The following is a 144,179-nucleotide window of genomic DNA, read 5'->3' as shown; positions in this document are numbered from 1 at the left end:
ATTTCAAACAATTAATATCGTTGGACGCGAAAAATTCTATCCATACTTTTCTTAAATTTAGAGACTCAAGAGAATCAAAGTCTGATAGAATAATAAAAACCAAAATCATATTATAATTTAATAACAAAAACATAATTAACCTTTTAGCAATTTTTTCTTTGATTTCTTTTGTCCCTTTCTTTCTTTAAGAGAAATATAGTAATAACATGTAAATATACTCAGTGGCATACCTTTCACTTTTTTCAAAGACACCCTTTCTTGTTGTTGACAAAATTTTAAAATACAAAAAGTGATCATCTCACAACTTACTTAATGCATTTATTTGACTTTTATAGTTTTTAATATATTTTAGTTAATAATGAAATATATATTTTTATTGTTTTGTCTATGTACACGGTTCATACACAGCATCCCAAAATTTACATTCAGTATATTATTTGTTTATGGAATGTGACATAAATTAAATAAAATTCTAGAATGTAAATACTCTAACATTTTATATATCACAAAGTCTAAGGGGAGGAAGGCATTGATTGAACATTGGTATAACAGTATTGTTTAATAAAAGAACAAATTACTGCAGAAAACGTAGCTGGATTCCTCAAGCCGATTACTCACTCACTCCCCATTATTGATCAATCGCTAGAACCTGTCCTTTTCACCTATGGTTGAATAGCTCTAACAATGTTTCAAATAATTTGGACTATTTACACGTTATTGTTCCATGCAGAAAAGAAAACAGCTATTCCCGACACAACTTAGGAACCATTTCCAGCTTTGACGGCACTAATTCCTCCTTGTCGTCCCATGTTTACGGTCAAGAATATCAAGACTGCGCAATCAAGCACAAAACACAACTCATTACAACACGAGGGGTACACACGTGGGAGTGAAACCAAACACACACTCGATACATATAAAGGAACTCCATTTATATATGTTTGTTAAGGGTCTAATCATGATTCCACACCAAGACATGGAACAACTTTTACGTCGCACAAATGTCTCTTTGGAATTTGGATTTGTCAAGGAAGGAGTGAAATTACATGAGATTTTAACCGCATAATGTGTATGTTATATATATTTCTTTTCATAAAGTAAAATTATGGGTGGCTTGACTAATTATGACAAATGTGGCAGCCAGAAACTTTAGTGCAAGAATATCTACGACAAGCCTTTTCTTTTTGAATGAGTATTGTGTCTTTGGAGAAAGTTCAAGATAAGAAAGTTAGGTGCAATGATGATATTATGCAGATTGAGGAACACAGAGACAACAAATCGAGAGAATGTGATCAAAGGGGTGGCTCTTTTGCATTATTGACAAACATGGAGTTGGTTTTGTACTTAGCTGGACCTAAGAAAAGGTAAAACTCCAAAAAAAGCAAACTCAATAATTTAAGGGCCACTTTCATATCGTCAAACATCATTTCACTGCATTAATCATTAGTCCTCTTGTTAAATAAACCACTTTCCCTCCTATTTGCACATTTCCTTCTCAAATTCGCAATATAGATCCAAAAGGCTACGATTGGAAAGCTCTTGTTCCACTAAGATACAGAAATATGACAGATAAATGGCCCCCACATGCCCCTAATTAATCCCCAAAATTCCTGCACTATAATGTCTTTTTGCATAACAACATAATATTCTGAATCTTCAAACCCCAATATCTTTTCATTTTCCATTTTCTTCTCCCCCACCCCCACTCTACCTTTTTTTTTTCTTTTCTTTTCTTTTCTCCCGCTCCATTTCACATGCAAAATTTAACACATTACACATGACATAGGCTATGGCGTGTTTGGTTTCACATCATATATTTTTCTTCCCTTTCACAAGCTATCTTCCACATCTCATACACGAGTTCTTACTTCTCCACCAGCTTCCAAACACGTTTATGAAACCAAACCAAACCATGATCCAGTTCTAGGTATCACTCCAAGCAGCAAAAACTGGCAAGTGTGACATAGAGACTGGCCTCATTTGAGAGGGAAACCACGAGCTAACACTCACACCATTAGCAATAGGGCTGGTGACAACCTTTGACCCCACCGGAGGCTTAGGAAAGAGCATGGTGGGACCCGTTTTGTCAGGGCTACCTTCCCTTGAGCTGCTTAAACTGGTGACCAGCGAGGAGGGGTTTGAAAAATGAGCACCTATCTTAGTAGACTCCTCTAGCATGGCCTGGCTAGATCCTACTGAGTCAATCCCAATGAGATCTTGTAGGGACACAGAGAAAGCAGAACCTCTATAATTTCCACACTTCATGGTTTTCATGTCACAGTTGTTGTTTGACTGTTGCTGTTGCTGATGATACAAACCCATCTTCCAATCCGATGATCCCTTCTCATTGTTCTCATTGTTGTTCACAGTCTCAGCTTCTTGTTGGCTTGACACACCGTTGTACTCTACGGCCTCAGTTCTTGGCTCACTTTCCTTGTTTCTTCTAGCCAACTCTCCAGCAAGAAGGGTGTTGCTGGCCATGATCCTCTCAACATCGTATCTTGAGATGTCGAAGTTGGTAACAGCATTCACCCCACGAAATTTGATTGCAGCTACGTCATATGCCTCAGCTGCTTCTTCTTGAGTACCTAATTTAATTCATTAAAAAAATACACTATCAACATCAAATGCGACTTTTAAAATAGTCTTTTACTATGCATGACCATGAATGTAGTTGAAATATAAAATCCAAAGGGCATTGGTATTTAGAAAAAAAAAATGAACTTTCTGGAAATCATTCTTGAAGAGATATTACTATTTAGATACCACTTTTTTAATCTTTCAAGGGAGAACAGCTTTAAAAAAAGTGACCCGTTGCTGTTCAAAGTGGCCATATCAACAGCCTTATAGAAAACATTGCCAGGCACCAGCATAATAGCATTAATAACAAAGTCCTAAGAATATATACATCATAAACATTAGTGTTACAGTTTCAGGTTTTGAATGCTAAAATAACCACCGATATTGCTGTGAAAGATTTGGCAAGGTGGTACGAGGAAATGTAACAACTTTCTGGAAGGACTTACTGAATGTCCCAAGATAAAGGTCCTTATTTCCTGCAACTCTGCCTATCCTTGCTTGCCACCTACCGTGTTGGTGGTGCCTGCGCAACAATGAAAAAGCGGATTTAGCCTACTTAACCACCATGTTTAATCTCTGTAATACATAAAAAAAGTGGCAGAGAAACAGCATTGAACCTTGTCACTCCTCTGTACATTGATGCACCCCTTGAAAACCCACTACTCTTTCTGCAAAGCAATCACCAACATCATCATTAAACAATAAAAATAATCGATAGCTTTTAGCACAATAATAATGATAATAATGGGTGCACCTTCTCAAGTGGGCCACATACTCCTGCCTGCTCATATTCTTCATTTCTTCAAGTTCAGTTTGGTAATTTTCTAGCTGCCAAATAGAAAAGAAAATGAGACTCCTAGGAGTACAAGATTACGAGATAGAAATGCTAACTTTTGAAACATACCGGGAAGTTTATGTGAGTTGAAGGTCCCCAATACTTGAGAGCCGCAAGATCATATGCTCTTGCAGCTTTCTCTTCCATATCATAACCACCTTCAGTTCATAAAGAAAATTCAACGCTTATCAAATTAGCATTTAGAAAAGAAAAAAAAAACAAGAACATTGAATATGCAGACCCTTGAAAAAGGAGTAGTAGCTTACCCAAATAAACTGTGACATGCAACGTTTTGTTGAGTGGTCAACGGTCATCCACATTGTGAACACACAATAGGTGATAGAAAGTTAGTGGGCACAGCTCAAAAACAAGGAGAAATACTTCAAAGTGATAAAAGGCTTTTAGATTATCAATGACTCTAGTTTTTGGAAACTAACCTTGTCGTCCTTTCCTGGTTTGCCCTTCCTTCTTGCAACTATTATCCCACAAATGTGCTTCATATCTTCCAGTCCATCGATGCCTGATACACAAACATCAATACATCACCACAAAACAATTGGCTTAAAAAGAAGGCAAACAAAACAATAAGTTAATTCAAAAAAGTAGAACCACCATGAACTTGACTAAATAAATAAAGTACAAAATGATTAAAAAGTGGAACTAAAGTGAGAGGATCAGGTAATGACAATTATATGGAAAATCGAAGAACAAGATTCAGCACAGCAGCAATACTTTCGTTAGTTTACATGAAAGTTCAGATTTTTGCCGCAAAAGAAATTATTAGAGAGATAAAGGGACGAGGTGAAGTGAAGTAAACCAACCTTGTCACTCCTCTATACTGAGAAGTTCTCTGGCCGAATGTGTCAATGGATTTCCTATGCACAGGTTGCTTCTGGCCAAGCTTAGCAGAGCCTCTCTTTTTGGCATCCCCAGCTACTGATTCAGTTCTGGAAGATGAGATCTGAGTTGGAACTGTGACACAGCTAGACTGAGAACCAGGACTCATAGACAAACTCAAAGACTGCAACTCCCCACAACCAACACCAGCATTCCCAGAAGTACCGTGACCCTCCCCCATGCCACTGCTATTATTCACTTGCTGCTGCTCCGGATTCTGTTGAGTGGAAGAATATCCCCTTGGTGGCACCCAGTTTTTGAAGCAAGCAACACCTTCTTCCACCACTTGAGGCATTTGGGAGCTGCAAACTGTCACGTGTGGTTGCTTGGCTTCCTCCTCCACATGGTAAATCCCAAGCCCAGAGTAATATGGGTGGGTTTGTTGCCTGAAGGGGTCAGAAAGAAGGCCCAGAGAAGAAGGATGGCCTCTGTTGGCTTCAGGTTCCGCATTCTGGCTGCTATAGTAGACGCTGTCAAGGCTCAGAGCCATTGCTTCTCTTTCATGCCCTCCATACTCTTGAGCTCCCATACTTGCACCACCAAGGAAGTCCTCCAGTTTTGGGGATGTGGTTGGCACCATCACTTCAACAAGACCACAAAACCCTCTTAAAATATACACTTATGTCGTAAATTGCAAAGCAATAAAATCAAAAACAAAACTTAGCTACCCTTTTTAACATACTTGTATTGAATCAAAATCAGTGTTTTACTTTGGTTTAAAAGTTAAGTAAATATACTCGGTAATACTGAAATCGTACCATGAGAACCAAGAGATGAGAAAATTTGAAGAAAGGAAAGTTTTGAATGCATGGAAGAGGGTAAGAAGGACTACCTGGGGTTTGTGATCTGGTGAGAGCTTCCATAATGCAAAGTGAGCCATCTGACTTGAGGGGCATCATGGCCAAGGGAGGGTGAAAGGCACCGTTTTCTCCAACGCCATAGCAGATTCCTGAGGGGTTAAGGTGTGAAGGGGAAATATAAAAGCCTGTAGGAACAGTGTTGCAAGGTGCTGCAGCTGCAGAAACCTGAGGGTGATGATAGAAGTGATGATGGTGATGATGGGGAGGGTCAGCAGAAGAAGTAATTTCCATTTTCATGTGGGGTGAGAGAGAGAACCCCAACCAGTTATGATTGTTCCCATCATCAGCGTTGCCATCATTCATCGACTTCATCTTAGCTTCTTTTCCTGTCTTGTTTTTTCTTCCTTTCTCGACTCAATTACTTGGAAAAGGTTTGAAAGAACCAAATCATATCAAAATAATAACAAGAACAATAGTAGTAGTAATAATCTCCTTCACAATGAAGACTTGGTTTTTGTTGTTTAGCAAAAACAAGTTTTTTCTCACACCAAGAACAACAACAACTACAAGAACCAAACTTTGCAAACTCTCTCTTTCTCTCCTTTCTCGTAACAAAACTGGTCTCTTTAAACTAAGCAGAAGGAATAAGTTACGAAGCAAGTGAAACTGGGAGCACCCACTTCATTCCATAGGGATCTGTGTAGGTATGTGGGCATGTATATACACACACACACAAGCTCTTTTACCTTCTTTCTTTCTCTTTTCTTATATATTTTTTGTTGATAAAAAATAAGAAAAGAAAAATCTGCCACCCCACTTAGCTTTTTCTTAAACCCTATATTAAACCCAGAATGAAATAGCAAAGTGGATAAGAAGAAAGAGCCTAATATGGTAACGGTGTGATGAACTTTTTTTGGACAGCTTCTGAAAACTTCAATGCTAGTAGGTGAATCTATTGCACACATAACCAAGATATAGACGGAAGGAAAATAGAAAAAGATTCAGACCTCAGGTAGACAAAATAATAAAATATATATAATTAAATATTCTTACATTTTATATATGTAACAGGTGTACTAAAAAAAAAGTACATTGTTATTATTTAACCACACCATATCTAATATTTTTTTTAATCAATAATTTATACAAATAGTACATTAAAATAAATTGATATATTATTTATAAAAAATAATTATTTTATTCAATTATTTAAATAATATTTTATTTTACAGTGACAAGGTTGCAAGCAGTGCAGTGGAAGGGGCCATAGATTTGACGGGCCGGACTTATCTGCCCATCCAGTCACTTCATACAGTACGCCCATTCTGTGTCACCTGCATACTGCAAAGTCTAAAAGCATCTTCTATTTTTTTTTTCCTTTTATATTTATTTCATATAGCAAATAAAAATATCTGTTCCACTTAATTTATAATTTATGTTCACATAAATTTAAATTATAAATCAATAATATTTCCAGCCACACAAACAATATTTATATGTTTTAAAATTAATAAATAATATTTTAATTTTAAATAAATGTTTACAGGTAATTAGATATTAAAAAAATGTAATGATTTTTTTAAAAAAAATCAATAGTTTATGAATATAATAATTATGTAATAATAAATAATATATATATATATATATATATATATATATACACACACATACTTAATCTTTTTATGTTAATGAGTAACAGGTTAATTAAACATTTCAAAATAACATTACAAGATAAATCACACATTTGTACTTTTTTCCATGCTTTAGATTGCATGTTAATTTTTTTATTTTTATAATATAGCATTACTCCATTAACTACTAATAATAAATGAAGATACACGTGAGGTTAAATAATCAGATGTGATTAAGTTAAATAAAGTACACTCCTTAAGTACACTTATGGAGGTGAAGTTATTGTGATACAGGGTGAATCTTTACAGGTTTATGTACTTTCTATCTATATTGTATAACTAGTATATTAATATTTATGACAAAGATTAATATTTGTACGATAATAAATAAATATTTTAAACATGTAAAATATTTTTATTTAATCACTTTCATACTTATATGGTTGTTATTACACGAATAATTTATTAAATTAAAAAATAAATGAAAAGAAAAAACTAAAAATACTATATTAAATTCATGATAAAATTATTCATACACAAAGACATATAAAACTTATTATAAATAAACTGAATAAAAAGAAAAATAAATTTATTACCTTTTTGCAAAAATCATTTTATAATTCGGACTTCACATATCTTTAAAACTTATTTTTTTTTAGAATCTTTGTTTAATAAGATTTGATATTAATTTTCTTTAATTTATTGATACTATATTTATTTGTAGTTTAAACCGATTCATTGTAGTCTTAGAATTTTTTTCTTACTAAACCTATTAATTTATTTAGAAATTATTTTTAATTCTTATTATTTTCTTACATGTCCAAGAATTAGAAATTGTTATGTAGTGAACGTAGTTGTTAAAATTCCTACAAACTTTTTCTTTTTTAACTTTCACGTGTTGATTTATTTTTAAATTTTGATAATTTACTTTAGCTAGAATAATTTCAGTTACAAACTTTGGTTTTATCTAAAATGTTCTTAAACAATCTATTTAAACTTTTAGATGTTTGGAAGAGTGCTTAAGAGAACTTAGAACTAATTCAGGAGATTATTTTAGTTTATTTTTTAAACATTTTAAGATATTTTTTTAAAAGTAATTTATACGATAGTACGTTGATAACTTATCTTTGAAATTGGTCGGGACCAAATGTGTAGTATGTTTATAGTTTTCACTTTTTTTTTTAACTCACTGAACATAAATATATATCACAAATTATAATTACTCACCGTGAGTAATTTTAATATATTTGTTACTTTTCATTAAAATTATAATTTAATTAGATAAATTGTGTTTGTTAAGCTTAGACCATGATTCTAGTGTATATATATTCTAATAAATATATTCTGTCAAGAAAAGAAAGAATGGGTGAGAATGTCTAACCCATAACAAAGATATGTTTTCTTTCCTTTGTGGGTCATCTTGCTGACTTTATGAATTTTAGTTTACAGGTTCATTCATCCCTTCAATGGCTCTCCTATAAGAATATTCAATTTTTCACATCAAATATCATAATCAAAATTTCACTTTCATGTATTTTCTATTTAAATATTTTCAACTTATAAGAATCAAAGGATTTTAAAGGCGTTGAAATTAAATTCTAAGTTAATTAGAACATGGTGGCAGATACATTTTGTTATAATGTCACAAGACCAGTAAAAAAATTATAATGGTAGGACAAAAACAATATTTACAAAGGCAGTAAATGGTTGATATATATTTATGTAAAATTTAACCTATAAATTTGACTTAACTGAAAATGGTTGATATAAAAAATTTACATAAACGAAATTTAGCAATTCCTTATATAGAAAAAAAATTTACATAAACGAAATTTAGCAATTCCTTATATAGAAAAAATATTCGTATATTTGATATCTCGTTTAAGCGGGACCTTACACAATAACATAAATTAGTAAAATATCACTCAAAATTAAAATTAAAATATCTCAAATTACATTAGATACGTTACAAAAACATCAAATTAGGTTAACTCGTTCTTCACTAATATAATATAATTATAAAGTGTACGTATTATTATATGATCACACACACATGTATATATATATATATACATATATACATACATATATATGTATGTACATATATATGTATATATATATGTATGTACATATATGTATATATATATATATATATAATTATATATGATGTAATTTTTATTAAATGATACCGTTACACTATATTTATACATTATTATCTTTAGCTATATCAAATTTTTAAAAATTAATTTTGTTAGAAATAACAAATTCAAGCTACAACATGTAACTTGAGTATTTTGAATGTGTAGGTATATAATAAAGATGTCAGAACTTATTAAAACACACCCAAAAACCCCTCTGTGCAAACGCCAGGTGTCAAACAACGAGGATCAGAAATCAGATAGTGGAAGACAGGTGTCGGCAGATGAGCGGACGCTGGTTTTGACGTGGGAAGAAAATGATTTTTCTGAAACTTCCGTCCCACTCTCTTCTGCATGCACCCTTCTTCCCAAAACTCTGAACTTCTCATTTCTCCTTCTTCTCACTAAAAACTCCCCCTTCTCTCTACCAAAACTCACTCTTTCTTTACTCCGATCTCCATTCAGGCACCGTAGGAGCACTTCCGGCGTCCCAAGCTTTAGTTTGATCCGATTGGTTTCAAATTCTGAGCGGGTAAGTTTTTCTTGTCTTTAACCGTTCGTTCTTGTAAACATGCAAACCAAGTTCTGGTTGCATGGGTCCTTAGTTTCATTCTGAACGAGTTTGGTCTGTTGTTTTATTTTGGTTCGAAGAGTCGTTGAGCGTTGAGGGTAGAAAGGATCGTAGTTCGACGAACTGAGTTTTAGTTTGAAGTATGCTCGTTCACACTAGAGGTAAGGGAAGCTTATTTAATTTAATTTTGTGTGTTTTACTGTGCTGCATGGACGTTCTTTGAGTTGCATGAAGTATGATTTTTGGTGATATTTGATTATTTGATATATGATAATTATTATGAGCTGATGTATGAGGAATATGAAATGTGCTATGATATGAATGTATGAAATTATGAAGTTATATGCTGAGAAATGAGTTTGAATGTAAATGAATTCTGAATATGAATTTTCCCTATGATAATGTACGTTCGTCATTGAACGGTCCTTGACCGTTCGGTGTTTCTAGAAATCTTGTTTGAAACTTGATTCTTTCATTTGGAAAGAATCCTAGTTAAGGACGAGCGTCTTCTTGTGACAATACTATGCTTGAGCGTTCGGTCAAGCGTAGTTGCATCTGAAAATTCAGTGATAAACTTCATTATTGTAAATATATGTATTTGTATATTTAGTTATTCTTAAAAACTATCTCCATCGTATCTTATTATATTTATTGTTATTAATGTTTCTATTATAAGTTTAATTAGTGTTCGGCCTCACACCAAGCACTCGAAATGAGTGGTGTTACGTCTTATACCAAGTGCATGTACTAGTTTATAGTTGATCAATCTTGATGAAATAGCGTTCGTCCAACTTCAGTAGAATTTCCTTTTACCATGTTCGGTCATTGACTGACATTGAGTTTCTGTATATGAATTATTCTAAGTATGATTCTTTAACGTCTTGACGTGTCTACATTCATTGTCTTCGGCCTAAAGCCTCCTTACTTGATATATTCTTTGAGTGTTGGTTTAAGCTCACGAGAGTCAGTTCATTTAACTGATTCATGTTGTAAGTAATGTTCGTCATATATTATATAATTGTATTCGGTTTATTCCTAAATCTAACAGTAACCCTCTCGGTCTTATTCTATTCTGGAACGGGAGACTTCTCAGTCTCGTTCCTAGTGTTCATCCTCGTTCTGAGTGAGGACTGGACGTTCAGTATCTGGTGTCTTTATAAATCTTTGAACAAAGAGGAAATTGAAATGATTGACAAGAAAGATGAAACTAAGATGATTGATAATGGAAGATGAGGAGAATATGATATGAATGAAATGTGTTGAATTTTGAACGAGCGTTCCGGGGAGAAACGACTCATGAGTGAATATTGGAATTGGTAAAGTATGAATGTGGTAATGCTTAGCTGGCGGTTCATCTTGATGTTCCGTGAGTACTCGTCCTCAAGTAGAGGGGGGTAGGTCATGTGTGGGAACGACAGGAGGTCCTAGTTCTTAGGGGTACTTTGGACAGATAGGACTAACCTCGGGTGGCAGCTGATGAGAGTATTCCAGTTACTACATCACCCGGGTGCACGAACGTCGTAGCTACACAGATTTCATACAGTCCGGACAGTCAGTCTAGTAGTAGGCTTTGCTTGAAACATATGTTGAAATGTATTTGATGTGTTTGAATATGCGAATTGTATGTGTGTACTTGAATTAAATTACATAAGCTTACCCTGTGTTTTCCTGTGTTGTCTCGTTTTGTACGTCCGTCCTTGTCGTTGCAATGATCATCCGCGTGGATGTGAGCAGAAAGAGACGAGCTGCTGGAAGAGGCGCTAGAAGAAGAAAATTTGGTAGAAGTAGAAGTGAAGACCGAATAATAGGACGTTCGGTCAGTAGTTTAGTATTAATGTAATGTGGTCAACTTTCCTTTTGAGTTATTTGGCCGCTCGGTAATTCCCTTTTGTAAACCGTTCGGTCATGTTTGCTGATTCTGCATAGTTTAAGTGTGTAACTCTTTTGTAAAGGTCGTTCGGCAAAGAACCGTACGCTCTTGTAAATTTTAAGACTGATCTGAATTATGATTAATTGTAATTATTCCATCATATAGTTTATACTGTATTTTTGGGATGTTACATAAGTCAAAGTACGATGAGAATTTATTTTAAGTATGTGGACAATTTGTTTAAATTAGTAATTTAATTAGGATTAAGGGTTTTAATTAACTTATTATTTTTGTTTGTATTACTTTATTATCACTTAAGCCAATGATAACTTTTGTGCTGGTGCTACTTCCAAATTGTATAATATTATTGAAGTGTTTTCATAATAATGTATGGTTAAATTATGAGATAAATTTTAAATGTTGCATATATATATATATATATATATATATATATATATATATATATATATATATATATATATATATATATATATATATATATATATATATTTGAGTTAAGTATCATCTAAGCAAATGGGTGAGTTGTTTAAATTAATATTTCAATAAGAGTGAAAGAGCTTTTATTAACTTTTAAGTAATAGTTGAGTTTGCATAACTCAAAGTAATGTTTCATTTTAACTTAGTATGATGCTAATTTGATTTCTCTATTCAATATATTTATAGTTTCAAAAAATACAACTAGTCAATGTACTGTATGACCGGATGACTGTTACGATAAGAAAGGAAGACGCCCGACAAAAACGGTTAGTCTGCGACAAATAAACAAACCAATCCCGCGAGATTAAGGTAAGTCAAAATTAAAGGTAATGGACTAGGATTGCCCCGGTATTAAGACATCACTAATCTTGGACCCATGGCAAAAACTATAAATATGGGTCAAAGGAGAGAGGTAGGTGATCGCATTTACTGTGCATTTATTACTGTTATATTGAATTATTTGAACGGTTCATCTACTGACTTTGACATTGGAGAACTTTTAATAGGTATACCTCTGGACTGAAGAGCGAGACACTGGACTGAAGAACGAGACAGGAGACCAGGAAACGAAACCAGACAGTGGAAGAGAGCAAATTGTGAAGGTGTTTGTGACTCGACCTCACAACCGAAACCGTTAGCATTGTGTTATAGTTATATTATATCGTCAGTTGTAAGTAATTTTTGTTTAAAATGACATTAAAATCTTGGGTTTTCATCAGTCTTAAAACAATACGATTCATTTAGTGGTTTTGTTTCATTTTTTAAATTTTGTCTTAAAACATGATGTTACTCAGTGAATAATTATAAGAAATTTACTTTGATTGTGAAATGTTCACTTTAAAAACTAAGATCAAAAGTATAATAAAAAAATATTTTTAAGTAGTGAAATAACATTATAAAAAATATTTTAATATTACTGAAAAAATTTAAAGTATGTGATTTTTGTTTTAATAATCTTTTACTTCATAGCAATATTTGTGAACTTTATTATCTCACATGATCATATTGTTCTTCTTTCTATAAATTGCAACACATTTTTTTTTCTAAAAATCAGAATATAGATCTATTTTACATCATAACATATTATGATATCCATCATGATGAATATCAATATAAATTACTTAAAATGTAGAAAACAAATGCAGAATTACACATACTTGTATGGTAAAAAATAGTCCTACGAATTAGTCACGGTCTGCAACTCCTGTGCAAGTAAAACGACATATTTATTTTTAGCATAATACCCAAATAATGATAAATAAAAAAACTATACTTTTCTCACTGTCTCTTTGTGCATAGTCAACAACTGCTTCCAGACAAAAAGAGAAAGTGGGTCTTTTGATAAGTTTCAAATATTCCAGAAAATGATGATCAAAAGGGTCCCCAAAACAGACCTTTATCACAATCATGCATTTTAGGTTTAATGTTATCTTAATTAAAATATTTTTCTTTATATTATTAATATAAAGTGAATTTCAAGCATAACTTACTTCTATAAAATTGATCGATTGTGACCTAAAAGAAGGTGCTCTCATAAATTTCATTAAAATAAACTATTACTTTTATATTAGAAAGAAAATTTAAGTTCAACTCTTACAAAATTAGTTTCTAAAGTCAGAATACGGTCTTCTTTAGTGTTATATTTTGTCCAACTAAATATTTAGGTATAATTTTTTATGGATAGTAAATGTTCTAAAAAATAGTTAAACACAAATGTGTTGTTTTAAAATTTAGGTAATTTTTCACCGTTATTATTTTTTTCTTTTAGTATTTGATTTTGTTGGAAAAAGTAAAACTATTATTTTAAGTTATAATTTATAAATAAAATATTTTATGATATATGACTGTTATGTAAGAAGACTATCATTATACCATAGGTTCTTTAAGTATCGGTAAGACGACACTGCTTATATTTGAATAATATATTATTTAAGTCTAAAATATACTATACAAGATCTATATTTATATGAAATAAAATATTAATAAATAAGTATATGTTTATCGTATATGTTATTTAATATTATTTTTAAGAAAAATCATAGGTAGTTTGTGAAATTTAAGAGAAGACATTACATGAAAATTGTGTTTTACATAAAAAAAATACAGATATCTTCTTCTCTATTATCAAGTTTTTTTGTTAAAATGTTAGTTGATGATATATATTAAAATTATTTAACATATTATAATAGGTTTTTAAGTCATATTATAAATATAGTCTATTTATATTTTATAGTCAATGCTACTCATTGTTTTTTATTTTTTTTTCTTTATCTCTCAATTTTTGTTTCTCTATTTTCCATAAAATTTCTTCTTCATATCTTATTTCTATTAAAATTTGAGTGTAATTTAACGCATCGAATTCTTAATTTCTAATTTTTTTTCTACATATTGTTCTTTTGTTTTTTTTTTCAGATCAATTTTGTTGTCTTAAAGAGACTTGAAAATTTAATGAATCATTGAATTTTAAATATTTTTGTTTCATTCTTGTTTAACCTAAAAGTTTAACATGTGTGCCTTATAGTTATTTAGTTTGTTAAAAAAATGTTTATATGATGACGATTTATATGATTACGTGATAACATATTTATGACGTTAGGTAAATTATTGTTTGATTTGAATATTAAGTATTGTCAAATATATTGTAACATATATCCTTTGTTTCATCAATGGTTTTAGTCACATAAATGAATAAATTAGACCGTGAGAAGTTTATAAGGGAGTTCATTCACACTGTAATGACATCTGTAGACATGAACCTTGAATTGTATCGAGTTTATCTTAATCATTTTTGTGAGACCTTGAAAATAGTTGGATTTGAGATGTTAGATACTACCTCATGAAACACGTGTTGCCACAGTAAAATACAAAGGATATTACCTCGTGAAACACGTGTTGCTACAGTAAAAATGTAGTACAACTACAGTACTGTTATAGTAACCCCAACTTCAACTATAAATAAGAGTGAGGAAATGAAGTTTTTCATTAGTGGAGTGAAAGTGGTGAAAAGAGACCAAGATAAGGAGATTTAAGGATTAGGATTTGAGTTATAGAAAATGTTGTAAGAGCTTATGAAAGGATGTTTAGATTGAGTTGTAGAGAAAGTTGTTTGTAGAAAGATGTTGTCTTTGTGAGTGTAAAAGGTTTTGAAGGGTAGAGAATGGAGGTGTTGCTTAGATTTCGTAGAGAAAGGATCAAAGTAGTTCATCAAGAGATAATGGGAGCTAAACCATGTATCCTTATTTTTGTGAAAAAATTAGGATATGAACTTGTTGCTTGGACATGAATATTGGTTGTTGTTTAGAAAATATACCTCTTGAGCGATTGTTGTTCTGTTAAGTATGAGATTTTATTGATTGTTAGCCAATATAATGATGATATATGGAGTTTTTTTAAAGCGTAAGTTATTGAATTTTGTTAGAAATATGATGTATGCAAATGGATGTGAGATTTATGAAACTTGTTGGGGAACACTTTGACTAAGGAAAGATAAAGTACTTAAGTTGTTCGTTGAGACATACCTCCCTTTCCCGGAAGTCTACTCAACAAGCTTTCAACTTATATCTTTTTAGAAAACAAAAAGTACATGTTTTTTATGCAAATTTTAGAGTATAAATACTTGTTGTATTGTTACTTGTTGTTTTGTTTTTGAAAGATGGTTGTATGGTGTTTTGGTGAATATTTTGACTAGAAATATTTCCTGTATTTGTGTAGTAGTTTCTAGTGGTTTAGTGTATAAAAATAAGTTTGGGAAAGTAGTATGTTATGATAAATAAAAATTATGATTACCTCACTCTTGTTTGTTTGTGCATGTGACTTTAATAATTGTATAATCCGTGACTCTATATGGGAGCAAATGATTTTACAAATGAAGTTAATCATGCATAAAGATGAGAGACTTGTAAGAGGAATCAAAATTGGATTTTTGTAAAAATTATTATCTGAATAATTTGAAGATGTATTATTAAGTTATTTATCTGAATTTAAACTCGTTCATTTATTGTAAATCTAAGTCTTGAGTATTTAATCAAATTCTAATCTCTAATAGAACATATTCAATATATGTTTTTTAAAAGACTTAGTTGATATTTAACTTATTAAGTCTTCTTATCTTCTTGGTGAATAGATCCATACATGTTGGGTTTTAGATTGAAAACTAATTATGAGTTTTTAATTAAAATATATCTTTCTCTGTATATTTTTAAAATATTTCTTTTTTTAGTAATTTATATATGTTGTGATAATGTAACCTGTTATCCTATTGTTATATATATAAATAAATGTAAATATAGGTACAAGAATAACATTTATATGGGAAAAAAATTGTTTATCTTGACTTATCTTTTATAAATATTTATATTATATTTTGTATTAATATAAGTTTTGTATCAACTTTTTTATGAGTTTATAATATTAGTTTATAGAGGGTAAAGGTATATGTAACACCTTAAAACTAATAATTGTAAGAGAACAATTTATTAATTGTTTTATACTATTATAATTTAAATTAGTTCCTTATATTAGAAGTTGTAAATTGCAAAAGTTTAAGAACAAAAAATATTTGATATAATTACCATATATTTGAGATTGTAGAAATTTATAGATAAATATAATCAATGTAATGGTATTGTAGTTGCAAAAGGTCTGTTATTAATTAAGAACAAACTATTACTTTTTTATTTTCTTATCTTAGATGTGTTTATGGAATAGTTGACATGTAATGAAGCTTGAACTATATTACTTTTCTTTGAACTCGTGGATAGTTTAAAATTGAAAAGTTGAACTATATTACATGATTTATTAGGTTTTATCTGAAAACATAATTATAATACTTTTTTTTAGATAAAGAAATTTGTGTAAAATTCAGAAACATAAAGTGAAGTTTTGAAGTAATCAGAGCAAGCCTCGTATAGTACAACTTACTCTTCATATTTCAATAATTTCTACAAATTTGTTAATTTACCTGAAAAGGCTTCAAGATTTCCCTTCACAAATCATATTAAGACAACATGCATCCATACTTATTTTTTTTTATCATTCTTTTAATATCACTTTAATTATCATATATTTTTCAATATGCATGCTTAATTTCTCCTGAGATTTCCTATTCGTACCTTATATATATTCATATTCCTTACGAGTGAAATTTCACTTTTGACTTACTACAAAAGTGATAGAATAAAATATTATGATTTTTTTTATTGATTCCTAAAGGTACGTATCATATCTTGATGTTAAGACGTGGTGGTAAAACCTACTTAATTAACAAATTATTGGAGATTAAAAGGTCACATTAGTGTACCAATATCTGTATAAAAAAATATTTTATTTGATAAGTAAATTAGATATTTGGTTTATTTAAACAAATATTTTAGGGAAATATTATTACATTTTTGGTGTCATAAAATAAAATAAAATGACAATAATTATTCTCAAATATGCTTACAAACAGATAATATGGAAAATTATGAAATTATGATAAAAGGTTTTCCTGAAAAGCCTTTCTTTCTAATAATTATAATGTAAATGAACATAATGCCATCATTATCATAATATATTCATATAGTTTATATGAACTGTAAATTCTAAATTAGATATGAGATGAATTGGTTAAGTCGATTTCTTTAATTATGTATTATTTTGTGGGATTAAAATAGTACATTATCTATCATAAAATAGGTTTTTTTCATTATAGATATTTATAAACTTTTTATGTTAAGTAACCGTTGGAAGTAGATGTAAGAGATACAAATTTCCGTTGAACAAAATATTTTACAAAAATGTTGGACATAGTGGGATTCAATATAAATTTACGTCAAACATATTAAGATCTGCTATTGCGTTTTTTTCTTTTTAAATTGAATTAGTTTTGGCTTAAACTTAAACACATAATACCAAAATATTATCAATTTTAATTTACGCGATAAGAATTGTAACATCCCAAAAATATAGTGTAAAACCATATAAAGAATAATCACATGTTAACAATACTACAGATCAGTTCAACGCTCGGCTATATACCATTACGGTCGAACGACCTTACATAACAGCAGGGAATTTAAAAACTAACGCTAGCTACCACTAGACCGAACGTTTTTACAAAATACACTAATACCGCACGGTCTTTACAAAAGAGAAATCCAACACCAGACCGAACGCTCTAAAGGTTCGGCCTTCACTTCCGTTACGTCTTCCAATACTTCTTCCAGCAACTCTTCTCCTTCTGCTCACATCCACACGGATTATCATTATAACAGGACAACGACAGGACATACAACACAGACAGAAATGATAAACAGGGCAAGCTTATGTAATTTAATTTCTTTCATAACAACAGACAACATTTATAAATAAACCAACGACACTCAAATCAATCATTCATACATTTAAGGCATGCAAAAACGACCACTTGACTCTGATTGTCCAGACTGTATGAATCCTGTGTAGCTACGACGTTCGTGCACCCGGGTGATGTAGAAACTGGGATACCCTCAACAGCTGCCACCCGAGGTTGATTCGTTCCGTCCAAGTTAACCTTATGGACTAGGACCTCCTGCCATTTCCATACGTGACTTACTCCTCTTTACATGAGAACGAGTAATAATGGAATATCAGGATGAACGCCCGCTAAGCTTTGCCCACATTCATACTTTACAAATCAATAACCACTTTCTGAGATATCCCTCCTTGGAATACGCGTTCATAATCAAACTATTTCATACACATCACATTTCAATTCTCTCAGACTTTATCATCCACATATTCAAATGAAATAAGATCATATGTTCTTATCATAGCCCAAGTACGACTGGTATAACAAGATCAAGCGCTACTCATCTACTTTAATAAATAGACTCCTAAGAGTTCAAACCGGACGCCACGAAGCCTAGGCCGAGTACTAAGACTCTAGGTCGAACACCTTTTAAATACCAACACTGACTTATAGTAAGTAATAATACTGATGAGAAACTATGAATTAACGAATGCTATCTAGTTTGAATAAAGACTCTGATTCTAAGCACAATAATACTATATTACAGAAAACAAGACCCAGCGCTTGGTTTAAGACCGAGCCCTGTAGAAACCAAACACTATTGAACGAGCGCTGGTCCAAGACCAAGTGCTTATCAGGAACGAGTGCTACTGAGACTGAAAGATTGGTCCAAGACCGATCGCTAATAAACTCACAGAAAACGAATGAATATATATATACAATTGAGCCACCACTTATTCTGAATGAAAAGAACGATAACGTCTACGACCTTGAGTAGTATATGACACGTTAACTAAATTATTCAGGAAGTCTAAAGGAGAACTACACTTAGGCTGATCACTCATATTTACATTCTAATATTATAACACGCTCGTTATTCCCGTAATTCCTTGTATAGGAGAACCTAATATAGACGGACGCTCGACCAGATTACCACATTTACTCATAATACTACAGTTGACAATCAATCCCTATCTCAACAGAATTTACCACATGCATAATTCATCCATCCACACGTCCAAACAAGCAGTACACTCGTATCTCATACTCATCAAAAATCAAACAACGTATCATGTAAACATATCAACGTTCGAACAAGAATTTAATCAAATTATATAAGCTTCCCTTACCTCTAAGCATGACCGAACGTTCACAATTTGAACAGAATAGCTCACCACCACTCTCTTAGAAGACTACGATCACGATTTACAAAACTAACCAAGTGAAATGCCAGAAAGACGTTCAAAAATGGGTTAAGGAACTCATGTAACTGAAAACTGAGTTTGCATGTACAGAAAAACCACTTGGCTGAGAGAGATGAACTTACCAATCCAGAATTCAAAATTGATCGGTTCAAACGAACGCCCTCGACGCGGGTAGTGTTCAGACGGTGCCTGAGAGGTGATCGGAAGGAGAAATGGTGAGGTTTTCTTAGTGAGAAGGAGGAGATTTTAGAGAGAAGAAGGAGAAAATGGTTTCAGCAGGGTGGGGAAGAAGAAATGCATGCAAAGAAGTGACACGACATTTGAAATTTGGCCTTAAATACTATCGTCGCCCAAAACGAACGACTACTCTCCTGCAGCCACCTGTTCTTCACTAACTGAGACGCTGACTCACTTCTTGGCACATGGATCCCACTACTTGGGGTTTTGGGTGCGTTTTTAATGGGGTCTGACAAGAATCAACATTTAAATAATGACAAGAATAGTAAATATGAGAATCAACATTTAAATAATCACAGTATAAACATCAAAATACAGTAAAATGGATACAACAAAATTTTAGGACAGGAAAAACAGAACAAACAACAAAAAATTAAAAATCTATAATCAATGAAGTCATTCATTCATTCACCACAAAAAAATTTAATAAAAAAAAAGTGACCATCACCATGAAATGTCATAACCATCTCTATTTAGACTATAAAAATAGTCTATAAAAGTTCACAATCATCCATACACTTTTGTTGGTTTGAAAAAATAAATAATTAAGAGAAAGGAGAGAAAAATCACAAGAAAGAATAGTAAATCTCAACATTTATATTAGACTGCATGTTAATCTAATGTAAAACTCGATATTTACGTCGAAGACCCAATGGTTTGACATAAAAAGATTCAAATTATTTTCAAAAATCTCATTATGCTTTTAGAAATAATTAATTAATATTTAAGCTTATTATGTTATTAATGAATAATTTAAGAATTTGAATTTTGAATTTTATTAAAGAATAAATACTTCTAAAAAAATAAATTATGTCTCAATTCAATTTACAATATAGCTTATTTTTTTAACAATGTGCTTAAGTGTAAACAAAATGACATTAATTGCTATGATAAAACAGTATCACTAAAGCATCTATTTCGTCATTTAAATTTAAATAATATGTTCATGGAAAGTTGTGGTTGTTAGTGTGAGCAATGAATATATCGAATTAATTATCTATCCATTGAGAATTTGAATGTTTAAATACTTGTTTGAATTCTTTCTTCTCTAAGAATTTAGCCACTTAAATGTTTATTTGAACACACAAACAAACTAAATACTAAATCAAATCTCTCTAGCTAACCATCAAAACCTTCCATTTGTTTAAAACCAAATCGCAAAATTATTGTTCAAATTGAAAGGAATGCAAAGCATGAATTTTGTTTAGTCATAAATAATAGTTTTACAATTACATAGATATCCACAATCTCAATACTAGTAAAGGAGAATAAAACCAAGCCAAAAAAACTAAAGAAAGAGGCATTGCATTGAGAATGGTAAAATTCTAATATACAAAAACATCTATGTAAGGGAATGATACGACTATCATTCGTTTTTGCTAGGGAGGTGTCTCTATCTTTATTATTATATTTTATTTTATAATTTTTTTATTCCAATAAAATATTTTCAATTTTATCTTACATTTGACATAGCATTGTTTTCAACACTATAACATTTTTTCAACAATATGATTTTATATTATGCGTAACTAGAAATTTAATCTTGGAGATTTACGTGGGTAATGTTTGAACTACTCATTATAAAAATACTTTAAACTTTTAATACAAATCAGAATATGCATATGATCAAATATAAATGACCTCTATATTATAAAATTATCTTATAAGATATATGTCTTTGTTTCATGTTTCTTGTCTTTTTCTGTCAGTAAAAAAGATAGAGTTCTTCAGAAATAATTTTTCATTGTAGTTTACACCACATTTTTCCTAAACTTCGATGGAATGTGAATATTCAAAATAATAGAATGACATTTATGGGTTAAGATCATTACTTTTAATGTTACAAGGCCGATCCATTAAAATTACATCAGGTTAACCCATTATATACTCTACTAATTGATTAACTCATAAAGATGAAATTGAGATGTAATGTTAAAATACAACACACATATACTTTTATAATTGTCAATAAAGATTACATATTGAATGCATGACACAAAAAAATATCGGTATACTTTTAATACTTGTACCTACAGTGAAATACAAGACAAATCTATGGTCGAAAAATGATGCAAATACTCATTTCTATATTTAAGAAAATTTTAATAAACATTCGTTTCTTAAATTTGAATAACCGTATTTAACTATAATGAAAATTTTCCATATATGTATAAACCAACAAATGAAATGGTCAAATTGATATAAATGTGTTAAATTTTGATTATGTTATATTGTTAAGTTGAACTTGAATTAAATCGAACACGATTGCTCAACCTAATTTTAACTTAACAAAAGAGTTATAAAAAATATGATTTAATTATCAATTTAATAAACATATTTATTAATATATATATATATATATATATATATATATATATATATATATATATATATATATATATATATATATATATATATATATATATATATATATATATATATAACTTTCTCTTAAGATTTATGAAATTTCTATTCAAGTAAAATAAATTTGGTGGTTGTGCAATTTTAATCTTGGTTTGAAGAAAAAAAAATCAGTGTACAGATCATGAGTAAGAATAAGTGAAGTGCCTAAACAAATATCATGCAATGAAGAAACTGATTGAATAATATTTTGTTTAGGTTTAAAGTCTCACAAAAATGGGAATAAGAGAAACCTATCCAACCACAAAATCCATGGGAAAGAATTAATAGTTATAAATATATGTAAAGTGTTAGTAGTTTATCATAAATCTAAAACATGTTTTATATTATAAATACACAGATGTACGTGTGTGTGTATATATATATATAGATTTAAAATATTCATTTATTATAAGTGTTAGTTAGATGAAATAAATATTTTTTTTCTGTACAAATTCTTGTTAGTTTATAAAATTTCATCATACATATTCTGATATTTATAGATTTTTTTAAACAAAAAAAATTCAATCTAAATTAAATTAAAATAAATTGGATTGAATAGGATTTTATAATCAAACTAATAAATAATCAAGAAACGAAACCAAAATAGTTAACTCGAATTTTTTTTTTCCAAAATTGATTAATCCAATATCCATACAATCATAAAACAACCAACCATAACCCTTTTGTACAAGAAAATTCATCAAATCTTGTGCATACAACTTAAGTAAATGTCTGAAGAAATGATTCTTATGGTTCATAATACACCCGAGAACAAAAGTTTTTTCAAATGAAAAAGAATGAGGGGAACTTTGGTGAAATTCAGCCTTTTATATAGATTGCTTGGATATAGTTGTTTATATGTAAATAATATAATAAGAGGTGAAATTTTACACTATATGGTTCAACAAACACTGAAGCCATATACACACGTACAGTACCCTTCTGCTGTTAGGGACCATCCTTTATTTAAACAAAACTCAAAACCTAATAATATATAAATAATTAGAATATAAACGAAGACAAAATTCTAATTCTCTCCTAAAGATTAAAGCCGAAACATACTTCTACTCAACTCAAACAAAATTTTCCCCATAGAAAAACAAGATTAGGAAAATAAATTACTTTTTTAGTCTTTCATTACTTCCATGAACATAATTAACATTAGAAAGTGCAATTCCAGTGTTTTCTTGCTTCCATAAGAAAACTTCACTACTTTTATTTTTTCAACCCTAACCCTACCTTATTCTACCAGGTTGTATAGTATGGGTATACTACACACAGACACACCAAAGTCATTTATTGGTACCCAAATCCATCTTTTCCAGCGTGTTATAAGGATGGACACAACCATGTTTATTCACTTCTGTTTTTTACCCTTTTCACTTTAGTTTACTTTTTTTTTTCTCCCACTTCTTTAACATGTATACATAATCAGAGCATAAACAGAGAAATTTCAGACAAACTGTATCAACAAAGTTAAGATTAAATCCAAAAAAATCAGTTGTATAGAAATGTTTCACTGATTTTTATGAGTTAAGAGCTCTTTTCTTTCACCAAACCATAATGGGAACATTCTTGTCAATAGTCCAAACTATTGAGCTGTGTTATAGATATATTCGCGTCAATGATTGCTATGAAGACTCATGTTAGATTGAAGTTCATAAACTATTTGCAAAAAATAAAGAAATGGTTGATCATGTGATATAATCTTATGACAATTTCAACAACCAATCTTTTGTGTCTCCTCTGTCACAGCTTCTGGTAAACACTGAATTAGTAAGTCACTGACATTATAGAAGAAAAAGACGTGGAACTAACTAGGAAGACAAAACAGACAAGCACTGTTCAGATGCACTGAACAGTTGAACCAACCCCTCATACGGAAATTCAGGACTCATTAACATTGAACTTCAAGGACGGATTCATGTTCCCATTCATCTACAATTTCAATAGTAATTAGAAATGATGAATTTAGACTATCTATTATCAATTCTAACAATATAGAGTATGGTCATACTCTAGGTATTAATATTACTAGCTTTAATCTATATCTTAGTGATGCTAGGTTTGAATATAGGTTTAAATATTTCTATATTATTTAAACCTTCCCCATTAGGGTTAGGGCATTCAAAGCTCTTACAATCCTTATTACATGTCATGTTTGTTGAAATTTGTTAACTAACAGTTACATTATAACATATAATTTAAGGAAAACTTTATTTAATATAATATCAAAATCATGAATTAAAATTTATTTTATCAAAAAAAATTATTTATTAAATTTGTTTGATTCATTTATTATAATGTAACCGTAATACTATTCATTAATATCATGTAGATATATGTCTATGGGTTAAAAAAATTATGTTAAAAAGTTTACATTGACTAAAAGTAAAATTAATTTATAATATATAAATATAAATAAAATTCAACTTAAAATCTCATAATATAATAAAGTTGAATTAAGCTTCTTTCTTATTAATTTCATCCGGCATATTAATCTTTTCAAAGTATGTCAAAAGATAAAAAGTAAAATGGTAGCTTCTGAATGAGCATTGGAGCGAAGAAACACCAAATCAAACACTTTAAATTTTACATTGGCATGAGTAAAACTTTTAAGTTAGAACAATAAATAGTGTAAGAAGAAGTGCATTTATACATTTTGACCATGTAAGATGCATGTAATCACATGATGTAACTGGTTAGAGAGCATCTGCATGAAGATGGACAGAGAAAATTAACATGTAACCAATGAAGGAAGAAGAGGATCACGTGTGAGATCAAGAAGAAATCCAGCATGATTCAATACCGAGTACAGAAGCTAAGCTAGGTAGGTAAGGAGGAGATCCAAGCATAAAACAAAGTTAGATTTTGAGATCACTGTCCCCTGCTGTGATGGCTACTGGACTGGACTGAGAAAGATCACTAGCTGTAACACTGTAAGGTTTTGTGTTGTGGTGGCCCTGTATCACTGTCACCACTCACCACAGCATGTTTGCCTATCTATATCTTTCCATCTATCTACCTTGCATTGCACCATTGAAATCAAATCAAAATGCCTTTCATGTGTCATCATGCCTCAAACAAAAACAACCCTTGTGTCTGTCTTTCTAAACCACAGTCTCTCTCCTCATTATGCTCCCTTCCTTAGATGCAAACACTGCCTCTTCAACAACTCAAATTCAATCCCCTTCTCTCTCTTCACACCCCAAACCCCCCTTTGAAATGTCAATATCCAAGCTTGCATGTCATGTCACCATCACCTTAGATTCTCACTCTCTCGACTTATCAAGGGTGTGCCTTCTTTTATCTCTTTTTTCCAGTTCTTGACTTCTTGTTCCTCTCTTTTTCTTATTTTAATGCGGACAGCGATTGAAAGAGCTCAGAGACAACTTGGTATCTGCTTTAATTTTTATCCTTTTTTAAAAACAAAACAAACAAAACTCTACCCTAGCTACAACCTTAGGGTTTTGTTATCACCAATGTCGCAACACACTAAATAAAATACACTGTTGCATGCAAGCAAATAAGATAGAATCCCCTAAAAAGGTATCATCGAAACTCAAACAAAATCAACGAAATAATCCATATCCTAAGCCACCTTCGTCTGGTGTACAATTTTCCAAAAGTGTGAAAAGTATGCCGATAAATATATCAAATTCGTTCTTGGAAGTTGGAAGGTGTGGAGTGTAATGTTTTAAAGGCTTGTTACAGGTAGGTAAGATCTTCATGACTGTAGGGTTTGGCTCTTTGTTCAAAAAATAACAATGGTGCTTGTTTTCCCTTGTCACCACTCTCTCTATAGTACTTGAAAGTGTCATATGATGATGCAATTAATTGCTTCAATGGCTACCCTGTGTTTGGTATATCTATTCACTCAAGTTGCTATCAGATTATTAATGGAACAAGACTATGAATGGTGTTTCTTATTTTAGGGTATTGCTGGTTTTTAAGAACAAGCATTAACTGACTTGACAGGAATGTGGTGAAAAAGAAAGATAGCCCTCATAAAGCACAATCTAATAAAAAAAGTTACATTCTTATAATATATGAATTCCTTAAAATTGTATCATAGAATGGTAGGGTAAGGTAAGGGATTTGTCCTGGGTAGTCAATAGAAAATAAAGACATGCAAGACAAAAAAAACATGTTTGTTGATAAACTCTTTTTCTTGACCTTTTTTTTATTGGTTTACATGGAGTCAATCATATGAGAATTTAAATAAATCTAACTAAATTAGTTTAAATTTTTTATCTAACTTAATTAAAATTAATCAAAAGTAGTAGTGGTTGTTTAAATATATTTATGATTTATTATTATCTGCAAAATTTAAACTTCACATGTTATTTTACAAAAATTATTATTATTTAATTTATGTAAGTGAATTGCTTAAAATTATTCTTTTAAACCATTAAAATTTTGATTGATCAGATTCATTTTCATCTGAAACTTATCTAAAGCAGCCAATAAAAGTATCTCTAATAAACCCGTGACTTAATTTTCTTTATACATGACGAACAAACCAATGTATTAAACGTTTGTCCAATGGGTACGAACTTCCTGCTTTTATTAGGCATGCATGCTTCTTCCACATTGCCAGTATTTGTCATCATCGAAGACACAAATACTTCTTTTGTATTTAGTCATTAAATTCTATTGTTTTTAAAGATTCTTTTCATTAAATTAGTTTTGAAAGCTTAATCTTTTTACAAATTAGTTGGATTATTCAATAAAATAAATAAAAGATTTATGACACTAAGAAAAAAAATATTTTGCACAAAATTGTAAAATAATGTACAAAAACATTCATTAAAATTTAAATTAATTAAATAATCATAAAAATCTTGTAAATTACACTCTCAATTATGAAAGAATATCTTTGTTTTTTTTATAAAAATCAATCAATAATAAGTAAAACTATAAAATACTATAATTAGTTATAAATATTAATTATACAATAATATTTGGATATATCTATTACTTTATTTTATACTTCTTTTTTCTCTATGTATCTTTTTAGGGTTAAATATGTTTTTAGTTCCAACACTATCAAGCGAATTTGTTTTTAGTCCCTGTTTTAAAGTAAGATATATTTTAGTCTTCCTCCTTCAAAAAAACTTTAATTTTTGGTCCTCCAAAACTAACAGCGAGAGGATAAAAAATTAACGTTTTCTTTAAATAGAAGGACTAAAACGTAGAAACTAAAAACAAATTCACTTGATAGTTTAGGGACTAAAAACATATTTAACCCATATTTTTGTTTAACTATCAAACTTAAGAGTGATAAAAATATGAGTTATAATTTAAGATATTTGAAACTAATTAATTTCATATGAATTTACTATTTGTTGATGGATTATAAAATTATACTCATGCATTTGAGCAAATTCATTTGAAAAAGAATGATTTTGATAGAAATTAAACATGTTAAAAAGAATTAACATGAAGATGTATGCTACTGAATTATACAGCTACTAGCTATCTGCCATATATATACAAATCTTAAATATCACTGTATGCATAAGAAAAGCATCTTATCTTACATATAGATCCATATAAGGCATGTGAGTGTAGCACCACAAACTCCCAAGCTCCTCTTTATAGTAACGTGAACTTGAAGGTCAACCATTGATCAATTATATTAGAGTGACAGAAAAAATATACAGACTCTGAAAAAGACAAAATAAATAAATTATTTCTTAAAAAGTGTGATAAAATTAACAAAAATGTGTATGAAGAAGATTGTTGATAGGTGGCAATGGCTTGCAAATTTCAACATTATGTGATGTAACGGTGTGGTGTTGGGGATGATTTGACACAGCATGCATGCATTGCAGTGACCAAAACAAACAACCTTTAACAACGACCAGCGGCAGCGTATAGAGCACAGAGAATACGCAGCCTAGTATAGTATAGTACCTAAGAAAAGAAAAACCTATGCCTACTGTTGTCTATGTTCTATGTCTATGCCTACGAGGCTATTTCTATCACAATAAGTTTTCTTTCTGTCACACTATCACGTCATTTCTATTCTTTCTCATATTACTTTCTTTCTTTTTGCTTGTTTGGATCCTCGTCTTCCTTCTCTTTTTCATTTGATATGAAGAGAAATATGTGTATCATGATGTTATTTTTGTCTACTAGCCTATTGTTTTTCTTAAATAATGCATTTTGCATTTGAAAAACTAAGTTTCAAGTCAAATATCTTATAATTTTTTAAATTATAATATCTAGGAATTTCCAGAAATGAAGAATGAAATTATTATAGGTACACTATATGGAAGTCGATAATATTTAATATTTTTTATTTAAATTAACTTAAAAAAATTATTTGAGTTTTATAAATTAGTTATTATTTATGATTATAAAATTTAGATTGAAATATCACAAATATTCTATATTTATACTTTTTACTTTAGTGTATGAATAAAATTCAATAAGTATATTCATATAATATATTTCTTATATCTTTATATATTTTATATTTTAAAAGTCTTCAAATTTTTAGTATCAAAATTATTGTTCTTACATGATGTAAAATAGAATGCAAACATATTTAGAAGAACTAAATTTATACGGAAAAAGATTATATTTCTTTCCTGAAAATTACACCATGACTCAAATCAAAATGCATCAAAAAAAAATAAGACGAGAAAGCTAATAGAAAAATCATGCTTGTTTGCATGTATTTCACAAATGATCTTGGATTCATCATCCTAAAGTTTACAAAGAAATTTGTCATTATCCAAAATAAGAATATGAAGAGAACAATAAGATTCAAGGCATTTAAGTTTTAAACTAGATAAACGAGTTTAAGATAAGGATGAAAAAAGTTGAGACCATCAAAGAATAGTCAAACAAATTTTGTAGTATTGTCAACAAGATAAAATTGTAGGAAAAAGTTTCCAGATTCCAGACTCCATGCAAAATTTTTGGTCACATTGCTGGAAAGATATACAAAATACAAAAGACTTGTCTACAATTACTTTGAAAAAGGTGATACTTGTCTTGCATACATAAGAGCAATGAAGATTGATGAGAAAAGATCATGCGATTAAACTACACCAACCTAACTGGTGTTGGTGGAGGCCAGACGTAAAATGCGACAAATACAATCAATTGAGACATGTAGAAAAGACATGCAAATTCCAAGATCTTAAAGAAAATGTCAATATTTTAGAGAACAAACGATTGAATAATAAATAATGGTTGTACAAATCACATTACTCATGACATAAACAATTTCAATGAGCTCAACAGATCTAATATTTCCAGAGTAGGAATTGGAAATGTAAAACAACTTGTTGTGAAAGGTAGATGAACAATTTCAATTAAATTTCATTTAAGTATGAAAGTAGTATTTGAAATCTTATATGTTCCTAACACTACAAAAATTCATGGAATTACCGACGAACTTTTATTGAAGGAAATAAATTTATCGATATTATCGACGAATTTTATCGATAGATTTTATAATTTTAATTACTTATGAAATTTATTGACGAATTTCTCTTTTGTCAAATGCATCACTAATACATATAAATTTATCGACAAAAAAATTTATCAATAAATTCATAGGTAAAAAAAACGACAGATTTACCATCCAAATACCGAAGTTAAATGACCATAGCCAACACCAATTCCTATCTTCTTCTTTTTAAACACCATCCAACACCAAATTTCTTCTCCGTCACCCAGAAACCCTAGCCAACTACCATGTTTCGTTGTTTAGCCAACATCTCTATCGACGAGCATGGTGTCTGACGACATCATTTGTGATAGAAAAGAAGGAAGGTTGACGCTAGACGTGCATGTTGTTTTGCTATCAATGAGGATGTGAACTGATTGGGCTTGGAGTGACGTAGTCTAGATATGAAACCGTGGCAAAACCACCACGTGTGGTAATCATCGTTCGACATCAGATCACTACGAATAACGCAAACACTATTTGCAGCATTCACCTGAACTAACCTAGTGTCACCATAAATCCTCTATTGTAGCACCTTGAAGATGAAAATCGAGAACCACACAAAATCATCTTAAATAAACGAACATTGCAAACCATCACCCCAAACGATATTGTTATTTAGGGTTTTCCTTTTCGGAAAATGTGTTTTTGTTTTGGTTTTGGAACGAATGAAGACACAAAAAGAAAAATGAAAAGCTAAGAAAAAAAGGAGAGGGGAAGAAGAAGGTGAACTAGATCACGATATTTATCGATGCAATTTATTGACAAATTTTTCCTTTGGTAATTATTGACAAATTTTTTCTTCAATAATTACTGACAAATATAAAAAGATTTTGACCGGTTGGTAATCCATAAAAAAAAAGTCGTTACCGACGAATTTTTAATGTTTTCGACCTATTTTGACTGTTGGTAATACCTGATTTTCTTACTGTGTAAGATTACTAGAAATCTGTGTTGCTTAAATCTTAGAAAAAAGGTTATAATGTTTCCTTTTAAAACAAACTTTTTGTCATCAAATATTCAAATAAATTAAAAGTATTCAAAGTTCATATTAAAACAAAAGATTCACTTTGATTTGATGAATAATGAATTGGCTACAAAAGAAGAAAATGCAAAAGATAGATCAAAATCTAAAGAAGATAAATATTCTTTTGAAGAAGTTTTTGAAGAAGTTTGATGTCCAAGTGAATAAAATATATAAAGACTAGCATTTTAACATTCATTAAAGATCTAGTGTCACTACCATGAAATCCACACTTGAAAAAAAAACATGATGCTAATAGAAGAAAAAATACACAATGAAGAATATTAAATTAAATAAGAAAGAGAATTCATGGAAAAAAGAAAAAACAAAACATACAAATAAAAGAGAAAATCGAACACCAAGAGAATCAATTTGAAGATTTCAAATTCAAATAAACAAGTAGAATGTTGAGAATATTTACTGAATATTTTTATATTTAAATTAGCTTCTAAGAAATATTTCAATTTTAGAAATATGTTTCATGTTGGAAGTCTCACATCGACTAGAGATAAGGCCAAATTAAAGTATATAAGTGGGTGCAGACCTCACCTTACAAGCCGGTTTTGTGGGGATGAGTTAGGCCTCAATTCCACTTCTAACATGGTATCAGAGCTATGGTTAGAGCCTATCCTACCATTATTGGTTAGAGATAAGGCCAAATTAAAGTATATAAGTGGGTGAAGACCTCACCTTACAAGCCGGTTTTGTGGGGGATGAGTTAGGCCTCAAGTCCACTTCTAACATTTCAGTTTTAAAAATGAGTTATATTATTTTAGAATTAAAAAATCAAGATTGAGACATTATAAAAATTATATATTTGATATTTTGTTACATTTTGCGCATAGAATAGATGAATAAAAAATAACTACAAGTTCGTCATACATATCTTATATTTCTCATATTTCTAAAAACCCTAGTATTGAGTCTTTTTTTTTCTAGTATTGAGTCTTTTTTGAATGTTGACACTTTTGTGAAAAGGGTATTTTATATTCTAAAGCTTGTTGTAAGAAACACAACAAGTGGACAGTTCAAACATTACAAATATGCTCAAACATGGAAATGTTTATATATATATATATATATATATATATATATATATATATATATATATATATATATATATATATATATATAAAAGTTTTCCAATATCCATTTAACAAGTAAATAAGTAAATATCTTACAATTATAAGTAACTAATTACTCTCAAATGATGTAAGACATTATCTTTTATTTTCATTCTAAAAGCTTTTGAAATTTATAAAAAATAATAAACATTTAATAATTTATACAAAATAATGAAATAACCTTTATTTTGTCAAGAAATAACCTCTCTTGCCATTTGTAATTCGTGGCGTGTATTCTTTTGTTAAGAAAATTGGGAACAGGTATCTCCTTCTTAAGTTAAAATTAACTTAGACATAAATTAAAAAAGAATTTTACAAAACTATATAAAAAGCTTTTAGGGATTATATTTTATATAAAATAATTTTAACTTATAAATTTTTCATTGTATTTTCTTTCTTAAAAATTCGTATAAAAAAATTTCTACACATATATTTAACAAATACACACGACAGAAAGGTAGATATGTACGAATACGAAATCTTACAAAAACAAGAGTGTTTCATCCTACACCTCCAACATCTCATCCTGCACCTCCAAAAATTCCATTTTTAACCTTCTGACATATCCACCTCCAACTTTTCAAAAAATTTTATTTTTTAATAAATATATTTTTATTTTCTTCTCTCTTTTATTAAAGACACTTTAATAAATACATTTTTATTTTTTTCTCTTTCTTATTAAAGTTCCTCTGCACCATTTTAATAATAATCTAATTTAATTTAAAATTTAAATATTATTTAATATAATTTTATATTTTAATAATTATTAAAATATGATTTATATCATAATAATAGTTATATTAAATATATAAAAATCAAATAACAAAATAAAAGTAATAATGATAAAAATAAAAAATAAAATAACAATAACAATAATATAATATTTGCTTTAATATATTCAAATATATTAAATTATATTAAAATATTACAATAAATTAAAGAGTTATTAAATTTTAAATAAAAACAAAAATTTTAAAAATTTATTTATTGGATAGTTTTTTATTTAAAATATAATATATATTTTTATAATAGTTTTATTAAAATTACTAAAAATAATAATAATAAAAATAATAATAATATTTAAAATCACATTTAATATATTTAAATATGTTAAATTATATTAAATTATTAAATTAAATTAAATAATTATTAAAATTAAATAAAAAACAAAATTTTGAAAACTTATCGGATACCCATATCCGATTCATACGTTATCGGATTTCTATATCCGATTAAGAAATTTTAAATTTATTTTCTATTTAAATTTTAATAATTATTTAATTAAATTAACATTTTAATATAATATAATATATTTAAGTATCTTTTATGTGATTTTCAATACTATTTTTGTTTTTATTATTATTAACTTTATTTTAATTATTTTATTTTACTTTTTTAATAAAATTATTATAAAATATAAATAATATTTTAATAATATTAAATTAGAAAGATATAATAAATAATAATATTATTTTTAATTAAATTAAATATTTAGTAAATTTAAAAAAAAAACTATTAACATATTTTACGGTATCCAATAAATAAGTTTTTAAAAATTTTGTTTTTATTCAAAATTTAATAACTGTTTAATTTATTGTAATATTTTAATATAATTTAATATATTTGAATATATTAAAGCAAATTTAATATTATTGTTATTATTATTTTATTTTTTTATTTTATCATTATTACTTTTATTTTAGTTATTTGATTTTTATATATTTAATATAACTATTATTATGATATAAATCATATTTTAATAATTATTAAATATAAAATTATATTAAATAATATTTAAATTTTAAATTAAATTAGATTATTATTAAAATGGTGCAGAGGAACTTTAATAAGAAAGAGGAAAAAATAAAAATGTATTTATTAAAGTGTCTTTAATAAGAGAGAGAAGAAAATAAAAATATATTTATTAAAAAATAAAATTTTTTGAAAAGTTGGAGGTGCATATGTCAGAAGGTTAAAAATGGAATTTTTGGAGGTGCAGGATGAGATGTTGGAGGTGTAGGATGAAACACTCCAAAAACAAACCTACAATGATCTGTGGCCCAAAAGAAAAACACCTATTTAGAGTGTCTCCTACCTTAAAAATTAAATATATTATTACATTGTTATCTTTGGAACAGTGAGTGAATTATTCAAAACAATGATTTTCCCTTTCATTCATTATACACTGATTAAATTATATTTTATTACAAATCTTTTATTTGCGTAAAACTATGTTAAATCCTTTTAAATAAAGTCCAGGTTTAAAATTATCTTACACAAAATATTGTTTTTTTTTTAATTATTAAGTATTCTTATCGACAACTAATATTCCTAAAAATGTGATAGAATAATGAATAAATAGAGTAAAGATAAACCTAGGAACATAAGTTTTTACAATAAAGATAAACCTACTTGTTTAGTTTTAGGTTAAATAGGCTTGAGTTGAATTTGTCACATATGAAGTTTGACCACTATATACCAATGTCATTGTCAAAAGTTAGGAATCCAATCTCAACAACTTTGATTAAATAATCTAACATCATTTATTGTTAATGTCAATCCAAGTTGGTTAAAAAATTGAGATTAAAAGAAAAGATCCTTACTAAAATTTTCATAGGTATCAATAAGGAGTAATTGATACTTAATTGCTCAAAAGTTATATTTGATCCAAAATTTATGTTCATATATCTTCATATAAATGCATAAGAAGGTAACATTTAATTATGGTCATGTTTGTATACCAAATAATCATTATTTTATGTTAGGTGTTTGTTACAATCTTTAGAAACTGGAAAATTCTTGCTACAATATAGGGTTATTACAAATAGTTTCTTATAAGATCAATTACTTCTATATTATTTTAGAAAAATAACCATTAAATGTTTTATAATAGAGACATTTTCTAATGTTCAGAAAACTTATGTTTAAGTTTAAAAACAGCTGATTCCCACATTATTATCTAAGTTAAACTTGTTACCCTTGTTTAAAATTAAGGCCAAACATATATTTAATTCCTAAACACTGGTGTCAAATTAAATTCATCTTCCTTTCAAACTTTAAGTCTTAAAGTCTCAGAATTTAAATACACCAAAGGGACTAAATTTATTATTTAATTACAAAAGGGCTGGTAACCATAAATAACATATTCAGAATTAGTATCATAAACAGTGCAATATGTTAAGAATTAGTATCACCCATGGTAATTGCATTAAAAAAATTGTATCCAAGTGTATTAAAATTCTAGGTTTAAATTGGTGTTAAAGTAATTTATATAGATAAAATTACATGATATTGTTGAAGATAGTGACAATCTCTTACATGAATTTAGTTACAACAACCTCTACTTTATCATCATTGAACATGAATGGTAACTTATTAAGAAAACCTGGGAGATCTCAGAACGTGACAGCATATAGTGCAAATGGACCAGACCAGAGATTATTCAAATTCCTTAATAGTTAATAATGTCCTTTAACATGGAGATTACTGATGGAAACTAATGTTCTGATGCGTACACATATGCTGCCTTGAACAACATTGCTACCACCGCCGAACTAATGATGTGAGCAGCTACAAAAGTAAAGAACAAATATTGTTCAGGATTCAGCATCCAATGCACAATTAGTTCAAAGTATTTAGAACTTTTGGTGCTGAAGTAGACACTAACACAAGAAATCATAGGCTGTGTAAATCTCAATTTTCATTATAAGAAAAAAGAACTTCATTAATAGTTTTGGCAACCACCAGGTAATTTGGATTAGAATTTTTGCAGTGCAGATCAAAAGTTACACTTCCATTTTGTTCTCAGTTACAACTTTATTCTGGCTACAGCAAACAAGAGCATTCGCAATACACACTTCAGCCTTTACTACAAAATTTCCCCATTGATTCAGTTTATTTTGTATGGTAGTAACACACAAATTCATAGATACAGCAGCTGTAGCAAAGATGTAACACAAGTTCATGTTTATATAAATGCAATTTTGTATGAGAAGACTTTCTTTTAAGCAGTTTCCATGAATGAATAACCTGTTGTTTCATACCATTACAAATATAATATCCAGAAGATCTAACAGAAGATGAAAAACTTGTTTACCTCAAAGAGTTCAAAGGGACTACCTCGGCGGTAGTCATCACTCTTTTTGCTGTTGTCAACAGGAAGAACAGTATACAGCAATGCTCTGAATGTAATAAGTAAAACAGCAGTGCTTCCCAGAGTCACAAATACAAAACTATAATTTGGTACATGACCTGATCCTGCTGCCCTTATAGCTATTCCTATCTGCCAAGGAGTCAAGAAGAGATAAATGGTATCTGTTTTGTGGGTAAAAAACCTTTAATTATAGTTTTACTTCAGATGAAAGAGCTACAATCATCTTTAGCTAATACTTTACTGATTCAACTCGATTCACTTACATTACAAATCAGTTTGTCAGTTGTAAATCTTTTCATTTCAAGTGTTCCAATTACATATGACACAAGCAAAAATGCCAACCAAGAAGCTTGATACAGTCATTGCTCATGCCAAGGTCACAAATTGTTAAAAGAGTTGTCATATTTAGGTGGAATAATGTAATTTAAGTATTGGATTAGTTTTGGTTTTATAAAAATATTGATTATAAGAATTAATATTGTTATTTAGACATAAATATATTTTAACCTATGATGGTTTAGACTCTCACTTTGATACAGCTGATCTGACTTTGATACCATGTTAAGAAATGAACCTTAAACTTAACTCAACTCCACAAAATCGGTTTATAAAGTGAGATTTGTATTCAGTTATATACTTTGAATTGGTTTTATCTCTAGTCAATGTCGGACTTCCAACACCTTACTAAGAATAGTTTTCACTTGTTCCTTTTATTACTAGGGTTTAAACCAAGACTACAAATATTGAACCAAGGTTAGCTCAAGATTGTGGACATGGATTCAAGCTTCCCTTCAAGTATACAATGTGAACATGTTATATTAAACTTTTCAATGTAAAATCCAAAATTTAGTTGCTAAAAATCTATCAAGATTGCAAATGAACCAACAAGCTTCACACAAGAACAAAAACATTCAACTCACAGGGATCCCAACCGCCCATGACTTAGCAGTAGCAATGACACCCTTGGAGAGACCATTCATCCCACGCCCATCTTCTCCGAAACCTCCAAGGAAGTAAGCACCCAAAAACCACCCTGCAAAATATTAGATCACCAAACATTTTCAAACCTCAAACTCTCCAAAACACAAATTCCACAATTACATACAAAACAAACAAACATACCTGCTATGAACGGGTCAGCAGTGCGAAGAGTCTCAAGGTCCAAAACAGAAAGTCCATGACTATATCTTCCAATTGTAGCAAACAAAAACAAAGCTAAGACGTCTGCACCAGCTAGCAGAGCCACACGCCTACAGCACATGCATGATGACCCACTTAAAATTTCTCAACAAGGTTTCAACTTTATGAAGAAAACTGATAACTTTATGAAAAGAAATAAATTACCCCCATTTTTCAAACTGAGGAGAAGAGTTGGGTTTCTCGAACTGGATGACACCCTCCAATGGAACATCCTCACCAGTCACGAAAACAGGCGGGTCATTGGCAAACGAGGAAGGAGGAGAAGAAGTGGAAGTGGAGGCTGAATCTGAGTCTTTGGCGAGTGTTAGATGCAAGGGTCTTGTTATGGAGCTTCTTCTAGAGATGAATTTTGTTGCAGGATTTGAGAACTGGAGAGGGTTTGTTACAGTGATAAATTTGGATGCGGATGAGAGAGAAGAACACTTTGAAAACATGGTTCCTCGAGGAGCTTGGATACCACCAACCAGAACCAAAGCAATTCTACTTTCTCATCCACACAACATGATTTCATTTTGAACAAATTTCTGACCATTACTTATGTAAAATTTTGAAAGACAAGTGATTTTCATAAGAAAGTGTTACTATATTCATTGTCACTCTAACTAAGCACATGTGCAGTTAAACTTTTCTTTAAACATATTCACACAAAAAGAAATCTTGTTTTTATGTTGAAAACATAATTCTCTAATGCAATACTTTTGTATTAAATTTAAGTCATAATTTTGTGGTAAATATTTATTTCAAAGTCATCTTAAAAGTATTGATAGGATTCAGACTTCTTATATAATTTTATTTATTTTTTTACTTATCATTAAATTATGACACATGTAAATATTTTTTTATTAATATTGCAATGCACATGTTAATATAATATATGTATAATATTTCTTTTTAAAATTTTAAATGCACCAGTTTATTAAAAAGTTTATCTTTTACATTTAATTTAATATTTATAAAAAAATGTTTAGAAATAAAGTTAATTTAAAAATGGTTCAATAGTGTTAGATAATAACTTTGAAAAATATTAACTATATCTATAATTAATGGATCATTTTATACTTCTATTAATTGTTCTTATTATTTGTTAAGGTCAAATTATAGGTTACTCTACCCATTAATATCTTTAGTAATTTTTATTTTTTTCCATCATTTTTTTCTTTCATTCTTTTTTTCTCATTTTATTAGAGTGAGACTTACTCAATTTATCATTTTATATTTTATTATTGCAACAGGTGATGTCTTAACTTTGATTATAAAAAACAGATAAATAAAAAAATAAAAGTAGTGTAGTAACATAGAATGTTTTGATTATAAAAAACACAAACAGATTTCTATTTTTATAATTAGACGAGTGTCTCATTCTATACCTCCAACATATCATTCTATATATTTAAAAATTTTATTTTTAACCTTATCACATCTTAATCTACACTTCCAACCTTTTTAAAAGATTTACTTCTTAACTTTAATAAAAATATTTTTATTTTCTTCTTTATATTTTTATTTTCTTCTTTTTCTTATTAAAGGCACCTTAATAAATATTTTTTACTTTCTTCTCTTTTTTACCAAAACCACTATACACCACTTTAATAATAATTTAATTTAAAATAAAAATATTATTTAATATAATTTTATATTTTAATAATTATCATGATTTATATTATAATAATAGTTATATTAAAAAATTAAAATAAAAATAAAAATAATAATAATAAGTAAAAAATGAAATAATAATAATATAAAATTTGATTTCATATGTTAAAATATATTAAAATATTAAAATAAATTAAACAATTACTAAATTTTAAATAGAAAAAAAAATTAAATATACTAACGGTTTTGTTTTTTTATTTAAAATTTAATAAATATTTAATTTAAATGAAAATTATAATATTATTTATTATACTTTTATATTTTAATAATTATTAAAATATGATTTATACTTTATAATAGTTTTATTAAAAAATAAAAAAAATAATTCAAATAATAATAAAAATAAAAAAATATTTAAGATCACATTCAATATATTTAAATATATTAAATTATATTAAAATATAAAATTAAACTAAATAATTATTAAAATTAAATAAATAAAAAATTTAAGAAAATTTTTAATCAAATATCCATACATATCCGTATAATATATTATGGGATTTCCTTATCCGTATAATATATTATCGGATTTTGATTAACAAAATTTAATTTTTTATTATTTAAACTTTAATATCTATTTAATTTAATTTAATATTTTAATATAATATAATATATTTAAATATTTTTAATGTCATTTTAAACACTATTTTCTTTTTTATTATTATTACTTTTATTTTAGTTATTTTTACTTTTACCTTTTTAATAAAATTATTATAAAAATATAAATCATATTTTAATAATTATGAAATTATAAAATATAATATATAAAATTATTATTTTTAATTAAATTAAATATTTATTAAATTTTAAATAAAAAACAAAACCGTTAGTGTATTTACAATTTTTGTTTCTATTTAAAATTTAATAATTGTTTAATTTATTTTAATATTTTAATATATTTTAACACATCAAATCAAATTTTATATTAATATTATTATTTCACTTTTTTATTTTTTATTTTTATTGTTATTTTTGTTTTAATTATTTTATTTTAATTATTTATTTTTATTTTTTAATATAACTATTATTATAATATAAATCATATTTTGATAATTATTAAAATATATATTATATTAAATAATATATAAATTTTAAATTAAATTAAATTATTATTAATTTAGTAAAAAAGAAAAAAAATAAAAAGATATTTATTAAGGTGTCTTTAAAAAAAGAAAATAAAAATATTTTTATTAAAATTAAAAGATAAATCTTTTGAAAAGGTCGGAGGTGCATATTGATATGTTAAAAATAGAATTTTTAACATATCAATATTTTTATTTTGAAAAGGTTAAAAATAGAATTTTTGAAAGTGGAGGATGAGATGTTTCAAGGGTAGATCAAACACTCTAACTAGATTGATAGGAAATAATTGGACTGAATTATCCTGTTTAATAGAAGCACACTCAGTCCGTTTTACAAACAAAGGTTATTTGTTATTTGTTTTTTTGTAAAAGAAGTGTTGTTTATACTACTTATCGTGCATTATTGTGCATGTGTGTGCTTTAGCCTCTGATTATTTTTTAAATTTTCTTTAACTACTTTTTTATGTGATTATTAATGTCCTTAAAAAAGAAATAAAAGGTTATGAAAAAAATTAAAATAATCAGAACTAATATTTGCATTAACCTAACATTAAAAATATCAATAAAAATATTCATAAGTCTGCATCTAACACAATTTCTTCTACCTATCAGCCATTTCTTCCATAGGAAGAAGTTGGAAAATAATAACCAAAATGTTGTGGACATGGCTCAATAATAGGTACAATAGGTATATAACAAAGAAGATAAACTCTAATCATAGGACACCAATAATAGGAGTTTGATGCACAGGCACAATAAAGAGGAAAACATTCCAAAGTGGTTCCTTCTCCAAGGATAGATCTTTCTTTATCAATACCAGTATTTTCTTCTTTTGGCACCACCCTTTTGACTTCCACTTGTTTACTATACAAATCATGGAGGTTATCATCAACACAGCTTCAAGAAAAATTTCTGAATCAAATTTCTCAAAATACTCCTATTAAAACCAGGCCCAAAAGCGTGTGGACGAAGGAGCAGCCCAATGCATCATGGCCTGTGATATGAGTAAAGTCATCTGAGTGAAAGAAGTAGGCAAACGTGGCAAACGCTCCTACGAGTGAGAGGAGAGAGAACGGAGCATCCCGAGAGTTCTTCCAGGCGACTGAGGGAGCAGGCAACGGCGAGGCAGTCCGACGCCTTAGAGACATCGGACGACTATGGTGAAGAAGAGAAAAATGAAGAGGGCGACGAGAAGAGTAAGTAAAACGAAACCTTTTCTCCTTTCAATAAACTGTATTTTGTTTATTGTATTATTGTTGATATATTTGAAAACATAAAGAGGAGCTCTATTTATATAGCTCCGGTAAACTGAAAACGGTTAAAATAAAATAAGAAACTAAGACCTAAAAGAATAGTGGAGTTCGGTCCATTTTACAGTAAAGAATCTATTTGATTCTCAATAGCCTCCCCTCAAGCTGGATGGTGTATGGTCACCAGTCCAAGCTTGGGGACAATAGACTTGAATCTGACGCGATGAGGGAATTTGGTAAAGATGTCGGCAAACTGTTCGTCAGATCGCACGGGAAGGAGGTTGAGGACATGTTCTTGAACTTTCTCACGAACAACATGGCAATCGAGCTCAATATGCTTGGTGAGTTCGTGAAAGCTCTGGTTGTGGGCTATGTGTCTTCCAGACTTGTTGTCACAGTACAAGGCAGAGATCCCTGACTCTTCAATTTGAAGGTCCTGTAGGAGATAGCAGAGCCACTGTATCTTACATACAGTGGCAGCAAGTGCTCTGTAGTCAGCTTCTGTGGATGATCTGGAAACAGTTTTCTGCTTCTTAGATTTCCTGGAAATGAGAGAGGATCCCAGGAAGATACAGAATCCTGTTGTGGATCTTTTAGTGTTGGGACAAGTGGCCCAGTCAGAGTCACTAAAAGCTTTTAATTGCATAGGAGAGTCAGCAGCGAAAAATAGCCCTTCAGAGGGCTTGGATTTAATGTACCTAAGAATGTGCTGAATGACACGGTAATGATAGTCAGTGGGTGATTGCATGAACTGACTATGTAAATTAACTGAAAAACACAAATCAGGTCTTGTATTGGTAAGATAGAGTAACTTCCCTATTAGTCTTCTATATGGACCTGAATCATCTAGGTAGCTGTCCATTTTGTACAATGAGGTTGTGTCGCTTAGGAAAGGAGTAGAGGAAGGTTTACATCCCAACATCCCTGTCTCCTCCAGTATGTCCAAAGCATACTTCCTTTAACATAGATGAATACCTCTTTTTGACCTGGCCACCTCCAATCCTAGGAAGTATTTGAGTTCTCCAAGGTTCTTTATTCGGAATTTCTTGTGTAGGAGTTCCTTTATGCAGTTGATCTCCATCATAGAGTTTCCTGTTAACACAATGTCATCCACATATACAAGTAGAGCAGTAAAACTTGTAGGGGTTGTTCTAGTGAACAAGGAGTGATCAAACTTAGATTGAGTATAGTTGACAGATAGTAGGAAGGAAGACAATTTTTCAAACCACTGCCTACTGGCTTGCTTCAAGCCATATAAGGATTTTGTTAACTTGTAAACATGCCCTTTATTGTGGTCAATCAAACCTGGAGGTGGCTCCATGTACACCTCTTCATTGAGATCTCCGTGTAGGAAAGCATTGTCTACATCCAGTTGATGTAGGAACCAATTGTTTGAAGCAGCTAGAACAATAAGTAACCTAACCGTGGTCAGTTTAGCAACAGGGGAAAAAATGTCAAGATAGTCTATTCCCTCCTGCTGTGTGTAACCTTTTGCCACCAGACGGGCTTTGAATCTTTCAATGCCACCATCAGCTTTGTATTTCGTTTTATACACCCACTTACATCCTATAGCAGTTTTTCCTGGAGGAAGCTGAGTTAGAACCCATGTGTCATTGTCTTGCAGAGCCTTGATCTCTCTCTGCATGGCTTCTACCCTCTCATTCATGCTTTTTGCCTCATTGTAGGATCTGGGCTCCTTATTTCCAGTTACTGCCATGGTGTATTTTAGATGTTTTTCTGAAAGGTTATCACAACACAATATATTAGATATCGGGTATGGAGTTTTAAAACCATTCTTCATAGATAGGGATTGATTGACCTGATGAACATAATCTTTTAGGTATTCAGGAGTCTTTCTGGGTTTGTCAGATCTTCTATGCCCTTGTATCTCTTGATTGTCTCCTGTATTGTCACTGTTGTCTTCATCATCAGTGAGTTGTTGTGCCTCTTCTTGGTCAGCAACATCCAATTTGGCATGTATGTCATTATCAGTGTGACAGTGATCTCTTAGAAGATCATTGAGGGAATCAACTTTGTCCCTTTCACTATCTGAATTAGTACTGTTGTCTTGCAAATTTTTGTAAGGAAAAATGTCTTCATGGAAGACAACGTTTCTGCTTGTAAGAAGTTCCTTGGTGTTTATGTCAAGCACAATATAACCTTTCACACCAGTTTTGTATCCTAGAAAAATTCTCTTTCTAGCTCTTGGGTCAAGTTTACTTCTATTATGCTCAAGGGTTGAGACAAAACATAAACATCCAAAAGTTTTGAGGTTTAAATTGGTAGGGGGCAAGTTATAGAGTAAATCATGAGGGGTTTTGTTATTTAGAATGGGAGTAGGCAGCCTATTTATAAGGTAGACAGCATGTCCAACAGCATAAGACCAGTAAGCATTAGGGATATTTGCTTGAAAAAGGAGGCCACGAGTTAAATTTAGTATGTGTTGATGTTTCCTTTCAACAACAGAATTTTGCTCAGGAGTCTCAACACAACTCCTTTGATGATTGATGCCATGTAATTTATAGAAATCCACACACTTAAATTCAGGGCCATTATCAGACCTAATAGTCTTAATCACTTTGTTGAACTGATTTTTAATTTTAGCAACAAAATTCTGCAACAAATCTCTAGTTTGACCTTTATTATTCATGAAAAAAATCCATGTGTGTCTACTATAGTCATCTACTATGGTGAGAAAATATTTATGACCATGAACAGAGACAGTGTTAAGAGGACCCCATATATCACAGTGCACAATATCAAAACATTCAGCAGTAATAGAAGTACTTTTCAGAAAAGATAGTTTTCGTTGTTTAGCATAATGGCAGGTGTCACAAACCGTATTAATACCTAATCTAACATAGGGAAAATTCTCGCATATTTGTTTTATAACCTTGTCCCCTGGCTGGCCTAATCTATAGTGCCACAGGTTTACATCGACATTCTTACAAGAAAAAACAGTCTTTGAAATGTATCTTTGATCAGGTTTAGGAAAAGCTTGCAAATAATAGAGCCCTTTCCAAGAGTTAGCACATCCAATCATCTTCAATGTATGGTTCTCCTTTATCTGACAAGTCTTAGAAGAGAAAGTCAGACTGCAATTCAAGTCCTTAATAAGACTTTGAACTGAGATCAAATTGAAATAAAACTCAGGAATATATAGAACATTGAAAATGACAAAGCTTTCAGAAAATTGCACAGTTCCAGCATGCTTAGCAGTGAGGGTAGTATTGTTTGGTAATCTTATAGAAATAGGTTTAATTTCATAGAAAGTGATAAAATTCATTTCATCATGTGTCACATGATCTGTGGCACCAGTATCTATTATCCAGGAAAAATGACCTTGCTTATTCTCAGTGTCATCCCTCTGAACTTGATTGACTTTGTGAGTTGACTCATCAACTTTGTCTATCATTCGGAGAAGCTTCTGCATCTGTTCTGCAGTGATAGAACTAAAAATATTGTTGTTACTTGTAGGCTGTGTGCTCTGAATCCCCTCAGGTTCAGTGGTGTTCTGGCAAGCATTGGCAGAACTCCAGTCATTCTTTCTATCTTGATTGTCGTTTCCTTTCTTGTACCAAGGTGAGTACCCGTGCTTAGAGTAGCACTCATCTACAGTATGGTTCATCTTGTTGCAATATGAACATTGTTTGCCATAGTTAGGATTTCTACCTCTTCCTCTTCCTTGACCACGGAACCCAGAGCCCCGTCCTTGGCCTTTCCACTGATTGCTTCTGTCAGCAGCATTGGCCAGAACTTTAACATCAGCTGAGCCATGCTTCTCCTGTCTCTCTTATTGCATAATAAGAGAGAAAACCCGATTGATGTTTGGAAGGGGATCCATTAAAAGAATCTGTGTTCTAACAGTATTGTAGGAGTCGTTCAATCCCTTTAGAAACCATATCACATGCTCCATTTCTCTATACTTCAAGGAGATTCTTGAAAGATCACAGCTGCATGGTACCTTACACGTGCAAGTGGGTATGGGTCTCAAGAATTCCAACTCCTCCCATAGGATCTTTAAATCAGTGAAGAACTGACTCACTCCTCTTTCTCCTTGTCTAAAGTGTATGTCTTGAAGTAAGTCAGAAATCTTGAAATAGTCACCCTTGGAAAATCTTTCTTTCAACTCATCCCATAATTCTTTTGCTTCTTCCACGTATCTGACACTCTCAGCAATTTGTGGGGAAAGAGTCTTTGTTATCCTAGATAATATCATCATGTTGCATCTCTCCCATGCATCATATAGGATGTCATTTTTCTGGGTTTTCTTTATGGACCCATCAATGAATTTTACTTTATTCTTGGAAAGCAAAGCTCTCCTCATGCTTTTGCTCCAAGAGGAGTAGTTGTTCTCGCTCAAAATTTGTGTGATGAGAGTGAGACCCGGATTCTCCCCTGGGTGTAGATAGTAAGGGCTGGATGATTGATCCGCCTGTTCCATGAAGACTAGGAATACAAGAAATAGCCCAAGAAGGTATCAAGAATATCAGCAGAGGCAGCGGAAGCAGAGCAGGTAGTAGAGCTGCTCTGATACCATATTAAAACCAGGCCCAAAAGCGTGTGGACGAAGGAGAGGCCCAATGTATCATGGCCCATGATATGAGTAAAGTCATCTGAGTGAAAGAAGCAGGCAAACGTGGCAAACGCTCCTACGAGTGAAAGGAGAGAGAACGGAGCATCCAGAGAGTTCTTCCAGGCGACTAAGGGAGCAGGCAACGACGAGGCAATCCGGCGGCCTTAGAGATGTCGGACGACTATGGTGAAGATGAGAAAAATGAAGAGGGCGACGAGAAGAGTAAGTAAAACGAAACATTTTCTCCTTTCAATAAACTGTATTCTGTTTATTGTATTATTGTTGATATATTCGAAAACATAAAGAGGAGCTCTATTTATAGAGCTCCGGTAAACTGAAAACGGTTAAAATAAAATAAGAAACTAAGACCTAAAAGAACAGTGGAGTTCGACCCATTTTACAGTAAAGAATTTATTTGATTCTCAATAACTCCTTCAACTCCTCTGGAGTTATGCTACAAGGTAAGCCTCCAAAAAAAATTTCTTCCTTCTAATCATTTCAGGAGAACTTTTTTGTGTTTTGCATTCTCCTTTCTTTTCTATTCATCTCGGAGGAATTTCTTATGGAGGATTCATATGTGAATAGTATAAATGTAAGAAGCTTGATATGGGGTTATTTTAACATTCTAATGATCATTCATGCTCAATTAAAGAGTGATAAGTCATGTCGTGAGAGGAGTAGAAGGTTATAGTCTGGGGTCTTTCTTCATGATGGCAAAGGACGTTTTTAAGGACCAACATTGTGTAGCAGCTTTGAGTGGGTCGGTTTTTCCACCACACAAGTGCAAAACCTTCCGTGGCTCGACATGTATAGTATATTGTAAAGGTTTTGATCAAGCGTGAGTCAGTGGTGTGAATGGAAATGATGTTCTAATATTTGTGTGATTGAAATTTTATGCTGAGTTTACCTTACCATGTTTTATAATTAGTTTACCCTTTTTGTATGTTTCTTGGTTATTTTTTCTATGTGTTATTCTCTTGGGGTAATGATAATCTGGTGTGAGCGGAGCTTGATAATATGACGATTGAGCAGACGTTAGGTGATGATGACCCATACGCTTAGTGGTTATACTTGTTTATTCTCTTTAGTAGTTGTCTTTTCTTTTGATGTTTTGGTACACCGTTTGTTCTTTACATAGTTTTAATACTTATACTTGATGTATATAAAGTTAGTTTTATGGTTGTCTTGGACTATAAATAACTTTATGTTTCTTTTCCAGTTTATTAACTGATCTATTTTATTAACTATGTAATGTTTTCTTTGTAGTTTTAATATTAACATAAAATAAGTTTAAAAACTTAAAATTTAATAGAGAAAAAAAAAATGGATAACTAGACTAATATGAAATCATGTCACTTGAAAACCTTGACGTAATTATTTGCTTCTTTTGTAAACATGAAAGTTAACTTTTTCACCATCTTTTGAAGTCATTACAGAAACATAATTCCCAATTTTTGTGCTATTTTCCAAACCATTTCTATTTTAAAGTTTAACACTTTAAATGGGCATTCACAAAATTACACTTTGATCCTTTAAAAGTTTTACACTTTAAATGGACATCCCAATTTTTGGCCTTGATAAACAATAAAAAACAATACAGGAGCCCAAAACAGTTATAACTTTTGATGATTTGGATTCAAAACATGGTCTCAAAATACAATTTTCCTTGAAAATTTGGAATCCTACAAATCCTTAATGTGAAATCTTGTTCAAGTCTCTTGAATTCAAAACTGCATTTATAGACTATATATCGTAGATGTGTATTAAACTTAATCTCATAAATAAATAAATAAAAAGTAAGCTTCAGCAACGTTTTCTATGTGTAATCATGGTTTCACGTACCATTTTCCACAAATAGCAAGCCCAATAAAAGTTGGGCCAGAGATTCAATTTGAAGAAAAAAATAATGTTTTTTTTTTATCTTCTCCATAAACGAACATTTCTTTGTCTTCTTGGTGTTTGAAATCAAACCACTATTACTCTGTGATTAACTTAGCCAAGGGGATTGGTGAGTAACGTGGTTTAGAATAAAATAAAAAATGTGGCACGAGAAACAATTTTTAGGTATAAAAAATGAAAAAAAAAATGAAAGAACTAAGATCCATTTCTTCTTGGTTTTACCAATACTTTTCTTGAAGAACATGCCTTCTCATTTTCTTCTTCCATAAACAATCCACGTACATAATACTCAGACCTCTGCTCCATCACCATAATCAAACATTTTCTCTGCCTAGGTTGTTGTGTTCTTTGAAAAAATCTAGTAATAAAAAAAACATCGTTAATGGATGTCATGAGTACAACAACAACTACAACCTTTTTTTTTCCTCCTATTGTTTGTGAGACCTAACAACAAGTAATAATCAAATGTTATTAATTAATTTATTAATGAATTGATTAATGGATGGATGGAGTTGAACGCACAATAATATTTTAGAAATGTTTTTGGATTTAAAAGTAAAAGTTAGTTTGGAAAGCAGGAAAAGGTAATTGAAAGTAGTGCAACGGTTGTTCTTGTATCAAAACTAGGAGCTGATTGTAGGTTTGAATAATAAGTGTACCATTAACGAAGATATACTCTTACTTTCGGTGGAAAACTTACATCAAGATTGCTTCGATTTGTTATTTTTCTAATCTAAATCAGTTATAATTTTCTTATTTGTTATTTGAGTTTGTTTGAATTTATATATTGTTCACGTTAATCGTCTCACGTAGTTTAAAAAATTCGAAATTAAAGATAATTTAAATATTTTTCATTCTTTCATTTTTGAGACGTCTTTTGAAAAAAAAAAACAGTGACAGAACTCGAATATTCAAAACATAGAATGCTTTATATATATATTTATAACAATATTTTTATTTTTCTCATAATTAACTATACTCATTTATGTTTTTATACTCAATAAGTACAAAATCTGTGTTTCATCTCCATTATATTAAATATGTACGTGTTTATAAAGTACTTATGTTTAAATATTTATTAAATATTTTTTTATAATATGTAAAAATCAAAGGAAAAAATTATATATTCCAAAAAAAAAACTTCACCTTTAATATGCCTAAAAAACTTTACATACAAGTTATCAATCTTGAGTTATGAGTACCTATTTTTCATGGTAAGTTACTCCATCTTTTTTTTTCACTGGCAACATTATCTATAAATTAGTGTCCTCCTCAGTGAAACTATATATATCAACACTATTATATTCAAATATAATCACATATTCATGAAGAGACAAAATTACATATTAAAAGTTCCAAATAAAATTTTTACAAAACATGCAACCTAATAACATGACATATAATCACATATATAACGTTGTAATCTCCCTATTTATTTATCCATTTTTATATATATCCGTGATTGCCTCATATTTGGAGTAAACTGAAAATGTGAAGATATATCAGTTTTTGAAAAACTCGGAGAAAAACTAATTTGGAGTTATAAGCAGTCAATATGTTGCACACATATAATTGAGTCGATCAATATAATATGATTGAATAATTTATTTTAAATTTGAATAAATAGTTTCATTCTTCAAATTATTAAACGAAAGAAATAAGAATTGAATGAGTAAATTTAAAAGTTGGAGAAAAGAACAATTATTGAGGCAAATATCCCTATCCTGCAACAATCATTAAAACTTTTCTGTCGGGAAGGAGGGAAAAACTCTCTTCATTCCATTTATTTAGAAAATCAGAACAAAAACATATCTATTTAAATTCCATTAATACACGCATCTATAGAACAAAAAAATACACATAAAAGGGTTACACAAAAATGTCCATCTGCATTATCTATTTATAGTTTATTTATATATAAAAAATGCAATATCCTCAAATTACATAACATATTATAATTTTGTAAGATAATTCATAATTCATTATCTACTGTTGATCTTATTTCTAGTTATTATTATTGCACTCTCTCGTCTTATTTTAATTATTGTGAATGTTATTGGTACCAACCGTATTATGTGGAATTGTGTCTAAGAGATTTAGACTTCCCAACAATTTTAAAATGGAGTATGGCATATTTTATATTTTTAATCTTCATTTTACTTATTCAATCATTATAAATTACAAAATTTCACAATCCAATAATTTTAGCATTTGAATTTCTAGCCTCAATACGAGTAATTTATTCAATCTGTCTTACAATATAATAGATTGTAAATAAAACTTAAAAACTTGTGACTAGCGAAAAAACAAAAATAATTTTAATAATATTTTGAAATTAATAATTGTTTTGCTATAATGAACAGCATTACAAGATAGTTAATCTAAAAAATTCAGTCCTTCCAAAATTTGAAATCTTAGACCTTAAACTTTGACATTTACATTACTAATTGTTTTTTTTTCTCTTGTTTTTACTACACTATAATACTGATATAGCACCTAAATAAAAGAAAAAAAAACTATATTCTATAAAAACTTATTACTCAAATTCAATTTACAACTCGCATTTTTTTTATAGATGTCAAAAGTTGAAGTAGGAAATTCAACCTAATCATATCTCAATTACCAAAAGCGCAAATGAATTAGCGAGTGAAAACAGTGACGGATGATGTAGTGTTACAGTTTTACCCTTTTTGAGAAAGTAATTAATTTGTATTTATTTTTGGTAAAAAAGAGATAGAAAGAGAGAATTAGGAGAAGTAGTTGTGTTGTGTCTGGGGGAGTGAGGCAGAGCGAGAGAGAGAGAGAGGGTGGGGCCCACGGGCAATAAAGGGGCGTTAGATGTACGAAAAAGGGTGAGACGAATAGGACAAGCATAAATGATAAGTGGGCCCCAGCCCAAACCTGTCGGCCGAGGGGAGGCGAACCTCTTCCTTCTCTTTAAGCCCAACAAACCTTTCTCTTCCAATTTTTTTTTTTAATTTTTTTTTCTTATCTCCTTTCCCCATACCTCTTCCATGTCTCCCTTTCCCTACCTTCTTTTTTTATACACATACAATGAAAATAACACGATTCTATTTCTAACAATACATCATATCATATCATGAAAATTCAAAGTCTCTTTCTATACCTAAACTTGGACATTTTTCTTCCATAGTAAACTATCTCTATATATCCTTTTTCATTTCAAATCATCTTTAGTTTTCACATCATGTTTGATGGAAGTGAAATATAAAATCTCCACAGAAGACCCAAAGGTTTGGAAGACATTTTAGTTTTAAAAGCTTAAAGTAATTAATACTAAAATAAAGTTCTTTATGGTGTAAATAGAAATTGTGAAATTTTAAAACCTTTTTTTTGCCATAAAAGAAGAGTAAGGATATGAAAAAAAAAATGAAAAAAGAAATCGTATTATTATTATATAAAAAAAAGAAAAGGGAATTGAAAATAGAATACGTAAAAATTAATTTTAAAGAAAAGAAGCGGTACATACATAGAAAAATGGGCTTATTATTTCAAGGACACGTGGCAAAAGAAGGACCACGGTGTCTGTGTCGGATGAGGCGTCAATGTCACTGTACCACAGCACCTCTCCATTCTCCATCCCTCTGTACCCAACTTCACCACGTTTCACTTCATCACAACCCCACATCATTATGCTCACAATTAAACAAAACTAATCACCATTTTAACACTAATTTCTAATTATACGTATGCAAAGTATGATTATGATGGCATTTGTTATAACTAAAATATATTTTTTAATACGTTAATTTGATTATGATATGAGAATTCAGAGGTTGTTTCATTGTCCTTGTAACGTGATGTAACAAGAATAGAATCATTTTGTGAGTTGCAACCCTTTTTTCCATTACAGCATCAATCATCAGATAGACTTGATTTCAGTGAGTGCACGAGTGGTTCCAGTTCCAGCCTTAAGGAAGCAGCAACCAAATGAGAGAAGAAGTTTCACACTCCCATGGAAATTCAAGTGTGTCTAAAGCTTAATGTGCAATTCTCCAATAATACATTTTCTTTTTTCATTTCACTCAAAATAAATAATCACACCCCAATATTTTCTTTAAACATAGATGTAATTAAAAAAAATACTATCTCCACAATAAAATAAAAGTGTCTCTATTCACCCCGTCACAAAACCAACTTTTAGCTACATGTTTGAACATTTAGATAAATTACATTAAAGATTCTTTAGGTTGAATTCGTAATTTCATATCTAGCTGTTTTTCTATATAAGTTTTTTAATCGAGTTTTTATTTTTTAAAGGACTTAAGGTGATCTTTATTTTTTTAATGGTTGAATATGTTTTTATTTTTAAATTTTGACCTTCAATTAAAACTTCTCTTTGTTCCAAACTTTTATACAATTTAATTTTTAACCTTTAAAAATATATAGTCATTCTAATATAATTGTGTCAAATTTTGATATTGTTCTTCTTGCTCTAAACTTTGATACAATTTAATTTTCAAATCTTAAAATCTTAAAGTGAATAGATATAATCTCTCTAAATCAATTATATTAAAAATATTTAATGTGTCAAACGTGTTTTAAAATAATTTCCAAATTGTTTATATTCTTTTGACATATTCAAACTCAAATGTCAATCTAGACTACTGATTAATAAACTTAAAAAAATTAACAATCACATTCATTTGTTTATAAAGTTTAAGACGAAAATATATTGAAGTTTAAGACAAAAATACATTAAAGTTTATAAGTTTATAAGTTTATAATATGAACAAATTCTAATTTCAAGAAACTAAAAAACATATTTAAATTTTTTAAAAACATTCAATTTGAACTTTTATGTTAAATTGACTTTTAACATAGACTTCAAATATATCACTCTGATAATCATTTTCTATATATGACACATTTCCGACAGACATGTGACATAATCAAAATTTTGATCATAATATATTTCAAATGTCCCTAACACCAATTTAACGTACAAATCAAATTAACTCTATTAAAAAACATTATAACTTAATTGAATAAAAATAATATAAAAAAGTGAATCATAAGTATAAAAATAAAGATAAAGTTATAATTAAGTCTTCTCTTTACATATTATACTCATATTTTTTTTCTGACTTTTTTTATACTAGGAAGTTTAGAAAACCAATTGACTGATATTTTTAAAGAGGTTTTATGATTTTTAAAAAAACAAAACAAAAGTCAATTTAAAAATTATTTTGATGAGATAAAAAGAATGGAAGTACAGTAGTATGTAAACAAAGGAATTTTTTTTATAATATAGTGTAAAGAATTGAAGTATGTATGAAGTGTTTGTGGAAGAATGGGTAGGAGAGGATCCCCCACATAGCAATTGTTGGAACAGATTCCTTGCGTGGTGTCAGAAGATTATCCTACACACACTAGCTATGGCCCTTTCCATCAACGTTGTTGCATTGCATGCTGTCATTTAATGACAGAATTTTTCCCCTTATTTCCCTTACATTCTACCACCCAGACCAACTTCCTCATGCACAGACACACACAACAAAAGCAAAAAAAAAAAAAAAAATAGGATTTTTATGTTTATCATCAACCTCCCACAAACCCCAACCTTTCTTCATTTGTTTCTCAATTATTTGCTGTTCATGCCATCCCATTTCAAATTCCTACCTAATAATAAGAATGTCGCATAACAAACAACAAAACTATAGATGCTCCTACCAACACTACACAAACTGAACATTCACAAATACTCTATACTTATCTCACTATTTTTATATTCCATCATACACTTTTAACAACACAATACACAACACTACCCATAATTAGACAATTTTAAGTTTAATTATTAATTTACACAGTTTATTTAGACTTTTAATTTATTTTAAATTATATATTATTTTATTCAATTCATTTTTAATTTTTTTAAAATATCCAATTTGATATGTTATGATAAATTAACTTATATATTATAAATTGGTCTTATCTATGTCGATGTCAGACTTCCAACCTACCCCTCACGCTGAGGTATAGACATTGTCTCGAACGTGAAACTAGATATTAATGGGTGGTCCGATAATGGCCCGATAGCGGGTGGAACAATATACTCAACAAACAACAAATATCGTTAGAATAGGTTCTAACCATAGCTTTGATACCATATTAAAAAGTGGATTTTAAGCCTAACTCAACCCCAAAAAATCAGCTTGTAAGGTGAGATTTGCATCCACTTATGTATTATAAATTGGTCTTATCTTTAATCGATGTGAGACTTTCAACAAAGTTTAAATTTTTTAATCTTAATATGTGGTGACAAACTCATATTTTAGCACATGACAATTTTTTAAATGATATTGATGTCGATTTATTTAAAAAAGTAGAAATTAAAAAATATAATAAAACCAAAATAAATATTTTTTTTAATATAGAACTAAATTACACATAATCATAATACAATGTTTATAATTCTATTGAATCATCAATTTCAATGATTATAGAAGAAAAACCCATCAAACTTGAAAAAGAAAAGTCTAAACTTTCGAGTAATTTATTTCTTGCAACGAAAATGGAAACAAGATAGAAGATAGACTTAGAAAAAAGGAGTGATATATGTTTCCTCCATTCCCTCTCAAAGTTGAAAATTTATTGAAATCTAGAAAAAGTCATTGAATGTGAGCATTAATTTGAAAGAAACACAAAACCATTTAAACGAGAAATTAAAAAGGGAATAAAGGTACAAAATGAAAGAAAAAAAGGAAAAAAAAATAAAAAAATAAATATATAGGTGAGGGTAGTAGGAGAGTATTGATTTTGATTGTCGGAGTGGTTGAAAAAATTGTATGATTACTGAGGCAAGCACATTGAAAGTGTAGAATGAATAATAACAAAGCAATGTTGATAAGCATGTCAAAGGTAGCCACAGCTTGTAACCATGACCCACTGCTTAACTGTCTTTGTTGCTTTCTCCTATTTTGTTTTCAGTTTTGAAATTTAGTAGCATGCATCGCAATCACATTTCCTCTCACTTTTTTCTGTCGGTTCAAACACTACCAAATCCTATGACATAATTATCTTTAAAGGAAAGTAAGCTCTCTTCTATTATTCTCACACACGTACTAAATTAAACCTACTTCCCTCTCTCTACAACATCATTAACATCATCAACATTACTAAGTCTTTCTTTTCATCCTCGTTAACTTTAACATCGTTTGTCTGTCTCTTAAACACAAGACATTGATTTAGGCAAGTGAAGCACATTGATTATGATTATGATTATGAAAGGTACAAGTAATACTGGTAATTAAGAAGGCTATAAGTAGATGATTATCATAATTGATTGCACCTAATAATTAGTAATGGTTGGTGTAGTTGATTGGGATGACAAGATTGGGTAAAAGCTCATCCCCAGGAGACAATGGTAGTACACAGAAATTAATGGACCCTTTAAAAGGCACTTCAATGGCGTGTTCTTAGAGCCACCTACATTCACATTTTTGCTTAATTAAATACCAAGTAACAATGAGAATGCTCTCTCAAAAGTGACATTCACCTGTGTGTACTCCACCCAACATTCCCATATACACTACCTCTATACCATTTCCCACTGTGTAAAATCAGTAATACATCAACTCTCACATACTTTATTGTTATTGTATGAGATATATGGTATTTTCTTTTTTTCAATTTTCAATTTTATTCTTAACTAATGGTTTTTGAAAGACCCTTTTAAGTTATTATTTTCCAATAATACCCTGCATATACTTTCTATCATGAAATAACTGCATTTGTAGTCTTTAATGTTTTAAAAATTTATTGATATTCTTCGTTTACATCGAAACATTTATTGTTTTGTTCTTTATTTACTCCGAATGAATTGTATCGATGTTTATATTTGCATTAGATAAAAGAAATATTGAAAGAGTTAAATTATTTTTATGCAAATTGAGTCATTTAATTATGTGATTTTGAAAAATTAATTAATTTTTTTAAGAGTAATTATTAACATGAAACTAAATTATGACTTGATAGTTAGTATATGTATAATTAAATAATAATAAACATAAGCATTTTCATTTTGATGGTGAGTAAAATAATTTTTCAAACATAATTCAATATTACAAAAACAAAACATTAGATATTACAAAATTTATGTCTAACTCAATTTTACAAAATTGAACATGAAATTAGATATTAATGAGTGTTCTGATAGGAAGTGACAAAAAATGTCAATAAGCAACAAATCTCATTAGGAAATACTTTGAATAACTATGATAACACCGTTTTAAAAAGTGAATTTTTATAAATCTAACTCAATTTTATTACAAATTTGACATGTAAAGTAAGATTTATACTCATTCACATGCTATACATTTATTTTATATCTAGTTTATATCTAGTCGGTGTGGAATCTCAAAAACATTTACCGTTTGACTTCATGTGGATCAACTCTCTTCCTACAATTATTTTGAATTTTTTTTCATAAAACGTATCAACTTTCCTGTATTTGGAGTTGAATAGCTCCTTTTATAGGGGTTTGTTTTGTATTTTTTAAACATAAATTTGATTTGAACCTCTAATGTCATATCAACAAACTAATCATAGAGATATAATTAAATATACATAAATAAAATTAAGCACATCATAGTATTATAATGATTCTAAAAAAATTGAGATGGAGATGCAGAAAAAGTTAAAATTGTATATATTTGAAGGGAAAATTGTGAAAGGAAGTAGAAATGAGAGTATTAATTTTAGGGCAAGCGTTGTGTGATTGTACAAAAGTTTTTTCAACCCAATAGGTCCATGCCAATGAATGCGGATCTAATTTTGGGGTCTGAGAATCAAAGGAAATAAATCTGTGTTCCCTGCAAATTTAGACAATGGACCATCGTGGGGTCTCACTAGTCAAATGCCAAGAAGATTGGTCAGTATCAGAATGCTACCTCTTTCTCTCTTTCTCTTTCCTTCACGTTAGGGAAAACATACATGAATCATGGGAATGCCATGTTCCTGCAATGCTGGTAGCTACACTCACTTATTGTAAATTACATTTTATACATGCAATGTTCCTTCTGTCTTTCGAATGTTAATGTGAACGTGATGATGAGAGAAATTCAAATGGCGGAAGAAATTAATATATATTTATGGAAAGGGCATGGTCAACTCCACACTGCTTCTCTCGTAATCTTAATTCTTTCCATCTTTGTTTGGTACGTAAACTTTTGTAAATGTCTTCCCTCTGTCTATGGATATGGTTGCAATTTTATGTTCTTTAATTTCATCATTCCATGCTCATCACTTCCTACTAGTTGTCAATTTTATTGTATTTGTGCAACAAGTTAGGTGTGGTTAGATAATCTTATAGAAAATTGCTTTTTTTAATCGCATCAAGATTGTTTTCATCTCTTATATAGTACCATATAAGAAATATTATTTTACTTTTTTTTTAAAAGGTATTTGACCTAATATTAATATAAACTGATTACCATTGATAACCTTGAATATAAAATATATGCAATAAGTAATATAACAAAGAGAGAACGAGAAAAAACAAATTTGAATGTTTTATATATATTTTATGATTATACATATTGTTATTTTTTTTAATATTTATTTTAAAAACTAACGAGAACCAATATCAAAGATCCTTAAAATTAAATAATTATTTTAAATAAAAAAAAATAATGAACTTAGTTATTAATATAATGGAGGTCAAATCCATTTTATGTTTTGGTTGTTGGATAACCATAGTCATGTATCATTTCTGATTTAAAATAATTGATTAATTTTAAGAATCTATGATATCGTTTCTAACCAAAATCAAGACTATAGATACTCTTTTCTCTTTCGATTTTGAAAATAAGTGAGGTCGAAAGTTGTTTCTTTTTTTTTAAATATTTTTCTAAGTGATATTTAACTTCAGTTATGGCCTCAACCAAAGCTGAATACCTTTTTCTACTTTAGTTTTAGCTATAATTAAAGCCTAATGTTGACCTTTTTTTATTTGTCTTTTTTGTTTCTGTTTCATTCTACATATTCAACTTCCATATAAAATCCAACACAATCCAGCACAAAAATTGAAACAGAAAAAAAAATGATTTCCAAATAAAAACAAAGTTATAAGCCAAAATATATATAGTTGTACAAATTATGATATCTTAATAATTATATACTATTGTACATTTCTATTACATACTTTGTACAAGCTTTCCATATATAATGAATGGACTTATTGAGAATTGGAAGAGAATTCTTGAATTTTTGCACAAAAGACAATGGTTTCAATTAATGTATAAAAGGACAATGGAGAAAAAAAATTGATTCAATGCAAATAATGGTTGTCATTCACTACATTACATAGTAATCACACTCATATGAGTCGATTTGTCTATTACACTATAATATATCATCATAATTATAAATAATTGAGAAAGATTGCTGAAATAAAACCATTATAATATATAAACCAAAATACCAAACCTTGAGGACCAATTGTGCAAATTTTTTAGCTTTAGGAGTTGATTTCCTTTACAACATCATATGTCCTCCAATTGAACTATGAAAAATGGAATGTTTTATGATAGTCTTATATAACAAAGAAGGTTCATAACATTGATATAACATTGAGGTTCTTACTAATATATTATTTGTTTAAGATGATTGGAAGGAGACTTGTGCAAAGAGCAAAACCACACAATAATGTTGTCTGTCAGGGAAACTACAAGTAACATCAATGATGCCTAAATGGTTAATAACTTAGTTGTTATACCTTAAAATACAATGATAATGAACTACAAGTCAATAAACTATACTTACGCAACAATATAAGTGACAAAATATATTTGTTTCCTTTGTGCAAAACAATTAGTGACATGTGTTTGGATGTCATCAAATGTATAGCCTTCATGAGTAAGTTGGGGGTCTATGAATTCGTATAAATCATTCACCCATGTATTGTTACTTACACCAAACATATACTTGAAAACAAAATATTTATTTGATATAAGTAACTAGATAAATAAATTTTATATGAAATAAAAGTTCAAAGGCTTATATCATCCATGACTAAAAATAAGGGTAATATTTAGTTCTTCTTTCTCCGACGCAACCTTTAAGACATCTTGCTTATACAAGTAAAATGAGATGTCAGTGTCTCTCCCAAATACACTAGAATTCCATAAAACCGACATCGACTGATTGATTATTATGTTAGCAAGTTGGTGTAATGCACCAATAGGATTGTCCACAGATAAATGAATCTTCTTGTGTTTAGGACTTTCCTCTCAACGCGTCCACTGTTACATCGAAAACTATTAAAGTTTGAACATAAATAATATGTAAACTTAACAATTGAGAATTGTATGGTGGGTTTGGGAGTCCATATTAGGGGGTCAAAAAAAGAACCAATCAAATCTCTAGACCAAGCGAGAAAAAAATTGAAATGCCTCTGCCATAGTATTTTATTTAAAGAAAAGTTACATCTTACAATTCTTTCTGAGATTTTCTCGTGCGGTGTCAGAAGTATAAGAGCCTGATGATCGTAGATAGTCTAACTTCAACTTCTTATGATGAGATGATGGTAAAGGATGTTGTAGACAATCACCCTCAGAAGGTGGGAGTCTAACTTCTAACTTTTCCCTTATGATCTTCTCTTCAAACTTTTTATTTCTACCACGAGATAATAAGTGTGACTTTTTCTTTTGAGTACTTATATATTTTGTTTTTGTCTTCTTTTCATGTAACATATAATGAATCATTTCATATCATGTGAAACTATCAATAAGGAAATAAATGATTTCAAGTAAACTAGCCTTCTTATAGTGATTTTTTTCTTGCAGTTGAAAAATAGGACAGGCTTGACATTTTTAGTACTTTATCTATTATCAACTGTTTGCTTTCAACGTTGTAATTTGTTTATCCATGTACTTGTGCTTATAAAATGCATTACTCATCATTTTATTACAATTATTTTATCATTGGAATTTTTTATTTACTTTCTTATGATACAAGTATGTAATATCAGTAAATTGTTTTGTTCTATTCAGGAAGTTTGATTTTGTTATGAACTCTATGCATTTCAAATTGAACTATTTCCACACATCATTTTAGAGTTGCGAGTTGTCATTGAGTCACTTTTATTTTTTGTCACGAGAAGAAGTTTGGCTCTTGGTGCTAACTGAAGTGTAGTTTTGGTTGTCAAATGAAATCTTCCTACAGTTAAGAAAAAAAACAACTTATAGTTGAACTTCATGTAATATACCATCTTCAAATGCTTATCAACAATAGATACTCTCTCACTCAAACAAACATAATGTTAGATGAAGTATTAAAATTATCGATCATGTAATATACCAACTGTGTACTATTTTATTGGTCCGTATATTTAAAACGGACCAATCACAAACTATCATATAAATCATTGTAAAAAAGTTATAAAAAAATTGTTAAAAAAGTATTTTCCTAAAATTATAGAGCATATTTTGTTATATACTAAGATTTTAATAGAATTTATTGTTTTCCCGGCTCACTTTAAAAAAACACGTCTTTATGTTTAATAGATAACGCTCTAAATAAAAATCAACTAAAAGAGTGAAAAGTTACTTTTTTTTTTATCAAAAACATATACACGTGTTCCAGGAAGAAAAACCTTGAACCAACAAAGGAACTCATGTTACCAATAAGGGTCACATACATAAAGAACTCTCTACAAAAGGCATAGCCAAGTTGCATGAAAAAAAGAAGACAATCTTGCGTAAAAAAAATATTATATATACAATTTTAAAATGCCAAAACATTTGCTCAACTTTTTAGACTTAAAGAAAAACGTTATTCCATTATTCACATGGTGAAATTAATTAGGCGTGAGAACAAAAAAGAGATAATAAGTATGCTTATATGTAGGGATTAATTAAAATAAGTTTTTATATGTTCTTTTATGCTTGTAGATCATCTATTCTACTTAAACTTTAAACTTTTACACTAAAGTTTTGCAAAATTTATTTTCATAAAAACAGGAAATGGAATGATATTCTTTTTAAAGTGTTTATATAATTTAGAAAGAGTATTTATATTCATATCATTTAGAAAGTGTTTATATCATTATAACTTATATGGTTATTAAATATGATTGATTATTTGAATAGATGTAGTTGTCGGCTTACTTAATTTAATATCCCAAAAATACAGTCTAAAACTATATGATAGAATAATCACATTGAATAATATTACAGATCAGTCTTACATTAAAAGAGAAGTACGTTTGTGGCCGAACGGCCTTACAAAAAAAGACAAGAAATTTAAAGTTGTATATGAGTGCAATTATGACCGAACGGTTTACAAAAGAATTATACCGAACGGTCCTGCAAAAGAAAAGGGAAAAGTTGATCGAACGATCACCTTACTATCAAACTATAATACTGACCGAACGGTTCTACTGTTCGGTCTTAAGTTCTACCACGACTAAGTTTTCTTCTTCCAACACTTCTTCCAGCAGCTCGTCTCCTTCTGCTCAAATGCACATGGATGATCATTGCAACAGAAAGACAACCGAACGTACAAAACAGACAAGATAGAAAGACATAGGGTAAGCTTACGTAATTTAATTCATGTATCAACATATATTTCACACAATTCAACCACACAAGATAATTCATTAACTCACTCATGCAAAGCCTAATACTAGACTGACTGTCCGGACTGTATGAATTCTGTGTAGCTACGACGTTCGTGCACTCGGGTGATGTAGTAACTGGGATACCCTCAACAGCTGCCACCCGAGGTTAGTCCTATCTGTCCAAATTAACCATAAGGACTAGGACCTCCTGCCGTTCCCACACATGACTTATCCTCCTCTACGTGAGGACGAGTAATCACGGAACATCAGGATGAACCGCCAGCTTAGCATGTCCACATTCATACTTTACCAAATTCCAATATCCATTCATGAGATATTCCTCCCCAGAATACTCGTTCATAATCATACTTATTTCATCTACATCATATTCCATCATCTTTTATTTTCAAACTTCAATTTTTAACAAAGATTCCTTAGGATACCAAATACCGAACGTAAAACTTCAACCCTTAACGAGACCGAACACTTGGACTGAGACCGAGAGGTTTCCAGTTCCAGAACAAATCAAAACCGAGAGAGAATTACCATCGGGATTGAGAAGAGACTGAGTTCAATAATAATTCTCAAGATTAAAAGGATCGAACGTTATTTACAACGTGAGTCAATTTGATGAATTGACCCATGAGCGTTTAGACTGAACACCTTAAAGCCTAGACCGAGTACTAAGACTTTAGACTGAAACCAATGGAGACAAACACTACAAGACATTCAATTAATAGTACTTAAAAGAATTTTATGAACAAATCGAACGCTTATAATTACTTAGATTATTTGAGTTTAACATCAAGAAAATCGAATATCAGTCAAAGACCGAGCACGGTAGAGAGCGAACACCATTGAGTTTGGACAAACGCTATTTTCATCAAGGTAGATTATAGAAAAGAGAATGAGCGCTTGGTGTTAGACCCAACACTAAATAGTACGAGCGCTTGGTGAAAGACCTAGCTCTAAATCGTACGAGTGCTTGGTGAAAGACCTAGCATGAAATAATACGAGCGTTTGGTGAATATAAGATCTCATTTGACTAATGTTCAAGAACGAAGAGACATACTACTACACATATATACTTAAATTTATATTAAAATACCAAGGAAAGGATATCCTTGGTGGAACGCATGTACACAAATTGTACTAGACGAAGACGCTCGTCCTCAACATAAATTCCTTCCAAATGAAAGAATTCAGTTCTAAACGAGTCCCTGAGAAAAACCGAACGGTCAAATACCATTCAGTAACGAACGTACATTATCATAGGAAATTTCATACTTAGAATTATTTATCTTCAAAATCTCATTTCTCAACATTTATCTTCATAATTTCATACATTCATATCATAGTAAATTTCCATACTTCATACAATCAAAACATAACAACAATCACATTTCATATTAATTCAGTCAATTCAACGAACATACATACAATCCAAACAATCATACAAATCAAATTATATAAGTTTTCCTTACCTCTGAGCGTGACCGAACGTTCACAGAGGCAGAATACAGTTCACACCACTACAAGTCCTTCTACCCTCAACGCTCAACAATTCTCCAAAACTAAACCAAGTAAAATCAAAGCACTATTAGAACTACAAATTTTAGAAAGTAAACAACACATGAAACCAGAACTTGGTTTGCATGTCCAGAAAACCGCACGGCTGAGTGAAGAGAAGAACTTACCAGCTCAGCTTCACAAACCGATCGGTTCAATCAAAAGCTCTTGACACCGGGAGAGTGAAATGGTGCTTGAGTGATGATCGGAGTAAGAAACGGTGAGGCTTTCTTAGAGAGAAGATGAAGGAGATGTAGTGAGAAGGAGGAGAAAAGGCGATTTTTCAGAATCTGAGGAAGAAGGGTGCATGCAGAGAGAGTGGCGTGAATTTCTGAAAATCAAAGTTTTCCTTCCAACGTCAAAACAAACGTCCGCTCAGCTGCTAACACCTGCCTTCACCCATCTGAGTGTTGAACCCCTCGCTTGACACATGGAATCCACTAAGACGACACGTGCGTGGATTTGAGTGGTTCTGACACTTAATATGTTGTGAAAATAATTTTTCTTTATAAATGATTAATTATTTGCTAACGAAGTCAATTTATATTTAGTTCAGTTAAAATAAAATAAATTATAAACTTGATTTAAACTTCACATAATCAATTATATTTTATAAAAGATAGAAAACCAAATTTTAAATCAAGTTTTGATTAAGAAGTTCTTAAACATTGACTTATATCTTACATTTTAATCATTTAAAAATAATAAACGATAAATAATAAAATTAAAAAAAAAAATACACGCATTATCAAAATATCAACTCAGTTTGTCAACGAAAAGTAATAATAATTTATTGAAAATTATGGTTATTGATGACATTGGAATGTGATCCTCTAATATTTGATTATTGGTCATTAAATGTGCTTATAGTATTTTTACTATGATTTTTTAATCTTCACACTTATAAATAAGAAAATAAATATTCATAATATATAGATTAACTAATTAGACTTCTAATAAAATAAAAAACTATTTTTCCTTGGCTTAATGTTCTGTCAAATTGGACAGTCCATAGTTTTACTACAAGAATATAGGTGCTCTAATATAGGCTTTTTTTTATATTTATCTGTTATGTTTATTTTATATATTTTTTTCCATCAAAATTTTGGCATAATATAAGTAATTGTTGTGTATTGAGTTCTTGTCATAATGAATTAAAATATCCATTTACATAATAATTTTATAGAGTATTTAAGAGATTGTAAAACTTAATCACTTATAAAATTTAATTTTAAATAAAATTATAACTTAAAATTTACACTATTTTAATAAGTTAAACTTATCCCTTTACATTATATTTTTATAAAGTATAAAATTGAATAGTTAAAATTTAGGATCGAAAAAAAATATATTACAAGATTTTAGTACAACATTATTTGTCATATTAAATATAAAAAACTGATATAATAGTATATTTAAACTGAATTTTACTATGATACGGAGAAACATCCCTCAATTTTATTCATAATTAATATTTGGAAAAACTTCACAAATAATCTTTAATAGATCTAAATGTTTCCTGTACATATTTGTTTTTATTTATAAAATTTAAATTTGAACTTTTGTATAAAAGTTCTTATATTATGTTATGAATTTGACTCGTATGAATATAATAACTAAAAACATTTTAAAATATATATTTAATTCCAATCTTGTATTAGTAATTTAAGAATATTAAATAGTATCGTATTTTTTTTATTAAATATAATGGATAGATTCATTTTAAGGTAAATTCTATAGTTGTTTTAATATATTATTATTATTGAAGACGAGGTCTTTATATTAATAACTATCAACTTATTTTAAATATAATTTTAGAATTGTAGTTGATCGATAGAAATTGTTGTTAGAAATAAAAGTTTTTTTTTTACTATAACTTGAAAACAATTTTTGTACAACAACTAAAATCTTTGTGACATTTATCATATATGAATGGTGTACAAAATCATTGTTCTATATTAGTTATCACGATTCTCATTTTTAACAATTTTCTTTGTATCCAATTCTTTTATTTTGTTTGTAATCCAATGTTTGCCTAAGTTAAACTATCATTCCATTGTTACACAATCAATTATATTACATTAGTGAGTTCATCACATGTTAAATAACATTTTACAAATGTTTCCTTTATTAACAATAACTATCATATATGAATACTTAATTAAATATATTTTAATTAACTTTATTTGATGATGTATATTTTTAAGATATAAACATATTATAAGTTTGGTATAGAAAATGTAAATGGAAACAAAAATGATATGTAAGGGAGGTCTATTATTCTTCCGGGTAAATAGTTGTTCTTCCACAGTCTAAACTATAAATAAACAAACATGTTATATGAAGCTATCTCCTTTTCATCATATACCCACTTAAATATACAATTTGATCATTAATTAAATGACAAGGTTTTTTCTTTTTAAAAAAAAAAAGATAAACATGGTATACATTCAAATTATGAAGAAATAAAAAGTAAGAAATTATTTTTTCCAATTTATTATTTTATAATGATATAGTTAATTATACATATAATGACCATTTTAAGTAATATTATATATAATAAACATACGAAATTTGATAATCTTTATTAAATAATTCAATTAATGCATTATGTTTAATAGATATTATGTTATATATAAATTTATTGACTAATAGTTTTAAGCATTGTATTACTAAACATAGTAAAATTACAAAATAATTATATATAAAATAAGAGATAGGTTACTAATATTAAAATAATATATATATATATATATATATATATATATATATTAAAATTTCATTTTTAGAACATGTACGTATTAACTTTTGATTACTTCAAATAATAATACGAATACTTTTTCAAAGAATTAAAATATATTTTAAATTTACAAAATTTAATAAATATATTATATTTGTCAAAGATCGTGATTAGGGTATTGTAAGTGAAATTTCCTGTTTGATAATTATTTCAAGTAATAATAAAAGTAATAAAATTTTGATGCAATATTAATACGTATATATAGAGAGATTAGATTTATTATGTTTAATAAATACTATGATTAGTATAGTTCAAAAAATGGACTAGGACATTTTGTATTACATATCATATATTCAGGTTAAACAACATGGCTATATATTTAAAATTTCTATTATAAAATATAATGCACTATTAAATATAATATCAGAAAAGAAATATTTCAATATTAATAGACAAATAATGCTATTCCATTACATATAATCAAATTAATCAACATAAGTAAATGTTATATTCATGAAAATAATATGTTCAGTATTTTTTTTAAATGTAACTGTTAATTAAAATAGATGAATAAAATTGAAAAGAATGAGTTACATTTTATTGAAAATCATGTGAAAATACACATAAAAAACTACATGAGAATATATATACTTTTTTATTTTATTTTATTTTCTTAAGTAGTGTCCTCAGTGCACTATTAGAATACACTGATAAAAATTAAAAATTATACAAAAAGATAAATTGCACTTAATACCCTTCTCCACCTCTATTTTATAGGTAGACAGATAGGTGCTATGACAGTGATAAAGATATGTCTTTGGTCAATTTGACTAAAAGTTAGTTGAAGAATTAGCATTTTTTTTTGAACAAAAAATTTTATATTTATGCAAAGATCTTACCAAATAAAAAAAAATGCAAGATGACAAAAACACTATATTTTCCATATAGGAGCATCATGTGCTTAGAAAATAAAAAAATAATAAGGTAGCCTAGGAGGTCATGTGCTCCTTAAATTTTTTAATTATCTCTATTGTTATTAATAATATATTAATATGATGGTCATGTGCTTTTGATTTCCATTTTTTCATTTTATTAATCTCCCTAAATCATACTACACATGCACTACTACCCTAAGTATGTGTATAATACATGTTAAAAAAATATATTTATACAATAAACATGTACAATTTACTAAGAGTGAGTAAAAGTCTCGTGATCATCTCTCATCAATTTTGTATTTTTTAAGAAAATAATTATATTATTAATATAAATATAGATTCACTTTGTTCATAACTAACATATGTTAGAAAAACAGTACAATTGATTGATGTGATGAGTATACATATTGTGTTCTTGCATGAATATATACTTAATCAAAACATTATGAGTCGCATGAAAAATTTATTAAATTATCATCTTATTATAAAAGGAGTGAGACTAATTATCAACATTGACCCTGTATAATAATTTATAAAAGATTCCACTCCGCTTGCTGATTTAATTATATTTATTCACAGAATTTAAATAACAAAATATTACTTAATTCAATGAATTGATATTTTTAGTCAGAATTTATATTTAATATAAATTTTTATGTTTAAATTTTACTTTGTAGAAAAAAAATCTTCAAACTAATAATCATCACATTTTAAAAAAAAAAAAACTACTTTTACTTGTACCATGAATCCATTGTTTCATTGCATATAATGTGAAAGAATGTGAAAGAAACTCAAGTGTGAATTTGACATCCTAATCAATTAGTTAGCATAATCAAATGGGTAATTAAAATAATTAAGATAGGATTAATAATAACAAGTAAGAATTTATTTAGTATCCTTTTTCCCTTGACCCATTACATTTGACTATTGAACACACTGGTTTGACCAAAGTGGTGTTGTTGATTCATAATTATGATGTTGGGAATGCTTTAGGACAGATACAAACTGTAGCCCTTTAATAGGGTTAACATATTGGGAGACTATCTTAATAGAAGGGGTTATTTACTATGTTAAAGGAGAAGTTGATGGAGATGGTTTTCACTTATAAAACTCATAATAAATTTACTTAAATGCACTATATATAAATTTTCTTATTCTTTAATGAATTTGGAACTTTTCTTTTGAAACTATATACTTTTGGTTTGTTCAAAAATATAAATTTTATTGAATAAAAGTGAAAAAAAAATTGTATTCAAGTTCCTAAATTTTACCTCTTTTATAAATGTATATTGTGAAATTTAATATTATTCTATGGTCCTTTTTTTTTGTAGTAAATAAATATTAACAATTTAAGTTTGTTTCAATTAAATTTATTTTTTTATTGGTTTTATTCACAAATGTCATAAGCTTTGGTTGCATTTTGATTATTTCTTAAAGTCCCATAATTTTATAAATAGTTATTCCTGTCAAACTAGATGCAATCTATTTGTCTTAAATTCATTCATTCATGTTCTTCTTTCATTGTTGTAATTCTGTTTTAATCAGAAAGTAGTATTTAAAAGGTTAGAAAAAAAATTATTTATTTATTTTCTTAATTCTAAAGTTATTACATTTCTGGAAAACTGATTTATAAAGTTAAAACTAATAGACTATTATGATTTGAAAAACAAAAGCAATTAAAGAAACTTCTTCTTTGTAAGTTTAATCCCAATTTAGTACAAGACTATTAACAAAAGTTGAGTTCAAGTGTTTATATGTAAAAGTGGAAATTTAAATTAGAACCAAATTGAAGTTGGTGTATATTTATAAATAAATAAATAAATAGAAAGTAATTATGATAAAATTAAAATTTACAACGTCTATCAATATAAAAGGTAAAGTCTAAGGCAGTTAAATATTTAAAAAAACATACTTAGTAAGTTTTAATGTTAATTACAATAAATTTGAATTTGAAAAAAAAAGTGTTTTTAAATGATTATATGATGTTGATATTTAAAACAATCACACCACACATTTAAGTTTTATTTTTTATACAGATCAGAAGTGTTATTTACAAGAGATAAATGATTCTATTACAGTAAACTGCAAAACCTTCTCTCTCTCAATGTTTTTTACCAAACATGTATGAACAAATGTTCATTAAAATTTGAAACCCAAATTAAAACTTAGGTTTTTGAAGGAATAAAGATGGAACAAGTATCTTTTGCTCTCCTTAAAAGCAGAACAAAACTGTGATCTATCACTATATTATTATATAGCAATGGTGGGAACACTAGCTATGCATGTGTTTACCTTTGAACTCAAGTTATGTCATTGCCCAATGAAAAGAGATATATTCATAGATCCACTCTACACATGCACACCTAATACCCTCTTATTTATTTATTTATTTATTACTCATATTACAAATTTAGTTCAAAAATGATTAAAAATATTACAATATATATAAATGGGTGTAATTTTGACTTTGAATTAGGGTTGAAAAATTACTTTTTTAACAATTTTTTTATGCTTAGGAAGAGAAAGAATGAGCATGAAATATAGAAATATCTGATGGTATATATGGACATGGGCAAAAGAAGAGAGTGAGGATTGAAAGAAGAATAAGACAGAGATGAGGTAGAATTTTCTGAGTGAGGATTGTGTCACACTGTCACGTGCCAATGCATCTTTGTTCATGCAACCCACCACCTGTTTGCTTTATTACCCTTTTAACTTAAAGAAAAGTGAGGCACATTGCAAGCCAAACCAGAACCATAATTGTTGCTTATAAAACTAATAACTACACTCTTTCTCTCTCTCTCTTCTTCTTTTATGTCCATTCCCATCCAACATTAATTACTATTATCCTTTCATCTTATGGTAATAGCCCTATTGCTTTCAACAGTTGTAGACTTCAACATGTTCACATTGAGTGGTTTTACTAGGTAATGAGGTGCTGAAAATAACACATTGTTGTGCAAAGTTTATCAAAAGAAAGAAGAACTTGGGGTTTAGATTAGTGAGATGGAAAAGAACAACAAAGGTTGTGGAACCAAACATGTTCACATAAAAAGACACTCACATCCTTCTCAGTACAGCTACATCCCATGGTTTGCTGTGTAGGTTTCCATAAATGCCCTCTCCCAGGACAGTCTAGAGTAGAGTAGAGTAGACCGTGACTCAAAACAAAACCAGTATACCATATTATAATAATAACATTAAATATTATCTTACAACAATATAAAAAACAATAGATATCATCATAAATAAGTAAATAAATATATATATATATACTCAATTATTTTGTCATCAAATTTGGTATATGGTACCATACAAATACACGATTGTTGGATTAGTATGTCCTACAAATCCTTTTTTGAAAATCCAAAAAATCTTTAGTAAGAAATACTCTAACAGAAGAAGCAAGTAAGACAATTATACCAGTCAAATTTTTGTGTATTAAATACTATCTGAACTTGAGAGTATCTTGTAAATGTAGTTGCCACAAATTATTTTTAGTGTTAAATATTTAACAAAATCTAAACTTGAAAATACTTATTAGACCTGAGGAATCCCGTGACAGTTGGTATACGAGAATAAAATTAAGAATAAGTTCGTATGTAAGAATAAAGTTTTTGTTTTGTTTAGTATTTATCATAACTTTGTTCAGAGTGAAATATAAGATTAATAACTTCAGGTGTCATTTAGGTAGTTTAACTGTTTTCAAAAGAAAATTTTGACACTTAAGATGATGTTTTTGAGTTGATTAAGATTGTCTTGAGTAGAAGAAAAATGTGATTTTGCAAGAGAAAGAGAAAATGATGATATTTTTGTAAACCATGTCGAGTCAGTTTCTTGCTCCCCACCAGTTTCTCTCTATCTCTCCAATTATTTTATCTTTGCCAAGACATCAACTCCCAAAAAAACAAAACCAGTCTGGTTTCCGGTTTCCAGATTCAGCTTAGCTTAGCTTTAAGGTGTCAAGCATATCTTCTATTTCTACTTCATCCCTCTTCCACAGTCACCTCTCTCTTTCTCTCTCTCTTCTTCAATTTCTCTCTCCACCCACATGAGATGTGCCTTACTTTTCCAAAGGGAGCAGCAACAACTTGTGTACTCTACTCCTTGTTGTTGTCCACAACCTCTGAGGAAGAGATGCCCCATCACCAACACTTCCCTTGTTCCTTGAAGCCTAGTGTTGTTAATGCTATTATCAGTGTCTAGTTTTAGTTATCTGTGTGCTATTTTTTTGTATTTGTTTTTGGTTCTTTCTTTGTCTTGATGGATCTTGGGGTGGTGGGTTTGGAGGGGTTGGTGGGTTCAGACAGCAGTTGCGCCTTTGGTTCTTCTCTTGCTTCAGATCCTGAGACAAAACACAAGTGGTACGGATCTGGGGTGCTCAAGCAAGAGAGATCTGGCACAGCAAGTGAAGATGAGTGGAGGACTTCAAAAGTGCCTAAAACTGATGACAACATGTCTGCTGCATCCAAAGCAATGCTCTTTCATCAGAGAAACTCTCTGCTGAGATCTAATGTCACCCTTTTCTCTGAGGGCCACAACCAACCACAAATGCTGAGTTTCTCTTCACCAAAATCAGAGCCTTTGATGGTGGACAAGGCCTCCTTAAATGCCACATTGCCTTTTTCTTACCACCAATTGTCTAGTTACAGCAGAAATACAGGTACTACTTGATTATGGGGTTTATCTCAGGAAAATAATAATCATTAATTGTTAATTAATAAAGGAGTGTTCTTTTTCAAAGGGTGTGTTTGGATTTGGATTTGGAATATGGTATCCCTTGTGGGGAGCCAAAATATTATGTGGGTTGTTACGGTCTGATTCTACAGTACCGGTGGAGGGTCTTTTCATGGAAATACATGAGTGGTCTCTGTTTGTGAGTCATGTCACAAGAAAGTAAAACAAAAATTCCTCCCTAGATGTGAAATCTTCCACTTCTTCCCGTTTTAGGAAGAGGGATTTTGGTAAAAAATTTGCACGGTAAACTAGAGGGTACCAAATGAGAAAAACATATGAAGAGCCTTATATGAAAAAAAATAAAGTCCAAAATTTGATTGGTCGTGCCAAATAGTATAGTCTCTTTCCCTAAAAAAATATCTCTGTTCCACTTTTCATGTCTTCCTCACACGAAAAATAAAGGTTGACTTGACTGTTTTTTTTTTTTTGAAATCAAAGGAGGTAAAGAAAATCAAATCATTGAAGGTTTCACGCCATTAATTGAACTTCTACCACCTCTCTTTTGGCTGTTTTCTTTTGAGATAGGAAGTGACTTTTTTTTTGTGTGTTCTGTTTTTTTAAAGTGGTCAATTTCGACAGTGTTCGCATGTTTTTTTGACCTTATGTGTGTTTATATGTGTTCGCAGGTTACAGTTCGGGAAGCATAAGCATGCATGGGGCTTTGGCTGGTGTGAGAGGGCCATTCACGCCTTCACAGTGGATGGAACTTGAACACCAAGCTTTGATCTACAAGTACATCACAGCAAACGTGCCTGTACCAACTCATCTTCTCATACCCATCAGAAAAGCACTCGATTCTGCTGCCTTCTGCAACTTTTCAAGCGGCCTCCTGAGACCCAACACATGTATGTAATGTAACACTTTTTACTACCCATAAAACAAAAAGAATCAGATAACTTTGGTCTATTTTAGTATGATTTAAAGGACTGATTTAATGTATTGTAGTTATGTTTATGAAGACACTGTATAAAAGAATCACAAAACTCATACTTTTCTTTGAATATTCTGGTTGTGTTATTTAATCAGGGATAGATTGTTTAATCAGAAAACTCATACTGTCTTAATATGAGCAACCAAAGTAAGAATTGTTGAATAAATTCACGAGTATAATAGTGATGATAATGTAAAACAGATTTATGCTCTTATCCAGACACAATTCATCTATGTGAGTGAGTATGACTTGTATGTAAGTTGATTATTGTGAAAGTTAAACTTAACAGAGGTTTTTGATTGAATATAACAGTATGAGTTCATCTGGGATATATTTGTCTGGTGTGTTGATGATTATGATGATGATGATGTTGTTGTTTTGTGTGGCAGTGGGATGGGGAGGTTTCCATCTGGGATTCTCGAACAACACAGACCCTGAGCCAGGGAGGTGTAGGAGAACAGATGGGAAGAAATGGCGGTGCTCGAGAGATGCCGTAGTTGATCAGAAGTATTGCGAGCGGCACATGAACAGAGGACGCCATCGTTCAAGAAAGCCTGTGGAAGGCCAATCAGGCCATGCCCTCACCACCACTACCACCACAACAACCACCACTACTCCTCCTAATGCTTCCTCAAACTCCATTGTGGTGCCCGGCGGCAACAACAACAACACCTTTGCACACAACAATGTGCACCACCCTCTTCCATCTCATTCCTCTCCAGCCAACACCATCAATAGGTCAGTCACTCACCAACTATGACTAATAATCACAGTTTATTTTTCATGCATTGTCATTTACATTCAACTAATCAGAAATCTTGTTATGTATGACTTTTAAGGTGGTTGCTGTAAAAGCTTACAAACTTCTCATGTGTATGATTGAATAACTGTGTTAGAGTCCTTTACTCTATCAGTGCATTCAAAGCTCAATTTGAGTGTGGTCCTAGAAAATATTTTCAAATACTCTTCCAATTTATGGGAACATATTGTGGGGATATTGAAAGTTTGACTGCAGTTCTGATATAAGTCACTTTAGTACTTAGATTTATAAGATTCTAAATTTGGCCCCAAGTTTTGTATATCTGTCATTCATTTTAGTGCTTTTCTACTGTGTTTTCCAACATGGGGGATTGGTATTTTCCTAAAGGGATGGGTAAAGTGAAGGAAATTTTAAAGTTGGAACTTGAGGACTAAAGTAAGAGTTTCCTCGTTGTGGTTTGTTTAGGTAGTGTGTGCAGATCTATGTAATATATTTTTGCTTGGTGTGTAGGGCTTTAGGACTTTGCACAAAATAGAATCAAAGAATCTAGTATTCCATCATCCTTTTGGGCAGAAAGGGACTGGTCATTTAAATAGTGGTTGAGTTGAGATTCGTGTTAGGGAGAGGAAAAAAAAGATGGTTCAAATTTTGTTACTTTATGTGTGTTTTAAAGATTGCTTTTGATTCTTTATGGAGTTTCTTTTGGTGCGTTTTTCCTTTGCATGCAGGATGTTTATGAGTAGCAAAGAGAACAGTAACAACGCTAGTGAGAGGATGCAGGATGGCCCTGCGCTTCCCATGGTGCCTCCAACTCTTGAGCTGAAACCAAAGGACCCTTTCATGATTCATAAACACCAACTCCCATATGATGAATCTTCCTCAAGGAACAACAATGAGTTTGGGCTTGTCACTTCTGATTCCTTGCTCAACCCTTCACAGAAGAGAAGCTTTGGTTCATCATCTTCACAAAAGGATGATTCTGAGTCCCAACAACAACATTCTCTCAGGCACTTCATCGATGACTCTCCAAAACCACAGTCTCACCATCACCATCACCGTTCTTCTGTTTGGCCTGAACTTGACAACATGCAGTCAGATAGGACTCAGTTGTCGATCTCCATACCGATATCTTCCTCAGATTTCATGTCATTCACTACCTCCTCACCCTCTAATGAGAAACTCACACTGTCACCACTAAGGCTTTCAAGGGAGATAGACCCTATTCAAATGGGGTTGGGAGTGGGAAGTGGTGCTCCCAATGAGTCAAACACCAGGCAAGCCAATTGGATTCCAATCACTTGGGAAAGTTCTATGGGTGGCCCTCTTGGTGAGGTTTTGAACCTGAGTAGTACTAATAACAACAGCAATGGAAGTGATCACTGTGGCAAGAACACTTCTGCTCTCAACCTCATGAAAGATGGGTGGGACAATAGTCCTCCACTAGGGTCGTCTCCAAATGGGGTGTTGCAAAAAACAGCATTTGGATCACTTTCCAATAGCAGTGCTGGAAGCAGTCCAAGGGCAGAGAACAACAACATCAAAGAAGGTGCCAGTGCCACCACACTGTGCAATGCCTTGTGAACCACAACCACAACAACTTTAAGAAGGCATGATGGAAGGGAGAAGAAGAAGAAGAAGAAGAAGAGGAAGGAGAAGAAAAGAAAAGAACTTTGTTCTTTTGACTTTAATCATTAATGAAGTTTATATAGTATTATAATATATAAATACATATGGTAATCTTAGAATTTGGAAATATGTGTTCTTGTTTATTAATACCTTGCCCTCATCATAATTTGGATGTGTAGGTAGGTTTTTGGTTTGCTTGACTTTAATTTGTTTCTTTCTATTCATGCATTTTGGCAAAGTTTGTATTCAACTGTAAGTGATGTTGGTTGGAGTGTGTGGACTTGGTTGTTTTTTAAGAAGATGATGATGGATAGGTTTTGGGGTGAAGTTGAGACCATGATTTTGCATGACTATAGTAGTATATATAGTTTGAAATGATATGAGTAATCGGTAGGAGAGAGCACATGCACTTAGAAAAAGTTAATGCAAACAACACAAGTTTTGTGATGGTCTTAAATGGAATAGAGAATTCTGATTCCTGGTTTTGAAGTTTGAAGTGGGTTTTGTTGTTCTTCCTTTAAAGTAAGTTTGTTTGGTAATGAATTGGCGTTTGTGGAATGTGGACCACTCGCTTGTGGTTGCCTTGCTTCTGTCCCTTTCACTCTAAGATCTTGCAAAATCTTTTGGTTTCACAGGCTTGTACTACTCTGCATATTTTAGCATCTAACATAGGTATTAACTTTCACTTCCAGATAAGGCTTCAATTTTTATAAACTAATTTACGGATTAACTAGTTCTATCTGTCAAAATTTTCTTTTGTCTTTTCTGTTACTTCTTTTGGGTTAATTTTTATCTTATTATAAAGAATGTATTATTTTCTTTCTACAGAAAGAAAAGCTTATCTGGACAAGACTTCGCCCTGACTTTATTTTTATCAACAATTTTTTTACAATGTAGCTTGTTTAATTAAGGCAATGTCTGTGTCAATTTACAATACCATCTTATGTGATAATGCTTCAATGTTAAATGAGTTTTACCCGTAATACAAAATTATATTAAATTTACTTTTATTCGGTATATTTAAAAAATAAACTAGATATTTTATAAATTAATATTTTTAACAAATAATCACTTAAATATGAAGTCTAATAAATATACTTTGAGTTATATTTCTGTTTATTATTTGGGTTACAACAACACAAAGTACTAATAGAATTTTAGCATTAACAAAATAAATCTACAAAAACTTTATACTAGTATTATGTCACACACTCTTTTAATCGTTATCATTTTTATTCAATTCCTTAACATAAAAACATCATATTTTTTTAAGAGGTAAATGTTCATTTAATTATAAAATTTTAACATGATTATATCCTTAATAGTTGAAAATCCTTAAAAATAGGACTAAACTATCTCATGTAATTTATGTAAACTTTTAAGTCACGAACAAATTTTTTAAGGTTGGATTAAATTTAAAATTCATTTTCTACGTAATATTAGAATTATTAATATTTTTTATAGTAAAGATTATTGAGTATATTGTTTCGTAAGCCATTGAACTAGTCAAATTTCAAATTTCAAATAATAATAATTGTTTTTTATTTATTATTCTCTCATAAATCTCTGTTTGATATTATACTAGTCTTTCACAGGTGTAGACTTTATTAATATTCTTACTGAAACTTCCACTCATAATTGAAAAGATGATATATGTAGTTTGATTGAAAGACATTGAATCTGGTGTAAGAAAGATAAACAACATATGTAATCATAATAAAAAACAATGCAAAATTAAATGTAAAATCAAACTATATAAAGTTTAGGGATGTCCGAAATCTCTAGAAATGAATCTGGCATAAGTTATGTGGAAAATGAACACTCTAAAGAGAAGTCTGTGCATCAGTTTTTTGCATATGTTGTCCTTTTCGAACATTACACGCCCACACCTAAGATCCAAAGAAAGACCATGATGTTCCAATGTATAGTATAATATAATATCTTATGTTATGGGTTGCTTCATATATGTCCATACTTCATGTCCATTAAAATCTTACTTTATAGGGAGTAACTTGTCATTTGGTCACTGTTGAACAAAAGTAAAATGAACCATAAAACCTTTTGTCCTTCCCATACATACTTTGCATTTAGATATCAAGAATTTTTATACAAACAGTTATCAGATAAGGAGCATACTGTTCTTATTCTTCTTTATCTTCTTTATCTTTAACATTTAAATTCAAAGAGAGACATCGAATCAAACCCATTCGTTTAAGATCAACAAAGATTATAAGCTTTCTTTATGTTTTTTAAGTTTTTTGTTCAAATTTCTTCTTACACCTTTCTTATTAGAAATTTTTCTAAGATATCAGTGTTTTATAGATACTGCTAGTCAATTTATTTTCTGTTTTTTTTTTTAAATTGGAAATTTCTTATTAGAAAGTAACCATTGTTGGACTTTTGAAATTTTCATACTTTCTTATACGATTATTGAGAGTCTCATACTTTATTTTAATCACATTTCCATGAAATCTGATAAGAACAATCCATAAATCTTTAAAATAATTTATTTTCTTTAGTGTTTCTGGAAAGAAAATTTATTTTATTTTAAGTTTTATATTGTAATCCTTTTTTGGTGATTTTACTTCTTCTTTGTCTATTATCACTAGATATATTTTTTCCTTTATGAAAGAGTTACTAACATATGCAATAATTCAGCAACTTGCATTTTCATACTTTTTCTTTCTTATATTATATTCTTTAAAAAAAAACTGTCTTTTAAAATATGGAGAGGAGAAAGATCTGCACTGCTTTAAATTTGAGATTTTTAAAAATAGTAACTTCAAATTGTTGTTTCTCCTTATTAATAAATACATATAAACTGATAAAAACTTAATAAATTCTTCAAATGCATGGGTTACTAACTTGTCATGGCAAGAAAACTAGTCAATTTGACTTGCATACTAATTTTGTTCACCGATGGAAATTAAAATTATCATTCAAATTAAACTTTTAAAATTCATCAATTTCCGAAAATAGAATAAAAAGAGAAAGGAAGAAAAAAATATGGTGATTTTGCGAGTAGCTCATAGCACTCTATATATATATGTTCTGTTCTATGGTTTTGAAACAATGTTGTATCCGAGGGAACCAACAAGGAAAATGTCGGAATAGTTGTGTACTAAAAGTTGAGTGTTTGGTGTGTTTCTATGCAGCAATCCTTTCTCAAAACCATATGTATCATAAAAAGAAAGGTACTTTGATTTTTCCATTTTTAGTACACTTTCAATGGTTTGGCTTTATGTACTCAATTTGGCCACCATGTATAGATTACCGTGAGAATTCAATTATTGATTCATTGTGCTATTTAAAGACAAAAATTTATTACATTTATTAAGTGTTTGGGATTCTTTTTTTGTGAATGGTTTAGATCCAACAAATATATTTGGTTTTATTCAATTTCCTTGAAACTTTATCCTTTTATGTACACAAATTTCAAGTAGCAAGCAAAGAATTAGGAGGGATGAATATATATATATATATATATATATATATATATATATATATATATATATATATATATATATATATATATATATATATACGGTTTCATTTATCTTGTAAAATAGGAGGATATATAGAAGGTTTAATGTGGTGTTTGTAAAAGAAAAGTACAAAAGTTAAAGAAAAAAAAAATAAGTTTTTGGTGTCATTGGTATTTTGTGTTTCTTTCTATTCATTTCTTTTTTATGTAATTTGTTTTTTGTGAAATAACTTTAGAAGCATGTATTATTTTTCTTTCCCTTATTTTCCTAAATCAAAGGTACACATACACCAACTTTTTTAGTGAGTATTTGCTGTTTTGCTTCAACTTATTTTACGAAATGACCGTTGTCTAGTTTATAGGGAAATTAGAAAAATAAGTATTTCTTTAAAAGTAATCAAACCCAAATCAGCAGTATTTTTAAAATAGCGTGGACATTAACTTCAAAAATGAGCTAAAAATGAATTTAAAATTAATCAAATTCTAAAAATAGCAGCTTGTTTGATTTTTTATTTTTTATTTTTTATCTATGGTTATATTTTTAAATTGCATCAAGTATGTGCCTTTAATTTATTGTCATGTTCCTGCATGCAGATATTCGAATTCAACGTGGTTTGTATCCTTGGGCTAAAAACCCAATAACAGATAAGTGGACTTTTTAATGGGCCATTGTTGTAGCATTGGGCTTCAACTTGGTCCAATACCCTTGGACCAAAGTCTAAGTGGGAAGCTCAACGTCCTTTCTTAGTATGCTGCGTAAATCTCTCGACTGACTTGTCAATGAAATTCAGATTGAAAAACGAATTTGGATTTTTTTTATCGGGTTTTTATGTGTTATTCTTATGTTATATCTTCAAAATAAACTTATAAATATTGATTTTGAAGTTTTAAATTATATTAAAAAAAAATTAATACACAAACATCAGTATTTTTAATTTCATGTATAAGACATCACCAACAATTAAATACGAATAAAAATGGAGAAAATTATATTTTTTATAAAATAAGTTTTTGAAAAAACAATTTTATTTAAAATATATAAAAATTTAGTCTAACTTTCATTTGGATATTGATTGTTTTATTAATATTAGAGAAAATAAATTTATAAAAATAAATCAACAGTACCAATTTAAATATTTTTAATTCCTAAAAATATTAAAATCTTAAAAAATTATATGATAAAATTTTAAACATAAATAATTTATGAATCTTTTAAAAAATGTCTCATACTAATTTGTTTAGTTGAGGGATCAGGTTCAACAAGATAGAAAAATTTGTGAAAATCTCCATCTTACCAAACCTATTTGATTATGTAAAGGTTTTATGTATAGAAGTGTTAAAGTAATATTAACATTTCAACTAAGTTAACACTTCATATTTTAACCGATAATCTCTAATATATTACTATTAATGTTAAAGGAAATAATATAAAGTTATCCTTATAATTAACAAATATCCTTTTTAAGAGATTAAATATAAGATTATTTACATTTAATGCTTTTTGAGTTTCTCTTTTTTTTTATAGCACTATTTGTGTCTCTTTTTACTTACTATAACTCTTTTTCTCGTGATGGTAGACTTAGATGAAAATCTTTTCTGACCAAAATTATGTTGTTTCATTACTTGATAATCTCCTCCTCAAGTTATAGGATGATCTAAAGCATGAAGATGACCATGAAGGTGAGTGTTCAGAGTGGGAATGCTCTAGTTTGGATGTTAGAAGTGTGAGAAAGGTGATGTTTAGTGTTCTTAAGAGAGGTTAAGTCAACTCTCTAAGAAGGTGGTTAGAGGTGACCAATAAGATGTTCTAGCCATGACTTAGAGACAAGTTATAATAATGACTCAATAATTTGACAACATTTCATTACAAAACTCAAAGTTAATTTACATGGGAGAGAAAGTCTATTTATAGGCTTAAGGTGTCTCCAAATCGTAGAAGCAAAACCTAAAATCTTCAACTTGGTTGGCTTGAAAACCAAGGAAAAAGACTCTCCATTAGGAGGACATGTGGCCACTATAACATGGTAGAATCCTCTCTATTCCTAGAATGACACAAGACCATTACCTAAGAAGAATCCTCTTCAGTGGGAGCATGACACATGACTACTCTCTCCCAAAGGTAGGACGCCCTTCTCCAAAATGTTTTCCAAAATGGCCCAAGAGAAATAGTTTAGGCTCACCTTCCACATATGACTTCAACCATTCTTGAGTGTTCTTGGCCATGACTATGGGGTATCCCCTCACTACTGGCTTGTGTCAATGCACCACCAAAGAAATTGACCGCACTTGTTTAGGCAACTGAATTAAAGAGTTGGGTTTCGAAAAAGAGCTTTGTGTTGTTTAAGAGGAGAGTTGACTCCAATGTTAAAGGGTTTTAGAGAGAAAAAGACGAGGGTTGTTGGATTTGACTCCAACAATGACATTCTAAGGATTATAACAAGAAGAAGGGCGAGTACAAAATTGTCAACTGAAAATGTTGGTGTTGGTAGAGGGAGACTCGAGCTTGTATTATAGTTTTAGTCTATTTTGGTGAGCAATTAATGTAGGATAAGATGAAATGTGTGAAAAAAACAAAAAAGATTAGTCCTTCAAAAGAAGAAGTGAAGCAAAACATGTTTTGTAACAAGGAAAAAAAATTATTTTGAAGAGAGTTGTAAGAAGGAAAAAAAGACTATTATATGTCGATGTCGAGTATATTTATATTCTTTTATAAAATTAAATAAAAACGAAATTAGTAAATACTTTAAAATATAGATGAAATACCCTTTTGTTCATTAATTTAAAAAATGAAAAATATATTTAATCTAATTTATAATAATGAGTGTTTTTTGTTGTAGGATCTATCGACCCTTCATGAGTTCATCTGCCCTTCAATTAAGCCTAGCTTTTCCTTGGCAGTGGCTAGGAACTCATCACCTTGTAACCATCAATAATGGCGAAGGGATTCTTCACCTAAGCACCATGAAAACACCCTCTCAACATCTATAGCAATGATTCCAAGGTCACGACAAGCATTCTCCTCCATTAACAAGGTTGCATTCAAAATTAATATCAGAATTCAAACAGTATTGTAGAATCCATTTATTTGCATGCCCTAGTTAGTGACCACTTTCCCCACCAGTGGGTAGAATATCACAACCAATATGTCATGTAAAAGACAGCCACACATGGTCGAATATTTACTGTTTCATCATACCTTCCGTACCTAAATATTCCAACTCTTTGTCTGCACTATTTCATTAATTACTCACATGCATGAATCCAAATTTTCTAACAGCTTAACATAGATCTTCCTAAGTATATTCAGTATGACGTGGAGAAATAATTCGGTGATTCTCAACTTATTTATATCTATCTAATCAAATCTTGTTAATTATTTCATCTTAAATTATTGAAAATGTAAATACACATTATTTAGAAATTGATTGGAATATACTTATGATTGCTCATAATATTTTTCATACGTGAATCCCAACAAAATCTTAATAGTGTATATTAATGCATAGCCGTCCTTTAATTAAGCCTAATAAGTATACCATATGAGAAAGTTAAGCTTTTAAAAATAAATCTGAGTCTAAAACTAGATGATAAATCACTCTAAGTTGTTTTTTAAGATTTTGTTAAGTAATTGTAAAATAACTAATAGCCCTTAGTATTTAAATACAATTTTATTTGCAAACAATCACTTTAATAGTAATAATCAAATTTGTAAAGTAACCTTTTTATCTTTCAAAATAATAACTAATTTAATGGTTTAGTCATTATGCTAACTTTTTTTGCTATTCACTTTTGCAACAGAGAAAATTAACGAATTATTTTATCGTGTGATATGTCATTGCACATTTTTTTTCATTTGTTTTTATCTAACCGACTTAGGTGTGACTTAATTGCTTAATTTTGTATAGTATATTTGGAAGTTTCTTTCATCAGAATGTTTACAAGATGATCGAGTAATAGCTTGAAATAGATTCTTCGTAGCTTTCAATCTCATTGTCTCTAATTCTAATGGTTGTGTATATGTCACTATTGTGTCAGTTGCAAGTTGCAAGTCCCCTTATTCTTAATGAAACAACTTGCTAATTCTCCATCTTTGTGACTTTGTTTCAGTTAGAAATAAAAATAAATAAAAAATAATAATAAAACAGAGATAGGGATAAAAGAAGATTGATTAAGTCAAATATTTTTATGATAATAAGAATATAAAATTAAATTATAAACAATAAAAGAATTAAAAAGAATTTGATTGAGACATGCACAACGTTATATTTAGAGAAAACAAGATATAATAATATAATTCTTTTCGTTACTTACATTCTGTCGGATTGATTAAATGCATCGAAAGATTGCATTTATGTGTAAAATTAAAATTGAGTAAATAGTAATTAATAAGAATAAATCAAATTTAAATAAAATAGTAAATAGTAATAAATTTGATTAAACTAAAATAAATATAATAAAGTTAAAAGAAATTTTCACAAATAACTAATATTTACTCATAAAATTAATAGTCCATAAAATATAAGAAAGAGTAAGATAATTTATTTATTTATTTTTCAAATTATAATAAATATTTCCAAGAGCAAGCAAACTAGCATTCTCATAATTTGCATTTTAATATAATCTTTGTGTATTTGTTTAATGATAGTGGTTATAACAATCACTTTGGTTCTGACAAATGGAAACTTTATTTGATTATAATTAAAGAGGGAAAAAATTAAATTGCATTGACTAAAACTTCCTTTGTTAAGGATAGTGTGAATGTAATGTATATAGAAGAATCTTTGTGGCATCAAAGGGTTGCTCGTATAAGTGAAAAATGACTTAATTGTTTAGCTAAAAAGGATACGCTTTTGGGATTGAAGAGTGTATGATTGGAGAAATGTTGTCATTGCATGGTTGGTAAACAAAGCATCCTTTAAGAAGCATCATCCTTCAAGGAAGTGAGAGTTGTTTAAGTTGATGTATTTATGGCCCATTAAGATAAATTCATTCAGTGGTGCAATTTACTGTTACTTTTGCACAAGATTGTTCCAAGAAACTATGGGTTTATGCATTTCAAAGAAAGGATAGTACATGAAAAGTTTAAATAATGCTTTGGTTGAAATGTAATAAGAAAAGAAGTTGAAATGTGTTCATATTGGTAACAATTGTGAATGTTGTTGACCCTTTGATATTTGCAAGCAACATGTACAAGATGAAAAGACTCATCCTAAAACTTCTTAGTTGAATGACCTAGCAAAGAGAGTGAACAAGAATTTGGTTGAAAAAGTTAGATGTATGCTTTTTGAAGAAAATTTTCCTAACCATTTTTTGGAAGAGGCATTGTTTGCAGTTATGCATGTTATTAATCTTAGTTTTATAACATCTTTGAATATTAAGGTACCAGACAAAATTTGGTTTGGTAAGAATGTTAGCTATGATAATTTATGTGTCTTTGGTTGTAAGACATTTGTTTATGTTCTAAATGATGAAAGATTCAAGATGAATGCAAAGACAAGGAAATGTATATATCTTTATTGGCTATTGTCAAAATAAATTTAGTTACTAGTTGTATGATCCTATTGAGAAGAAGTTAGTCAGAAGTCATGATGTGTAATTCATAAAAGACTAAATTATTAAATATATTAACAAGGTGGAGAAGCCTACATTTGATAAAGATAGTAATCTAACTTTTAGTAATACGATGTGATTTACCTTAAGTCTTTTTTTTTTACTTTTCATCACACTAGTACAGTAAAGGAAAATGACAGTGGTTATTTTCGCCTATAGGCAGCGGTTCCGCAACTAAGGCATATACAGGCGAGACAAAAAAGAGTAGGTTTTTTGCCTTGGTTTTGAACTGAGGCAAAAAGGGGTAGGATTTTGCCTCGGTTTTGAGGTACCCGAAGTAGTAGAGTTTTTTATTTTTTTATTTCAAAAGACTTTTCGCCTCGGTTGCTACTGAACCGAGACAGTATATTGGACGTTACTGCCTCGATTGGGACCTGAACTGAGGCAGTAGAGTGTTTTTAATTTTTCTTTTTTGTTTTTTGCCAGCCTTTCTACCTCGGTTGTGACCTGAACCGATGTCATATAGGGCTTTCTGCCTCGGTTATGGTCACAACCGAGGCTTATTTCCTTATTTTTTTTAAGATTAGGTTTGTTTCTGCAACATTCTTAACTACAAAAATAGACCTACATATATTTAACAATCCAGAACAATACAAAATCATATATTTTCAATAAAAATTATACTAAAACATAAATCAATTCAAAGTAATCATAAATCAACTTCTTAGAAACATAAGTCAATTCAATGTAATCATAAATAAACTTAGAAGCATAAATCAATCCAATGTACAAAGTTAACAACTTATTATATCCTAATATCTACATACTATTATAGAGTTGAATTACATATTTAGCAATTGCAGTCCTTATATGTTTAAGGGATTTCTCTAGAATTGAAGTAGTAAAATTGAATATCTGCATAAAACACAATGATTTCAATTAGTATATATGAACTCTAAACTACAGAGAAAATGAAATTAAACCAAAATATTATCGTTTCTCATTCATTGGTAACATGTGTACGAATAGTGGTCATCATCCAATACATGATGTAGTAACCACACTCATATGACCCGCTTTGTCTATTACACTACAATATATCATCATAATTATAAAATGTTAAGTAACATAATTGGAATGGTACAAAAAGTAACAAAGTATGGACTAAAATACCAAAGCTTAAGGGTCAACCATGCAAGCTTTTTACCTTTAGCAGTTGATCTTCCGAACATCATCATATGTGCTGCAAGGGAACTATTAAAAAAAATGGCTTTAGCATACATTTATATAACAAAGAAAGTCAAAACATTGAGGTTCTTACCAATCTAGTACTTGTCTAAGAGGGTTTTGAGAAGACTTGTGCAATGAACAAAACCATATAGCGGTGTTCTTCTGTATGGACACCACAAGTAATTGTCAATGGCGAATGAAATTGGTAATAACTTAATTGTTATATACTAAAATCATAAATGAAACTTTAAAGTTAACAAAATTAATTGTTACTCTTCTTAAACTGTCCAACCGGACAATTCAAGATTCAATAATTGTAAATTATTATTAACATCTCCTCTCTGTTCATTTGTAAAAGGTACATTACTTCAAAAAATTCTGGAGATAGTAAATAATTTTTTTATTAAATCTCAAACGGGAAACTAAGGCTAATTCTCAACAACAATATATATTCAAGCAAACAAATAATTAGATATGCAACATGCAATATATTCAAGCAAACAATATAATCAAGCAAACAAGTGAGAATCATACACCGATAGTTATAAGAACTTAATTAACATACTTGATTTCTTTTTTTATCATTTCATTATTTGTTAATCATGTAAATCAACTATTTTTTATCCTTCATTCCTTGCTAATTCTCTCTCGATGTTTAAAACAAAGAAGATGTCCACCAATATTTTTTCTTTAATGCATCTATTATTAGACGCACAAACGATCGCGACGACAGCCGGGGCGACGAAGGAGAAAACTACAAGGACGAAGGCAGCACACAAAAAGTGAACGAATCGCAGCGGAGCGACAATGGCGAAGGCGACACCCACAAAATGAAGGAATCGCGGCGAAGCATCAGCGACAGTGGTGGAGGCAACACTTGGGGAGAAAACTGGTGCAACAGTTCTTGCAACAAATGGATGCACCCAACGTGGAGAGGAAGTCGCCGTGGAGGATAGAGAGGAAGAGGCCGCGAGAAATGGAGGAAAAGGAAGGCTAGCCGCGAGAAATGGTGCGTTGTAGAGAAGAAAGAAAATGAAGGTCCATTGAGGAAATAACACAGTGTAGGGAAAATAAATAAGGCTATTGCCTCGGTTATTCACTTAACCGAGGTAATAGACAGCCTATTGTCTGGGTTACTTACTTAACCGATGCTTAAATGTTTAACCCAGTGACAATTTTGAAAATAAGTAAAACCTATAGGCTTCAGTTCTCTGGTAAAACGAAGCATAAATAGCCTATGGCATCGGTTCCCCTAAAACCGAAGCAGTATTTGCTTATATTAAATGATTTTTAAATATTGACAAAGGGAATTTGAAACCTTCACGTTCAGAAGTTGCAGGTCTGGCAGGACATATTGCCTCGGTTATGTTAGTAACCGAGGCAATAGGCCAATTCTGGCAAAGCATTCAGACGAAATACCTGACTTACAAAAGAGTAGGAGGTTTGGGCAGGTGTGTACGCATCAGTTGCCAATCAAATCGAGACCATAGTCCCTTTCTAAAAAAGGTGACAAACGAACAGTCTAACTTGCAGAAGAGACAGGTGCCTTGGGCAGGAGTATAGGCATCAGTTACTCGTGGAACTAAGACAATATCACCCTTCGGCTTCGGTTACTTTTGAACCGAAGTATATAACTTTGCATTAACTATATAAATGACACCGCATTCTCATACGCTTCGATTTTTACGAAACTGAAGCGTATGTAGCAAGTTAAAAACGCCATTTTTTACTAGTATCATTAGAGCAACCAAATATCACTTGAGTAATGAGAATTTAAAAAAAAAAAAAAACTATTTTGCCATCTATTTTCCTTAAACTTCATTGTCTCTTAAATTAATGATATTTGAACAATTATCTATGTAATTATTACTATAGTACTCGGATGCAAAAGAAAATAAAAATATAAGGTATCACAAACATACAACATTTATGCATCAAAGCTTGTAACCATATAACAATTTTAATTATGAGAGATAAATCTATTTTCAATTTCACTTGGTAGATAATACCTCCAATAATTGACTACTTAACGCTCATAATTAAACCACGTAGTATAAAAAGAAAAATATACGTTTCTAACACAACCTGCAATATTTTAATCTCAAAAATACCAAATCAATTCCACACTACTTAATAAAAGTCTAACAACATAGAAGCAATTCCACACTACTTGATAAAAGTCTGACATATATACACAGAATGAATAGTACAAATTAATGTATGTAATTAGTTCCCTTTTAATGGTAGTTTAATGTATTAAGAATTATTTTAGACCAAAACTTCTAGCTTTCAGAAGAGTGCAAAAGGAAACATGGACTTCCAAAACCAACTTTAATGCAAAATCCTAGGAAAGTATTAACATTAATACAACTTAATGTTTCTATCCTCAAGTTTATTCAACTCTTAACACAAGATTCTAACCAAAAACCCCTTTTTAAAGTATATTATCCAATCTCTTTTCTTTTGTTGTCTTCTCAAAGATGAAATATTATCTTGAAAAATGAGAGAAAATCACTCTATAAACCGAAAGAAAATACAAATAATTTAAAATTTATAAAATTAAGATTTTATAATAAATAAAAAATAAAATATTTAAATCTATTTATAGTTTTGTTTAAGAAAACATATTTATATCCTTTAATTTAAAAGTAACAAAAACGTCTTAGATGGTAGGATAAAAAAAGAAAAGTTGTAGCTAAATATATAGCAACACTTTGACAATTAGGGCATAACATAGGTGTGTCCATATTTATAGAGCTAGATTTTATGAGCATGCATATAATACAAAACCATGAAAGGAAATAAAATTGTATTGAATTTAAAACCGTAGTCACATTTTTCCTTGATGAAGCAAACCTACTACACATATGCAACATAGCTTACTCCAAATTAATCAGCATCTTCCACTTTCATTCAATTTGAAAATTACTTTTTAACCAACCTTGCAGGCGTTTAAATAAAACTTACTATTAATTCAACAAAACTTTGCAACTCCCCATCTGCGTCTATTTGTTAAAATAATACTATACATAACTAATGTTTCAATAATATCTAATAAATTAATTTTATAAAATTAAATTATATTTAAATCTGAAAGTTATGAACGATTTTATTTTATTTTTATCAATTTTATCAAAAATTCAAATTAAACAAATGACTTGATTATTAATTTTTTTTTGTTTTTTCTTCGTTTTGATTCATATATTTTCTTTTATTAATCCTTATTTTTTATTATCTTTTTTTAAAAAAAAACTTAATACAATCTCTTTCATTAAATTTATATTAATGTAGTTTGAAGGTGCTACATATGTAAATCTATGTGTATCATATATCCATATTTAGGTTATCTTATATATTGATGATGACGTGTTAAAGTGAAATAGATTTAAAAATAAAATATGATCCAATATATATATATATACTTTTAAACGTCAATATAACAGAAGGATCACATTGTTTTTTTTTACAAAAATTAAAAATAAATTAAACAAGAAATAAATATAAAAATCAAAACGTAAAATATAAATTAAATTACTAATTAATCATAAATAAATTGGCGATAATGATTATTACTTATCAATTGACCTTCAATTTCATGTTCGAACCTACTATTCTGCTTTTCTTCGACACAGGAATATTAGTGCACTTGATTATTTATTCCTTTGGTACCCCAAACGAAAACAACATAGTTGATACCCATTGGAGAATTTCAGAATCTAATCATTTTGGTATCCATTGAATTTGACATATTTTTCCAAGTGTTCAAGGTACTTCCGCTATTGATCGTTTGCATAGTAACGAAGCAAAATAAGGGAAGAAAAAACACAGAAGATCCTAGATAATGATTACATAATATATATAGATGCAAATGTTGGAGCAACCAAGAAAACAAAAATATATTGAATTATAATTTTAGTATCATTTTTCTGTTAAGGTTTTGAGTCAAAAAAAATTGTAATTTTGATCAAATTTATTTTAATTAACATATAGAAAAAAAATACATATTTGCTAAATTTTTTAAAACAACAATTTTAAACACAGACAACAAAAAGAGAATCAGATGGCAAGAAAAAAAAAAAACAGAACGTATCAATAAAGACGTTGTAAAAAATAAGTTAAGAAAATAGAGAAAATGAGTCACACATTCACCATGTAAATGTTGTCCTAAATAATACTTTGTAGCATGTTCGTAATTTTTTATGATAACAACCTCAAAACTTATGTTTAAAGTGATTTTTTATTAATTTAAAAGGTCAAAGTCTTTATCTTCTTTCTATCTATTGTTCAAATTCCAAAGTAAGAACTAGAAGAAATTTTTTCTTTTATATATATAAAACGAGAAAATGTTAAAATATAGAAAATTAGTATAGGAGGATACAAAATAAAAACAATTAGCTATAAAAGGATTGGAATTTTAAGTCAAGTGCACTCTACTTTATCCAAATTTTGGCATTTGTATTCAATCTTATAGTTTTAAATAGTCATGAAATTGTTTAAAAGAGAAATTTAAATTAAAAAATGTTAATAATAAGATTCCTTAAAAAATCCATAATAAAATAAAAGTGGTTGATGTTAAAATAGTGTTTTTCTACGCTTCCTAGTTCCAAGTTCCAATCATGATTCGTGACGGGAACCTGTGTTGTGTGAAGTGCATACTTGCAACTTTTGTCTTCTCTCTGTAGATTAATCTACAAGCTATAACCCCTCTTCACCAGAATTTAGATTAGCCGTTATTATTAATCACAAATCACGTGATATAGCAACATAGCATAGCCCCTTTATATTAATTTAGATCCTACACAGAGTACTGCTACTTCTACATTGCAACCAAAACAACTCCATCATCATTTTCAATTCATCACCATGAAACAGAACACCAATGACGACAACAACAACAACAATGGTTGCAATGATGAAGAAAACATAGTAAATGTTCCTTTCTCTTGGGAACACAAGCCTGGTCTCTCTAAAGTCACTGCTCATGGCCACAATGGCTCTGGCTTGGTGCTTCAGCCTCCTCCATGTTCATCATCAGATCATAGACACAAAGTGGAGGAGGAGTCTCAGATTCTGTGTGCAGTTCAGACCTCGCTCAGAATCAGCTCCTTTAGGATGGAGACTCAGAAGGAGGAAGACCCTTTTGTTGAAGCTTACAAGAAATGCACTCAAAGCCCCTTTATACATCAGCACAGCAATAGGGTCCAAAAGAACCTTAGATCTTGGCCTACCATAAGGAAGTATGTCAACATTCTTTCTTGCAAGCACTCCAACGATGTTTTGTAGTCGCAAATAATAATGCCTATATGGAAGTTCGGATGATGATGATATCTTCAATTCTTTGTTTACAAAAACTCTGTCATATCTAGTCAGACAAGGTGGTCGGCTACATTAATCACATGATGTCAGGAATGTTATATGCTATGAGATCTCTCTTCACAACACCTTCTCCAAACTCTTTCTTTATGCCATTTAGGCTTTTAATGTTTTGTTTAATGTAATTTTCTTTGTCTGGAGGAGGGGGAGTCTTTTTGTAAGTATCATATATGACAATTGAAGTGCCTTAGTTTAGTTTTATATATATATATAGAAAAGGATTGGTGGAAATAAAACAAGAAAGCAAGAGCATAGTGCCTGACTAGTTTATAATTTTCTATAACCTGATTCATGTTACATGACTCAAAAACAGATTGTCCCCTTTTATCTGATTCAGAACCTTGGCCTGCTATGAGCTTTTTTATGCATTTGCTTCTGACAGCATGCACATAGTATATTTTATAGAGACAGTTTTGTTCAAGATACATAAGCTTGTGAGTGATGCAACTGTATAACCACGATTTTAAGTTGAAATCATTGATTAATTGGATGAGTTTTGCGTCTGCTAAGCTACACACTCATTGGTCTAGCTTGTGCAATTTGATGCTTTTTGAAAGCAATGTTTTGAGCTAATCTAGTACATATTATAAGTGGGGGTGAGGACAGAGGAGGAACAAGTCAACCATCATAGGTTTGTCTTATACTCTTGTATCTCCTTGCTATTGTCTTCTTCTGAGTGATGTAAAACCCGTGTGAACTTGGTCTTCTTTGCCCAACTCATGTGTCATCATTTTCCAAGTTAATTTCAAGCCACAAAACTAAAATTGTCTATGCTTACGTTTTATGTGCTTGTCCAATGTCCATTGAGACTGTGCCATCAGACACACTGTGATGGAAGTGGACCAAAAAAATCTATATATAAATTATGATGGCATAATCATAGAATAACACTTCCACCACCACCTCAGGTCCTCAAGCCACACATAAGTATAAGGGTCTTGTCATTATTCCATTACCAAAAACTGAGAGAATGAGTCAACCAAAGGATCATTCAGCGAGAAAGGTAGCATTCTCATGGGAAAATGAGCCTGGTGTCTCCAAAGTAACAAGTACTCCTCCCGCTGAAACTCTCATCCCAAAAGAGCAAGAGTTTTTGGCCAAGCTGCCACCCCCTCCTTGTACACCAGAAGAAGCCACTCTCAAAAACCATGTTCATAATTTCCAAATTCCACTTCCTCCTTGTGCTTTTCAGCCTCCTTTTTACAGAACTTCCTCCAAAAGGGGTCTCTGGGTTCAGGACAAAGACCCTTTTCTAGCAGCTTTCAAAGAGTGCACCAAGAATCAGAAAAGTGCCAAGGTGAACAAAAAGTTTATCAAAGATGGAATCCAGTCAAGGGTAAGGAAGAGCATGTCCTTTTTCTCATGTACCAGATCTTGCACTGTTCATGACACCAATTTGCTAAGGATCTCTCACCTAGATGATGATTGATATGCTGTAAGTTGTAACCTCTTAATCTGGTGTTCTATTGGGGTGATTTCTGCAGAACTTACTAGTCAAGGTATAGTATAATAGATGTGTGAAGAATAATCAAAGTGACAATATTTCTGCTGCTGTTATGTATGCTTTCTGTATGGTTTTTTGCTGAATCTTATGCTATCGATAGCTATTGTTGACTGGAAAATCAAAGGCAGTAGTAAATGTATGACTTTGCAAAAAGGCTAGTTATTTCTAAATACTGTTATGTTGTAGGCATACCTTATTTTAAAAATTTATTTATGAAACTTGTTTAGGTGTAGTTGATAACCTGCTATGGCTTATTTTACAGTTCATGTAATTTTGCTTTTATCTGTGTAGGAATTGAACAGGTTTGAGAACTTCATATTGGGCTAGTTTTAATTCATGAGAGATGTTATGTTAATTCAGTGATAGGTTATTTCTTCAATGGTTAGTATTGTAGATAAAGTATATGATTATTGATATATTGACCAGAAGAAGTTATTGGAATAGATGACAATTAATACAGGGTAAGAGAAGATATTTAAATATTCAAATCATAACCCACAAAAAAATTCCTTTTTTTTTAATAAACTTGTCAATATAAGTGTAAATCATTTAAGTGTCACTTCATTGTTTAATTAAAATTTTGAGAAAATTATTTTGCATTTATTTTTTTAATAAAAAGCTATTGAAATTAGTGTGGAGAAAACGGTTAATGAATGAGTTAATCGTTTATAAATAAACATAGTATTTTGGTGAAATATTGTTTCGTCATACATTTAACTAAATAATCTTTTTCTATTAGAACGTCAATCTGAGTCATTTTCAAAGTAAGAAATTATGATGGCAATTTTTATTCTAAAAATTGAAAACTTTTGATAAGGATAAACTAAAATGATGTTTTTAAAATTACGACATGGCGAAAGGTACATAAAAAAATCATATTTTACTAAAGATCTTATATATAAAAGTGTTTAATTACTTTTGAAATAATTCTCTAAAATATTATTGATATTTCTTGATATTATGTTATCCTTGAAAACGTAGTATTTTGTACGGAATTGCCTACTACTTATGTTAAATAATAGATTACACAAATTTTATCATTTTTTTATATGAATGTATATAATAGAAATATTTAATTTATAATCCAACTACGAGCACTAGATTTTCTAGCTTGGTCCACTAAGGTAACCACTATAATCACCCGAAAATTGAAGCAAAGAATGCGAACACTTTCCTTTTCCTCTTCTTCTACCGTTTCATTATTCACTTCTTTCCTTTCAACTTTATATGCTATTAATTATCCAACTCATCTTCCACGTATACTAATCCTTCTTTAATATTTTAATATAAATAAGATCAACTAAATAATAAAGTAAGTATAGAAAACGTCGATTAAAAATAATACTATTTTTATTTAATACAAGTAATATAATACTATTTTTATTTAAGTAAATGATATTATTTTTAAAATCACAATTCTATGTACTTATTAAAAATATATAATATCTGAAATTTAGAAATTTAAATATTTAAATATATTATTTATTGTAGGTGATTGAAGACCCTTCCGCCATGTTATTTATAGTCTTTAATTGAATTCAAAGCAAATGAGATATATTATCTATCAAAAACTTAATTAGGTGTTGTATATCAGGTTAAAACTAGGTTTAATTGCTTCCTTTGTCCCCAGTTTGGTTGAATTGTGTCAAATTCATCCTCATTTTTAAAAAAGTTTCATTGTCGTCCTCACGTGGTATAAAAGTGTCAATTGAATCCAAACATAGAAAAAATTTGTGTCAAAGTAGTCATTTTTCCTATATATCTGTGTCTTCCTTTCATATGTCACTTCTCTGGAGCTATGAAAAGCCTTAAATTGGATAAGGTAAAATGAATATCTGTACTTGATTGTATGAAAGGAAGACACAGAGATATAGGAAAAATGACTACTTTGACACAAATTTTTTCTATGTTTGGATTCAATTGACACTTTTACACCACGTGAGGACGACAATGAAACTTTTACACCATGTGAGGACGACAATGAAACTTTTTTAAAAATGAGGATGAATTTGACACAATTCAACCAAACTGGGACAAAGGAAGCAATTAAACCTTAAAACTATTAAATATCAAATATTATGAAGGATGAATCACTTGACCAAGTGCCAAGAACCAAACACTAAAATGTCGAATACTAAATATTATGTCTCCACACAAAGGTATGAATCATTTTGACAATCATGTTACTCACTGAGCCAAGTACCACGTACTGATGCCTTGATATGCTTGTCGAGGATATTTTCACGCTATGTAACTTAACTAGAAGAGAACATGGGTAACTTTTTACAAGTAAACTGACCATTGTGTTTGTGAACCAATAGACCCATGATTGAGGCTCAATCAAATAAGGGCTCATGGTCGGCAAACTATTTCTATAAATAATATTTTAATCATGATTTAACTTCATTTTTCACATTAATTTAAAATTTGATCAGAATCTCCAACTTGAACATTCGAAAAATCTTTTGCAGACATCTTTCAATTAGGTAGAAAAAAAAAAGGCTTAGATGACGGGTACCAAGTAGTTAAAGTCAACATGAAAGAAGACTTTACATAATATATTTCGTTTGGCAAGAACAACCTTAAATTAAATTTGATAAAAAAATTAAAAGTACATATATTATTTAAAGATTGATAAAACAAAATTAAATAATAATTCTCATACTAAAAATATATTTTAGTCTTACTTTAATAAATTAAACATATATTTTTATACGTTTGTCTAATTTGTCTACTTTTAAAAATAAACATTTTCCCTATTCCAATTATATTTTTAGAATTGACTATTTAAAAAACACTCGTTGAAGGAAGGTACTTTGTGGTGAGGAGTTTTATTTGTACATAAAAGCCAACCAGAATAAAGTCACAGCTAAATTATACAACAAAATGAAAATATCCTCATTTATTTAAACACAAATGTTAAATTTTTAAATATCTAAGATTCAATTTTTTTTCTTTGCAAACTAAGGAAAGTTGAACATCAAAACGATATGTGATGAGAGAAAAAAAAGTTTATACAATTACATGTAGAAGATCTAAAATTTGAAGCAAGTGCAAATGAACCTTAAATTTACCAATGTAAATTTTATAACAACATTTATTCTTAGCATTAGAGGGTAAAACATAATAGAATTCTTAAACAATCTTCTATACCAACTTAATAACTTTTGCAACCAATGCAACATGTAAGCACATTTAAGTATATTTGAGTAATTTTCTACACCAACAATTTTCTACATGTAAGCACATTTGAGTATATAACAACCAACGGAACATAAAGAAGCACCATAATCTCTTGGTTTGAAAATGAACCCTAAGTTCCTTTTTATCCATACCTGGTTTTAATTCACTCACATATTAGAGTGAAATAATTATAAGGATGATTTTTTTAAGAAAATGAATAATAACAATTTTAAAAATGTAGTAAGATAAAGTCTTTTAAAGTTTATTTCTAGTTATATAACACAAGGGCCGATTGAAGATGTTCTAATAATTAAAGAATTGTTCTTTTTATACATATTGGTGAGAACACGTGTATCTCCACTTTTTTTATTACGATAACAAAAAGTAAAAAGAAAATTTATTATAATTACCAACGTAACCTTTTATTCAATTTTATGAAAAAATAAGTCTATAAATAAATAATTTCAGTAATTCTATTATAGGTAATATTTTTATTGTGAAACAGTGAAATGTGTATTCACTTTTTTTTAATTAAATATAAGTAAATTTTATAATTTTATCATACATAATTGTTTTTTATTTCCTTTTTATTTTTCTATCTTTTTCTCCTCTAAAATGAAATCCAAAAATCAATTTTGTTAGTTAACTTTCCCCCTTTCTCGTAGAAACAACAGCCCTAAAATTTCTTCCCTCCTTCTCCGTCAATTCAGTCCTTCGACATCGTGAAGCATGAGCAACTATAAATTTGAGAAGCTCAAACCCGCTGCTGAGGAGGTTGAGCACGTGGTGGCGCTAATGCTTCTCCTATGAAGGTCAAAGACGGTGTTGTGATTGTCCTAAAGGTGAGATTTTTAAAATCGTACATTATAGAATTGCAAGACATTTTTTGTGTTTGAAATTGGTATTGGTTTGGGTTCTGAGATTTTCGGTGATATGAATTGGTTTTCCAGTGGTAGTTGTAATTGCACTCTTATTGTGCGTTTATCGGTTTTGGTTATTCCTATACATATTTGATTATGCGAGTTTATAGGGTATAAAAAGAGGATTATGGATAAAATATTTTGGAGAAGGGTTTTGGGTGAAGATAAAGAGTGAAAGAGATATAGAGATAGGGAGTGAAATGGGATCCATTGTTTAAATAAGTGATTTGTTTGGTGTTCCTTCACGGGTTCTTCCATTTCATAACTGAGAAACAACACTGACTGGTGCTGGTTTATGATGTTTTTAGCATAGAAATAGAAAATGGATTTAGAAAAGTCACATTGAGCGGGAAAAGATGCAATACCTCTGGTTGAGGATTTTTTGTTTTGTTTTGTTTGAGTAGCACAGTTACATATTTTATTTTCCTAGCATACTCCTCCATATTTGCTTGCATAGCACAGTTTTTATTTTTACTGTCAGAATTTGTTATTCGGATAGTCAAATTCTGACCTTCAATATTTGGTTAATGGTGGCCGGAATATTACTAGAATTCGTAAATCAATGTATTACTGTTATTTAATAATTTAAGTTAATTATTATTTTATTGTTCAAAAGTTTAATATTTAGTAGGATCAGTGTATTAATATATTTTGATTGTATTAAGTTATGTGGTTAAATTTTTTGGTATGGTTTTATTTTTTTTATTTGTGTGATTTGTTTGATTCTTTAATAATTTAATTTTTTGAAAATTATTAATAAGAACGATTTTATAAAATTATATTTTGGAATTATTATTTAAATATTGAAAATGTTAGTTGTTAATAGATATGTAGAAAAAAAAAGTAAAGGAATTACTTATACCTAGTTGTAAAGTAGTTTTAGTATATATGTGTTCATGTCCATATTTACAATTTCAACATCTAGTTGTCATTGTTGATGGTACAGTGAATATTTGACCCTATAAATAGGTTGTTCGAACAATTTAATCAACTTAGTGACACATTACTGAAATCAGTCATGACATCTAGAACGTTAAATGTGTTGGTATATTTTAATGGGCACTATGTTCACATAAGAAAACTAACTACTCTGAAACATACATTAACTCTCAAATGGTTTGGTGACCATAACAAATATAATGACTATCCTCGAAGTGAAACAAGTAATCATCAACCAATTCAACGTGTCAACACTAAAACAAAAAAAAAAAAGTTATAGAAGTTCATGTTGATATAATGACATTTATTACAACAATTTATCGAAAAACAACTCTTATGAACTTTGTTATAATTTGTTTAATAACTTTAATTTGTCACTAAACTTATATATTGAGAATGATGTACTTTGATCACTAAACTTATATATTGAGAATAATGTACTTTGATCACTAAACTTATATATTGAGAATAATGTACTTTGATCACTAAACTTATATATTGAGAATGATGTACTTTGATTTCCAAAAATGTCATGCACTTTATGTTATGATTCTTGTTCTCATATGTAACATGTATCTAATTTCATTTAATATTTCACACCACTTATCTTTTACCATTTATTTAATCTAATGTGCAAGTTACATGATCACCTAAGTGGCTGTATCAATTACATGATCATCTAAGGTAATGTGCAAGTCACATGATCACCTAAACTAATCTCGAAGCCATGGTGACTTAACTTTTCGCCCACCAATTTCAAAACACAAATATTGAAATTTTTTCTTTCCTACCACTTTGCAAAAATTCAATCATCGACCAATCTTCTTCTACCTCAACTTCAAATGGCTCCTTTCATATATGCGTGCATCTAAGACAATAGTGACATGATTACTATCATGAAAGCGGTGTTTTGTTTAGGTTTGTCAACAAAATCATAATTTGCATAGAGGTTTTCCATTGTCGTAGTTAATTTAAGCTACTGCAGAAGGCGAAGAGAGAAACAACCCATCCACCTCCACTTTCAATCCTCTAATTTAGATGTTCAACACAGATTTTTGGTAGATACGTGACTTTCACAACGACTCATATTCAAGATGATGATGACTTGGAAGAAGCCATCAACATCATAAAGGCCAACCCAAGATGCCTAGCAATTTGCTCGACCTACACCACATGTTTTTCATCTTCCTAACCCAATTATTTACTCTTTCTTACGAATATCAACTACCCTCACAAACCCAACGCATGTTTCAATCATTTGACCTTAAAACCACATATATAGAGGATGGAAAAATGACATATAATCATACACCAAACTCTTAATTAGTCCATTGACCTCACAACTTTTCCAATATTTTGCACACGACAACATAAAACCCTTGTCCCCTCCTGTTGTACCAAAAAGTGAAACATAAGGCTTACCTTCATTGTTATTAGACCCATCTAGTAAGGATGAGGATGAAATCCTAAGCCAATATACAAAATGATGCTGAAGAAAACTTAGAACCCTCTAATACAACAACAACAACCTCATATATCTCTTCCATACAATATGTCCCAACACTTGCAGTCTTATCAAGAATTTCCCCAACATCTACACTAAGAATATCCTCATGTATATGACCACCATTTGATTTTTCATGAGAAATTCGAGCATACACCTAATACATTGACCTAGGGAATGAGATTCCAACCAAAGGAACAAGTTATAAATGCTCTAAACACATTTCACATCACAAACCATTGCACATACAAAATCACAATCTCCAACACAACAAGGTTGATGGTGCAATGTGTCCACCAGTAGTGTCTATGGAAGTGTCAAGTCATCTTTCGTATAAGAGATCATGTATGAGAAATAAGAAGAATTAAAGGTGCTCATACATGTGCCACACAACTCATTACAAAAGATCATAACAAGCTGGGATCACAAATCATTTCTCAACACATTTTTGAGATGGTCAAATATGATTCATTCACACCAATTGCAACAATCATTGCTTCCATCGAGACCTTCAATGGGCTATACTACATTGTACACAAAGGCTTGCTTGACGAATTAACAAACAATTGAACATGTGTATGAAACCTGAGAAGAATCATTCAACAAATTGTCATGGCAATTTCAAGCAATGCAAACTTTTGTTCCTAGGTTTGTGTACAAACTCAAAACTTTCAAAAGACTTTTTTGGACCTTCTAACCATGTGTTAATGGATTTTCCCGTTGCAAATCATTGGTGCAAGTGGACACGAAAAGTTCACGAGCACTTTTCTAGTGATTGTAACACAAGATAGGAGAAACAACATACTCCTTATTGCTTTTTCTATAGTTGAGGCTGAAACAACAAAAATTTATTTATTTATTCCTAAAAAACATTAGAAGACATGTTACACTTCAACAAAACATGTGCTCAATTTTGGATCGCAATAGCTCCATAAGTGTATCATTCAATAGACCAATGAGTGACTAGACTTAAGGAAATTGTATGTATGTGCATTGCATTCGACACATTACACAAAATTTCACTTGAAAGCTTAGGAATATAACTTTGAAGAAAGACCTTGTCAATATGGGTAAGCATTTAAATTTATACAATTTTATTCAATTATATGACATGTTCATTATTCTTTGTCAAATTTAATCAGTAATATTTTTTTAATTATATTTGCATCATACTTGATGATTAAGCCACAATTTAACTATTACTACAATATTTAGGGAAGCCAATATGGAAGTAGTAGTTTGGATTAGCCAAATTACAAGACAACAGTAGACACTTGCATATGATCAAGTTAGGATATGGGTGACCTAACAACTAATTTGGTTCAAGCAATCAAGCAATCAACTGAGTCCTCAAGAAGACAATAAATTTACTAATCTCCTCAATAGTATTGACCACACACACCAAATGCAATTCTTTTTTTCACAAAAAGAGAAAAACACATAAATGTAATGTTAAGTGTTGGGCATGTCTATTATGAAAATACCACCAAGGTCTATCATGATTTTAATTCAAAATCAGACACCTACAAGGTGGTTCAATTAGATAGAAATACAATAAGATTCAAAGTGGAGGAGATTGTAAACCCAAGAGAATATGTACTCTAGAAAATTTTATCTTCAGGTTAGATGAACAGTGGTGTGATAGTGGGAAGTTTCAAAAAATTCTTTTATCGTGTTCACATATCTTAGTAGCTTACAAACACTTGCTTGAACGAACGCTCATATAAGGAAATTTAGCTTAAGGAGATAGGACAAGTGCCAGGTGTGAGACCAAACACTTGCTTAGGGTGAATATTTGGTGTAAGACCGGGTGCTACTAACGGATACAAAAGAAACTGGATTATTATGCCAAGATACTATTGAAGTAGTATTTAAGAATAACTAAAATATTTCACAGCAGGATATCAAGAGAGAACTATGCTTGGTCGAAGGCTCAAGCACAGAAGTTCGAAGTGTAGACGCTTGTCCTCAACTAGGATTCTTCCCAAATGAAAGAATCCACTACTAACCAAATTCACTATAAAACCGAACGGTCAAGGATCGTTCAGTAACAAACGTACACTTTTAGGGGAAATTTCTTACCAGAATCAATATTATTCAAATTCAGTTCTTAACATATAGTTCACATCTTTCTACATTCATACCATAAACAATTTTTCATATCTCATACCATCGAATCATAGAATTTTCATACATTTCATGCATCATAACATAACACAATCATTTTTCATATCCAATCAAGTCAACGAACGTTCATGCAACACATAGTCATATAAATTAAATTAATAAGCTTCCCTTACCTCTAGTGTGAACGAGCGTACAAGATATAAGATGCGGTTTGTTTGACTAGAATTCTTCTACCCTCAACGTTCAATCAACTCTTTAAACCAAAACAAACGACAGACAAACTGGTTCAGAATGATACTATGAGCTCATGCAACCAGGAGTTGGTTTGCATGTGCCAGGAAACGAACGACTAAAGGCGAGAAAACTTACCAGTTCAGAACTCGGAACTGTTCGGTTCAGAATGAAGCTTAAGACGCTGGAAACGCTTCTACGGTGCCTAAATGGTGATCGGAGAAAAGAAAGGGTAAGATTTCTTAGAGAGAATGGAGAGTTTTCTAGTGAGAAGGGGGAGAATTTGAAAAGATCAGAGTTTGGAGGAGAAGATGCATGCAGAGAGTGGGACGTGATTTTCTAAAAACTCATTTTTGCTTAAGACGAACGTTCGCTCATCTGCTGACACCTGCATTCCACTATCTGATTTTCGAATCCTCGTTGCTTGACACCTAGCGTCCGTTCAGAGGGGTTTTGAGTGCGTTTTAATGATCGTGACAGGAGGGATTCTGGGTGCGTTTAACGAGATCTGACATAATACAATTAAATTATTAACAATTTAATATTAGATATATTGTTTTACATATTAAAAATTTTATTTCCATTTTTTTAATAATAAAGCACTACTTATTTATTAACAGTAATTTCTAATTTCATAATTTTTACTACAGTTTCTACTTACATTTCACAATTTTTTATTCTTTTTTTTTATATAATTTCTATCTTTTAACTCTGGTTTTAGTTATTTCATATTCAAATTCTATTAAATATACTTATACATTTATTTTTTAGTTTTTTATATTTGAATTCTATTAATTATACTTATACATTTATTTTTTGTTTCTTTCATATTTGAATTTTATTAAATATTTATATATTTAGTTTTTATTTCTTTCGTATTTAAATTCTATTCAATATACTTATACATTTATTTTTACTTTTTTCATATTTAAATTTTTATTTGTTTCATATACTTATGTATTTTTCATTTCTTAATTTTTATTTCCATTTCCTATTATCTGATAAATAAAAATTAAAAAATTATTTAAAAAGTATAACTTAACAAAATTCAAGCATAAATAAATATTTCCTCGTTAAGAAAGATATAATTTCTTTCTTTCCTTTTCTTTTATTTTAATAAAAATTAAAGAACCAACTCATTGATTCAGTTTTTCGGGAATGGTATACCATTACCCAAAGTGAAGGTTAGAATTCGACTTTCTGATAATCAAATTTTGATCTAAATTGAAAACTGTACATTTAAATATAGAAAACAATATAAAAAAAAATGAAACTGTGGTAATAAATAAAAAATCCAGGTTGAGTGAAACAACTCCCATGTCAGTTTGTAATGTTTTGTTCTGAATTTCAACATTTTAAAATACCGCTTTGTTTACTCCTATATTCTAGTTGTAATTGAGGCCAATGTTAATTACTGAATAGATAATTTTGAACTGCTTTAACATACGTAAGAAGAAAGAAATATAATAATTTTAAATAAAAAATAAATATGTATATGTAAAAGGTAAATGATAGTAATGAAATCAATTTTTGAAATATAAATTATAAAACATGCATTTGTTTTAATAAAATAACATTATTGTGATATTAAAAATATAATTAATATTTTATTAAATAAATTAACCGATACATTTATAGAAAGGTTCCACCTAAATTTAAGACTAAAAATGATTTAATTTAACTAAGATTATAATATTTTATATTTATTACTAGTAAAAACACATATATTTATTATCTTTTCTGTATACAAAATAATTTTCCTATTTTATCTTTTATGACATTTTAAAATGATAACATTTTGACCTTAATATCTTCTATTACATGTTTAAAGAAAAAAAGAGAAGAAAAAGTAATGGATATAAGCTGCCTCATTCACCATTGCCTGCATTTTCTGGTAGAAGAAGTTGGTAATAAGTGTGTATTTTGAATTTAGGTTAAAAAATTTATGAATTTAATTCAATGGGCGTTGAAAAATATAGTTTATTATAATTTATAATTTAATTGGAGTTTGAGTTAAATTGTGCTTATAACATGAAAAAAAGACATAAAATGCATAATATTCAATAGAAACTGAAAATTAGTGGAGTAAAAAATTATAGCACGAACAATTGTGACGGTTGGAACAGCAATGATGTCGTGACCTGAGGAGAGAACCACCGCGCACCACCACGCCAATTACCGGAATGACAACGACGTCACGAATTGCGGCAACAACGACGGCATGGCGAATAGAGAGAACGACAGTGCCTAACGAACAGAGAGAGCCATCCGCGAGGAGAGGGGGAAGACAAGAAGGAACCTAATCGCGGTGAGTTTTTATTTATTTCCATACACGAAACGACAATCAATGGTGTCGTTTCTGTTTTAAAAAAATGCCCCGCTGAACTCGCCAACTCGATTGAAAGCTTGTCATTTTGGCCGAGCTTACCGAGTTAATGACGAGCCTATCGATTTTGCTCCAAAAACGAGTCTGCTTACGACTCAACTCGGGAAACCGGTGTGTTAACGTAAACTCGTACGTTCTCACATGTTAACAGTGGAGCTTGCTAACCATGATTGTCATAGTGTTTTATTACTTCGTTTTTATGTTTGGTTCTAGGATTGGGGTTTAGGATTTTGTTCTTTGCTTCTTTCTTTTTCTGACTGCTTTTTGCTTCATTTTTTTCTAATCTTTTGGCTGGTTCTGTGTTATGATGGAGGCGATAATAAGAATATGGTGGTTGCATAATGAACTTTACAAGTTGTCTTTGAATGATTTTGTCTTTGCTCTGCAACCGCTTCGTACTGTGTCTTTTTAGAGTCTGACGATCTCAACTAAAATCAATAATGTAAAAGCTATTCAAGTTTAGTTTAAAGGTATTTGATCGATCTTTCATAAATATAAACTGTACTTCTGCTAATTGGTTTTTGGAAATATGACGAAAGTTTCAATTTATTTGGTTTTAAACTAAAATTCTTTTTTCCCTTCTCACATGCTCTTAGACAGAACAACCTTCCAAGTAGAGAATGCCGAAATTGTTCCTGATATAGACCCGGTATTTGACATCAAATTATTATGACACTTTACCTGGCTCAACTACAAAACTTTTCAATCCTACAAGGATACACCATAAACACCTTTTTTTCACTATGTGTAATGCAGTATGTTTTTAGTATTGTTTCTTTTTGTTGATTATTGGGTAATTGAACTTATGCTAGATGGTGCTCTATGGAATTGCAGACAGTAACGTTGGGAAGTAAGTTGGATTAGTGATGGTGATGTGTAATCGGTGGTTAGGAAGAACAAGGGATCGTTACTGTTACAACGGTGAGTTTCTGATCCGATGGATGACGAGTAGCAGGAGGGTCCAAGATAGGAGCAAGAAGAAGAGGGTTCACGACCTTGAAGTTGTAACTGAGAAATGGAAGATAGTCTCCAAAATCATTTACTTAATGGAGCTTTTGAAGCAAGAACCCGAAATGGTTATTCCTGTTCGCTCCCTAGAGAATCACCGCAGGCAAATCAACCTCCCTAGGCCCCACCGAATCTCTGATTTCCTCCGCAAAACCCCCAAACTCTTTGAACTCTACAAGGACCAAAAGGGGGTCCTATGGTGTGGCATGACCCCAAAAGCTGAGGACTTGATGGAACAACAACAAAGGGTCATCGAGGACCATGCTGACAAGGCTGCAGAATACGTTACAAGGTTTCTCATGATGTCAGTGGAGAAACGCCTTCCGTTGGAGAAGATTGCTCACTTTAGAAGAGATTTTGGGTTGTCCTTGGATTTTAGAGTCCATTGGGTGCACAAGTATCCTCAACATTTTAAGGTGGTGAAAACACTTGATGGGATTGAGTTTTTGGAGCTTGTGTCTTGGAATCCTGAATGGGCAATTACTGAGTTGGAGAAAAAGGCGGTGAGAGGAGCTGCTGGAAGTGGAAGTGAAAGTGAATTCCCTGGCATGCTTTCACTTCCATTCCCTTTGAAGTTTCCTTCAAATTATAAGAGGGTATATCGGTACTATGCTGAAAAGATTCAGCATTTTCAGGAGATGTCTTATTTGTCTCCCTATGCAGATGCCCGTGGACTTAAGGCTGGTTCTTTGGAGTTTGATAAAAGGGCTGTTGCTGTTATGCATGAATTGCTTAATTTCACTATTGAGAAGAGGTTGGTCACTGATCACCTTACTCACTTTCGTTGGGAGCTTGTGATGCCTCAGAAATTGATGAGGCTTCTATTGAAGCATTGTGGGATCTTCTATGTGTCAGAGAGGGGGAAGAGGTTTAGCGTGTTTTTGACTGAGGCTTATGAGGGTTCTGAGCTCATTGAGAAATGTCCCTTGGTGCTGTGGAAGGAGAAGGTTCTAGGGCTTGTGGGTTACAGAGGGAGGAAGAAGAAGTTGGAGGTTTCTAGTGAGGGGTCTGATGCGGAATGTTTTGATGATTTGGTTTCGGACCAGTGTGATTCTGAATTGGGGGAGTTGCATGTGAAGATTGATCAAACTGGTACCTTGGACTATGAGGATCCTTTACTTGGGGATGATCTTGAGATGGATGTTGGAGAGATTGCCCAAACTTATCGAAAATTTGAAAACTCATGAGGTCAGAGTGTGTTCCAATTTCAATAGAGATAGATAATTGTTTCATTTTTGAGGATTGTATTCCTTGATGTAAAATCAAACTCTTTGGAGCATGCAATTGTTTACCTTAATGCATAATATTTTGAGGGTTACTTTTGATTTTCATTGGAAGTAGATTTCAAATTGTCTGTTTGGGGTTGCTGATGTTTCATTTGGTCGAATTTGGTTCACGTTCTTGGAATTTGGTCAACCATTATTTTAGTAGTGCAATTTCAATCAACATGATAAGTTGACTTCCAGATTTAAAGTAAAAGCTGATGTGACATTATACAACACACCCACCTTATCATTCTACTGCTACATCAACTTTTGCATTAAATATTGGTTATAAGTTAACAGATAAACAAAAAATAGAAGATTAAAATTGTGAAAACCAAATTTGACAAAACAAAATATATCGGCAGTGGAGACTAAATTTGAGAAATGACTCAATAGGTAAGTATAAAGAGTGGTATTAAATATTTTCTTTAAAAAATCTGCAAAATAAGGTATTGATTATTAAGAAAATATTGGTGAACCTAGAGGGTGTATTTTATGGCATGAATATTTCACTTTATATTGTTGTTTTCCTCTAAAATATAGAGATTGATACAGTGTATTTATAGTTTGGTGCCTCAGGAGCTCAGCTACAGACCAAGTGTAATTTTCTACTGAATAGTGAGCGCTTATATGGGCAAGTTGGAAAGATAAAACAGACTGAAGAGATCTTCTTGGAGATGCTTGATGTGGAATGTGGTCAAGATCAAGTAGGGTGCATGATGCTATTTCATCTAATATATTTGTTATGTGTGCTGCAAGCTCAGTCTTTATTTGTTTACGTTGTTCTGTAGCTTTTTCTTGATGGAATTCATTTGTTAGCCATATTTAGAGTGTGTTTGGTGTGCCCTAGGTCCTTGGGCCAGTCTTGTGGGATCAGTTTTGCCGGTTTTGTTACGTGTGAGCAGCTTTGTGGTAATCTGCTAGCTATGCTATTATTTGAGAATTAGACTTTATTTTTAAGCTGTGTACGCATGGAATTGTGAAAAATCATATGAATATGTTGTTTTCAGAAAATGTGGAAGTGACAACCATTTTAACTTGTGGTTATTTACATATGGTAGATAATTTTGTGTAACTCTTTTCTAGGAAAATGTCTGTAGGCTGAGAATTTTATACAGAGTCTTAAAGAAAACTTGGAGCTTGACACCGCTGCTTACAATACCTTCATCAAAGTCATGCTTGAAGCAAATCAATATTAAGTATCTTGCATGAACAGGATAGATATAATGAAACAGGAGGTTTGCAGGCAAATTGAATTTTGCGTCCAGTATATTTTATTTAAAAAATTCCTCTGGTGTTGTTCCATCAGTTGAAACATCCAGCACAATGATAAGGTTATAGTTTTGATAGGTTATTTGTTATGTAATATCAATTTCATATCTATCTTTTGGTTACTGTTTTTAAGACAATGTTAAACTGATGATACAGTAGTGTCTATTAACAAGATCGAAAGTTGGATAGAGCAGTGGAGATAGTCAACAAAGCTAGCTCACTTGGTGTTTAGCTGGATGAAAAATCATACACGAATTTGAGTGGCTACTAGGGGAAAACTGATATTGTGTCTTTTTACCTTAACCTAGATGAACTGTTATAATTATAATTCAACATTGTATCCGGCTGGAATTCATATGCCAATTTTTCTTCATTAGTATTTGATATGAATGTATTTTTCGATATGACATGAGATTAGCACATCGATATTATCAAATCTGTATGATTATTAATTTGTTTTCTTTCTCATGCGCAGTTTTCCTAGAATTTTGCAATTGTAATAATTTTATTTTGTAGGTATGATGCTCGATGCTTCGGAGTCAGTGTAATGCAGGAAGAAGGTATAGAACCTCGAAAGGTGAATTTGATTTTGTTTTACCACATTTTCATCCCAAAATCTCCAGTTCTTGTCATTTTTTTATTTATTTCATGTTTATGATCTCTTTGCTCATTAACTTCTATACTGCTCTAAAGAAACTTCGGTTTTAGGATTATGTATAATTTATGTGAATTTTAGTCAGATCCTGGTAATGGTTATTTGTAGTTCATTGGTTCTGCATTATCATATTTCCTACATAGGACAAACATCAAATATTTTGCATTTCTGGCATCATTTAGTTTGTAATTGTTGAATAACGCTTTAGTACTAATTATTTGCCTTTGCTTGGGAATACAGGTCAGTTGCAATATCATGATCAACGTATAGGCCAATGCTCGAGTTCTTATCGAAACAGAAAATATCTAATTTGTAAACCTGGAGAAAACCTTACATGCTATACATAGGAAAGGCATTCCACCATCTTGTGTCCATTTTAATATTTTACTCCACGCTTTCACAAAAGCTAGGTTGATGAAGCCAAGAGGGTTTACGAGGAGCTATCAACTTTTGGTATAGTTCCTGACCTTGTATGTTATCGTACCATCCTGAAATGTGGATATGTGGAAAGAAGGAATGAACTATTTTGAAAGTATACGTGAGTTAACAAAAGGCGAAAGGTTCATCATGAGTAGAGCTGTCAAATGAGCCCCTTTAATAAGATTTGGCCCTAGCCCATGTGGGTTGGGGCCAAAAAAGCCCACAGGGCCAAAAAAACTCTTTATTAAAAAAGCCCACAGGGCTAAAAACCCCTAAAGCCCTATAGGCCAGGGCCAGCCCGTGGGCTTTCCTTTTTACAAAATTTAACGTCTAAAAACATAATATCATCATACAAGTAATCACAAATCATATGTATTTTTTATCCAGCTTTCATTTTATCTTTGTTAGTAATAACTTATAACCATAATTGATTCATGTATAATTATATTTTTTACCAATAAAATTAATTTTCTACTTCATAACTGTTTCTATATTAATTAGTTTAATAATAATGCTTTTATACAATTATTCCTTAATTTCCAAATTTTGTTTTGATAATTTTTCATCTTAATTTTGGTTTGTAAATTTGACGGTTCAGAGATATCCACATAAAATAGGTTTAAAAGTTAAAAAATTTAATTTAATATGTAAAATTTTGATGGACTAACGAATTTATTTATAGATGGTAATCTATTTTATCACTAGTTTAAATCAATATCATTCGATTAAGATTTGTGATCAAAATTACATTATTTTTAATTGGTGTAAAACATGTTAAAATTTTGACTTAATAACTTTTTAACAAAGTTATATAATTCTTTTAAAAAAAAATTAATATTTATTATTTACAAAGTTATATAATTTCCAAATTTAATAAAATTAATATTTATTATTTACAAAGTTATATAATTCTTTTAAAAAAAAATTTATGAAACGTATTATTTAGTCATTTACATCAATTTATATATTTTTATGTCTTTTTCATATATTTTATATTATATTCATTTGTCTTTTTTATTAGTTTCTTATTAAGAGACATTGATGTAATTTATTTATTATTATAATTTTTATAATTTTTATTTATTTTATATGTTAATAATTAAATACAATAATAATTTTAATTTTAGTATTATAAATTATAACATTATATTTATTTAAAAATATTGTATCTATTATTTAATTATTTTTTATTACAATCGGCTCAATTATGATAAATAATTCAATAAAAACGATCTTTGTTGGATAAAGATAAGTATGATTTTAAAATATTAATTTAATCTAAAAGGTTAGAAAAAAAAATATTATTTTATAACCACTAGGATTACATCTAGATCTTGTATACTAACATATATGATATTTATAAGAATTTTGCCTAACAAGGATTTTCACTAAAAAGTTAGTTCTTTTATTACGTGAAATTAATTTTAAACTTTACAAAGTTTGTGGTTTAATTTTTTAATGTATATATATCTATACAAAACATTCAACAAAAGAATTTTATATGACAAACTATAAAAAATAAAAATTTTACACCGATATTAAAAATTTATCCAATCAGTAGATTTGAATTTAAAATCTATCCATAATTAATATTTCAAATATTTATATAGATATTAGAATTCGATTATTGAAAAATCGAATTTTCAACTGTTACTTTTATAATTTATTTTTTGAAATATTTTTCATTTTCTTTTAAATAAAAATAATAATAAAAATTTTCTTTTTTAAGTTTCCAAAATAATAAAATTATATATTTAAAATATACTTATAATTAAAAAATCATTTTAAGTTTTAATAAAATCAATATTTATACATTTATATTTAATTAAAAAGATATTAAATATCATGTAAATTTTGAAAATTATTGAACTTGTAAAGTAAATAAAAGAAATAACTAAAAAAACACTAAAAGTGAATTAATTTAGTTTGGGGGCTAGCCCCATCCTAACCCTACCCCAGCCCACTTTATGTGGGGCTTTAGGGGTTGGGGCTTTTAAAAAGCCCCCTATTAAGGGGGTTAGAAAATTGGGGCTTGATTTTAGAAGGGGTTAGGGGCTAGGGGCTCAAATGACACCTCTAATCATGAGTGACGCTGCGCACTCTTAAAAATCTGCCGAAAACCAATGTAAAGTCAAAAGCTAAGGAAATATTAATTTCAACGAACAATGGGATGCCATTCCTTAAGAAACTTGAGGTTGGATTAGGAGAGTGAAAACTCCATGAGATACTTGTGTATTTGAGAAGAATTATGATGGTGGAACAAACTAATCAACCTGGCAATGGTTATGGTGGATGCTGCATGTATGCTGTGGATGGCACGATGATTGGGCTCGTGGCTCAGACATGGAGAATAATGTTATAATAGAATATGTGTTCATTATGTTAAACTCGGTTTGAATCCCTAAAATTAAGAATGAGAAAAATTAATTGAAGTGCATTGAATTACTAATTAATTGTATTATATTATACTAAAAAATTTTAACTGTTTAAATTAAAAATTGAATTGTACTATTTTATAGATTAGTTTTAAAAAACAAAACTTTTAAAGTTGTAGTTTAGTTAATTACTCATTGACTTGGTCAAATTGGGTTCGTTTTTTTTTAAGAGTCGACTTGGTTGAATTTGGGTTAAGATCTACTTAATCGAGTTTCAATAGTTGATGTTTAGGTCAAATTTTGGTTGGAGTTGACTCGGTTGAATTTCGATCGGAGTTGACTTGGTTGAATTTAATCGATTTTTTTTTGGAATTGACTTGATCGAGTTTTGGTCGTAGCAGTTTCGGTTTAATTTGACCAATTTTCTGTTGTGGTTATGGATGAATTCAGACAATTTTCAATTGGAGTTGACTTAGCTGAATTCGGTCGAATTTTGATCTGGATTAACCAATCGAGTTTGGACTGTGAACTTATTGGTCAAAAAAAGTTGAATTTTAGTCTGAGTTGTTTAAAAATTATTCATTCATTGTCTGTTTTAACTTTTGGTTTGACTCAGCTCGTGTCAACCTTACTAATAGAAAATGTTGAATTTCACTATGAACAACTTACCACAACTTATAAAGTTGACATCCCAAAACATTTACTATTCCATATTAATATTATTCATATTAATATCTATGATTATTCCATATTAACATTTCATCAATAAACTTATTGGCTGCAAATTTTTTTTCTCACAATTACATTTTTCATTTTCTCAGATAAGAGGTGCAATTAGAAGGTTCAAAATAAATTATTTGATATTTTCAAGAAAAAGGAAAACTGATTTCATTTTAGTTTATGTCAATTAATTAATTACAAATTTCAAAACTCTGATTGATGTTTGCACATTTAGTTGGCAATGGAATGTGCTTTTATATTAAAAGCCCTAATATGTTGTTTTTGTCCTAAACTCTTACTCAATGATTGAGAATTTTTATAGTTGTTTTTAAGAAATGTAAAGCAATGATTTTAAAGAATGTCTTAAAAGAGTTTTTTAAGTGTATTATGGTTACTTCTTTCCACGCCTCATAAAAGGAAAGAAAACAAAGTGCATTGGTTTGGTGATGAATGAAATAAAGGAGAGTGCATTGGCCTTCTTTGCATTAAAATTTACTCGAGCACATGCATGCAAACCACTTTGGCTTGCTAAAAGACGAGGTTGCTAAATTCTCTTCCTTTTGCTTCTTTAAATTAGTCATATTACACTGAAACGGCATAGAAAGGGTCGCATGTTATCTTCCACTCACAACCCCTTTAATATTTTCCTCATTCTTCAAGGGAACCAACTTCCAACCAAACCAAAACCTGTCCCTAGTTAGCTATAGAATCAAAACTGCCCAAGAATATTCCCTTCGTTTTTATTTCTATTTTATCTTTTCCAATTTCTTTTAATAAAAGTGGATTTAAGTTTAACTTATTTAAAACTAAATATTTGTGGATAGTCTAATAACGGTATGATAAGTTATATAATTTTTTGTTAGGATAACTCTGATACTATATTAAAAAATGAGTGTTATGATTGTCTTACTTATAAATTACAAATTGATTTTATCTCTATTTGATATGTATTTTGATTTTAAGTTCGTTGAGATAACCTTGTTAGGGTTAGTTACCGCATTCGAGATATTATTTACTTTGAAGTTTGATACTTTTGTCATGATATTGTATATTTTGGAGTATAAAATTTCTCTCATGGTTTTGTTTTTAAAAGACACTTCAAATGGTTGAAAGAGGAAAGTTACATTGTACTTGACCATGACTCTTAAGTGATGAAAACCCAAATGTGAGCCTAAGTTACATGTCGTGTAAAAGTAAGAAAGTTGAACACCATCTAACGAAAAAATTTCATAAATCATTGTCATAAGATTTTTAGTTGAAGGTGATATCAAACTCTTATATGGGTTGATCTCATGTTTCATTGATGTTATATCTTCCTAGTGATCTTACATCGCAAGATCCCTCAATGATATTAGAGCTGATGAATTAACTCAAACAAATTTTTGTATAGAAAGTCTTCCTGATAGTGAGATAGTCATGCATGTCCCATGAAGATGAATAACAATGCAATAAGGGATACCGTAATGTGGACGGAAGTCATAAGAAATCTCTCATTTAGATTTTTTTTCCATGCTTCACGTAAAAACTATGGAAAGATTGGTGTACACTATGCTGTATATAACGACATCCATCAATATTTATATACTTTACCACATCAACTATAGCTAGTGAAATAGTAGACAAAGCAAATAAAATTCTTCAAGATACTTGGTATCTGCAATTAAAATCAACGAAAAGAGTAAAAACAAAGCAATCAATGAGCTTTGATAGCTATCTCCATCTTCCAAATTGCATTTGGAATTACTGTATGGTCGCGGATGGTACAGTGTTTTGTTTTGACAAAACTAAGTTAAAGTTGGTCATGATACAAAAGCTTTTGATATTCCACAAATAACCTAATAGCTAGTAAAACTTTATGTATTATGTATTTGTTTGTATTATAAATCTTTCTCTTTAGTTATGTTGGATAATTCATATATATAAATGGAGTCTAATCTATAACACAAACCCTTTTGACAAAGAGAATAAATTGATCACCAAATTGTGACAAATTCATTGTGTAATGCGACAACGATGAGACTAGTGGATTTTTTTTTTTATTTGTGCTTGTGGCTACGTTGAAATTGGTGATTGTTGTAGGCTTTGATGAACGACGTGGGTGCATTAGGGTGGGAGAGGAAAAGAAGAAATTCATAGCCACAAGAAGAATGGCTATATATGTGGCAATAATTTTCCACGTACTAAACCCTAATTAGTCCATCTTGACGATACTAATTAATTAAATTTTGTTTTGTTGGTAGAAAAATTAATAACATTATTCATGGAGGAACCTTTCTTTCACTTCCTTTTGCACCTTCCATGCATGTGCGTGTCCAAAATGACTTCGGCGCAGTGCCTCTGTCTGGTAACTTTCTAATCCAATTCGTTGCATATGCGTTTTTGGTTGATCCTTCGTCATTAAGCTAAAGCAAAATTTTCATGAGGACCCCATTAATTATTTTACCATAACCAAAAGCATATATATATAAAAATAAAAATACACAAAGAAACAAAAGATGGGTCATTATTCATCCTCAAATCAATCCCCACCACCACACTGTTTACCCTTTTAAAGTTTCCATGCAATTCAACACTTCATCTCAAACTTTGAAACCCACTTCATTCATTAATTAACAAAATGCGTTTTTTAATTTCTTAAGATGGGTCAAACTTAGTTTTAATTAGTTTATGTATTAATTTCTTATCTTATCATTCGTTATGTTGTCCAAAAACTAATCCACTACACGAAATTAAGAATTAACACTCTCTCAAAAGCAACAATATGTTATCTTTCTACTGCGCATCACGGAAGAATATCCTCACCACTTACTAGGAGATACATTTTTTTATAGATTCCTCATCAATCGTAAAACAAAAACCAAATACGTAAAAGATGGAAAAAAATTCAATTTATATAAAATATATATTTGTTTCCTCGTTCTTATTCTTGAAGTCATATACAAAATCATTAATCGTGTTAATCATTGGAATCATCAAAAATCATAATACAATATTAGGTATTCAAGGGAATATATAGTAATGAAAACCATCAATTGTTGAACTGTTGACAGAGATTTAATAAATCTCTCTTTCACATTAGCTTTAACTTAAATATGATTATCAGATTATAGTGGAAAGGAGATCGTTTAAAGAAAAGGTTAAATTAAATATAATAACTAATTTTTTTGTGTGGGTGTGTAAAAGAAGTAATTTTTAAAGTGTAAAAACGAAAATACCTATAATATGCGTTACCCTACTTTTTCTTTTCTTTGGGGGAAAATGCGCACATAGCTTTATGGCCCCACATGTTGGAACGTTTTGCAGCCTTTTTCCTCCTTAAATACCCAGCCCCTAAGCTTCACTTCTTCCCTTTTCCCCTTCTTTCCTCTCTCCGGTTCGTTTTTTCCGACACAACCGGTTCACTCCTCTCCTTCTTCTTCTCGCGTTGCAACTACCAACGACAATGTTCTTCCACGAAGAAGCCCAACCGGTTCTCGAAATCATGTTCACGCCGACCGAAATAGAGGAGCTATTCTCCCTCGTTAACGAACCGCTCAGCCCGGGGTCCGGTTCTCAGGAATCGAACCGGGTGGTCCGGTCCACGCACGAGAGAAAGCTCCGGCGAATGCAGTCGAACCGGGAGTCAGCCCAGCGGTCCCGGTGGAGAAAGAAGCGGCATTTAGAGAACCTCACGAACCAAGCGAACCGGCTCAGAATGGAAAACCGAGAACTAAAAAACCGGTTATGCTTAACCATGCACCAGAATCTTCTTCTCTCCTTGGAGAATGAACGTCTTAGATCCGAATCCGTGACCCTTATGGCTACACTCTCAAATCTTTATCAAATTTTAGCCACCATGATTTCACAACAGTAGCAGTGTCACTCGTAAACTAAAATGTAACAACAACATGAACAAAATTAGACTGTGTCATTATGTGTATATGAATATCATCACATTGAGTAGTACGTACGACGTCGTTTAGCATCTCACTGTATAATAAATTAAGCTCTTCTTCCTAATATACTATATACCCCCACCACAAATTTGTGTTGGGTGCATGTGTTAAAGTCAGAAATGTTAAGCTTTTCTAATTTCGTCAACTTTTATATTTTCTTTTATTGCACTATGGAATTATTATATCCATATATACACACACATGCATGTGGTAGTTTCGAGAAACCCCACGTTGTTGGAAGAGGAACGTAGAGAGATTTTGAGGGTCTCTCTACTTTTTGGTGTCGTTGCCACTTTGTTTTGTCTTAGGTATAGCTTTTGTAATTACATTGTAAGAGATTGATTAGTGTCTAAATTAAGGAGAATGGTGAGTGACAATTATTTAAGTCTTTATGATGGGAATCTTCAAGAAATATATAAATATATATATATATATATATATATATATATATATATATATATATATATATATATATATATATATGTTAAATGTATGTGTGTGCATGTATGTGATGTAAATATAAGGTATAGTTATGGGTCAATGATGGAATTAATGTTTTATATAACGTTGTTTCTTCTTTTTGTGTCTTTTGGATGTGGATAATCGTCAAGTGGTGTTTTGAATCGTTGATTTGACTATGACTTGAAGTGGACAAAGATATTTGGTTCATCATGCCTTCTGCCCTGTCCAAAAGGAAATTATTGATAAGCTCTCCGTTTGGTAATGTTGATACCTTATGAATTATTATGAGAAAAATAAAATAAAATAAAATAAAATAAAATATTATATGAGAAAAAGGGAAGAGAAAATAAAGAAAGTTGCCATAGAAAAAGTTATTAAAGAAGAAAAAGAGAGGTGTGGCCAAAATTTTAGCAATGAGGTCATAGAGGACCCCCCACATGTGAACAACCCTGTTAATCATAAGGGATGGAATTACTTTACTTTCTTTTTCTGAAAATAATAATAATAATAATCTCGTATTAATCCATGTTTATTGATTTAAAACTTGTGTTTTAAGTGGTTACATATTTGGATTGTTCTAATGAAAATTTATATTTTAATCCATGCACTTTAAAAATGAGTTTGTCAAATTAAAAGATAAGAGTGTTGAATAATGTAAATAGAAACTTTAACTGTTTTCTGATTTTTAAATAAATGTTTAGATCACTTTTTTAAACTAATCTGTAAACATTATTTCGTATATATATATATATTTATATATATAAACTTGTTGAATAAGATAATTTTAACTTATAAAAAAGATATTCTAAAAAAGTATTTATAGTTATAGAAAATGCCGTTAAAATGTGCTCTTAATTTTATTTTTTTAACCAAGAAAAACGAATGTATCAATTAAGATGAATTATTTACTGCAAGAGTGTACGGATAATAATAATAATTGAAATTAATTTTAACAATTTAAAAAAAATTATAAATGTTTATGTTAAACACCATTATAATAATTTATTTTCGGATCATAATATTTTAACAATTTTTTTTAACATTTTTTATAATATATGTGTTATTATTTCATTAGTCCGTATATTTGAACCAATTACAAGGTAAAAAAATTATAAAAAAGTGATTCAAAACAAATTTTCCTTTTCGTACAGTGAAGACAAACATACAAACGTTGAGTTTTTGAACGTTCCCAAAAGAAATTCCCTTTCAATTAGTTTCCTGTATATACTCCAGATATATTAACAATATAAAATCTAATGCATAACTTTGTATGTGTGTGTATATTGATTATTGAGAGAACCATTTGATTATTTTTTGGTTTAAAGACATCAACTTTTTATTCAATTAATAGTGGACAATTGAGATTGATTTTGACGGTCAAAATTGATTGAAAATGATAGTCATTCTTAATGATAGTCATTATCTTCTTAACAGAGTGATCAGCTAGTGATCTATGTATAGTTCAACTTCTTTCCATCTAAAAACATAAGAAAATCTCATGCAATATCTTTACTATAAAGTAAAACTCGTATACTTTCACAAATGAATAAACGAGTCTAATTAAATAAAGTTGATGTATATATAATATAATTGGTTTCACATATATTTCTCACAAAATATCATATTTCTCTTATACAAATAATAAAACTTGGATCAATACATTAAGTCGTTGACATAAAGAATCTGTAGATGGAACCAAAAGTTGCATTTGTTCAATGTTTTCTAAAGTTAACTTTTCTAAAATTCAGTGAGAAAAAAAGTAAATTCACATCCTCAAAAAGAAGAGGTGGGACAGATAAACATATATCCTACCTAAATGAGTTAGGATATGAGAGATTAGACATATGGGTCAATTTTAGTGTAAAGAAGTTATATTATACCGTCTTTTACTTTTTAATTTTATTTTGTACATATTATTTTATAAATTATTTCTATCTAATATATTTATTGTTGTCGATAAAAAGGATATTTAAGATGTAATATATTACATGCTAACTAATTTTCTATTGTTTATAACTTAAAACGGAAGAACTTTAATAATACAAGTGTTAAATAAAAAATAGTTAAATTTAAAATAAAAATATTCAAATAAAAAAATAATTAAATTTAAAAAACAATTACTTAAATGCAGTGAAATAATTATATTAATTTTAAAAAAATATTTAAAAGAATATAAATGGAACAAATGAAAACATCAAGAAAGATAATCTCCTATAATATATAGATAATAAAAGAAAAAATACTGTTATTATTATTATTAATATTATTGTATTAATTAAAAATGGAAACAAATTAAAACATATAAATAAAATTAATTTTTATTTTACTAATTAATTTTGTAAAAATATATTAAATTTAAACTAGCATGTTAATATAATAAGAGAGAATAATATTAAATAAATGAAGAAAAACTATACACATCAATTTATTCCACTGTAGACTTTGATGAAAGATACTTGCCACACCTTCTAAAGTATGATACAGATATATCCTCCATGATCAGTGTTACATTCTACGAATTTCATCCACAAATCCACCCATTCAACCTTATCATGCGTCATGCCAGCTTTTAGGTTTTCATATTTTAGTATCACACTGAATTTGCAATATCTTTGAACAACTAACATGATCTTTTATACTAAATTTAGTTTTCTTTTATTTATTTTTTCAGACAAAGATAAATATTACTACAACAAAAAAAAAAGTATATGTATATTATAGTGCTTTAACCCTTACGTACTCACCAACTTGCATCATACGATCAATTTCAAAAAGAGCAGTAACATCATTAATTAAAGTTGAGAAACTAAGACATAAACTTTATGATGTCTTTTGATCATTTCTCGGATATTTCATTCTTTATTAGTATTTATCTAATAACAAATCAATCACATTGATAGATTTGTATGTAGACCGTAATTCATTATTTCAAAGATTTTCACTCAAACGTGTATAAAAAAATTCTTACATTTCTAATTTTATTAAAGATATAAGTTATCTTATTATAAGGATAGGATTTTCCTTTGCCAACAAATATTAATATGGCACATTATAATTCTTCCCATTTTTCTACTTATATTCTTTTTTGTTCATTTAAACATTAAAGTAACTTTATAACTACAGCTGTCGTCTACATTACTTTTAAGAAGAGAGTTTCAAAGAGAATAGGAGCATTTAAAGATCTTGATAGGTTAAGAATTAGACAAATGACATTGATGTGTTCTATGCATCAAAAAAATAATTAATTTTACTTTGAAATTTTAAACATGAATTGTTTAATAAAAAAATAAAACATGAAAGAAAATATTTTAAGAAGAGTTCTTCAAACCAAATTTTTATTTATTAAGCATTTCTTAATTCATGTTTAACAACCTTAAACATAAAAAAATAGAAGAAAAAAAGTTCTAATAGACTTATATTTTGCATTTGCATCAATTTGCTTAAATTTATTTCTAAATTTCACTTAAAGTTTATTTTGTTATGATGAATTTTCTTATCATAATCATTCCTTACTCATATAGGAATTATACTAATGTTAGTTAAATATAACATATACATTACATCGTAAATAAAGAACAAATGACAAACACTTAATCAAATAAAATTATATAGAAGCCAATTTAGGATTTTTATAATATTAAGGATACATTCATCAACCACACAATTTATATGTAATATAATTTGTAAAATATAATGATTATTAGATCTGATTTTGCAACCAATCGATCTAATATACACTGATGTAACATGTCAAAGATATATCAAATCGATGTGCAACTGATATAATATATACTCATATTAGATCGATTATGGATCAACTAATCTAATATCTTTAACCGAAAAGAAAAAGCATTTTTTAAAATGACCACATCTCATTTTAGAGGGAGACCATGTAAAGGTGCAAAGGAGATAACGACGAACCACTAAATATCATTGGTGAACCACCAAGGACCAACATCAACAAATCACCACTAGTGAACACCAATGAACCACCATGGAGAACATCGTACCCCAATCGCAAAGTATTGTGGACAATACACTTAGTTGACTAGGAGATTATGGGAACCAACAACTCACGTCTGTTAAAGTAATGACATTAAGATTTTGCTTCATTTATGGTGGAGATGGGAAAAGTACTAAGCGTCGAGAAGACAACTACAAAGAGAGCTTTCTCGACAACCAAAAACTTTAGGCATGAGAAAATGAGGGGAAAAAATATTTGTTGCATCGATTGCTAAAGAAGATCATTGAAGTGTTGCAATGATAGGGCACGACAATGAATGGTTTGGAAAAGACAATAGTTTCGTTAATTTTTTGTAGAAAAGGAAAGAAGAAACATTGGAGGCAGAAGAGATAAGTTGAAATACGAGAAGTGGAAATAGTTTTCACACACACAACCCTTTCATATACACCACATAGCAACCATACAAACAACCATTTCATATAAGCAATATCATGAAGGGGTGCCCAATGCTTTTATAAATTATTCACAAGGTTTTTCTGAAGTAAGTTATTTATAATGTAACTTTTTTCATAAATATACTTCATTTTAAATAATCCATTTGTTTATAATAAGATGAAAAAAATGTGCTCATGTATTGTATGGTGTTTTGAGTCTTAAGTCATTCAAAATAAAAATTGTTAATACAAAATATTATAAATACAAAATTTGTATCATTATAAGAACTGTAAAAAAATTAGCCTTTTTTTTAGAATTATTCAATCAACTAACATGAATCTATAATTTGTCTTCGTTACTTATTTGGTACTTAACATAAGAATTGACCTTTTTATGTTTCCAAACACATACTCACATTAAGAAAGTCATTGAAGTTCGTCTATATGCTGACAATGACATGTAAGACTTTTTTCTTTACTAGCTAAGTGTTGAGAATTTCAATATTTTGCTGTACAAAAAAATATGTAAAACATTAATCAATTCATTATAGATGTAGGTTAATAGGCAAATTAACTACTATGTTATATACTTCAATATCTTGCTATATAAGGTTCTTATATTTGTCTTTTTAACCTCATCTCATACAATAATTGACAATAGAAAGATGTTAAAAACTTAATTCCTAAACTTAGTAGAATTTAGATATGATAACTTAGACAAACTTATATCTACATCAACTTACATTCTCTCCTTAACAATCCAAGTCAAGTACCGTATCTAAAAATAACAACCTAAACTACAACTTTGTCTATATTTATTTTAAAATATAGAAAAAGTTAAGAAATAAAAAACGTTGAAATTACAAATTGTAAAGAGAAATGAAGAAGAAAAAGCAATGTGAAAATATAACTTTAAAATTTCAATCACATCTCCTAGAATCCGATATAAATATTGTTGCTTTATATTAAAAAATAACCACAACACATTTTCTAAGTGAGATATTATTTGGTTAGACGTTAAATTAGTAACTTAAATGTCTCATTTTTTTTTCTTGGTGTAAAGATTCTTAAATAAGTAATTTAATACTTTAAATTTTCTAGAATAATATTTATAGTTTTGAATATGCTATTGTGATAGAAAACTTAATATCTATTACATATATGATGGAACTTTTATTGATGGCACAAAAATAACTATAGAAATTCATCAAGAATGAGAAAGTATTTTGTATGCATTAGAAATTATTAGATTATTTAGTCTTCAATTTTGACTCAATTAAAATAGACTTAAGTAGAATTTGTTTAACTTTAGTATTTACTCTAGCTAAAAATTTACATATTAGGTATCACTATGATAACCATGATTCTTGACATCCCATCTAAACTTTTCTTAGTGTTCATCAATCATAGGCTATCATATAAAAAATTACTAACTTTAATATTTATTGTTTTAATGAAAATCTATAATTAATTGAGCTCATAAATATATGTATAAGATTCTATATTTTACAAATACGTATAACATTCTATCTTTGTAAATTTTCTCAAGAGACATATGAAAATGAAACCAACTTAAAAAAACACATGTTACATTATTTTGATCTTAATCATACTTTACATTTGTTATGATGTAGGAAAGTCACGTGCTGTTGCTTTCTATTAAAACTAAACAAATACTATATATTGATTATACATATATTCAATATGTCATATCCAGTTTTTACGTTAATAAAATTTATCTCAATATATAACACATTTGATATAGATTATGAAAAATAATTTATGTAAAAAGTATATGTTTTACGTTAGGAAAATTATAAATAAGTTCATTTAAGTAATTAAGTTTTAAGTTTATCTCATAAATTTGAATATTTTGAATTGAATTTCAATTAAATTCTTTTGATTTATTGAAGATGCAAAAGTTTTATATTTTTCAATTGGTCTTTATGATTTAATTTGCCTATTAATTGAGTGATGTCGTTATTATCTTAGTCATTATCTTGCTTAATTGTATTTATAAGAAATGTAAATTTTTGTAAATAATATAAAATGATATTAGAATTTATATAAAATAATAAATGACTTTTAATACTTTCATTGAATATACGCTACATGCACATGATAGTGACTCTGCCACTACAAGTGATGTAAAAATTATATAAATGACTTTTTATTATCTAACACGTTATCAATAATAACAATTAAAACCATTCATTATTTTACATCAATTAGAATATCGTTTTTATATTAATCATATAACATCACATTTATTAACACGCAAAAATAAGAAAATAAAATAAAAAGATAAAATAACATTTATATCACTTACTTTAACCTTAAGCCGTGGATATAAGATAACTAAGTTGAAAAATATGATTTTTTAATATTTAATAAATAAAAAGTATAATAAAAACTGAATTGAAAATACTTATAAACTTGAAACTTAATTATTTCTTCTAAAACTAGTAATGGCACTCAAAAATAAAATTACAGAATACGCTAGTACAAATAATGTTTTAAATATAAATGTGAGATTAATAGTAAGACTAATTGAAGTAGACTTTTTTTAAATTTTAGTAATTGTATTATTCGCAAAAAGTAGCTTAAAAACTAATTAAAGTTTCTGGATGTCTAACAATGGCAGAACGATGTGATTAATTAAACTTTTTTTTTTAAATTACTCTTAAAATAAATTAATCTATCTTTTATTTATTGTTGTTTCATAATATCAATCATTGATTTGGATAATAAAGATGGACATGCATATTGAAGTCAAGTCCCCTTAACAAAGTTACAATCACTTTTTGATGATTGGTCGGTGTTTATCCAAATGCAAAGAATCGATTTGGAATTCAGATTTGTAGCCCCCATGAAATCCACAAAGAATCACTCTCGTGAAATTAAAAAATTAAGAAAAACTTTAAAGAAACATTCATACAAGACTATGTAATTAGTGACGGTTTAAGAATATTATTATCTTACTAATTGACATGTGATTTTTTTCTTCCATTTTGATGTTTGTCTTCTACTTCTAATGTTTCAATTATTTATTCACAAGCAAGTTTTAAGAACTCAGCAATAATCGTCGTTTGGTTGGAAAGAGTAAATAAAGAGGTGTCATCTTTTGACCTAGAAACCAATAACTTTAGTTCTAAAAAAAGAACACATTCAACACTACGATATCTCATGTCCATCTATGACTTTGAATTATTGATTTGGGTGAATTTTCCTTCTTTCTAATGGATAAGAGAGAAAACTATTTACTATTTCAATGTTTTAGTCGGTTTATGTAAATGTATATGTTTTGAAAATATAAATTATTGGACATTCTTTTATGTGTGTGTGTGTATATATATATATATATATATATATATATATATATATATATATATATATATATATATATATATATATATATATATATATATATATATATATATATATATATATATATATGGGGTTTGCTAACGCGCGTACGCCTGTTTTTCAGTTGGTACATTTTAGCAATGTGTACCGGATTTTAGTAGACAAAAATATCCTTATATATTATGAATTCCAAGTTTTAAGGTTAAGGGTATTTTAATAATTTTCATTCTCAAAACTTAAAAAAAAAAAAAAAGAAACCCCCAAACCCTTACTCACCTCTCTCATTCCTCTCAATCCTTTCTCTTTCATCTCTCTCACTCCAACCTTTTCTCTGTCATCTCTACTGTAGCCCCAATTGAAAAAAAATCAGAATTCATTCAAGATCTCTTCAATTTCACCATCTTCACTAACCTCTCTAATTTCATCATCTGTATTTGTTGAATCATCATCTCTAAAAAAACCCTCCAGGCCAATTACCAATTCTTTCGGATGTCATTATGCTTGTGAAAATTAGATAAAATTATATACGACACTAACCTCTCTAATTTCATCATCTGTATTTGTTGAATCATCATCTCTAAAAAAACCCTCCAGGCCAATTACCAATTCTTTCGGATGTCATTATGCTTGTGAAAATTAGATAAAATTATATACGACAAAAATTATAAAATGAAAACTCATTATAAAGTCATTTTTTGTAAGAAATTGTTTAACAACTGAGTGTTTCTAATTTTTTTTCAGGCCAATTACCAATTCCTTTGATGTCATTATGCTTGTGAAAATTAGATAAAATTAGATTAGACAAAAATTATAAAATAAAAACTCATTATAAAATTGTAAGAAATTGTTTAACAGCAAGTATTTCTGATTTTTTTCCACGTCAATTATCAATTCCTTTATGCTTGTAAAAATTGGATAAAATTAGATAAGACAAAAATTATAAGATGAAAACTCATTATAAAATCATTTTTTTGTAAGATTGTTTAACAGCAAGTGTTTCTGATTTTTTCAATTGGGGCTACAGTAGGGATGACAGAGAAAAGATTGGAGTGAGAAAGAGGAAAGAGAAAGAGTTGAGAGGAATGAGAGAGGTGAGTAAGGGTTTGGGGGATTTCTTTTTTTCCTTTTTTAGTTTTGAGAATGAAAATTATTAAAATACCCTTAACCTTAAAACTTGGAATCCATGATATATAAGGATATTTTTGTCTACTAAAACCCGGTACACATTGCTAAAATGTACCAACTGAAAAACAGGCGTACGCGCGTTAGCAAACCCCTATATATATATATATATATATATATATATATATATATATATATATATATATATATAAATGGATTTTGATGTTTATCTAAGACGTTAAATTGACGTCGGTAATGTGAAAATCTAATGTTCTTTAATGACAGATACTACAATAGACTAACGTCCAATTGATGTCATTTCAAATTAAAATCGCAAAGCATTTAACATTTTATAGTACACTAACAGATGTTAAAAGATGTCGACTGTTATATACTTCAACGTCCTTTGATGTCTGTTAGTGAAATAACAAGGGTCAAATGCTACCTTTTTTCAAAATAATTTTTATTACATTTACAATCTCAAACACTTTGAGAAAAAAAATCTGTGTGTGTGTTGTGTGTGTGTGGGGGTGGGTGTGTAGGTGTGGGGGTGGGGGTGGGGGTGTGTGGGTGTGGGTGTGGGTGTGGGTGTGTGGGTGTGTGTGGGTGGGTGGGTGGGTGTGTGGGGGTGGGTGTGGGTGTGGGTGTGTGTGTGGGTGGGTGTGGGGGTGTGGGTGTGGGGGTGTGTGTGTGGGTGGGTGGGTGTGTGGGTGGGTGGGTGTGTGTGTGTGTGTGTGCGCGCGCGCGTGCGCGTGCGTGCATTGTACTCAATGTTGGGGAAACATATAGTTTTAAGTTCTTTCCTAAGTTTTATTTTCCTACGACATTGTACTTTTATCATTTTGTTTGGTTGGAAGGAGATCATTATTTTGACATATGTGATCAAAATCGAGATGAATACTGCAGTGGTAATACTTGTGCTTGGGACATATTTCCCACTGGACCATGTCGCACCAATAAAGATCCTCGACAGTGCTATGGATGGAATCCACCTTCTGCAGTACAACAAAGTAACAACACTTTACTTGTATGATCTTTTATTGAGAAGATTCAACAATAATCCTTCACTCCACTCTAGGTAGTTTGTTTCTTTCTCATGAATAAACAAGTAATATGCTTTTAAACATATCATGACTCTTTTCCATCTCATGTCCATCCAAATCTTATGCTTTATTTTAATTGCTTTTGATAAGTAGTTGAGTAACTTATAATCACACAAATTGATTTTTTTTAAAATGAGTTAAGCTTAAAAGTTTATTTTTCAAAGTGGTATTAAAATAATGATTTATAATTAGTCATAGAAAAAATTGATCGAAACATCCATTAATGTCGTTAAAGATATGTTTTGGGAATGTATTAGAACTCTCATGTCAACTTCTTAACACGATAGGTATCAAAACTAGATACCATAATTATTAATAGTTGAATTTTATTAAAAAGGTTAAAAAATGAGTTTTAAATTTATCAAATACCATAATACTACTTTATAGGGTAAAGTTTGGATGTAATTATAGTATATACAAAATTTACCATATTTAATTAGATTATCTTTATAATGTTGTTAATCAAATTAGAGTTTATTTTTCAAAATCTTTTTTCCTAAAGAAAGACATTTTAGAAAATCATTTACATTTTTAAAGATTTTACTAAACAAAATAAAAGATGAATCTTCTCATCATGTTATGCTATTCTTAAAAGATAACTAAACAAAAAAAAGAATAATCGTCCGATGATATTAATCAAGGTTAAACGGTATATAATGTCTGATGTCATAAAAACATATATGATAAGTGAAAAATGTTAAATATTATAGAGCTCCTGACATAGCGTTTTAGAATGATACCATATGATAGAATGTTATAGTGTACAAACTCAAGTTTCGCTAAACGCTACATAACTAAAATGCTTTTATAAATACCATCATCAAAAAACTATTCAAGCATCGTGCTTAAGTCGTTTGACGCATTAAATACTTAGATTGTTTGACAATTTAAAGACATGTACGTTTAAGTACTTTTTGTCTGTTGTGTTGTGTTTTTTTGTGTGCAAATTATCAACTTTATTTAAAAATCTCCGTAGAATAAAAAAAACGTTTAGAGGCATGAGGATATTCAAAGAATGTTTTGTAAAACTCGGAGAAAATAGGGGTTGTAGAAATAAAGTTTTGTTAAGACTTGAATATGTTTTCTTTTAAGAGTTAATATGTCTAATAAGGTGTTATGTGTGAATATCTTTGTTAAAACATAAGTATGTTAATTTTTTTATGTTATTTTATTTTAAGTACAACAAATGATTTGTATGTTGTTGATTTGGTGATGTGTGTGTTTGATAGTACCAATGTGATGGATTGGCTTGTGAATAGAAGGGTTGTGTGTTCAATTCTAAGTAGAAAGAGAGTTAGGGAAACCTTTAGTTATTGTATTTTTTCTTAGGGACAAAATGGTTTTTACCTTTATTAATTAGTGTAGAAATTAAATAAGGGGTTGTAGGAAGGAAAGACATGCAAAGTAAATTAAATAAAAATAGATAGAGGGTTGAATGTGGAATAGAAGAAAGATAGAGGTTTAGGTAGATTTTGATTTAAAAATATATTATTTTAAATGAGAAAATATTAGAGATAGGGTTTGGGTGATTTATAAAAACTAAGGTACAGGGAGAGGGGTGACATTTGTTTTAGAAACCATAGAAACCCTACATCAAAGAGAGAAACATAGAGAAAGAGAGATGGGGGACTTTTTGGGAGAGAAGAGAAAGAGTTGCAACAAACCTTAGTGTAAGGGGAGATTTATGGTGGTTTTGGAGTATAGATAAAGCCCTAGTATTGGCCAAGGTATGAGGAAGCTTACATTTGTTTGTTGTATGCTATGTATTCTTGATTTTCTTGCATGGAAATCCTTGTTTTGATACATGTTTATGTGATTATGATTATGATTATTTATTGTTATTGTTGGGCAAGAGTTTGTGTATGCATGATGATAGGGTTTATATCATGTTTTTGTTGGGTTTTCCCTATGAAAATATGTATCGCTTTTGTTGGGTTATTGATCGAGGTTGTACCCAAATCAAATTGATATGATATTAAGTGCAGTATAATACTAGGGAATGACTGTTATATCGTCTCTCAAGGACTAAATGTGATTCAGGGTCAAATACGTAGTGGAGGGTTTTTGAACAGATTTTGTGAAATGAAATGAACTGATTAACACACAAATTAAACATAGATTTAACAACATGTTGACATTTGGATCAATTGCAATGCTTGTTATTCTTGATAAACAAGAAATTAAACACTCCACTTACCCCTAATCCAACACGAATTAACCAACTAATTGAAGGTTAATCTGGTCTTCAAAATTGCGAATTAAACAAACACAACACACCTATTCAATTGATTCTACACTACACAGATTTATCAACTAAGCGAAGATTAATCACTAATTAGGCAACTAACCATATACCTAATTACAAGCACATAACTAACTTAATACAATGCAAGGTAAGACAACAAAATACAATCATTGTTCAGAAATCTCAAGTAAGCAATACAATATCCCCAATTACCAACCCACACATACTCAAGCTACCATTAATACAACCTTCAAACAACAAAGAAAAATTTGAAACATTCGAGCAAAACCAATGCAGGAACGAAACTCAATGTAGAAACGAAATTCAATGTAGAAACGAAATTCAATTTCAATTTAGAAACTTAATTCAGAAACGAAGTTCAAACTGGAAAATGAAATCAAAACATAATACGCTATGCTTATAGAAATGAAATATGAAAAACAAAATGGAAAAATGTAAAGTGAAATTGCAATGCGAGAATGAGAATGGAATTGAAAGTGTAGAACCAAAATTGCAAGCTAAGAGAAGAAAACGAAATTGCAGAATCAAATTTATATTGTTGAAATTGAAAGTGCATGAAAATATAAATGAAAACCTAAATCCCCAAAGGGGAGCTGTCCAAGAGCAAAAAAAACGAGAGTGAAGAAGTGTGGGGCATTTTTCACCCTTTGGGTACTAAACTTAAGGTGTCAAATCTGCCCCTAAAATGGGCTTCTACAAGATCTGCCCAAAAATGAGCCCATAGGTAAATTTGGTCCAAAATGCACATTAAAAACGAGAGTGAAGAAGTGTGGGGCATTTTCCACCTTTTGGGTACTAAACTTAAGGTGCCAAATCAGCCCCTAAAATGGGCTTCTACAAAATCTGCCCAAAAATGGGCCCAAAGGTAAATCTGGTCCAAAATACACATTAAAAACAAAATTACAAATGAAATTGAAACAAAAATGTTGAGGTGGAATTTAACAAATGACGTGGCAGCTCTCTTTATGTCCCAAAATATAATCTCAAACTTTGTTCTGAAAATAATAATAAGAATAATTAAACTGAGATAATCCAAATTAATTAAAATATGAATTACTAGCCAAATTAAACCCAATTAGCAAAATTGAGGAATTATTGAACAATTGAGCACAATTTAACAATTAAATTTGGTGCAAAAAGTTAAGTGAATGAGAGTAAATGTTGATTCATTAGTTATCCCAAGACAATATGTATTGATGCTAAGGAAGGACAAATGTATGTTGTTTAGGGTTTTATCATACAAATATATGTTGTAAAGAGTGGTGTGATGATCATATGCAGTATGTTGGGTTTGTGTGGGTTGAAATCTGCATAATGATGAGTTTTGGATTATTCAAGTGATGTAATGTATGTATTAAGATCTGTCTTATATGAGGCTTGAATGCATGCATGATGTTTTGGGTGTGTTCCCTCATGATTTAGGGTTGATGTATGTGTATTTGAACACTTGAATTTTGTCGTGGATGTGTTTTAATTCGATAATAATCAATTATCACTAGTTATAATCGATTATTTTCACATTGGTTTTGAGTTTTCTTTCGAAAATAATTGATTATCTGATATGACAATCGATTATCCCTTCATTTGTGACGATTCTAAAAGTTTAATGTGTTAGGACCATTAAGATAATCGATTATTACTCTAGACCTTAACTTAATTTAATGAATATCAAGTTATATTTTAGTTTTTAGTTTTTTTGAATATAAAAGTATCTAATAACTTATTAATTAATAATAATCTCACTTGCTTCATGTTTTGAAAGCAAATAATTCAGCACCAATTACTGAGTGCATTGGTGAACTGGTATGATTCTAGGTTATCTTTTGAAAAACTTATAAATTTAACATTTTATGTAATGCGTGTTGCTTAATAAATAAGAAAAGTAAATATAAATATATGATTTTCCACAAACATTTTTTTAATTTCATGTAGTCATAACTAATAAAAATGCAGTTACTATAATAGTTATTGCCAAGTTTATCTTCCATGCATTCCTTTATTTATCTGAATTTATGATAAAAAAATATTAAAAAGTATAATTGAAGATGATATGAAAAACAAATCTCAATTTATGAGGAAATTATAAAGTAATATGAAAATATTTTAAAATATAGATAAATATGTAAACATTAATAACATTAAATATAAAAAATTTAATTAAATGCACCATAAATATTTAGGTATGAGAGTAAATATTTAATAAAATCAATTATTATAAAAGCTAATAGAATATATAGTAATCAATGTACTATACAAAATTTTCATCACCACGTAACAAACAATTGAATGTTAAACTTATTAAATTTATAATAACAAGATTTTAAATTTGTGGATGAGTTTATTTAAAAAATATATTTTTATATTATTACAGATTTATTAATAAAAGCATATTAAAATTGAAAAGAATGATTAGTTATATTTTAAATTAAATATGTCTTCTCTTATAAGATATTAAGTTTGATAAAATGTTATTATGTTCATAGTAACAACAACATAAACCTACCTTGTTTTTTGTAATCCACCATCCATTCTTCACCTGCTAAGATAATTTATATCTCGTTGTTTCCAACCAAGCCTAGTGTCTTTCTTAATCAACTTAGTAAAAGTATTCCAATTTCTTTTAACGAATATTGTTTGTCTAATATTGAATCCAGTCATAAACACATATATGTCCTTTTTTGGATTTATTTTTTTCACAATTTTTCCACTTTTTCTTTAACTAAAATGTGTTCGTAATTTATTCCCAATATTTATCTATTTGATGCATTTAAAAATATAGTCAATTAAAATAATTATTCCTGATGTATTTTTTTAATTGGCAAATGTTAATGGTTAGATTTTATTAGTGGTGGAATTGAACCTTAATTCTCTATTCTCTTTTTCAAATTCTTCATACCAATTTTATATTTTCAATTATTACTTATGCATTATTTTATTATATGACTTAGATGTAAAATTCCACATAAATATGCCTTCTTCACACATAATTCATATTTTTATGAAATACTAATTCAAGTTTAAATTAAAAATTAACAATATTATGATATACTATAATAATTTTAGAATTTTAGATTCCTTAGAAATTAAATTTAAAGATAACTTAAATACTTTTTCATCTTCAAATATATCTTTTAAAGATAAAATCAAAAAATAATTTAAACATTAAAGTGTACAATATCTCATTATGTCATAATTAATAAGAGAGATATTACGTAAACGGACATACAACTAATGTGTTATTAATGACTTTTACCACAACTTTTTATATTTGTTTCTTATTTTCACATTTTTCTTAATTTACTTTTTATATTTTTAACTAGACAATTTTCAATTTTATTCTATCTTGCGCATGTTTTTGAAGACCTAGACAAAACAGACGCGCTCCTGAGTGGCCCACTTGTGTGAACATCCAGAAATTAAATTCAACGGTTGGGCCGCGATCTATAAGGGTGTTTCCGTCAATGCACAGAAATTCAAACGTAGTAAAAGAGAAAAAGATCGTAGCAGTGCCCGCTCTGTTTGTTGCAGAACAGAATCAGTGAGAAAAGCAGCCAAATGGAGAAGATCTGCGTCGCCGTTCGCCTCCGTCCTCCGGTGTCCGAAGACTCCTCCTCCGCCGTTGGAACCTTCTGGAATGTCGAAGATAACCGCATATCTCTTCACAAGATCCACGGCACTCCTCTCTCTGCATCTTCTTACGCTTTCGGTACGTCATCGTCATCGTCAATTTCTTTCTTCTCTATGTTTTATATTCAAATTACTCTTCAGATCATATATTCGACGAAAGAAGCAGCAATGCTAGCGTCTACGAGCTCCTTGCCAAGGATATCATTCACTCCGCGCTCGATGGCTTCAACGGTATCCAAATTCGATACTCGTTCACTTCTCGCATCTACTACTCTTTGTTATTGTTATTTTAGTTATTTTGGTTTCTGATATTCGTCTTAGTCTTAGCTTAGCTCAAGTACTAAACAATGCTGTATTAAGATTTTCCAACGATTTATGAAATTACATAAACTTCGCCGACATTTTTAAAACATTAAGGAGATAAGGAGTGTAGGTATAATATTTTTAAACATGCAAGGGTGATTATTACACGATTAGAAATTCAGAAAGAGTATGTGTAATTTTTGGAAATCCCAAGAATGGTTAATTTAATTTATTGTAAAATTTATGTTATGCTTTGGTTGTATTGTTGGAGATCCTACTTCAATTAGGAATAAAGCTAAATTATTGTAATACATAAATGGGGTGTAATCCTGACCTTACGATTCAATTTTGGTGAGATTGAGATAAACATAAATCTGCTTACTAAGAATTTTAGCAGTGATAAACGCCTATTAAAGACTGTGTTTACTGAAGTTTATAATCTTCCCGTAGAGGAGTAAAGTTAATATTGGGATAACTACAGCAACTAAGTTAAGTTGAAATGAAGTGATTTATGTTTAAATATTTTATTCGAAAATTAAGTCTCATCATCAAGTTTTCTTTCCGATTGTTTCAACTAATAATCAGTTTATCAATGGACTAAGTCTGAACATTTACGTAAGCGTAAGGGATAACTGCAGCAACTAAGTGAATAGCTTAACGTAAAGTTAATTTTAAAAGGAATTGATTTTATGTTTTGATTTTTTATTCTAAAACCAAGTCTCATTATCTCGTTTTCTTTTTAATTGTTTCGACTAATAATAAAATTTTCAATGGACTAAATGTCTCAACGTTGACCTAAAATTACTAGTATTTCAATGTGTCTTTGGAGGATGCTACGAAAATCCAAAGTTTACTGATGTAATTAAATTTTTGTAATTTCTAAATATGAATGTTGATTTGTTGAGATCATGTCACATGCTATGCTCAGGAACTGCATTTGCGTACGGGCAGACCAGTAGTGGCAAGACTTTCACCATGAATGGTTCTGAAACTGACGCAGGAGTGATTCCTCGGGCAGTTAGAGATATATTTGCGACAATTGAGACAGTACGTTTAGTGCTTAGTACGAAATTGGTTTAGTTTGTTCAAGTTTGTGATTATTTATGTATTGTTGATGTTTGGTTCGACCAATTCGGTGCCTCAGGTATCTGATCGAGAGTTTCTGATCCGAGTTTCCTATATGGAGATCTACAACGAAGAAATTAACGACCTTCTTGTTGTTGAAAACCAGAAATTGCAAATTCACGAGAGTTTGGAGGTTGCATAGTTGCTATATGTATTATTTTTAAAATTTGATGTGCGTTTACATCATAGAAACTGTATGGTATAAATGGGCTGACTTTTACATTTTAATTTTTGCCAGCGTGGAGTATTTGTCTCAGGGCTGAAAGAGGAAATTGTAAATAATGCTGAACAAGTGCTGAATCTCATTAAAGCAGGGGAAGGTTTGTGTTTATACTGATACATTCTTATAATTTGCTCTGAAATTTGAACGTATATGCATGCTTATTTAAGTTGGTGATTGTTCTTTGATACTTTTACAGTTAACAGACATTTTGGTGAGACAAATATGAATGTAAGGAGTAGCAGATCGCACACAATATTTAGAATGGTATCCCTCAAACTTTTTATTTGCGAAACTTATGTTTATCAGAGAACTTTGCCTCATAAAATTATTCCTAAATCATTTGCTAAAATGAAATATGCAGGTGATTGAAAGCAAAGGAAAGGATTCCAATTCTTCCAATGATTGTTCAATCAATGATGTTGTTCGAGTTTCAGTCTTGGTTTGTATTCTTTTTTCACACCTGCCTTGTATATAAGAAATTCTTACGAGTAATTGGCGTGCTTATTGTGGACTTTGTGGAATTAGAATTTAGTAGATCTTGCTGGTTCTGAAAGGATTGCCAAAACTGGAGCTGATGGAGTACGTTTAAAAGAAGGGAAATATATTAACAAAAGCTTGATGGTTTTGGGAAACGTTATCAACAAACTAAGTGAGGGTTCGAAGCAAAGGTATATAGTTATTTGCCCTTCCTCCTGTGCAATATTTTAATTTTGGGGGCTTTTCACAAGATAATAATGCTCCGCCCCTTTTTGTTTCATGGCAGGGGGCATATCCCGTATCGGGATAGTAAATTAACTCGTATACTCCAACCTGCTCTTGGTGGTAATGCCAAAACGTCCATTATTTGCACCATAGCGCCAGAAGAGGTAGAGGCTGCGATTTCGGTTTTGCAACTCTTTTGTCTGCTTGAAATCAACAATATTTTAATGTCAATATCCGTAATCCATACAGATTCACATTGAAGAAACAAGGGGAACTCTTCAGTTTGCAAGTAGAGCCAAACGCATAACGAATTGCGTTCAAGTGAATGAGGTCTGTGTATTTTTTGTGTACTTCAAGTTTACTATTTTATAACTTTTACCGTATTAAATTTTATTTTCAGTCCTTAAAAGTTTCATATTGCTTGTTGAATAGGAACTCAGTGTAGGTGTTGTACATGCATATGTAGTCCCGCCTAGGTACCATTAATTGTGAAATGTTTACGTTTTACAATGTTAAGTTTCCACCATGATGATCTTACTGAGGATGCGTATTACCTTTTACGATGGTGATTTTTTTTTCTTTCTTTCTTAATCTGCATAAGTACCTTTTACGATGGTGATTTTTTCTCTTTCTTTCTTTCTTTTCTTTCTTAATCTGCATAAGTTTGAAGAAATTTAAAAACAATTTATACGTACTGGTAAGACTTGCCCGACAGGATATTAGCAGACTAAAGAGAATTGGGTCAAGCCTGAACTTTTCTCTACATTTCACTTGTTTTTCTCAGGGAATAGTTAAGATATAGGTACTTCAATTCCTTCGCAGCTAGCTATATGCGCTTAGGATGTGCTTTCATGCACATGCTGGTACTTGTTTCTAGCCTATATTTGGCCACTGTTTTGACAATAGAAATTTTACAGATATTGACGGATGCTGCCTTGTTAAAACGGCAACAATTAGAGATAGAGGAACTACGTAAGAAGCTTCAGGTAATCATCTCCTGATGATAATTTGTACATTCAAAATAAGAAAATGTTACATTATAGAAATTTCTTTTCAGGGGTCCCATGCTGAGGTGCTCGAGCAACAGATTCTTAAACTCAGGAACGATTTGCTGAAGGTAGGTCTGGCCTTTCAAATTCCTATGCACTATGCATATTTAGAGCCATTAAAGTTCATTCTAAAGGGTTATCGTAAACTCTGTTTTATCGTTTTGTATTAATTAATTAACTATCTGCTTATATCTCACTGTACAGTATGAAATGGAACTGCAAGAGGAGAGGAAATCACGTAATCAATTGATTAGGGAACAACAGATAAAATTTGAAAATTCTACTACAAAATCTTTCTCAGACTGTGGGACGAACGACAGTCAGGTGAACCTCGTTTATCTGAATGATCATTATATCTGTATGTTAAACTGAATTGCATAATCACTTTTGTTCCATTGGAACAATTCACAGTTTTCCTTTCTTGTACCGCGTTGTAGTTAACTTGATTTTCATTCTCACTCTTCCTGATATTTTAACCATTTTATTCATTAGGGACCGGGATTTTTGAGGCACGGATTTATGGAAGAGTACAGTGACATTAGTAGTATATCTCAAGGAGATATTTTCAAATCTCCGAAGGCAGATCCCAGTGCTTTTGTAGTCAGGCGATCAAAGTATTCAACGTTGCCAGATCAAAGCCCCCTTCCAGATGTTTTCTGTAATGTGGCCGATGAAGATATGTGGTTGAAAATGAACAACGGTTATGTTGCAGATCTTGATTCCCTTCAAACTACTCCTCCCACCAACAGAAAAGTTCAGTCATTCCCGACAATTGATACAACTGTGAGTACATAAGTATTAAGTTTTTTTCCCCAAAAGACTTTCTTTTATGTGCTCTTGCATTTCTATTGTTTCAAATCCATCCTCATCTCCCCAAAAGGAACAAAGTTAAGAGTAAAGGGTAGCGCTATACAGTTTGCACTGGTTGCCCTCCACAACTGAAGATACAAGAGATAGAAGAGAAATCGGTATCTGGACATACATGGTGGAGATTATTTTTTTTTTAATTTCTTTGGTTGATGGATTTTCCAAAATTTTCTTTGCTGTATTATTGAAGAATCATAGACTCACCTGATCATGATCATGTATTAAAAGGTTTTACGAAAACTGGAATTTGTTGTAAACCATTTTTGTAGTTCAAATGCTCAGTAAGTTTACGCCCATGTGGCTTGCGCGTGGCTTTTAATTATTACATATTCTGACATTAGTATCTTTATTAAGTAGTATATGATGCAACTTTTTGGCAGTTGTTACTTAGTTTCGTTTGACCTGTGTTTGTCAGGGTTGTACTAGTGAAATTGAGAAGTATGAACTTGAGGTTCAAGATTTGAGGAGACAACTGGAACTAGCTAAAGAAAGAATAAATGAACTCGAGGTCAGTATCTGATAAATATCCTATCCCAATCATATTTGTGAAATTTAAATTTTGACAATAGAATTGTGATCGATCTAGAAGACCGATAAAAAAAGGATAATTCTTCCAGTATGACGCTACAAATTACAATTATGATAATTATACATATCTCTCATGCACTCTTCTAGAATGTTTTTAATTTGTCTATATTTTGAATCCATTTTGAGCTACTGATACAGAGATATAAAACATCGTTTTTGTAGAGTCGACCATCCATAAAATACTGCTATAGTGAGCTTCCTTTTTAATAAGAATTAACGAGATATGATTTGTTTTCGTCTCATGTCATTGTTCGTCATTATCTTATCAAATGTATTATTAACATTTGCTGTTTGAACTTCTTTTTGTAACTCGGTATGGTTGGCTCTATGTTAATTGTGTGAATCCAGAAAAAGCATTCAAAGGAAGTGCCATCCAGCAAACAATTAATGGGTGAAGCAGCAAAACATCAACAAGAAGCACAACTAATTCATGAATTGCATCTGGGGTTATCTGAATCTATGGGAAATTTCAAGGATGGCTTTGAGGAGGTTTTGTCAATAATGCAGGTTGAATGAGTGCACTATATCACTCTTTTCGAACTTTATTTGCTTGATGATTTCAAGAAACAGTAAAGTATTTTTCTCCTGTGTCCTAAACAGAGATGTGCGTCGGGTGGCACACTATCGACTGAGAAGATAATTTCAACTGTGAGTGAAATTGGAGCTCATCTATTTGCAACTTTGGAAGGTCATATTTCAGTCAATATGGTTGGTCAAAGGTCTTCCACTGAAAACTGTACTGTAATTAACGGACAACAAAGATTGTTTCGCGAGAGCATTAACAATATAATTACTTCACTGGAGTTATCGAAAACCTCAATAACAGAAGGACTGGAGAAGAAACAGAAGTGCAGCTGTGAACACAAGGTAGTTGTCTGCTCACAAATATCAAGATATCAATCATCAATCATGGTTTTATTCTTTGTCTTATTTTTAGGGCATCTTCTATCTTCTTTAAGAATTCCATTGCCATTAGTACAATAATAACTGAAGCCTTGCTTGGCACATGTCCAGTAGCTGAAATTGAGCAAATGATTAAGATATATAGTAGCTTGTCAAGGGGTTGTCGTGTTTATAAAACGATAAAAATCATCGATGGTGCATTTCTACCTTGTGGAATATGTGTGTAGTATAAGAATTGTTAGAAATAGAATGTTGTTTATCGAGTTCCTCTCATGGTCTCCTTGTCGCAAATAGTATGTATACATACCCTTCAAATCGATAATTGTATGTTACTTTCTTATTATAATAGCCATCAAATGATGGCAATATAGTGTCTGGCTTCTTTTGACAAAAAATATTGGAGAAATTAGATACTACTGAAAAAAATTAGTACGATTGCAAGGTTCCATTGCCTTTATGTTACAACTTACAAGTATGTCTCTACAAGAGTCGATTTGATTCATATTGTGCTAGCTTGTCTTGTCCATATGAATAGTCAGGACCTCCAAAGTGAACTTGTTAAATGTGGCTAGAGCTTAGGGATATCTATTGGGTAGGAATAAACAGTCAGGTAAATCACTTTTACCGTTACAAATCTGTATTGACTTCTCTTTAGCTCTTTATAGAATGAAATGTCATTGAAGAGATTGTTGAGAGAGTTAGGAAGCCGCTTGTAGATTGAAAGTCTACAAAGATATTTTGCATTAGATAGTGCGCTAATCTGTGTACTCAGTTTTCTTAAGACTACAATAGGTGAACGTATAGAACTGCACTCTAGCATAAAATGAGATGAAGTATAGTAGGTTGTTCTTGATTATCCTAAATTAAATTTTTGTGACAAAGGGCTCTGGTTTGGGAGGTGAAACTGCTTACTCAAAGGAGGATTTATGTGAAAGATATGAAAGCATGGAAAGGGAGTTACAGCTTTTGAAGGTCGAAAGAGAGTCTTTGCTGCAGAAGTTTTCTGAATCATCTGAGAAACTATCAATGGTTTCCAGTCAAAAAGAAAATGTTTTGAAAGATTTAAATACTGAAGTGCTGAGAAGGAAAAATCTAGAAGGGGAAGTTAAGCAGTTTGCTGCAGCTTTTGCTAGTCGTCAGGAATCACTCAGTTCCTTTCATAGTGATCTTAAGACCGAAATTGGGAAATGGAGAGCTCAGACTCCAAATTCATTGCCCAAATCTTTTGGGTGAGTAGTAAATATGATGTGAATATTTGAGTCTTGAGCAGTTCATGTATTAAATTTATTGTTATAATCATTTGATTCTAGCCAAACCTAAAATATTCAAGGATTTAAGGTTGTATTTATTTCACAATGTAGCTAGTATCATAAAATAGTATTTATATTTTCTCTTGCAAGTGATGTCAATAGCAGACTTGCCGCCTAGTTGTGCCGTTGTGCATTCTTGATACCTATTTTTCTTTTGAAAGAGAATCATGAACACACGGACGCTGACTACCATAACTATTGGATAACAAGAGAATCAAATAGTATCATTCTTCATTACTTATGTTCAGTTATATTGTCATTGTTAAGTTGATTTTTATAAAGTTAAGTATATTTATAATGTGTTGATAGTAGAAATTTGGGATGACTTTATAGTAGACTTTTAGAATTAAAGAACCAGTTGACTTTTTTTATTGCCTAATCAATAGCGTTTAACTTTCAATTTGAATAATATCAATTCGAGATTTGTGAATGTAAATTTACGAAGTGTAACTTTCACTAAGTTTATGAAGAAAAAAAAATGCAAGCTAAAAATGTAAAAGCTGAAAAAGAAAACTCAATGAAGTAAATAGAAACATGCTGTTAACTTTTGAATATGATGTATGTTCTAGATATTGTTTGTACAATGAATTTCATCAACAGCAAACAATTACTCTTTTTCATAGGTTTTTATGGTAATGGTCAAGAAATGTGGTCCAAACATCCAAAGTTCAGAATAATTTATTTATAATCTGTATACAAAAGAATCCAAGTTAAATATAGCACTATTTTTGTTTTCACCCTCAGTATAATTTGTTACTATAATAATGTAAAAAAATTAAACTACTGGCGTTGTACAAAAACATGCTGAAAACCGTCTAGGTTTTTTCTAACCCTCGGTTAACGAGACAAGGTAGATATGTTTTCTGTGTGAAAATTCACTTGTTTGTATCAGTTGCGTCAAAATTTGCTGAGTTGATTTAGCCGAAAGCAAAGAAAATATTGTTTCCACACATGAACAAGTTGGAGTCAGAAAAATCATATTAAAATGCATAGGCTTTCTCATCACATACACTTGCACTTGTGGATCCATTGTAAAAGTTTGTGACCGAGACACAAAGCGACAAACAAGGTTCAGATAGTGGTAAAGGAAAAGATATTGAATTAGATTTTGACTTGTAGGGAAAAGATATTGAATTAGATTTTGACTTGTAGGAGAATTGTACAAAGTTTGTGGTAACACGATTATGAGTGTAGTTCACATTATCAAGAGTATTTATAAACTACTAGTAGAAGTTATGTAAATAAAGATGAAAGAGAGCGTGAAGGAAAATAAAATTTGGAAGATGAATCGAACACAAATCATAATTCTACAATAATATTTTGATAAGAAACAAAAATAAGCGATTATATAAGAAAAAACAGAAAATAAACATAATTCTACAATTTTGATAAGAAACAAAAATTAGCGATTATATAAGGAAAATAAAGAAAAAAAGAAAAGAAACAGAAAGACGTTAACTAAGCAAGTATAACTCTCCGTTTCAGGATGTCATGAGTAAAATATAAGATCTTCTTTATTGTAAAAAAAATAAAAATAAAAACTTAATACCAATAAAGAAAACGGTAGAAATAAAAACCTTAATTTATTTATCATCAAATAAACAAAATTTTATTCTAAAGTTAAAAACGCACAAATATTAATCCAAACGCATTACGTAAGAAAAATTGGAACGGTTTAAAAACTTAAATTAGAAAATTTCCTAAATACTCTTCAAATCTTTCGTCTGTTTTATTCATCAGCGAGGACATCTATAAAAACATTTGCTCCCGTATAATAATACAAGTTATATAATCATCGCAACACACACAAACAATAAGGATGAGCTATCAAAAAGCATACAATGAAATAACATAAGCAATAAACATCATTCATTATATTAATGTTATAAACATGACACCTCAAACAAGTTCATCTCAAACATAAGTCACCCTATGCCACAACCAAGCAATTCCAAACCATGTGTCGTTTTTCCATGCTCTAGCATATAAAACTTGTTCACCAAAAGAGAGCAATTTGAGTCATCCTCCACCGCAGCTTTGGACATATCTCCCATGTTCCTCAACGACTTTTGAGTAAAAACTCTGCTACTGCTCACAACGAAGAATATACTCAACACGAGTTGAAAACGTACGAGCAAGACATCATTCCCTTTCTATCGCCTTGGAAGATGAAAAGGTAGCACTCGAACCTCATCTTTTTTATTGCCTCTTATAGACAAAGAGAACCACCTCCGGATTTATGAAGTACGCAAGAAGACACGACATACATATAATCACAAGCATCCAAATAGTTTGGCACACATACCTATACCATGTAAAGAACTCAACAACCACTCATAGCACCCCAGCCAACATCCACAGGTTTCTGAACACACAATAGGCTACTCAACCTTACATACATCAGCTCGGCCACCACAAGAAATAGTTCGACAACCTACACCAATACCTCAATCAGGGTCTACAACCCCAAACCACCTAGAAATGATCTTTAGAGCCTCGAAGTCGAAATCCCCAAACAACTCGTTAGATAGCCCAACCAATCCATAACCAACTTGGCCAACAACTCAAACAGCTCGACCAACATCACCAACAACTCGATCAAGGTCATAAACCTCCAGACTGACCTATAGAACGCCTAGAAACGATTTTTGGAACTTTGAAATTGGGGTCCCAAAGCAGCTAAAATAGGACAGTTCGGCCAGCCCAAGCCGACCACCCTATAGCTCAACCAGCTCAACCAAATAGTCTAGCTCGACACCCTAGAGTCCGGCACACCCCAGCCTGACAAAACATAGCCCAGCCAGCCCATCTTCAACTAGACAGCTCGATCATGGCAACCTAGACAACTCGGTCCCGACACTAATAGCTCAGACATCACATAAATGCAACATGATAGTAACTTTGAACACTTATAAATACATGAAACAACACAGCAAGACATAGAACATCATAATAACATATAAAAATAGCTTGGCACATGCTTCTTACATTATGACATCAATTTGAACCACTCGGTGAATGCATATCACACTATGACCACATATATCACAACTTTATTTTATGTCCCTAACATACTACTACACTCTGCCACAATCACCAAATTAGCCTTTCCCATCCCCACAACCTGACTAAGAACTCCTGACACAAACCCACTTCTGCATGATTTTACCCTCACTATTAATCAAAAAAAATTAGAGCATAGACCTTGTCCATTTCAAGCAAACTACCCGGACCACAACTGCAAGAACTACATTATCACACAAGCCCATGCTAAATTCATAAGATCCATATAGTATGTAAATATAAATTGATTTAACACTGCAGAATTTTCGTGGTGTGAGAAGTATTAATATGAAAAGATAACTTTATTTCCTTAACACGATGATAAGTGTCATATGTGTATGTGAAATCATGAACAATGAAAGGATATTTTCAAACTATTTAATTTGGTATCAAAAGGATGTCCTAGTCTTAGATACTAAAAATTGGCATTCTTTACAACATTATTGGCAAAACTCGTAGTAGAGTTAAGCATATTTGAATAAAAATCTTAAACATATAACCCACCAGTGATTCTAACTATACCAATTTTCTCTTTGGTGTGGATGTCATGTACAGTACAACCATGGAAAGAAAAAATTAGTTCACAATTGTTCGAAGAAATCAATTTGGATATAGAGATAAGATTGAAAGAAAATTGTGGAACATAAAGAACATTTAAGAGTTAAATTTTATGATTGAGAATCACAGTTCCAAAATACTCAGACAAAATAATTAGGTAAGACAATTTGTATAGGTTTGATGTGATTGTAAGATGAAAAGCTTTGTAAAGAGACACTTATATGGTATGTAGATCCAAAATCAAGAATCCTTTTGTTTTAAAATAAATTAGAAGTAAGAGTAGGATTGATATTACCTAACGGGCATTTATTGGACGAAACAAATCCAATGTGGTGAATTTGAGCAAGAATGAAAGAATCTTTCAAATTATGGCTTTTGAAGAGCTCAAGAATTGTTATGGTGTAGGCAGATGTGCTCAGAATTATCAAATTTACTCTTTTTGATATTTCCATTGTTCTCTTGAAAGAAGTGTTGTAAATTTGTGTTTGCTTCTTGTAGAATTTATGGCTGGTGGATAACTATGCTTTTTATAACAAACCTCCACGATATGACCACTTATGTGCAATTAGTGCAGTGTCTTCTTATACTGATATTTTTTAAAAATTTTGTGTTGATTTGGGAAGTCATTCTTCCTATAGTAGACAACTTCACTTTGTTCAAATCTCCAAATCTACCACAATAATTGCAAGTAATGGAAGAGGTTGAAGCGAAGGAAGAGGTGTCATTATTGTTGTCCTAAGTTTTAATATCAAATTTATAGTGAACAATTGTCTTTCTTACTATGCCACCAACGAAAAAACCTTGGTGATATATAAAATAGGATCCAACATAAGCACATGTGATGTAATACTAGAAAATTGATAATTCAGTCCTCGCAGAAATTGCATAACTTGATCCTTTTGCTTTCTCTGTTTCATAATTTTCAAGACTTAACAATTATAATTGTGTTTGCATGCACAGACAAGTTCTAGATGAAAATTTTCTATCTCATCCCAAAGAATTCGTAATTTAGTAAGTATTCAAAAATATTAAGGTCATCTTAATGAAGGGTGACAATTTCAAGTTGAAGGCTTGATATAGTGAGAGAATGCCTTGGAAAAAACTATTTTTCATATCACTCTAAATATCAGAAGCTTTATCCATCCAAATAATGCTTTGTCTGATGGATGTAAAAACATAATGAACCAAGCCACGAGATAACTATATTGTTTTCTAGGTTCTAGACAACATGTTCTGGCTTGTCTTTTTCAGGTGGAAGAACATTATTAATAACAAATTCAATTTTGTTTTTGGTGTTGAGTGCGATAAGCATCTACGTACTAACTCCAAGAATGATAATTTGTATCATAAAAAACAAGCAAAACAAGGACAATAGTAGGATTTTCGCTGGGGTGAAGGTAAAGGTAATTATGTATGAAACTTTCTTCTGCCGTAAAAATACAAGAACGAAAGAAAACATACCAGAGAAAGAAAGAAGAAAAGAAAAAAAAACAGGTACTCAGAGTTATATGTAGTAGAGTTCTTTAAAAGAATAGCTTTGATACCCTAACACGATAATGAGTGTAATTCGTAGTATCAAAATTATTTACTAAATTAGAAGGGGAAGTTATACCAATGAAGATGAAAGAGATGGTGAAGAAGGAAAATGTTAAGGAGATGAAATAAACATAAATCATAGCTATGAATAATATTTTGATAAGAGAAAAGGAAAAAAAAAATACAATATGGTCACGTTCCTACAAAATGGAAACAATTATATAGGAAAAAGAAAGAAAAAATATAAAAGAAACATAAAGATGTTAATTAAGCGAAAAGCCACAAACCAGGTGTTATCGAGCCATGTTAACGAAGTATATTGCCAAGTTGTTAATATTCTATCATGTGATTGGATCATCTCAAAAAGTTGGTATTATTACATTGCCTTTCATCAAACTTCTTCTAACCATGCCAACTGCACTCCTACTTCTTCAAATTTTCCAATTTAGATTTAAAATACTCTAAAAAATTAATTAATTCAAAAAATAAGTTTATGAGACTTATGATAATAATTTGATAATATATATATATATATATATATATATATATATATATATATATATATATATATTCAATACTAACCACTCATAGATTTGATGACATATTATCCGGAAATACCCAGTAGAAAATTTTGGTTTAGTTAAGAATATTGATTATATTGAAAATTATGGTTTAAAAGGAAACAACAGCGATGTGAAATTTTAGCAGGTATGAAATTTGTTAGAAGGGTGCAATAATTAAAAGAAGGGACAACGGAAACTCTACACAAAAATGTACGTATGTGTTAAGTATTTTTGTGTACGTAGGTTGAGAGTTTTTTCTGATTATTATCTACATATTTGTTATATGGAAAACGATTCATGAAAAAAAAAGAAAAAAGAAATTGCATACGGTATGCTTTTGGTAATATCATAAAATTAATATTTTAATTTAATTTCATTACTATTGTTGTCCTACAACAACCCTTGACGGCAATTTTTCTTCCTTTTCTTCGTAATATTCTGAAAATTTGGAATCCTATGAGGACCACCTTAAACCAGCGATGAATGTTTGAATT

The 144,179-nt window shown here is 30.0% G+C and overlaps 7 protein-coding genes across 14 annotated transcripts; 5 read left to right on the top strand and 2 right to left on the bottom strand.

The window, feature by feature from the left end:
* Positions 1-1,282: 1,282 nt before the first annotated feature.
* LOC124847884 (AP2-like ethylene-responsive transcription factor CRL5) lies at positions 1,283-6,038 on the bottom strand. Its single transcript, XM_047325475.2, has 9 exons — positions 5,145-6,038; positions 4,237-4,894; positions 3,853-3,935; positions 3,682-3,690; positions 3,485-3,573; positions 3,335-3,408; positions 3,198-3,248; positions 3,027-3,103; positions 1,283-2,588 (listed from the first exon to the last, which is right to left on the bottom strand). The coding sequence occupies exons 1-9, from the start codon at positions 5,482-5,484 to the stop codon at positions 1,924-1,926; spliced, it is 2,046 nt and encodes a 681-aa protein (XP_047181431.1). The 5' UTR covers positions 5,485-6,038; the 3' UTR covers positions 1,283-1,923.
* Positions 6,039-35,001: 28,963 nt separating this feature from the next.
* On the bottom strand, positions 35,002-37,636 carry LOC124837518 (uncharacterized). The gene is made up of 5 exons (XM_047312898.2): positions 37,269-37,636; positions 37,047-37,174; positions 36,845-36,957; positions 35,868-36,053; positions 35,002-35,341 (listed from the first exon to the last, which is right to left on the bottom strand). The coding sequence occupies exons 1-5, from the start codon at positions 37,556-37,558 to the stop codon at positions 35,312-35,314; spliced, it is 747 nt and encodes a 248-aa protein (XP_047168854.1). The 5' UTR covers positions 37,559-37,636; the 3' UTR covers positions 35,002-35,311.
* Positions 37,637-70,315: 32,679 nt separating this feature from the next.
* LOC124837517 (growth-regulating factor 1-like) lies at positions 70,316-74,797 on the top strand. Its single transcript, XM_047312897.2, has 4 exons — positions 70,316-71,079; positions 71,780-71,998; positions 72,474-72,822; positions 73,573-74,797. Exons 1-4 carry the CDS (start codon positions 70,680-70,682, stop codon positions 74,423-74,425), a joined length of 1,821 nt encoding a protein of 606 aa, XP_047168853.1. The 5' UTR covers positions 70,316-70,679; the 3' UTR covers positions 74,426-74,797.
* A 16,191-nt stretch (positions 74,798-90,988) lies between these two features.
* LOC124837513 (uncharacterized) lies at positions 90,989-91,990 on the top strand. The gene has a single exon (XM_047312893.2). It carries the CDS (start codon positions 91,078-91,080, stop codon positions 91,534-91,536), a length of 459 nt encoding a protein of 152 aa, XP_047168849.1. The 5' UTR covers positions 90,989-91,077; the 3' UTR covers positions 91,537-91,990.
* A 3,440-nt stretch (positions 91,991-95,430) lies between these two features.
* On the top strand, positions 95,431-107,697 carry LOC124837512 (Ubiquitin carboxyl-terminal hydrolase family protein). 8 transcript variants are annotated; one of them, XR_007028747.2, is made up of 5 exons: positions 95,431-95,636; positions 103,736-105,097; positions 105,741-105,881; positions 106,963-107,023; positions 107,342-107,696. XR_007028747.2 is itself a non-coding variant. In XM_088099220.1 (3 exons), exon 2 carries the CDS (start codon positions 103,768-103,770, stop codon positions 105,094-105,096), a length of 1,329 nt encoding a protein of 442 aa, XP_087955346.1. In that variant the 5' UTR covers positions 102,292-102,823; positions 103,736-103,767; the 3' UTR covers position 105,097; positions 105,741-106,938. The 8 variants fall into 8 exon arrangements, 2 of the variants coding, with proteins under 2 accessions (XP_047168846.2, XP_087955346.1); XR_015782281.1 differs by lacking the exon at positions 95,431-95,636 and adding an exon at positions 102,257-102,823 and having other exon boundaries at positions 105,754-105,881; positions 107,342-107,697; XR_015782278.1 differs by lacking the exon at positions 95,431-95,636 and adding an exon at positions 102,263-102,823 and having other exon boundaries at positions 103,714-105,097.
* A 6,281-nt stretch (positions 107,698-113,978) lies between these two features.
* Positions 113,979-114,767, top strand: LOC124837508 (basic leucine zipper 4-like). Its single transcript, XM_047312883.2, has one exon. It carries the CDS (start codon positions 114,059-114,061, stop codon positions 114,467-114,469), a length of 411 nt encoding a protein of 136 aa, XP_047168839.1. The 5' UTR covers positions 113,979-114,058; the 3' UTR covers positions 114,470-114,767.
* A 15,985-nt stretch (positions 114,768-130,752) lies between these two features.
* On the top strand, positions 130,753-138,082 carry ZCF125 (P-loop containing nucleoside triphosphate hydrolases superfamily protein). Its single transcript, XM_047312894.2, has 18 exons — positions 130,753-130,974; positions 131,037-131,126; positions 132,127-132,245; positions 132,343-132,456; positions 132,562-132,643; positions 132,743-132,810; positions 132,908-132,985; positions 133,072-133,214; positions 133,310-133,412; positions 133,498-133,578; positions 134,166-134,234; positions 134,306-134,365; positions 134,502-134,621; positions 134,790-135,080; positions 135,580-135,672; positions 136,101-136,259; positions 136,353-136,619; positions 137,538-138,082. The coding sequence occupies exons 1-18, from the start codon at positions 130,824-130,826 to the stop codon at positions 137,886-137,888; spliced, it is 2,439 nt and encodes an 812-aa protein (XP_047168850.1). The 5' UTR covers positions 130,753-130,823; the 3' UTR covers positions 137,889-138,082.
* Positions 138,083-144,179: the final 6,097 nt, after the last annotated feature.

This window comes from Vigna umbellata, chromosome 1 (assembly GCF_029865625.1).
Source record: "Vigna umbellata cultivar VRB3 chromosome 1, Vumbellata_1.0, whole genome shotgun sequence".
In the NCBI taxonomy this organism is placed as follows: domain Eukaryota; kingdom Viridiplantae; phylum Streptophyta; class Magnoliopsida; order Fabales; family Fabaceae; genus Vigna; species Vigna umbellata.
Note: the sequence above shows the minus strand (reverse complement) of the source record. Positions and strands in the feature narration are given on the sequence as shown.

Coding starts and splice junctions, on each gene's coding strand:
- LOC124847884 (XM_047325475.2), bottom strand. CDS start 5,484: ATGAAGTCGATGAATGATGGCAACGCTGATGATGGGAACAATCATAAC. Junction 3,104..3,197: donor ATGTACAGAGGAGTGACAAG/GTTCAATGCTGT, acceptor ATTGTTGCGCAG/GCACCACCAACACGGTAGGT. Junction 2,589..3,026: donor CCTTTATCTTGGGACATTCA/GTAAGTCCTTCC, acceptor GAATTAAATTAG/GTACTCAAGAAGAAGCAGCT.
- LOC124837518 (XM_047312898.2), bottom strand. CDS start 37,558: ATGTTTTCAAAGTGTTCTTCTCTCTCATCCGCATCCAAATTTATCACT. Junction 37,175..37,268: donor CCTCAGTTTGAAAAATGGGG/GTAATTTATTTC, acceptor CATGTGCTGTAG/GCGTGTGGCTCTGCTAGCTG. Junction 36,958..37,046: donor TGCTGACCCGTTCATAGCAG/GTATGTTTGTTT, acceptor AATATTTTGCAG/GGTGGTTTTTGGGTGCTTAC.
- LOC124837508 (XM_047312883.2), top strand. CDS start 114,059: ATGTTCTTCCACGAAGAAGCCCAACCGGTTCTCGAAATCATGTTCACG.
- ZCF125 (XM_047312894.2), top strand. CDS start 130,824: ATGGAGAAGATCTGCGTCGCCGTTCGCCTCCGTCCTCCGGTGTCCGAA. Junction 130,975..131,036: donor TGCATCTTCTTACGCTTTCG/GTACGTCATCGT, acceptor ATTACTCTTCAG/ATCATATATTCGACGAAAGA. Junction 132,457..132,561: donor AAATTCACGAGAGTTTGGAG/GTTGCATAGTTG, acceptor AATTTTTGCCAG/CGTGGAGTATTTGTCTCAGG.
- LOC124837512 (XM_088099220.1), top strand. CDS start 103,768: ATGGTGATGTGTAATCGGTGGTTAGGAAGAACAAGGGATCGTTACTGT.
- LOC124837513 (XM_047312893.2), top strand. CDS start 91,078: ATGAGTCAACCAAAGGATCATTCAGCGAGAAAGGTAGCATTCTCATGG.
- LOC124837517 (XM_047312897.2), top strand. CDS start 70,680: ATGGATCTTGGGGTGGTGGGTTTGGAGGGGTTGGTGGGTTCAGACAGC. Junction 71,999..72,473: donor CCTCCTGAGACCCAACACAT/GTATGTAATGTA, acceptor TTTGTGTGGCAG/TGGGATGGGGAGGTTTCCAT. Junction 72,823..73,572: donor CCAGCCAACACCATCAATAG/GTCAGTCACTCA, acceptor CTTTGCATGCAG/GATGTTTATGAGTAGCAAAG.